The sequence below is a fragment of the Talpa europaea genome (assembly GCF_964194135.1).
Source record: "Talpa europaea genome assembly, chromosome: 10".
In the NCBI taxonomy this organism is placed as follows: Eukaryota; Metazoa; Chordata; class Mammalia; order Eulipotyphla; family Talpidae; genus Talpa; species Talpa europaea.
Genome location: NC_140077.1, coordinates 65,126,585 through 65,235,011, shown reverse-complemented (window position 1 = coordinate 65,235,011; position 108,427 = coordinate 65,126,585). Strand labels below are relative to the sequence as shown.

At 46.6% G+C, this 108,427-nt stretch overlaps 2 protein-coding genes across 7 annotated transcripts; one reads left to right on the top strand and one right to left on the bottom strand.

Moving 5' to 3' along the window:
* Positions 1–6,511: 6,511 nt before the first annotated feature.
* MED15 (mediator complex subunit 15) lies at positions 6,512–67,249 on the top strand (the record flags this gene model as incomplete). 6 transcript variants are annotated; one of them, XM_084245212.1, is made up of 18 exons in its annotated part: positions 6,512–6,579; positions 27,933–28,020; positions 40,170–40,221; positions 41,913–41,942; positions 43,469–43,681; positions 49,431–49,666; positions 50,602–50,925; positions 51,980–52,108; positions 57,430–57,549; positions 63,160–63,296; positions 63,393–63,520; positions 63,742–63,876; positions 63,955–64,018; positions 64,977–65,043; positions 65,452–65,612; positions 65,704–65,870; positions 66,324–66,422; positions 67,113–67,249. In XM_084245212.1, 18 exons carry the CDS (start codon positions 6,512–6,514, stop codon positions 67,247–67,249), a joined length of 2,355 nt encoding a protein of 784 aa, XP_084101338.1. The 6 variants fall into 6 exon arrangements, with proteins under 6 accessions (XP_084101338.1, XP_084101341.1, XP_084101340.1 ...); XM_084245215.1 differs by lacking the exon at positions 43,469–43,681; XM_084245214.1 differs by lacking the exon at positions 57,430–57,549 and having other exon boundaries at positions 51,980–52,105; positions 63,208–63,296.
* A 1,810-nt stretch (positions 67,250–69,059) lies between these two features.
* LOC311178933 (coiled-coil domain-containing protein 74B-like) lies at positions 69,060–74,258 on the bottom strand (the record flags this gene model as incomplete). The annotated part of the gene is made up of 8 exons (XM_084245691.1): positions 73,927–74,258; positions 72,942–72,986; positions 71,939–71,998; positions 70,329–70,485; positions 69,655–69,844; positions 69,487–69,566; positions 69,335–69,406; positions 69,060–69,198 (listed from the first exon to the last, which is right to left on the bottom strand). Exons 1-8 carry the CDS (start codon positions 74,183–74,185, stop codon positions 69,060–69,062), a joined length of 1,002 nt encoding a protein of 333 aa, XP_084101817.1. The 5' UTR covers positions 74,186–74,258.
* Between the last annotated feature and the right edge of the window lie 34,169 nt (positions 74,259–108,427).

Genomic DNA, 108,427 nt, shown 5'->3' with positions numbered 1-108,427 from the left:
CCTTAGTCACAAGGATGCTGGGGCAAGAACAGGTTTGAAGGAATACAAGACCTACCTTACCTCTAAGCAAGGTGAGGAAGCTGAAGATAAGGGTCTTCTTTATGAGATGAGGAAGTGATAAAATGAGCCAGGACAAGTATTGGGTAAAGAAGAGAGGGCTGAAGGCGAGCACCAGGCACATTGGTGTACCAAGGGCCACCCAGGGAGCAGGAACCCACTGAGGGCACAGGGAAGAGCAGTCTCAAAGGTCCAATGAGACCTGGTATGTGCGTGACCTCAAAGTGGAAAGGAGGCAAACCTGGGTATGCAACAGGGAGGCCTCTGGTGTGTTTCCAGAAGCCCTTTCCTTGGAGTGATGAAGCCATCCTATAGTGATTGAGGTATAAAGGAGGTAAGGACAGAAAGACAGCAGGAATGTGTCTTGCCTCAGAGATGAAGACAAATGAAACACATCTGGAGAGCCTGAAGGAGAGCACCTTCAGGGAAGGAGGGAAGTGTTGATGTGGAAAGAAGGAGTGAGAAGAGACATGTGGGACCATGTAGGAGGAGACCATGTGGGTGAAGACACTTTTCCATCTTCTTTGAGCTAGAGGAACCATCTCAAAATATACCCCAGATGAAGTCAGTGGTTCCCCCACTAGAAAGTTCTAGAGGAGTGGCAAGATAGAAGAAAGCCTCAGAAACTTTGGTATGCAGGATAATCTGGTGACCTATCATGCTTCCTAGGAGACTCTCCATTTCCCAAGGATTCAAACTACATATGCCCTTCATGGCTGTACCCTCAGCACTGAGATCAGGGCTAGCACTCAGTGGTATTAAGTAATACAAATTGATGGCATTGGAGTAGAGAGAAATGAGAAGCAGAGATATTGGGGTTCAGTGAGTGGTATCTCTGACAATGACTTCATGACAATGACTTCATCAGTTCCTGTTCAGAAGCACACAGCAATATTATCATTAAGGAAACATAAAAGAAACATTTACACAGACACAAATGCAGGTGAAGGCTGCATTCTATTTTTTTTTAATTTTTTTTAAATTTAAATTTTATTTTTATATTCCCCATACAATTGCAACCCCCTTATTTTGACCCCAAGCCCTCCTTTCCCCGGCCCCCACACCCCGTAGAGTGTCTCTGGTTCATAGTTGTTTGTTGATTTTGATTATATAGTTATTCTTTTTCCTGGTCCCTTATTTAAGTTTTCTAGATTCCTGCTAGGAGTGAGACCATCAGTATTTTTCTTTTTCTTTCTGGATTATTTTGCTGAGCATGATTCCTTCCAGCTCCATCCATGTTGCTGCAAATTGCATGTGTTTATCTTTTTTGAATGCTGAGTAATATTCCATGGTGTATATGGACCACATCTTTTTGATCCAGTCATCTATTTTTGGGCATTTGGGTTGTTTCCAAAGCTTAGCTATTGTAAAGAGTGCTGCTATAAACATAGGGGTGCAGGTGCTCTTTGGAATTGATGTCCTTTGGGTAAATACCTAGGACTGGAATTGCTGGATCATATGGAAGCTCTATGTTTGGTAGGTCAAGAAATCTCCACACAGCTCTCCATAGTGGTTGGACCAGTGTGCACTCCCACCAACAGTGCAAGAGAGTTCCTTTTTCTCCACAACCTTGCCAACATTTGTTGTTGCTAGTTTTTTTAATATGTGGAAGGTTGCATTTTATAAGGGCAGGTTTATTAGGGAAAAGGGATGCCTGCATAGACAACGGTAGACAGTCTTAGGGCAACAAGTATCCTTATATAGTGTTCTTTGGGAGGGGGTTCATTTATTTGTGGAATTTTATTTATTGTGGAATCTATCACTTCTAAGGTTGGCTTGGGTTAATCTATAAAAACTGGTGATCTTCTTTGTAATGATTGGCAATTCACCATATCCCCACCTCCAGTTTCTGTCCTTTAAGATCATCCACAGACATTTTAATAACAATAATTTCTATCCCACCTGTTTTTTTGCCTTGTGAAATCCACCTTAAATTTTGTACTCTAAACTTTTATCAGAGACCTGGTTAAAGAACTTGTGTCGATAATGGAAGACTTCTGAAGCCTCAACCCAATGGAAGATATCACAAAGGAACAAGAGTGTTTTAAGGTAACATCTCATCACCCAGACAAAAATAACCATGGGAGGGCCTCTCTGGTAGCCCAAGGGTAAAGCCTCTGCTACCACTGTGATGGCCCTTCGCAGTGGCATGAGTTTGATCCCCAGCCAGGGAGCTAACCTCCATGGCACAGCAGACCTCTCCTGTTTCACCCACTCCTCCCCTTAGCAGTGTATTTCAGTAGATCTGCCTGTTCTGCTCCCCACTCTGACTCTGGTGAATTCTCTTCCCCCCCCAACCCCCATACCTCTGGCCTATACCACACAAAAGTAAATAAATAAAATGCAAAACTAAATAAATAAAATCTTAAAAAACATACACACACGGGAGGTGGAACTAAGATGCCCGATTCATGTTATGGGGATGGACAACATTCAAAAGTGAGGGATGCTCAGTTTATTGCACTCCTGGACCCACATTTGAGTTACACCAGACTCTACCAACTTGCTTTTATCTTATTTCTTTTTCATCCCCATAAATGCTTCCCAAAGCCCCATCCTTAGGGAAACTGATTTGAAAGCCTTGCCTCCAGTCTTCTGCCATGTGACCTTGCATTTTAACTGGTTCTTTTCTCAAAAGTTGGTGACATGGTTTTTGGCTTCCTTGCCATTGGGTAGTAGGCTCCCAGTCAGCAACAGCATCTGAAGGGGAGCGCCGTCTTGTGAGGCTCTTTACTTGTGGAATTGAATGCTTAGAGAGTGTCAGAATTGAGTTTGAATTCTCAAGCACCCTGTTGGTGCTTGGAGAATTGATTATGGGTGTGGGGAAGTCTCCATACACATGTTGGAATTGGGTCCCAGAATCCTTTCAAACAGTGACTATATTTGCAATATATACCAGACAAAAGATTGTTATCTAGAAAATATAAAGAAATAAGGAACTTCTAAAAGTCAATTATTAGTTAACTAGGTAGAAAAATTGTAAAGGAAACTCACAGAAGTCCTAGTAGATGTATATAAAGGAAGTAGAGTTCAATCTTATTAATAATCAGTAAATGCAAGTGATATGCTTACATTTTCATACACTGTTTAAATAAAGCCTTACACTGATACTTGTTTAAACAGTAGGATGACATTTATTTATTTTTTTTAAGTTTTTTTTTTTTTTTTATAGAGGCATGCTTTATTTATTTGTTTTGCTGGTTTGTTTGTTTGTTTTGTTTATACATGCACTGGGTACAGTCAGAAGCGCGGGAGGGTGAGAGAATTCACCAGAGCCAGAGCGGGGAGCAGAGCAGGCAGAAGGACCGAAGTACACTGCTGAGGGGAGCAGCGGGCGGCAGGAGAGGTCTGCGCGCCATACGGGACCCTCCTCCGGTGGCCGGGGAGCAGCCGGGGATCGAACCGGCCGCGGGCAGCTTCGCAACCCAGTGCTCAACCGCTGCGCCACCGGGGAGGCCCTTAAGATTTGTTTTTGCATACAAGAGCTGGGGTGTAGGTAGGAGGTGCAAGGGGGTGAGAGGGTTCACCAGAGAGAGTGGGGAGCAGAACAGGTGGATCTATTGAAATATACTGCTGAAGGGAGCAGCAGGATAGACAGGAGATGTCTGCTGCGCCATGTGGGTTAGCTCCCTGGTGGAGGACCCAACTCAGGCTGCTGCGGTGAGCTGCTGTGGTGATAGCGCTGAGACTTAACCCTTAAGGCCACCAGGGAGGTCCTGTGCCTTATATTATAGATAATAGCAATGCAAAATAATTCTTGTCCACTGACATGTAAATTCTGTTGGGTGAAGAGTTGACTGATTTGCCTTCCCCACAGTGGGAGAGGCCAGTTTTGTACCATTTGCATTTTCATTTCAATGTTCCTGAATACTGAAAAACTAAGGAGGTAGTTTGGCATAAGATGTCATTAACTTTATCATCAATGAGTAAAAATTTGTATGAGAGTTATGATTTTACCTATTTTTAAAAATTATTCTTTAATATATGTGTGTATATATATATAATATGTGAAATTATAGAAAATGTAAGCACCTTTAGTGTTCTGAAACACTAACAGAGATCTGTGAACAGAGATATTTGCGATACCTTAAATATATAGGAATGAAACACTGATGACCTATATGTCCAAGAATAGGAGACAAAGTCACAGATTGGCATTTGATATTACTATTAAAATCATTACAGATAGATTTGTCCATGATGTATATCTATAATCTAAATTAAAGTTGTGGTTAATAAAAAGTTGTTAACATTTGTCAAAACGCTAATGCTATAATGTCAGGTTTATAAAACAGGATCCAAGTGGTATCTATAGCATGACTTGTTATATTGTTTAAACAGAGAGAAAAGGGAAATTTGCCAAAATATGAATAATGTCACCTCTGAATAATAGGATTTAAAATGTTTGGACCTTTCTGAAGTTTCTATTATGTATTGGCTTTAGAACCAACAACTACTCCCCACCTCAGCACACCTAAGTGACAGCAGGCTCCAGGCCGAACACAGGACAGACATTACATATGTAGGATACAAGGGGGGTGTTAGGATGGAAGGTGCTAGGATGACAGGAGGGGCAGGTCAGCGCTTTTCAGGGACTGAGCACCAAAGCCAAAGGGGGATTTGAAGGGGAGCACTGTAGTTTCAGAGCACAAAAATTTTTTTATGCTTGGGAATCTTCTATCTCCTACCTCCTGCAGAGTCCAGGATGGCATCCACTGTGAAAAACAAGACAACAGACCCCAAATACAGTCACTTGTACTAAATCCTATGCCACTAAACTGAGTCTTAATTAGTTTTGGGTCCCCCAGAAATGGAATCTTAAACTAGCCAATAATCCCCTGATCAGCACCCGTTAGGTATAATCTGCCCAACAAACCCTTACCATCCTCTGAAGGAAGGTAACCTTGCAATAACCAACCTCCTTTTTTTTTTTTTTAAGATTTATGTTATTTATTTATTTATGTATACAAGAACTGGGTGCGGGGGTCCGGGGTGAGAGGATTCGCCAGAGACAGGGTGGGGTGCAGGACAGGCAGATCTGCTGAACCAGTGGGAGAGACAGGAGAGGTCTGCTGCACCATGTGGGTAAGCTCCCTGGCTGGGGATCAAAGTCAGGCTGCAGTGGCTGTTGATAGCTTGATGGAGCTGAGACTTTAACCCCTATGCCACCAGGAAGGCCCCCCCCACCTCCTTTTTTGTCTAGTATAACATTCTTGTTCCTTCCTGCTCCCTTCTATCAAAATTAAATTTATACAACTTCTTGGATCTCCTTCCTATCTGTTAGATTTGAATTGATTTTGCTCAAACAAACTTCTAAAAGTTTTAATATGTATTATTTTTTAACACCATGAAATGTGTGGCCAGTGTGTCTGCAGCACCTTGCAGGAACTAGCCAGTAGAGCACAGATGTGCCTGCCTCAAGTGGTGTGGGATACAGATCAGGCTTTGCAGGACTTCAGCTACAATCATTTCTCCCTCATAGTCTAAACCACCTGCTTTCAAGCTCGGGTCTACAGGAAGGTCTGCAGGTGTTGAGGGAGTACAGGCTCATTTCAGGATCTGCCTTCCTAGGTAGGCCTCCCTCTTTCCCTGAGGCCAGGAAGTCTGTGGCTGTCACTACCCGTTCTTCCCAGATCTACTGCCTCCAGTTACCCTGCCTACATTCAGCAACACGCCTCCAGCAAGGATCTAGGCTATGTTCTTTTATGAACAGGGCGTGACTGTTGGGCCAATCAGTAAAGCCCATGTCTAAAAATTAATAAAATGTGGCTTAGATTCCTTATTCCCAATGTCTGCAAGATACATCATTGGTAGGATAAGAGCTCCAATAGCCTAACTGAAAGAAGCAACCATGAAAGCCTATCTGGTCACTTTCCAAATGCGGCCCTAAAAATCAGTTGCAGGAAACCAAGGCCTGCATTATGTTAGTACAGTACCTGGCACACTGTAGGGGGGCATATACTTTTGACAAACAATCTCCACATAGCAGCCGCTGTAGATGGAGGGCAGTTTAGAGTAGGATCTTGGAGAGGTGCTGATCTCCAACACTTGGTTAAGACAGCACACAGTAGGGTTGCTGGAAATAACAGAGACTCGGCGCTTGCCTGCAACAGGCAGCACCAAAAGTCCTCGGAGTCAGGATTCCTCCTCACTTTCTCTCTTCAGTGCCGGTCATCTGGTGTCCCAGGCTTGTGCGACAGAGGCCCTGTGAGAAGAAATTGTGGTTCTTGGGACCAAGGTGCGACCTAGAGCCAGAAAAATGCTGGGGAACTCAATTTCCCAGAGGCCCGCGCGCGCGCAACTTCATTTCCCACAATTCTCGCTCTGCTTCCGGCGCGGCCGAGGCGCCGCCGACGGCTTCCGGGTTTGGGCCTGGCGCTGCGGTTCAGTCGGCGGCGGTGGCGGTGGCGGCAGCGGCAGAGCGCGACGCGGTGGTGGGATCTGGGGAATTGGCATGGACGTTTCGGGGCAGGAGACCGACTGGCGGAGCGCCGCCTTCCGGCAGAAGCTGGTCAGTCAAATGTGAGTAGAGGCCCGGGCGGCGGTCGGAACCGCGGAATCTTCTTTCAGGACCCCCCTCGCGCGGTGGGCGAGGCCTGGGCCGGACCCGCGGAGACCTTAGGCGTTGGGACCCACCGGGCCCGAGGGTGCTAGGAGGCCGAAGGCGCCGGGGACGCGCGCGAGCCCCAGGGCACGGCCTTACCCCGGCTCTCCCCTTCGTTAGCTTTCCTGAGGCAGAACTCTGCAAACCGACAAGCCCTGGTTATGAGTCATCGTCCCGAGCTTTCTCGCTCGTCGTTTGTGAGCTTTGGGTGCATACTTTCCTCCTCTTTGAATCGCACTGAATACGAAAAAGGAAAGGGACAGCCGAGGCTATAGCAGGACTAAGTGCTTTGTGATTCCTGTTCCAGAAAAGCTGCTCAGGGTGGGAGAATGAGATTGAAGGGGGTGGGTGGAAGATGAGGTTGGGAGGCTAGGGTTATGGGTGGTGGGGACCCTTCCCCACGAAATATGGACTTCACTCTCAGGAGAGAGGCAGAGAGGAGACCTCTGTCCTTCCGAGGAGGGAGTGAAGAACTGGGATTAGTGCTTTCTGCACAGCTTCAGCATCTGAACCCTTCAGTGTTAGGATTGCCAGTGTTCCCTAGGCCTCAAATGCCAGCGGAACTCCAGCCCCTTACCACTGCTTGTTTCATTTAGCAGTCTTACTGAGTTTACTGGAGTGCTGCCCATTTGCTTGAGACCAGCCCTTGTCCCCAGGGAACCCACCACCAGAACAGAATCTTAAAGTGCAATTTTAGGAATAATAGACAGTTTTCTTGAGTAGGTCAGGAGCAGCCTTGTGGAATAGATTACAAGTAAGTTGAGTCCTAGAAGGACAAATAGGAGTGTGAAGGGTCAACTTTCCTCTTTGAGGCACAAGGAAGAATGCGCGCTCACTGCCTGGAGTTCATTACTGTAGGCTGATAGAGTTCTGGGGTGTGAGGAATAAGGAGGTTCAGGTGATGATAATGGAATGAGAGTGAGGAGGCGCTGGCACGTTAGTGGTGGGAGTACTGTGCTAAGGAGTTGAGCCTGTATTTGGCATGTGGCCTACTTTGAGGTAGTGGAATGCCAGAGTTGGGAAGATCCCCTGAGTTGCTGAAGATGGATTAGAGAGAGGCCAGGTAGGCCATTGTAAGTATTGAGCTCTTGGGGCTGGGGACCTGTCCTTCATCTCTTTATTCCTACTGCCAGATCACTGCCTGTCACATGCTACAGAAAATGACTGTAGAATGGCCCAGTAAGGCAAGAGAATATAAAGGTCTGTGTTAGACGGTGGCAGAAACTGAAAGAGGAAGATGATTCCAGAGAAAAGGGAGAGCTGGCATAGACAGTACTTGATGACTAACTGGATGGAGGGGGTGGGGTGTGGTGCAGCAGTGTAGATGGAAGGAAGTGGGCCTGAATGCTGGGAAACCTCTTAGTACAGGGTACGAGGTAGTATTGTAAAGTACTGACGAATTAGTGGCGCTGGGCACTGCCATGGAATAATCTGGGGACAATTCTGCAATCTTTCAGAATCAGTGAACATTGTTTTTTAATGCACTGGAGTTGCTTATAAGATGAAATCTTCAGGGGTGGCCCACTCCTGCAAAAAAAAAAAAAAAAGTCCCCAGGTCAAAGAGTCCTCTTTGGGGAAGTCCAGAATTTAAGAACTGAAGGATGAATTGTCACCAGAGGAGATATGGAAGGTAGGGGGGAGTGTCATTAAGCATCTTGGGTGTTGGGGGCTGACCAAATACTACATGATTTATCTCTCCCTTTTGCTTCCAGGGAAAGCAGGCTCACTCTTTCTTTGCTGAATTGCTGCTTGTGTTTCCATTATTGTTGTAACAAATTACCACAATACTGTATCTTCAAAAAGCACAAATTTATTACCTGATAGTTTCCATAGATCAGAGGATTAGGTAGAATCTGCTTAGGGATTTAACAAGGCTAAACTCAAACTGTTCATAGGATTGCATGTCTTTTTTTTGTTTTTTTTGTTGTTGTTGTTTGTTTTTTTAAGATTTACTTGGGCCTCCCTGGTGGTGCAGGCGGTTGAGCGCTGCACTGTGAGGCTGTCCGCAGCCTCTGCAGCGCCAGTTCGATCCCCGGCCGCTGGCAAAGGTCCCACATGGCGCGACAGACCTCTCCTCCCGTGCCTGCTGCTCCCCTCAGCAGTGTATTTCATCAGTCTGCCTGTTCTGTTCCCCGCTCGGGCTCTGGTGCATTCTCTCACCCTCCCGAACTTCTGACTGTACCAGTACCTGTGTAAATAAATAAATAAATATTTATTTATGTATGCAAGAACTGGGGTATAGGCCAGAGGTGCAAGGGTTGAGAGGATTCACCAGAGACAGAGTGGGGAGCAGAACAGGCAGATCTACTGAAATGCACTGCTGAGGGAAACAGTGGGGAGACAGGAGAGGTCGGCTGTGCCATGTGGGTTAGCTCCCTGGCCTGCTAGGGATCAAACTCGTGCTGCAGTGGCTGTGGATAGCTTGATAGCACTGTCTTTAACCCCTGCGCCACCAGGAAGGCCCGGGTTTGCATGTCTTCCTGGAAATTCTGGGGTAGAATTTGCTTCTACCCCCGGTTGTTTGCCATATTCAGTTTCTCATGGTTGTAGGAATGATGTGTCTTCATTCCTTATTGAAAGTTTGTTAGTCTGGGATCAGTCTTTGTTCCTGTGGGCTGCCAGCATCCTTTCAAGCTTTCTATGATGGGTGACTCCAGCAGAGCTGAGTTCTTCTGCCACATCTCTGACTTCAGCTAGAGAAAATTCTCTGCTAAGGGCTCAGATTATATTGGGCCCACTCAGACTGTTTTAAAGTCTACAACTTTAATTACATGTGGAAAATCCTTCTTGCCATAAAATGTAGGATATTCACAGGTTCCTGGGATTAGGAGCCCTTCTGCCTACTGGTATGAAGAGTTTAAAAAATTGTCCTCCTAGCATCGTATGAGTTTTCTCAGTTCTCAGATTTGTCTATTTTCTCTCCAGGCTCCATTTTGAAAGTGGTGGTTTGATTTAAATTGGGATACTTGACATTGTTAACTTTAACTGGTATTTAAAATTGGCCATCCTGGAAAGTGGCTTGATCCTAGATAATTTATAGTTGACTAGAAATGAAAAAAAGCGTATAACAAACTGGGAAGCTTCAGTGGGAAGGAAAGCATCTAATATCTGCTTTGTTCTTTTTTTTTTTTTTTTATAGAGGCATGTTTTATTTATTTGTTTGTTTGTTTTGCTTGTTTTGTTCACACATGCACTGGGCACAGTCAGAAGCGCGGGAGGGTGAGAGAATTCGCCAGAGCGGGGAGCAGAGCAGGCAGAAGGACCGAAGTACACTGCTGAGGGGAGCAGCGGGCAGCAGGAGAGGTCTGCGTGCCATGTGGGACCCTCCTCCAGTGGCCGGGGAGCAGCCAGGGATGGAACCGGCGCCGCAGAGGCCGCGGGCAGCTTTGCAACCCAACGCCCAACCGCTGCGCCACCGGGGAGGCCCTATCTGCTTTGTTCTTTCCTCTTGGCTTGCAACTATCTACCAAGAGCCTAGAGAACACTGCTTCAAAGCATGGGCTAGATAAACTACCTTCCCATCTCCCTGTGGAAAACATGATTTTGAATTGGTGCTGATTAGGACAGCCCTTGGGACTGTCTAGTCCAGCTTTCAGTTCATCTGGGCCTATCCTGGACTTCTGCCTCCCCTTGTTCGCCACTGTCCTGATGATAACCTACCTGCCAGTGACTTTCCTTACCATTACCTCAAAAGTCCAGATATCCTGCCCTCTAAGTCCCTCCCCAGAGGCCGAGCCACAGTTTCTGTTATCTTCCATCTTGTTTATCCGCTTTTGTGTCTCTTCACTTGAACAGTCCAGGTTCTTCTCTCTCTTTTTTTTTTTAAAACAGTTCACTTTTTTTTTTTAAAGATTTATTTATTTATTTATTTATACAAGCACTGGGTACAGTCAGAAGTGTGGGAGGGTGAGATAATTCACCAGCGCCAGAGCGGGGAGCAGAGCAGGCAGAAGGACCGAAGTACACTGCTGAGGGGTGCAGCAGACGGCAGGAGAGGTCTGCGCGCTATGTGGGACCCTCCTCCGGTGGCCGGGGAGCAGCCAGGGATCAAACCAGCGCTGCAGAGGCTGCGGGCAGCTTCCCAACCCAGCGCTCAACCGCTGCGCCACTGGGGAGGCCCAAGGTTCTTCTCTCTTTAAACAATTTATTATCAAGTAAGGTATTCAGCAATGGGAAGACTTCTTTCCACTATATTCGTGACTAGTTCCTTCTCTTCATTTATGTATGTGCTTATATATCAAATACTCAGGATGCTTCTCTGCCTAAAGTGGGTGTTACCCCTTGATGTCTCTCAGTCCTTTTTAGTTCCCAGTAGGACTCTAGTCCTATGAAATGTGGCATGGTTGAAACACTCATTGCAAGAGTGCAAAAGTAAGTATTTTTTCCTGGGGGCTATGTGTGTCACTATCATACTACTGTGGCCTTTTTTTCCCTCCTGTGCTAACATGCATTGTGAAGCTCTGGCACCCCCTTCCACTTGTTACCTGAGCGATCTTGGATACGTAATCTTTCTGGATCATTTCCCTCATCTACGAAATGCCATGATTCCAGCCTATCTCATAGGGAAGATAGGAGGGAAAAGTGGAGACCTCTGCTCAAAGCTTAACAAACAACTCTGACTCAGTGATGAATTAATTCCCTGATGCCTTTTCCCTGGGCCCTTGGAGAGTGAAGGTGAAAGCCCTGAGCCTGGTTAGGGAACTGATGACATGTAAAGGAGCCTGTAGGAAGGGTAGTTGTGAACTGCTGGTAGGTTCATATCTGTTCTTCATTGAACACCCATTTTCCCTGCAGGACCACAGAAATCACCGTCAAGCCCCAGAGATGGCCTTTAGCCTTTCTCATGGGGTTATTGGCATTGAGCATGTGAATGGTCTATAGGCTCCCATGGTGCAGGCACCTACCTATAGTGGTCAGATCTGTGCCTGAAAAAATGAAAGAACTCCAACAATCATTTCTTTCCAGTTCTTTTAACTTTTTTTGCAGTCTTATTCTTGAGAATTTATGCCTCCCACTCCTCAGTGCAGCTGATTGCACATACAGGTGTCTGTTGGGCTGAACAGATTGTACAGGGAAGAGACCCCAGCAGGAAGGACAGTCCTGTGTTGGTGTTGTAGTCAGATGCCAGGGAGGCATGCAGGGAGCGGTCAGGTCTTGGCAGACTCTTCAGCTTCTTCTTCTGGGGATGCCCTCAAAGGGAATTCTGTTCCAGGTCAGGACCTATGAGACACAGAGAGTTTGATCTAGACTGTTAGGAAAAAGTCAAGTGCTGTATAGCCAGAACAAAATAAAGCAAAGCAAAACCTAAAAGGAACAACAGAACAAATAACTGAGCAACATCTTTCAAGGGTAAATGAGTGAATCAGGCATTTTTCTGCCCTCCTGCCTCTGATAGGGGCCGGGGTGGGGGAGGGGGCACAAGGCACACAGCCTTTGATTGTGGACACCTCAGCCTGGAGGTGCAGGGAGTGTCCTGAAACTTATTTGTCAGTATCCTGCTCGTGGGGTTGTAGGCAGAAGCAAGTAAGGCTTGGAAGAACCTTTTCTATGGCTGTAGTGTAAGTATATGCATGGCAGGTTCACCATTGATTCGGGCAGATGGAAAGGAGAGTCCTGGAGCCTTGGATAGATTTTACAGGCCTTTAATGCTCTCTCAGGGAACCAGGTACACAGGGGACAGACCAGCCTGCAGGGAGGCCAGGTGGGGCTGGGAGGCTGGGGAAGCAACCGTGCCTCCCAGCCCCCTACGCGCTTCCTTCAGTCTTCGGGTCTGGCTGGAGTGGTCCTCCTAGTGCACCTGCCTGCATTAGCCCTTGCCTCCGGGCCAGGTGTCCACAATCAAAGGCCGCATGCCCCCCTCCCCTTTGCCCTGGGCATCCACACCAGTGGACGGAAAAAAGCCTGATTCACCCATTACCCTACATTGACTTACCCCATTTCGGGCTCCCAACAGTCCTGTGCCCTCCTAAGTATACTTCTGGTTCTTGTTTTCCGGCGGGGAAGCTGCTGAGTCCTATTGATTTCTCCATAGCCTGCTTCTTGTCCAAAAACCGGGCTGGCTTACAGGCTTACAGGCTTTTGTGTCTTACCATCTGCTTGAGCATCTGCTCCCAGAGGCCAGAGACCCTGTTTGTCTGTTCATCTCCAAGCCACTGACTTCAGAGTCCTGACCCACCACTTTCCTGCTTAGACCAGAAGTGACAGTGAGGGACAGACTTTCTCAGCAGCAGCTGTCGTTCAGTGGTGTGCTGTGCCAATCACTGCCACAGGAGCTTGCTGTTGCAGCTCATATGTTAACTCCTCAACTCTTCACACTGGCCCCATCAGTAGATGAACTGGTTAGTCCCATTTTTAAGATGAGGAAACTGAGGCATAAAGGCGAGGCCACTTAATGGTTAATACTCTGCATGTTACAAATGAATTCTTGCTGAACCATAGCAAAGGTAGCAAACCACCTTTTAATCTTTGAAAGAGAGATCATGGTTTTTTTTTTTTGGAATGAGGGGAAACAGTAGCTGGCAGTTAGCCCTTGCCAGGTGCATTGGGAGAGCCAGTTAGAGGAACCTGCTGCTGGGGAGAATCCTGTGGGCAATTTTAGGAACTCCCATGAGTTGTTGGGCCTCAAACAGTGGCAGAAGGGCCATCCAGCAAGCTCTTATTGATCTTTGGCCTCCATCACAGGCTGCAGTGTGCCCTTGTGCCCCCATCAGCTCCCTATTGAAACAACCCTCCCGTCAACCACAGCTGCAGCCCTTAGTCCGTTCCTGACCTGTAGTCTTACACCTGTTAACAGCTACTCCTGATGGGCTGGCTGTAGCTAGTCCCAGACCTGTGTTGGGCATTGTGTGGTGGGCAGAATCTTGACCACACAATTATCTGTCTGCCACTGATACAAAGTATAAAGGAAAGCATTTCTTGCTGCACTTAATGTTGGTCACATACCCAACTAGAGGGTACATTTTAAAAAGAATTCTGACAGGTTTTTAAAAATTCAAAATGGAAAGTTTAAATCATAACACCAAGTAGTGTATTTTATTTTTTTAAAGATTTATTTATGCATACAAGAACTAGGGTACAGGCCAGAAGTGCAGGGGGTGAGAGGATTCACCAGAGACAGAGTGGGAAACAGAACAGGCAGACTGACTGAAATACACTGCTGAGGGGAGCAGCAGGCAAGACAGGAGAGGTCTGCTGCACCATGTGGGTCACCTCCCTGGCCAAGATCAAACTCGTGTTGTAGAGGCTGGGATATCTTCACAGTGCTGTGCTTAACCCCTTGGCGCCACCAGGGAGGCCCCCAAGTAGTATATTTTAAATATCCCATCCTTATATACGCACTGCTCATCACTTCAAGTTATCAACTCTTGATCATGGACATCAGCCCTGCCCCCACCAATTTTTTTCTCCCAGCTCAAAAAATGTTTTCCAGTTTTATCGAGAAATAAACCATAACCCTTAATTATTTTGATACTCAGAATATGTGAGTGACTGCCCATTGCCTGTGATTTCAACCCTGAGCCTGAATTTCTTCTGCTGGGCTATGCTTAACGCGCCCAGCTCACCATATATAGGGACGCAGCTCTATCTAGCCACGGCTGCTCTGCATCTTGTTTGCTATTGTCTGAAAGAACCATCCTGCTGAGGCTGAGCAACACAGCCCCATTCCACTGGGTTTCCATACCGGCCCCCCGCCCTCACTTTTCACACACATTCCATGCAGAGTTTGCACTTGGATTGTTTGGAGGTTCTTCTAGTGTGAATCTCTCATGGGGGTGGATGCTCAGTTCTCCGGTCAGGGGCGCTGTGGGTGCGGGATTCCCAAGTGTCACTGTGGACCTGTACAGGTGCTTTTCTAGTGGGCAAGCCAGCATCTGTACCAGCTGCTGCAATGGGCATATAAGTTAGACCATGTTTCTGGAGGGCCATTATGGCAATACTGTTTATTGCAGTAACCTTAAAATGTTTAATTCCTTGGGTATTTCCTCCAGGCCTATAAACAGGAGAGTGTTTGAATCCTGATGATGATAAAGAAATGCTCATCTCCACATCATGTTAGGAGTGGGACAGGCAAGACAAACCAACAGTGGGAGCTGGGTGAGATTTGTGGTAGCTGCAAATTCTGGGTGCAGTGCTGCTGTTAAAAATGATATGGGAGGTGCTCCATAACACAGGGATATCAGGAAGGGCAGGAAAGCAGGCACAGTATGTAGTAAATATGTCTTTAGGCACAATACAGTAGTAAATATGTCTTTAGCTGTGATTTCAATATCCATTGTGATTTTTAGCACATATATACTTGCAATTTTTGTTAGCAATAACCATATATTCTTTTTATAATCAGAAATCTTTTGCAGAAGAGGTGGACTGTTTCTGCAGATGAGGAGGTAGTAACCTATGGTCACAGATAGCTACCATAAAGTGGAAAGTCCCTTCATGCTCTGCCTTCACGGTGACTCTCTTCCCTCATCTGGGCCTCTGGTGCTAGCACAACCTTTCTAAGACAACTCTGATCTCTCTGCCCTTACTAAGAAACAGTCTTCTCTCAATCTGAAATTGTCTTTCCTTTGTGCGTGATGCAGGAGCTCCAGACTGGGCCCTCTGATTGCCCTCATGGCTGGCTTTCCCCCTCTTTCTTGCAGCCATTTTTTTCTCTTCCCTGCACAGTGCCTTGGCTTACACAAGAGGACCATAATGATGGCGGGTAAAGTTACAGAAAGCAGTGCTAGCTTCTCACTGCTTTCCAGGGTGTATGGGAGGCAGTGCTTGTCAAAGAAATGGCTCATCACTGACCCCACTGTCCTCTGTCCTCCCCCTTTCCAGTTTCTGTTCAGTCTTCCTCCTTTGAGGAAGTGATTCAGCTGCTGCATGTGGTGGGATGTCCCTGTTATAACGTAGAGAATGCTGTATTTACCCAGAGGAGCTGTGGTGGGTCACCCTGGGCTCTTGAGACTCTGTCATCCTGCTTTGATTTGGGCTAAGGAGGATTCACAATGTGAAAGTGCTGCAAGATTCCCTACCAGGTGCTATTAGTGGGAATTCAGGTGTGAGGCTGTTCAAACTCAAATCCAAGGATTGGCAGGGCAGCCTCCTGAGGCCAGGGCTTAGGAGCTATTGCTTGCCTCATGCATTCTTTATATTGAAGTGACCCACATCTACTATAGCAGATAACACAAGGGTGCAAATCTCTAGTGTGATGCCAGATGAACATTCACACACATAAATGGTCCCATAGCCACTGCCCAGACTGACATCTTGAGCAGGCCCAGTACCCAGCAGGCTCCTCCTCAAGCAGATCCAGGCCCAATCTTCTGATATCTGTGGCTTTGGAGACATTTGTGCTTGAACTTCTTATCATTGGAATCACACTATGCAATCTTATGTTTACTTCTTTCATTCAGTATCATGTCTGTGAAATTCATTCTTAAGGGTATCAATTATTCTATTATTCTGTTGCAGGTTGCAGTTGTTTTCTGCCTTTAATGGGTGTTGGGTTTAGTTCCAGTTATTGGCCGTGTAAAGAGGGCACCAGTGGGGCTTGGGTCATGTTTTCTGGTGTGCACATGCACTTACTCTCTGGGTTGTGCACCCAGCGCTCAATTGAGAGGTGCAGCCTTGTTAGCCAAATAGTTTTCCCAGGTGGCACCAGTTTACAGTCCTACCAGCCACATGGAGGCAGAGCAGAGATGGACTGGAATGAGAGGGTATGGGCACAGGAAGCCAATCCCAGCAGCTTTGGCTTGTTTCTACCTCCTATTTGGTCATTGTTTTCAGGAGTTGTGGACACAATATTTCATTCCCTTCCAGATAACATTGTAGAAGAGTTCAAAACAGAGAGGTTTTTCTGTAATTTTCCTGCCCAAAGATGGTTACTGACATTTTGACTTATTTCCTCCAATTTTGTTTCTATGTGCATATAACTTTATATATCTGTTTTTTAAATATGTAAATATACACACTTGTATTTTTTAAGTGGAATTAGGCTTCAGTTTGAGTTGTAGCTTGGGTTGTGTCCATCTCCTGGGACACTCTTGCCATGTACCCGTGACTCTTGCCATGCAAGGAGTGGACTTGGCAGATCTAGCGATGGGACTCCTCTACATAGTTGGGCAAAGGGCTGGACCAACTTGTGGTGTGGTGATACGTTTTTTAAGACTTCTTTTGTTACCAGCTTCCAGATCCTAGTCTCCTTCAGGCTGAGGGGCCGTAGCAGGTGTAACTTGGAGTGCACATTCCCTCCCTCCCTGTGTGGGGGCCCAGACTGAGTCATTGTGGGGGCGCTCTTGGGAGGAAGTTTCCTGCAGGCTCCTTTGCACAGTCATCCCACATGCTTGACGTGAGAATTTTATTTACTGACATATTAGAAGTTCCATTATAGACTTTCTCAGACATTCACAGAAGTAGAGATAATAGAAAAATGGTCTCCAAGGTAATCAAGAGTTAGTGACGTATGACCAGTGGTTCATTATCTCTTCTTACCTTGCCTGGACTGTTTTAAATCACATCCATATACCATATGATTGCTTTTCTTTTTTCTTTTATTTGATATGAATTTTAAATTACATAGGTGTAGTTTTTCTCATTGATCAAGTTCATTGGGAATTGAGAAATCTTGAGAGGAGATATCGGAGAACTTAATGAAACAAACCAGAGGAATGTAAAGAGAAAGTATTTAAAGTCTTAAGTTTGTATGATTAGAACATTTCTTTTTGTAAGACAAAAATATATCCTTTGCTACATGTAGGTGGATGGTTAGATTCTGAAATGCGTATTTTTATCTTGTTAAAAAACATTTCTATGTTTTTTCTAAGTAATCAGAGAGTCACAATGCAGAATTGTGCTAACAAATTAAAGGAAGAAGTTGCAGTCCTGGGTACAGTTTAGTAAACATGTTTCCAGCTACCTCAGGGTCAGGAATGCTCTCCCCTCAAGGCCAGGTGTTAACTTTCATTACTGTTAGTGACCAGTGTCTCATTTCCTGCCTCTGGGATGAAACCCCCTGGCAAGCTGGGACTGTAAACTCTGCTCTGAGAGCTGTGGAATGTGTGATAAACTTTTGGGACACTACTGGGGGTCAAGATTGCTAATGAAGTAGAAGCTTCCTGTATCCTTGTTTACTGAAACAGGAAGGTTTGGCAAGTGAATGAGATCTTTCCTAATAGCTAGCGCTGAGCATTTCTCTTTAGACGATACTATGACATACTTTTTATGTGCATGTTGTCATTAAACTTAATTCATTTTTATTTTATCAACATAATGTAGCACATAAATTTGAAAGTCAAGGACTAATAATAGACAAGAAACTATTATGGATCTCTGCTTACTGAACCCTCCCCTGTGACTCTTAACTCCTTGAAGATTCTGGCACATGCCTGAGATTCTAAGGAGTGTAAGAATGTTGCCCTGGAGGCATCGAGTTTATGAGTTTTATTAATTGCCTGTTGACTTTCTCTATAGCTCCCTTACACAATCTTATCTCTGCTTCTCCTTCTTCCCCCAGTATTTACCTTCTGGGTATCAGTATAGAATTGCTTTTTTTTTTTTTTTAAATATTTATTTATCCATACAAGCACTGGGTACAGCCAGAAGCATGGGTGGGTGAGAGAATTCACAAGAGCCAGAGCGGGGAACAGAACAGGCAGACTGATGAAATACACTACTGAGAGAGCAGCGGGCACGCCAGGAGAGGTGTGTGCACCATGTGGGACCCTTGCCGGCGACCGGGGATCAAACAGGCGCTGCAGAGGCTGTGGCAGCTTCACAGAGGCAGCTGGCTGAGGCAGCTTCGCAGCCCAGCGCTCAACCATTGTGCCACCAGGGGAGGCCCAGAATTGCTTGTTTTTTTTTTTTGTTTGTTTGTTTTGGTTTGTTTTTTATTTATTTATACAAGCACTGGGTACAGTCAGAAGTGCGGGAGGGTGAGAGAATTCACCAGAGCCAGAGCGGGGAGCGGAACAGGCAGAAGGACCGAAGTACACTGCTGAGGGGAGCAGCGGGTGGCAGGAGAGGTCTGCGTGCCATGTGGGACCCTCGCCCGGCAGCCGGGGATCGAACCAGTGCTGCAGAGGCTGCGGGCAGCTTCGCAACCCAGAGCTCAATCACTGTGTCACTGGGGAGGCCCCAGAATTGCTTATGTTTCAGTGTGATGGCATTCACAACTGAGCAATAGTGGCATACTGTGATCTTACTCCTCAGCCTCTCTACCCTGAAAAAAATTTGCCTTCTTAAAAACATGTCCCCTTTTTTTTGTGCATGCTGCCAATTCATCCCATATCTTCCAGTTACCTCTTGGTAAAATTATTCTGGTACTCAGTATTGTCAGGAAGTCTGTGAGTTCCAGCTTTTTCCCAGGACCTGCCTTTAGAACCCTCTTGGGCAGTGTCTAGAGGCATGGTAAAGACAGCCCTCTGCGTCCTTGTCTCTTGAGCTGCAGGGCTCTGGTGTTAGGCCATTTGTTTCCTGTTTTGCTCTTTTTGTGGGTCATTTCCCTCATTCTTCTAAGTTATAGAGAAAAGGCTCACTGGAGTTCAGTTTTTGGAGGGCATGCCAATTTGCAAGTGTTTGGACATGTAGGTTGGAAATCCTTCCTTGGGATTAAGGAGTTTGGGAAGCATGACTTCCTGTTTCCAGTACCATTGTAATGGTTGAGCCACCTGCCTGGCTCCCAGAATTCAAGTCTTGTGCTTCAGGGAAAGTGCTTCCCATGATCTCATTTCTCCTGTGGATCTCATTCCTCAACTCCCATGCTCACTCTGCCCCGAATGTTTGAATGTTGACCCTCTGACCCACCTCTGGTTTTCTTTTTCTGTTACCTGCCTCTTTATTGTTTTAGTGCTGCTTTCGGGGACATTTCCTCAATTTTATCTCTGACATTTTTATCATATTTTATTTCTAAGGACTTTGTTCTTTAAGTTTTCCCTCTTTGTTGCATCCTGTTCTTGTTTATTATCTCTGGATAATAAAGATCATTTCTTAATATTTCCTTATTCCCGCAGAGTTTGTTTACTCCAGATGACTTCACCTGGAGCATTTCTTTGCCACATTGGACGGTCTGGGAACTCATGGGCACTAGGAAAATGAGTGGAGTCTCTGAGCTTGTGGTTTGTCCACTGGGAATTCACTGGCTCACATGGCTTTAGGTTCTCTTAGTCTTTCCTCCAGAGCGTGGTCTTCCAAACATTCCTGCAGGGTGAAGGCCTGGTGCCCCTGTGGAGGAAGCTGCACTAGGCAGGTAGGTGGATGGGCATGTGAGTGTCAGCAGTGAGTGTGCATCTAGTCACTTGGGTGGCCACACAGTCTGCTTCTTTTAATATCCTGCCCATTCCTTAACTGGGTGGGTTGTCTCCCTATTCCGATGACCCTCCATTTTATGCTTTTCTAGTGATTAAATCTCCAGTCATCTCCTGGCATGGGGGTGGTTACCCAGCATGTGAGCAGGGGAGGGGATGCAAGGGTAGATTTCACCCAGGAATCCTGCCCTTTATCTTCGGTCTCTGAGTACCTGGTACACCGGCTTGATCCTTGGGAAGATCTGAGGCAGTACCCAAGCTGGTGCTCCACTGTCCTCACTGTCACTTACTTGGGACACTGCTTTCTTAGTTGACTTGCTTGTCTGTTGCCACTTGACCCTGTAGCTTTCCACCTTCTGAAATGCTGCTGATGGGGACACCACTCTGGTTCTTCCCATCTTTGGGGGTTTGTGTTAGAGGAAAACAAAAACTCTTTTTCTGTGTTTGTTTTTTTTTTTTTTAAATTTATTTATTTATGCAAGCACTGGGTACAGTCAGAGGCGCGAGAGGGTGAGAGAATTCACCAGAGCCAGAGCGGGGAGCAGAACAGGCAGAAGTACACTGAAGTACACTGCTAGGGGAGCAGCGGGCAGCAGGAGAGATCTGCACGCCATGTGGGACCCTCCTGTGGCCAGGGAGCAATCGGGGATCGAACCAGTGCTGCAGAGGCTGTGGACAGCTTCACAACCCAGCACTCAACTGCTGCACCACCGGGGAGGCCCCTTTTTCTGTGGTTTTAGTGAGGTTTGAGGATGGAATGAAATTAGATGTGCAGGTTGACGTCTCATTTAATTCTATTTTTAAAATGAAGTCGTGTAAGGAATATATTTGGTTTGTAACTTAAGCTAGCTTGATTGAAGTCAGGTGCCTCCCTCATCACAGGGCTTTGTTTTGCAGATCGGGTTTCTTCTTTTTAGTGGGTCAGAACATGACATTTGGGACCTATATGTTTTTCATTATGACCAGTTCCTTACCCTTGTCCTCTCTAAATAAATTACTGATTTAAGAAAGTTTTCCAACTTCTAAGACAGTGGGGGAAACAAGCCTGAATTAATGAAAAACAGGTAATTTCTGAATGGGATGTATGAAAACCAGAGATGTGATATGAGTCAGAGTTGTGTTACCCTGTCAGGGCCCCTGTGGGGATTTGCTTTCTGTCTGGGCTGTCTGCACTTTGTGGCTGTCTCACCAGTGTGTGACACATTGGCCTGAGCCGTGCCTTACCAAGCATGAAGCACTCCTGGGCTGTGCCACAAATGTGGGGAGCTAATCTGAAAACATGCAGGGCCATTGCACAGGCTCAGGGTGAGGGTGGGATGATCACTGTCATTGAACACCCAGATAGGGAAGCAGAGCTGTCAGCACTTTGCCCCTTGAATTGGTCTTGAGCTGCTGGAGGCCCAGAGTATGGGGCTTTCTTTTTCCTGGGTGATGACAGGTTAAAAATATGGTTGAAATATCATTTAAATTAAAAAACTTTTTTTCCCTGTCTGGTGCCTACATTTGGTGATATGCTTAGTTAGGAAAACCTTCCTCATCTTCATGTAGTATAATTTCTTCTGTTGTCCCCTGATACTTTTATGATTTGGGTTTTTGAACACATAGGGGAAAGAGTCATGTGTGCAGGCTGTTTGCTCCTGCCCTGGACTGGTAAACAGACTGCTTAAGCAGCTTAACAGGAGGCTTCCCTTTGGGGGCAGGGTGGGACGAGCAAAAACCCCTCCTGCCTCAGGAAAGGGCTATTGCTTGATGGGTGTTTGAGTTCTCAAATCAGGAGATATTTCCTTAGGGTAGAGCATAAATTGTCATACAGATGGATGGGAGGAAGACATCCTGTCTACCTGAGGTCAGGAGGGTGAGTCTGTGATTCAGGGAGGAAAGTCCCTTCCTGCTTTAGACACCAGCCGGAAACTGGAGCAACTTGCTCTCCTGGGAATTCAAGCACTCGTTTATCAATGGAAAAGACTTGGGGGGCGAGGAGTGTTGAAGAGGGTGGTGTCTGGGGAGGTGAGAGGGTCCTCAGTGTAAACTAGGACCTTTTGGAATGAGCTTCGATGGAAGGATCAGGCAACTGGAGGGGAAGCTGGTGAATGTTTCTCATTAACGTAGACCTGTGTGACATCACTGTATGGGAAATCTGTGGCCCTCTCTGGGGCTGTGGAGCTGGCACCATGGGGTACACTTCCAGGTGCCTGCAGTTAGTTGCAGCGGGAGAGCAGCTCTGCCTGAGGGAGCAGCACGCACTCACTGCTGTCATCTGTTTAGAAGGGGGGACATGAACGTCATCACACACGTTGGGAGGTATTTTGGAATGCAGTCTTAGTGTACAGTTAGGCAGACTGTTCTCTTGATTTTTCTAACACAGACTTCGAGCTTCCTATGTGCCAGGTGCCTGAAGTAAACTCTGGTTATCCTCTAAGCAACCCCTTGGGGTGGGCACCATCACTTTTTCTGCAGTGAGAACACATGCACTGCAGGTGGTGCCTTACCCGGGATCACTGGCTGGAGGCAAGGAGCACACATTTCTAGCTTATGTCCAAGGACACACAGTTAGCCTTTTTTTTCTCCCCTTTATCCTGCATGGATTCAGATTATAAAGACTAGGAGTTTGCCAATTTGGGTACAAGTAAGAGGTAAAGAAGAGCAAGCTGTACCAAGGCTGAACCTGTCTTCACAAATGCCCTTTTCTGTGCTCCTTTCATCTCCTGGCTGCAGCCCCTTTAGAGTCCTCCTTTATGAAGAAAATACACTTCGCGGGGAGAAGGGGCTTGGAGGAGCAGAGTGCATCTCCCGAGACTGGCAATTGTCCAGTTTGGAATTTGAGTCCTTGACACTGTGATTCTGGAGCCTAGGTCCTTCTCTGTCTACTTCCTGCAGGTCCAGCTGCCCAGCACTTCCAGCTGCCCCTGAGGCCTTCTCTGTCACCCTGGCCTCTACCTCCTGACCTGTTCATTCAAGGGTTGGTTTTCCTTGTGCCTGCCACACTGATTTCAATTATGCACCTCATAGCCATCAAAATGCAGGGTGATACCACTCCTTTTGTTACAAATAGTTATTTTGTACAATGCTCATAGCTGTCTGCTGCATACAAAGCTGGCATTGTCTGCTCTCAGGGTGGTCATAAGGACTATGGAATTGACAGACAGAAAGCCAGTAATTCCCACAGGTATGGTAGAAATGACCACAGGGTTTCTGTGAGGCAGAGTGCTGGGTTGGGAGCAAAGTTGGAGGGCCCAGCAAACAAGGCCCTTGAGCTGGGGAGGGAGTGGGGGACAGGGTGGTTTGGGCCACTTCCCACTCTCACCAGCAGCCTTGTATCTTGGGGAGTTGGTGGAGGGGATGGGGATGGGGCCAGGAGACAGGCTGTTTGGAGGGATTGCCATCTGTGCTGTGAGAGATGGAGTGTGGATTTGAACTTTAGGGGATGGGAAAGCAGAGAGGGGGTTTCCAAGTTCCTGATTTAGACAGTTGGTGGGCATAGCACTAAGGTTATATAATTTGCAAAGTCTGGGGAATGTCACGGTTCTTGGGCCCTCACCCATGTACTTACAATTGCAGGACACAACTCGGGTTCAGGGTGCAACGACAGGGTTTATTAATAGTAGGGAATTGGGGGAAAGTAAAAATCTCTAAGGCCACAATGGCCAGCTCTCCTACTCCAGATAGTGTCTGCAGTGTCCAGTAGTCCAAATGAAAAGCTGCTCCTGCAAGATGGCATTGTCCCCTTGACAAGAGCCTGGAGCTGGTGGCACACTAATAAGTAGTAGACCAGGATCCAACTCAGTGCCACTTATATGGAGGCTAAAGTGGGCCATACCAGATGCTATACTGAACAGCCCTGGAGACAACAGCACCAGGAGGCAGTGCTGAGGAGCAGGTGCAGTAGACCTCTCTTAGAGGTGCCAGGCATAAGCCAATGGCAGACAGCTTAAAAGAGCAGTGCCAGGGGACCAGGCACCAATATACCCCTCTTTTAAAGATGGGGCACAGACTGATAGTACCAGTCAGAAGTTGATGTCATAGACTAGACTAGTGACAGGAGCAGCAGTCAGGCTGCAAATTAGAGAGATAATATGCGGAGGTCTCTCAAACCCTCTAAAAGCTTGACTTATATTCCCTTCAGGGAATCAGCCTTTCAGGCCTGATTGGTCCATTTATGATTCCAGCTCTGTTTACAAGGCTTGATTGGTCTCAGTTGAGCTCAAATCTGATTGGTCCATTTACAGTTCCTGAATGGTCTGAAAATCTTGAATGGCATTTATGGGAACTTGAACCTGATTGGTCCATTGGGAGCTTGACCCTAATTGGTCCATTTCAAAACCAATGCACTGTTAAAAACTGAAGCCCTACTATTGTGTCCGAACCCAACCTATGCTGAGGCTAGGCAGTCTGGTGTCAGTGTTGGGCCCTGAAGTGAAGTGGGGCATAGGTCCAAGTGGCCACAGTGCAGGCTGCTGTGACCTTCAGAGCCTGCTAGGCTGACCTGTGGACTGAGCTGGGATGGGGGTGGGGCGGGAGTGTGCTGTGTGCCTCTCTCCCTACATGTAGGTAGCTCTGGTTACTTTGGTGGTTAAACCTGCTGCTGAGAGGTAGGCCTCAGCAAAGCCAATCATGTCCTGCCACACCAGAGCTATGGTGGCTCCTGTTACAGTTGCAGGGTGTTTTCTTGGTATGTCACTGCTGGTTGCTCAGGCAGGGTCTGGGCAGATAAGATCCTCCTCTGACTCCCTGATGAGAGGTCTCACAGGGCCTGTGTGATGGATCTGGGTCTCCTTGGGAGGCTCCCATCTCAGCCAGGTACCTGGTGACCTGGAGGAAGCTAGACCAAGGAAACTTTTGGAGCCCCGGTGACAGCAGAGACCATGTACTCAGAGATGGTATCAGTCCTCTATCCATCTGCTGGAGGATTGGTCACACTCAGGCAGCAGCCACTAGACAGACCTTTTCTGTTACAGTGCTCACATACCTCCCTGGCAGCCTTGGGTTTGGCAGCCTTGGTATTGCAGCTGTGGCAGGACACCTATGTAGAGTGTATTCTTTTTGAGCTGACACTGTTTTTTGCTCCTCTCCCAGTTGGGCAGGCCCTTGTCTTCCTGGCACAGACCTGTGGGCCTACCTGTGTGAGGGCAGAGCTCACTGTTGGCTCTTCTCAGTTGTTTCTTTGAGATTGTAACCTCTGCTTGCGTTTGGGGCTATTTCCTTGTATCACAGTTTGTCTTAATATAGTGACATTCCCTGGAAGGAGTGTTTTCTGGAGACCTAAGGCGAAGAGTGGCCATTCAGGTCCAACTGACCAGGCAGGTGTTCTGCAGATGGCAGCAAAGCCCAACTTGGAGAGTCATTAAAAGAGACTTTTTGCTGAGCAGCCTACTTATGTGTTCCAGTATGTGATTGGATCCCCCAGATAGTCTCAGGTGGTGGATGTGTTGGTCCCTGAGAGTAAAAGGAGGGACACTCATACCTTAGATTGGGTATGAATGCAGCGTGATGTGAAATTAGTGCCCAGATAATAGATGGGTGCTTCTGACAACATGCTAAGATGGCTGGAAAGGAAAGAGGGGAGACCCTACCTTTGGAGAGGGGTGGGGGGATGTTGGTTATTAGAGAGAACAGGTATACTTTATTTTTTGCTTTCTAATTTATGGAGCATGATCTTCAGAAGAGAAACAGGAGCAAAACCACTTTTTAAAATGTGGTTTGCAGAACTGAGAACAGTGCTCAAGGGTATCTGTTTATTTTTCAGCCAACAAACATGCAGGACCTGTCTGGTTAGGCGCCACTCTGGGCAGCAGAAGGGCTGTGTGAGTCACTTAGAAATAGTATTGCCTCACAGAATCCTGGCTCCTGGCCAAGGAGCAGTCTCCCTTCTGGATTCTGCCCTGTAGCCCCTTGCATCGTTCACAGGCCAGAGCTGGACATTTATTCCAGTTCTATTTCATTTCGTAAAGATGTGTGTTCTAGGTTGTCAAGATGTTCCTGTTTCTGACCTCTGTTGTTGATGCTCCTCAGGTTAAGTCACTAACAGTCAGCGCCCACACTGTCCATGTTGTCTGTGATGTCTCTGATTAGGATGTAGCAGATCTGGCATCTGCTGTCACATTGGCCTTGGTTCACCAGGGAGCCCAGTGAAATTCCACCATCTCAAAACTATTGCACAAAGCTGGGGTGCAACAGTGATTTGTCTGTAGGCATGTAACAGGCATCTTTGCCACAGTCGGGGTGTACAGTGTTTGCTGATGCTATTGGAAATGGCCAGCCTGGAACTCGGGAAGACTACTTTTAGCTGGTTAGGAGTCTGGCTTAACTACTGTTATTGCTTATCTTGGGCATAGAGCCCATCCCGCTCTCAGAACTCTATGCAACCCCCTCTGCCTCTTTGTGGTTCCTGGTTCCACCTTCTACCCTTTTCCTCTCCATGCGCCCAGCCTGCAGGCTGGGTGGCCAGTGCCCTCCACCCATGTCCACAACTCTGGGTCACCTTGTTGGTTGCTCCGAGGCTCTGGGCAAGTCTCTGTGTCAGGGTTTACTTCACAATCACTGTTGAAAGGTAGAAAGAACAACGGGTATGGTCCTGGGAGGCACAGGGGACGAATTCTTCTGCTCAGTTACTTCTCTCATTGGAAATGCTCAGTGGCTTAGATCATGCCAGGTGATGTCTCTCCAACTCCAGCTGTGGAGTTTGCTTCACCACAGTTGGTGTCTCTTGTAGGCTGACTCGTGCCTATCTCGACTCTCTCGAGGCTCTGGTCACATTTCCCCTGGGGTGTATGTGTGCTGCACCCAGGCTTCCTTGCCATCAAGAATCTGTTGCTGTCTCCTCACCTGATAAAGACTTCTCAATGGATGGGTATAGGGACTTAGAATGCATATGTAGAATGTGCAGTGTATTAATTTTTAATTTATGTTGTTTAATTTTTCTCTGTTAATACAGATTTGTACATCTCTTAGCATGGGATTTTTCTGAGGAATTACAGAATTGATTCTGCAGCTCCATGTACACATAGTCTGTCAGTACCCTGAGGTTTATCTGTTTGTGTCTAGAGTGGCCAGAAAGCTCTCTCGCACTAGCTGGCGTGGACTTGTTTAATTTGCTCAGAGACCTGACCTGCTTTTTCTTTTTTTTTTATCAGGAGGCCCATCCTATGGGAAGAAGATAGGCCGTGGGCCAGGCCACCGGCCCCAGCCTGATGTGCCCCTTTCTTTAAAATAAATGCACCTGTGTTCTTATTTGTGCGTGTGTGCGCGTGCGCGTGCGCACGCACGCGTGGAGCCATTCAAGGGTAGCTCACTCTTGCCCAGGTGCAGAGCCTTTCTCAGCAGAGCTTTGGCTTAATGAAACCTGTGAAAGGATCCTATTTCTTACCAATCAGGCATGATTGGTCCAGTTATGATTCCAGCTCATATGTGGGCAATTGTGTTTGGAAGATGTTTTCCACGTTTGTATAGTCTCTCTTTTCCTGATGTCCCCAACTAGAAATTAGGTCTTGTCTCCTTGGTCTCACTTGGAGAACCTGCATGTCCCACATAGGGAACCTTTGCCTTGGGAGGGACTGAGAAGTAACTTGATTGGCCCCTTTTTGTAGCAGAAACAGGAGCCAGGTTCCTCTGCTGTTATTACCAGAGTTGAGTGGGGAGCCAGGCAACTCAGGGGCAGGTGGCCACTCAGCTATCTGATGTGCACCTGATTTTGTGCTGGTTGTGAATGATCCCTTGGCCTACTTCTGCCTCTTTGAACTGAGGTTGGCTGTTTTGCTTTATGGTGATACATTTCTGGTTCTTTCCTTCTTATGGCCCTGCCTTCTTGCTTTCTTGCTTTTTGTTGCTTTGCTGAGTGCCCCTCCATCATGCTCCTTGACCTTGCAGGTTGATGTGCCAGGGAGCATCACCCCGACCACCCAGGGGCAGTACTGTGCAGGGCCTGCTGACCAGGAACCCTGCAAGAATGGACTCTTTAATATGTCAACATTTCTTCTTTTGTGTTTTAGCGAGGATGCCATGAGAAAAGCTGGCGTGGCCCACAGTAAATCTAGCAAGGATATGGAGAGCCATGTGTTCCTGAAGGCCAAGACTCGGGTAAGGCTTTGATGGGCAGGCCCCTGACAGAGAGGCCAGGGAAGGGGAAGGGTGTCATGAAGACTCTGGAAATCCTCCTGGAGATTGGGGACAATGCTCATTGATTGTTCACTGTCAGCTTTGCCTGTAGCACTCTGTGGGTTTTACTATGTGTCCCTGGGTCAGACATAAGGGGGGTACCCAGGATTAGGCCCAGCCTCCAGCCCTAGACCTCACTGCTGACACCCTCCATTCATTGTCTGCACCCACGAGTCCTGTAGTGTGTCCATTTAGGCGCCAACAGCTCCTATGGAAGGGACCAGTTCTGGATAAAAATGGACTCTGTCCTTACCCTAAACACTCCCAAGGAGTCCTCCACCTAAATCCCACAGAGCATGTGGGTCTAGAAAATTTTTTGTCCCTTTTTGTTTAGTGATGAAAGTGATGTTCCTGCAGGTTGAAGACCTAGAGCAAAGAATTGCCTAGGCATAGGAAACGTCACCTGTGAAGTGTGACCTCTTGTCCAGGGCCAGGTACCAAGGGCTTCTTCTGACCATCTCTTTTCATCTGTTTACTTTCCCTGGGGCAGAGCTATTTCAGTGGAAATGAAGCAGACAAGAGGCATAAAGGAACCAAGTGACTTATCTAAGTCTAATGCCCAGGACTTTGTTCTGTGGCATACTTGCCCTGTCCCCTTGTGCAGATCTGACCCTCATCATCATTGGTCTGCCTAAGCACTGTTGGAGCTCTCAAACACCCTTGTGTGTCATGAAATTAAAGCAGATTCTATTTATGCTCTCAGTTGGGAACTGGTTTGGATAAACCAACTGTCAAGGCATGTAGAGATCGATTGGGTGTTTAGATGAGGTATATGTTGTTTGAAATGGAAAGGTAGAGATCACTCACTGGACAGAGGCTCTGAAACAGAAACTCGGTATGGACTGGCTGTAGACGTCAGAGCACACTAGAGTGTGTTTCTGAGTGCATGTAAATGCAAGGAAGAACTCCAAGAGCATTCAGACTGAGGTAGAGCAGACACGGCTCTGTCCCATGGTATATATGATTACCCTCCTCTTTTAACAGTTTTATTGAGATCTAATTAATATACTATTTAAGCCACCCACTTATGCTGTAGAATTCAGTGGTTGTTAGAATGTTCACAGTTGAATAGTCACTACCACAATCTAGTTTTAGGATAGAAATTCTGTACCCATTAGCCCTTTTTCCCTCAACCCTCAGCCCTGGGCAACCACACATCTGCTTTCTGTTGCTGTGGATTTGCCCTTTTTGAACTTTTCATATAAATGCAGGCATACAATATATGTTTTTGTGACTGGCTTCTTTCACTTCTCATAATATTTTCAAGGTTCTTTCATGAACTATGTCATAGCATATACTTTATTCTTTTTATTGCCCAATGGCATTCTTTTTATGGGTATACTGCATTTTGTTTATCCATTCATCAGTTCATGGACATTTGGATTGTTTTCACTTTTGCCTATTATGAATAACGCTGTTAGAAACACTTTGTTTTGTGAGCTTTCCTGTGGATATACATTTTCATAGCTCTTGGATATTACCTAGGAGTGGAATTGCTGGATCATATGGTAACTCTGTTTAACCTTTTGAGGAGCCACCAGGCTGTTTTCCAAAGTACTACACCATTTTACATTCCCATCAAAAGGGTATGAGGTTTCAGTTTCTCCACTCCTCATTCACTCTTGTTATTGTTTGTCTTTTTTATTACTGTGATCAGAATGTGTATGAAGTATTTATCTCAGTGTGGTTTTGATTTGCATTTCCTTGTTGATCATTGATATTGAGGGTAGGGTGTGTGCCCGTACTGTCAGCCACTTCTCTTCCTGCCTCCCATCTGTCAAAGCAAAAGAGGCCTAAACTCCTACTTTAATTCCTTAATACCCATTTCCTACACCTTAATTTCTTTATTCTCTACTTTTTCTTTTGAGGAAGCAAAAATAACTGCCAGGGGGAGGTAGATCATGATAATGTCAACTCCAAACACTAGAACCAGCCTTTGGAAAGTTCATCAACATTTGGCATCTATGGGATGGAGAACACATTCAAGGGTCATGGGACATTTGTGTTAGCACCTGTGGAAATGGGTGCATTGTTTACGTTACTTGGTCATTTGTAAATTAAGTTTGTATGTTAAACATGTAACTCTTTTGTACTTAAAGCCTTATGCAAAAGTAGCACATGTCTCATTGACAGTGTAAAAGTTACTAATGCAGAACTGAATTCTGACTGGGGAACCAAGGTGAAACTCAGGAACCAGGGAGATTGAGAGCATCAGAATGAAGAGCATGTCCTAGGAACTAGGGCCAGCAGGGGAAGAAGAGGATGCCTATGTGCCTCTGATGAAAGGATACTTTCCTACCTTTAGGCTTTTTTTTTTTTTTTTTTTAATAGAGGCATGTTTTATTTATTTATTTGTTTGTTTGTTTTGTTTATACATGCACTGGGTACAGTCAGAAGCGCGGGAGGGTGAGAGAATTCACCAGAGCCAGAGCTGGGAGCAGAGCAGGCAGAAGGACTGAGGTACACTGCTGAGGGGAGCAGCGGGCGGCAGGAGAGGTCTGCGTGCCATGTGGGACCCTCCTCCAGTGGCCGGGGAGCAGCTGGGGATGGAACCGGCGCCGCAGAGGCCGCGGGCAGCTTCGCAACCCAGCGCTCAACCGCTGCGCCACCTGGGAGGCCCTTTTTTTAAGATTTTATTTGTGTATAGAAGAACTGGGGTGCAGACCAGAGGTGCACCCCAGGGGGGTGAGTGGATTCACCAGAGACAGAGTGGGGAGCAGAACAGGCAGATTTACTGAAATGCACTGCTAAGGGGAGCAGCAGGCAAAACAGGAGAGGTCTGCTGCGCCATGTGGGTTAGCTCCCTGGCTGGGATTGAACTCAGGTCAGGGATCAAACTCAGGTCATCATGGTAATAGTGCTGAGACTTAACCCCTAGGTCACCAGGGAGGCACCCTACCTTTAGACTTTTTTTTTTTTTTTTTTTTAAGATTTTTTTTTTTTTTTTTTAATAGAGGCATGTTTTTCTTTATTTGTTTGCTTGTTTGTTTTTGTTTTGTTTATACATGCACTGGGTACAGTCAGAGGCGCGGGAGGGTGAGAGAATTCACCAGAGCCAGAGCGGGGAGCAGAGCAGGCAGAAGGACCGAAGCACACTGCTGAGGGGAGCAGCGGGTGGCAGGAGAGGTCTGCGCACCATGTGGGACCCTCCTCCGGTGGCCGGGGAGCAGCCGGGGATCGAACCGGCGCCGCAGAGGCCGCGGGCAGCTTCGCAACCCAGCGCTCCACCGCTGCGCCACCGGGGAGGCCCATTACCTTTAGACTTTTTAAGGTACCTTGCAAGCCAAAGCCTTTGATTGAATCTGAGTATAGATTCTGCTATCCATTTCATTAAGGACAGTTATTTGAGTGCCCAAGAATTTAGTCATTAGAAGCACTCTAGCTGAGATCTACTAGGAAGGCCCAGATATAACTAGTTCATGACCAAAGTCTGGTAGGCAGTGCTCCTTTGCTCTGTTGTCTAGAGGCATGACAGTCAGGATCCCTGCTCCCTTAATAAATGTATTTGTTTGGAAGCCTAATTGTGAATTCTGATTGATTGATTGATTGGTTTTCATTAGCATGTATTGAGGCACTGAAAGAAGTACATTATACTTTGTTTAATCATTGTGACTATTTTCTCCAGTTTACCTGTGAAGAAACTGAGGTGTAGGGCAAGTCATTGGTAGCATGGATAGCTTGTTTGCTTGCTTTCTGTCTTATTATCTTTATTTATTTATTAAATATTTATTTTTTATTTATTTATGCATACAGGAATTGGGGTGGAGGCCAGAGGTGGGGGGGGGGTGAGAGGATTCACCAGAGACAGAGTGGGGAGTAGAACAGGCGGATGTACTGAAATACGCTGCTGAGTGAGCAGTGGGCGAGATAGGAGAGGTTTGCTGTGCCATGTGGATTAGCTCCCTGACGGGGGATCAAACTTGTGCTGCAGTGGCTGGCGATAGCTTGATGGCATAGGGGTTACCCTGCACCACCAAGGAGGACCTATTATTATTTTTGTAAAGCTGCATAAGGGGCCACTGGCATTTGTTTTTTAATTAATTTTTTGGTATGTCTAAAATATTTTATAATGTGTAAAGATAAAAAATTTTAAATATGTAAATCATAGTGTAATACTTATCAAAGGTCTCATGTTGCTGAGGACCCTGGCTCTAGAGCACCTGTTCTGGAATTTTTTGATATATTTGATTTTCAATATATTCTTCAATGTGTTAGGAAAATTTTCATGACTTTGTAAATAAACTGATTCTAAAGAAATTTGAAAGACCCAGAATAGCCAAAACAGTCTTGGAAAAGAACAAAGTGGAAGACTCACACTTCTAAATTTTAAAATGTACTACAAAGCTATGCTAACCCAGGCCTTGCTGTAACACCATAAACATATAAGTCAGTGGGGTAGAATTGAGAGAATAGAAATTAACACTCAAAATTACTATTAATTGTTTTTTGTGTTGTTTTTTTTAAATATGGGTGCCAAAAGATTTCAATGGGGAAGAATAGTCTTTTCAACTAATTGTGCTTGGACAACGGCATTTCTGTGTGTAAATAGTGAGATTGGAGGCCATCTTTACATCATATACAAAAATTAACTCAACATACATAAAAGACCTGAATTTAAAAACTGAAACTGTAAAACTCTTAGAAGAAATAAGGTGTAAATCTCTGACCTTGGACTAGACACTGGTTTCTGATATGTGATTATCAAAAGGATAGGCAACAAAAGAAAACATAGATTAATTTGACTTTGTAAGGATACCATCAAGAGAGTGGAAATACAACCCATGAGGGCCTCCCCGGTGGCGCATCGGGTTGAGCGCAGCACTTTGAAACTGTTTGCAGCCTCTGCAGCGCAGGTTCAATTCCTGGCCAGCCAGGAAGCTACCCACATGGCGAGGCAGTTCTTTCCTGTTGCGCCCACTGCTCCCCTCAGCAGTGTTTTTGGTCGTCTGCCTGTTCTGCTCCCCACTCTATCTCTGGTGAATTCTCTCACCCTCCCATGCCTCTGGCCTATACCCCAGTTCTTGTATAAATAAAAATAAAATTAAAAAAAAAAAAGAAAAGAAATATAGCCCATGAAATGGGAAGAATATATTTGCAAATCTTATGAGAGTTTAATATCCTCTATATGTAAAGAATTCCTACAACTCAATAATAGCAAGACAAATTGGAAAATGGTCAAAGGACTTGAATAGACATTTCTCCAAAGAAGATATACAAATGACCAAAAAAATACATGAGAAGATGTTCAGCCTCACTAGTCATTAGGGAAATACAAGTGAAAACTGCAATGAGATACCATTTCATACTTTTGATGCCTATAATTAAAAAAAAATGTTGGTGAAAATGTGGAGAAGTTAGAACCTCTTTGTTGGAAGGAATGTAAAATGGTATAGCGTATGAAATTTAACATAGAGTCACCATACAACCATGGGTCCACAGAAACTAGCACACAGATGTTCATAGCATCATTCATGGCATCATAGCCAACACAAATGTCTGTCAGCTGAATTACACTTAAAACAGAATGTAGTGTAACCATATGGTAGGATATTATTTGGCCATAAAAAGGAATAAAATTCAGGTACATGTTGCAATATAGATTAACCTTGAAAACACACTAAGTGAAAAAATAGTCACAAAGGGCCATATGTTATATGATTGCATTTGTATAAAATGCCTAAAGTGGGCAGCTCTGGAGAAAGTTCTGTATTAATTTCCTGCAGTTGCTATAACTTAGTTAGAACTTCAAGGCTCCCCTTAGGGCCCAAGCCTCGGCCATCGTGGTCATCTTCCCTTTTCTTGAAGAGTAAAGCAACACATGTATGCTGCTGAGTGGTTTTATTAATCTGGTTCCTACCTAAAGAATTTTGAGAATCCAGGGGCCCCCCCTGGTGGTGCAAGGTTGAGCACTGGGCTGCCAAGCTGCCTGCAGCCTCTGCAGCTTAGGTGTGATCCCCAGCTGCTGGCAAGGGTCCCTCTCCTGCCGTGCCCGCTGCTCCCCTCAGCAGTGTATTTCGTCAGTCTACCTGTTCTGCTCCCCGCTCTGGCTCTGGTGAATCCTCTCACCCTCCCGCGCTTCTGACTGTACCCAATGCTTGTATAAATAAATAAAAATAAAAATCTTTTTTTAAAAAATCAGTTTTTTAAAAAAAAAAATACTTTGAGAGTCCAACACTCTTCTTTGATTTCATCTGGTTTCTATCCCTCTCAGTTCAAGCTGGCAGTATTCTTGCTGATAAGCACTCAAAAACCTTGTGGGTCTCCTGGGTATGTGACAGGATTTTTACCATTAGATAAGAGATTTCTCCACAGATCTTTCCTGAATAATTTCATCGCCATTCATGGTATCTGTGAAATGATTGAGAGGGTTCATGAGTCACATGTCTAATCTGTATAGTGCTAGCAAAATTTTGTCTAGCCAGACCTTTGTCCATCTCGCCAGAGCATACTTTCCCAACAGTGTATTACTTAGTTTTGGTAAGCTTGGTTTTTTGTTTTTATTTTTGTTTCTTAGTCTAATTAGCCTGAGAATCTCCCAAACTATCAAGTTTAGGTTCTTGTTTTGCTTATCAGTTTTTCACTCCATTTATCCTTTTTTTCTTATATTTTACTCTGAGCAGCAAGAAGAAACCAGGCTAGACCCCAGTACATTGTTTGGAAGCCAGCTCGTCCAAATATCCAGTTTCAGTGCTTACAAGTTCTGTGGGATATAATTTCACACAACTGTAGGATACAACTCTGTTAAAGTTTCTGTCACTGTATAACAATGATCCTCTTTGCTCATTTCTAATTTTTCCTTATTTCCTCAGAACCTTTACTGGAAGCATCTTTGATGTCCATATTTCTGATATTGCTGAAACCAGTATTCTGATGGTGTGTGTGGGTGTGTATGTATGTGTGCTTTAAGATGATTCAAATTTTCTCTACTAGTTCAGTTCTTTTGAGTCCTTAGTGGCAGAATCTAACATTCATGTTTCTTTCAACATCATTCACCATTGTTTAACTCGCTCCTGCCTGTCCCTTATTTCTCATGAACTGGGCATTAGGCATATTTGGTCTGGAATTTGGAGAGTGACAGCCTGGCTCTTCTCTTGAAAAGCTCCCCATCTGGGCCTCCCCTGGTGGCGCAGCAGTTGAGCACTGGGCTGCTAAGCTGCCCGCAGCCTCTGCAGTGCCGGTTTGATCCCCGGCCGCCGGCGAGGGTCCCACATGGCGCGCAGACCTCTTCTGCTGCGCCTGCTGCTCCCCTCAGCAGTGTATTTCATCAGTCTGCCTGTTCTGTTCCCCGCTCTGGCTCTGGTGAATTCTCTCACCTTCCCGCGCTTCTGACTGTACCCAGTGCTTGTATAAATAAATAAATAAATCTTAAAAAAAAAAAAAATAGCTCCCCATCTACTTCTCACCAATTGGTTCCATCATTTAACTGATTGCACAGTGATATATTTTTTTAAAGATTATTTATGCATGTAAGAACTGGTGTGGGAGGTGTGGGAGGTGAGTGGATTCACCAGAGACAGTGGGGAACAGAACAGGCAGATTGAAGTACACTGCTGAGAGGAGCAGCGGGTGAATCAGGAGAGGTCTGCTGTGCCATGTGGGTAGCTCCCTGGCTGGCTGGGGATTGAACTTGTGCTGCTGAGGCTACGGATAGCTTCACAGCACTATGCTTAACTCTTTGCGCCACCAGGGAGGCCCCGCACAGTGGTAATTGTTCTTAATTCTGTCTTCCTTTTTGTTTGTTTGTTTGTTTATTTATTTATTTATACAAGCACTGGGCACAGTCAGAAGCACGGAAGGGTGAGAAAATTCACCAGAGCCAGAGCTGGGAGCAGAGCAGGCAGAAGGACCGAAGTACACTGCTGAGGGGAGCAGCGGGCAGCAGGAGAGGTCTGCGCGCCATGTGGGACCTTCCTGCAGTGGCCGGGGAGCAGCCGGGGATCAAACCGTCGCTGCAGAGGCTGTGGGCAGTTTCACAACCCAGTGCTCAACCGCTGCGCCACCGGGGAGGCCCTGTCTTCCATTTTTATTAGAAGGGTTTTCTTTCAATAACCAGTGCTACTTGGTTACTTACAACAGCCTGTTCAGGACTACCAGGAATGCTCTCTTGTCCATCCTTCCTTTCCAGCTCAAGTTGCTGCTGCTCTTGGTATCCCCAGGGGTGACTGTGGGGCTTGGGAATGGGGTTGGGTTCCCCTCCAGTGATTACTCAGCACAGGACTCTGCTGGTGTGTTTCAGTGGTTCATTTTGATGCTTAGATGGTCCCATCCTTGTCTAGTGGTAGCCCCAAGTGTTCTGTTGCTTTTGAGAGAACCTCTGTAGAGTTTCTTTGTCAGAACCTCTGCAGTCTTGGTGGCTTGCTTGCATTTAGGCCCAGAATTCACCTTTTCTCTAAGGAGCTCTGTTCCTTTCTGAGAGTGAAGTGTTATTTAGAGCATGCAATGTGGACACCAGGCTTCTTTGCCTTTTTTTTTTTTTTTTTCAATTTTCTTTTTAAAGCTTATTTATGCATACAAGAGCTAGGGTACAGGCCAGAGATGCGGAGGGTGAGAGAATCCACCAGAGACAGAGTGGAGAACAGAACAGGCAAACCAACCGAAATACACTGCTAAGGGGAGCAGCGGGCGAGTCAGGAGAGGTCCACTGCACCATGTGGGTTTCTCCCTGGCTGGCCGGGGAGTGAACTCGTGCTGCAGAGGCTGTGGACTGCTTTGTAGTGCAGTGCTTAACCCCTTGCGCCACCAGGGAGGCCCACTTCTTTGCCTTTTTTGTAAGCAGAGCTGAGAAATCATGTTTTTAAAACAACCATCTCAGACATGCCACAATTTTGCATTGATATTTCTAGTTCATATTTAACTCTATAAGATTTTTATTTTCATTTAAAATGTATCTTCTACACTACTATGATTATCTTAGTTTCTAATGCCATTAGTATAATCACTTGCTTTACTCTAAGATAATTTCTGAATAAACTACTATTACCACAAATATAAATAACAATAACAATATGAAATAAAGTTTAAGATTTCTTTGCAGCGTTTATTTGACCTTATGATGTATCCCTTCCAATAGAGACATGCAGTGTTTTGTTGTTTTTTAAAGTGATCACTCAAAATAGTTCCTTTCCACATGTGCTTCTGCCATCAACTTGAAATCCAGCTCACGATTCAGTTTATCTTGAATTTTTAGGAAGTGCACCTTTTCTTTTAATTTGGTGTATTGTCTCATTATAAAAATCAAAAGAAATTTACCTGTGTCCATTGTGACCAACTATGTTACAAGGAGAGATGTCTCATTTCCAGCCCAATTTCTAATGCCTCTGAGGGTGACTGTTGAATTCTAAACTTAGTTTAACCTTTCAGCATTTCTTTTTGCAAATATGTGTATTCATGTTCTCCATGTGTTACACAAAAGGTAATGTGGAGTATACAGTACACAGTGTGTAATATTACATGGAGTATATGCCTGACCCTCCTCCTGCCTCTCTCCTCTTCGCTGCTCACTCTACATCTGTTTGGGGAGAGGTACTTCAACTTCGTCTTTGAGCCCTGGAGCAAGACTTGTATAGGTTAAGCAAGTGTTTTTATCGTACAAAGATTTTCACATTTCTGCCTTCTTATCTGTATGTTAGTAGTACTGCCTCATTAGATGTTGGGAGAATTAAATGCATTAATATATGTAAAGTCAGTTTAGCACTGTACCTGGTGCTGCATTGTTAGCTGTTATCGTTACAGCATTATTGTCTGTGGCCTGGTAATACCTAGCCTTGTGTGCAGCTTGAGGATGTTTAAATTTTTTTTTTGAAGATTTATTTATTTATGCATACAAAAACTGGGGTATAGGCCAGAGGTGTGGGGGGTGAGAGGATTCACCAGAGACAGAGTAGGGAACAGAACAGGCAGATTGACTGATACACACTCCTGAGGGGAGAAGTGGGTGATTCAGGAGAGGTCTGCTGCGCCATGTGGGTATCTCCCTAGCCAGCGATTGAACTCGTGCCACAGTGGCTGCCTATAGCTTCATAGGTTGTGCCTTAACCCCTTGCGCCACCAGGAAGGCCCATTTTTTTTAAGTCATTTAGGGGAGATGGTACAGACTGAATGAAGGTAAGGGAGGTCACATGCTCTTTTTCTGGAGCATGGGAATCCCAGGGAGTCCCAAATGCTTTTGAGCAGAAGTGGGTAGCATAACCTGATTGTCTGGATGGGGACTGAGTATTCTCACGCCTGGGATGTCAGTCAGGAAGCCAGTGCCTATAGAGGGAGTTAGGAGCCCCGGGGTAGGAGTAAAAGCCCCACGTAGGGGAGACCTGGGTGCAGTTTTAGATCCCGGGGTCTCCTGTAGAAAGGAGCTCCTGTAGCACTCAGTCCCCATATGTACCTGGTGACTCAGTCTTTGCAACAATGTCATGTCTTTTACCCTACAAGAAATCTCTTTAAGGGCAATGTGATTTTTTCCTGTGCCTGGTTGTCTTGGCATATGGTCATCACTTCCTCCCTTTCTCCCCACCATGTGACATCTGCCCATCCTGCTCTGAGTTCTCGGTCCTGAGTCTATGCAAAGGCCTTGAGGTACATGCTTTGAGCCTCAAGAATGTATCTTGTGTCTAAGCAAAAGCATATGGTTTCTTTTAAACCTGCTTCCAAGAGGTCAGTCATCGACTTGGTTAGCTCCTAGATCTCCTTCTGGTCCCTTACCTTTCTTGCTTCCCACTCACCACTACCCTCATTCAAGGACCACTCTCAGCAGGTTACCCACACAACAGGAGCCCTAAATCTGGGGGACCTCCCTCACTTCCAGCACATTGTCTTTCCTACCAGAAACTGATGGGGGGCATTCAGAAGTCAGGAGTGTTGACAATACCCTTAAGTGTCCCTTTGCTCCACAGAGATTCACTGCTATCCCAGCATGGCCTTTCCCCCTCATGTTTTCCTCTGCTGATTCCCCTGGTTGCCAAAAAAAAACCAAGAAACAAAACCAAACCACTAAAAAAGTGGTAGAGTGAGGTTTGGAGATAGATGAGGGGTAATAAAGATTTAGAAAGCGTCTTTATACATACTTCGCATTGTCTGACACCTCTTTCATTTCACTTCTCTTTTCCTGGAGGGGTTTCATTTTGGTTTCACTCTTTGTTCCCGGGTACACAGCTGTGTATCACAGGGTAGTACCCACACTTGGACTGTGTATGTGTTGTCAGTTCACTGTCCCTCTAGTTGACTCTCTGGTGTTGTAGTGACTAAGGACGGTCATGTGCGCTGGGGAGAAGGGAGGGACTGCTTTGCCGGAAAGATGGCCATTTTGAGGAGGGAATGGATGGTACAGCTTTTTTGAAGTTAGATTTTTAACTCAGACATGCCTCTGACTACAGAACAAACTCACAATAGTGATTTCCCCAGAATACTTGGACGTGAGTGTTATCCTTGGTTGTGAAGAGGACAGTTATTCTAGAACACAGCAGCCTGGACAAGGAGAACTCTGGGCAGTGTCCTTCACCTGCCAGCCTTGAGTGGCGCTGCCCTCTTCTTTGTCTGTGCGTATAAATTCACATTAATATAGATCTCAGAAAACATAGCCGGTGGCACATGTCCAGTTTTGCATACAAATCTGACATCAACAGTGAAAAAAAAGCAACAGGCCAGGGCATTAAAAGTGAAAGTATAAATAGTGCAGACACAAAAGAGTCTCCCCTATGACAACTTCTGATTTGCCTTGTGATCTCAGGCTAGACCCAAGTTCCTTCTGGACCAGACTGTCCCCTCTGTGAAAAAAGAGGCCTAAGCTGGTCGGCAGCCCTCTTGGTTAAGTGTTTCCAACAAAGTAGAAGGAGCAGCATTTGATACCCATCAAAGTCTCTTTGATACCCTTCTTTATTTTTTTGTTTCTATGCACTTGGTGTAGCTGAGCTGCCAGCGCTTCTGTTGACTGATAGATTCCAGAAGATGCCAGCTTAGGCAGAGCATTGCTGTCCATATGAGCAAACCTCAGCCTGGTAGCCTTTCAGGAAGTACCCTCAACTGGGTGATGGGGCAGCTGCTTTATCTGGGATTAAACTACTTCCTGTTTTTACTTTTAGGATGAATACCTTTCTCTCGTGGCCAGGCTCATTATCCATTTTCGAGATATTCGTAAGTAAAATTTTACATTTCTAGGTGGTTGTGATTGCGATGAGATACTGACCTAGTGGCATGGTATTATTAAAAAAAATTATTCAGGCTCTGTTGACTTCACAAAGGGCTTGGGTCAAAATGTCTGTGTGAAGATGTCCACTTTCTGGAAAGTTCATTTGCTTTTCTTTTGCTTCCTTAGTTACCATCCTCCTAGAACCTGTCTCAGAAATGCTAAATTCAGCATAATGGAAATGTTAATCTCTAAACTGAACTGCTATTTTCAAAAGAACTGTAGCTTTTATATCTAGGTACTACTTAAATAAACAGAGTTTACCCAGGAACAGAAAATTCCTTCCCAAATAGTTGGTCTTACTGATCTATGGAGGCCTGAACTAAATATGGGTTCCTGTCAGGTTGGAAGCTTCTGAGGCCACTTTAAACTCCTTGTCCCACTGAGGGTCATCTAGTTCTTACCCTGCCACATTCTGGTTCCTCTGATCCTGAGGTTCCTGCTGTGGTCCTGTCAGCCAGGCCAAGTAGTAGCAGTGGCTCTTCAGAAGTGAGTATGTCCTTGCATCCCTTGGGGCAGGAGTCTTAGTGGTGTACATACTGAGGTCTGGGCCGTCTGCCTGGTGTCTAAAGAAAACCAAGGCTGGAGGATTGCTTTATGGTTTCTGTCGACTACCTCCTGCCTGCCAGTAGTTATGTGAGCTCAGATGGTGGGCTCCTCCTGATGCAGGCTGTCCCTGGAGGAGGGACTTGGTGAGACCAGTTGCTGCTCCCCTGTGGTTGTGGAGGCAGCTGCAGCTTCAGTGTCATACTCTCCAGCAAAGGGTGACAATAGGAGATGGACTTTGGAAACATAGCACCCTCATGTGGCTGGTAGGTTTTGCTGCTTTTCACACTATTTTTTATTTTAACCAGAATGGCCAGCAGGATGAATTTCACTTGATAGCATTTTCTTCGTGGTGTTTGGGAAAGCCCTATAGGGTATAGGACTAGAGAAGCCTGGGAAGTGTGCAGCCTGATGACCTGTGTCAGTTCATTGTGGCAAGGGGCTTTATTGGGCTGCGCAGGTCTCTCCAGGACGTGGCCCTAGCATGGCAGCACAGACAGCCCTATGGATGGAGAGTGTTCACAGCCTTCTCAGTAGCTCCTTGGGAAAGGGTAGAATTGTTGCAGTTTCCTGCCTGGTGCTAGGGCAGTTAGATCTGGCTTCAAAACAGCCTTGACAGGACTTGGTTTCTTCATCTAAAAAATAGAGATCTGCCTCCCCAGACTGGGCTGAAAATGGAAATACTGTGAGTTCTAAGCACCATTCTGGGCCAGTCGCAGACCCCTGCTCCTCTCTTATGTGCTGTCTAGGACCTGAGCTGAGGCACTGGACCTGGGAAAGAAGGAAAGCAGAGTAGGCCAGAGTAAGCCTCTGCCTGGGGAATGGTTCTCCCAGGTCTCAGGTTGACCAGGGTGTGGTTCTGCTCCTTCTTCTCCCAGACCCCTTTACTTATCATTGTTGCCAGGAGTGGGACGCACACACGTGTGCACATGGACACACATACTTTGGAGCTTTGAGATGTGTTTTATCTAGTTTGTAGGCAGGAACAGCTCTGTTTTAATGAATGGCCATAGGACAAATGCCTACAAACTGACCTAGCATGAAAATAATGGTTATATAAAACTTTGTTGACTTTGTTTTTCTTTTTCAATAGATAACAAGAAATCTCAGGCTTCTGTCAGTGGTAAGAATTTTTCCTTTTTGAATTAAAGTTTTTCCCAATTTTGGATTTGGGGTGGCAGGAATGAGATTGTGCATGCTGGGTTACTAGAAGAATAGTGTCACTGTTACTGGAGGAGGATGTTCACAGAAAGAAAAACTCTGTGAGAACTGTGAAGCCGCACCACCCTCTTCCTCTGCCTTCACCCACTTCCTCTCCCACATCTTTCCTCTTCCTGGAAGAGGCTACAGTCAAATACAGTCCATCCTATTTCACTCAAATGTTTTTGTCCAACAAAAAGTTTTTACAGGCTCACAAAATTATTGAGGTGTTATCTTAAATTTGAGCTCTCTGGGAGAGAACTGTTATGTTACACTCAGTATAATAATCTGTAATAGTATTTCTTAGAGAATAGTTGTGCATTCACTTTAAGTCACAAAGTTTCTTTGGAAGTTAAGAATTATCAGAATTTTTATTTTTAAATTGCAAGATTTTATCACCTAAGGGGAATTCTCTCTGAGATTCAGCCCTAGTCTCACTGACCAAACTGTCAGTGGAGGAGTTGAGCAGATTCAGGTGGCCATTGACACTCCAGCCTCAGGAAGGCGCTTACGTGGCATGCGCGTTGCCTTACCTTAGGCAGCAGAGCTGTCAGTCCCATGCTTTTTACATGGCAACTGCCCATGCTTGCCTCAGCTGTGCCAGCTGCTTGTGGGCCCTTTCTTTTCACAGGGATCTCTCAGTGAATAGTGATTTCCAGCCAGCCAGCCAGGGCCAGGTGGGATCAGGAACCAGTGGCCAGGTGGATATCTGGGCTCCTGGCTTGGAAGCATAGGGTCCTTGGCCACTCAGCTCTGAGGTCTGGCTGGGCCGCATGTCTGCTGGTAATCTTTTACCATGAGCCCACATTGCTGTGATGAGAGCCTTGGCCCCTTTACCCAGGTATTACTCTCCGAGCTCAATCCATAGATCTGGTGGGCTCATGCATGTCCTTGTGACCCTTGGTGCTCTGGAGACCCCTCCCTCACGCCTTTGCTTATTCTAGTTTGTTTACCCTGGGCGCCGGGGTTTATCATGAGAATGCCTCGATAGGGAGTTCCTGCAGACTTAGCAGAGATGGGCTTCTGGTGTGCAAGGAAATTGTCACCTGCAGAAACTCCACCTGGCCCTTGTGCTCTTGCTTACTTAAAGAAGGGACTGTAGCACTTTGTTGTCTTTGGGCCTGTACACCAGGTGGGATATACAACTATGAGGCTAGGGGCCATCACCTCCCCTCAAGGGCATGTTTGTCCTCTCAGTATTAGGGATCTGGCACAGTCAGGCTAGAACTGGAATATACTCCTTGCCTACAGAGGGGCCTCACAGTTCAGGGGCAATAAGAGACACACAGTCTCCTGGCCCCTGGTATATGACCAGGTTTGGAAGGCTGCCAGGATTCTGGCCTCTCATCATGTGGAACTTAGTGGGAGTTGAGGCTCGAGGCGGGATTTGGAGCCTCGCTTGGTTCCGTGGGCATTCTTCTGAGATGCTGTGCCCTTGTGTTCCCACAGACCCGATGAATGCCCTGCAGAGCCTGACTGGTGGACCTGCTGCGGGAGCAGCTGGAATTGGCATGCCCTCTCGGGGCCCAGGACAGTCACTGGGTGGAATGGGAGGCCTTAATGCCATGGGACAGCCAATGCCCCTCTCAGGACAGCCACCCCCTGGTACCTCAGGGATGGCCCCCCATGGCATGACTGTTGTGTCTACAGCAGCTCCACAGAGTGAGTAACCGTGCTTCTCAGGGAACCTGCTGCTTTCTTTGCAGGTGACAGACAATTTAATTTTTTTTTTTTTTGCTTAGGATGATATGGAGAAAGCATGGAGCAGCTACAGGGAGCCGTCTTTTTGTGTTTATTGTGTGTGGAAAGAAGACTCCAGGCCGCCTTTGGCTACCCTGGGGAGTGGAGGCCTTGAAGGAGGTTGGGATGGCCTGATGCTCCATTCAAGGCGTGTTTTATAACTGAAATGGGAACAGTTGTCTCAGGATGTTTTGAGGCATGAAGCAGTGCTGCCAGCCTCCCGTGACCCTGGGCTGCCCCAATCTTAGCACCTCCCCTCTAGTGCTGCCCTTGCCCCTTGGTTGGCCTGGGTTATGACTCATGGTCATGTTTCTGTCAGATTTCCCCTCCTTTACCCTCTTTGTAGTTCCCTGAAGTACACAACCCCACTTGTTTTCTCTACACAGCTGATCCAGCCAGAAGCAGGTCTGTGGTATAGATGTTCCAATGGACAGGATGGAAGCAGAGGTCCTTCCTCCTCCTCCCTCTTCTTCCAGGACCTGTCTTTTTTTTTTTTTTTTTTTAATGCATACAAAAACTGGGGTGGAGGCCAGAGGTGTGTGTGTGGGGGGGGGGGGGTGAGAGGATTCACCAGAGACAGAGTGGGCAGCAGAACAGGCTGACCTGCTGAAGTACACTGCTGAGGGGAGAAACGGGCAAGACAGGAGAGGTTTGCTGTGCCATGTGGGTTAGCTTTCTGACGGGGGATCAACCTCATGCTGCAGTGGCTGGTGATAGCTTGATAGTTCTGAGACTTTAACCCTTGTACCACTGGGGAGGCCCCTTTCTAAGATTTTTATTCTCCTTACTGTCTCTTATTCTATCTGACTCTAAGCATGTTCTAATTTCCTTGTCCTGAAATGATTTTTGGTCAGTCAGTTCTTCATTGCAGGCTTCTGTAGCCCCTCTTTTCTTATCAGCTCACCTGACATGCACTGAAAGAGAAGTGCTGACTGGGCTCCTGTTCATGTTAAATTCTGGAATACTGATTGAATTTCTTTTTATCATAAACTTTTATTTTGAAATAAAAAGTATTTTTTTTAGTGTATCAGTTTAGAATGCTTACCTGATAGGCCTTGGAGACCCACTACTAAGATTTTTTCAGAAGTTCAGTAGTCTAGTTTTGATAGCATGCCCACAACCTCTCTAAACTGACGTTGGCCCACATCCTGTTTTTTGCTTCCGAGGGACCTGGACTCCTGTATGGTTTCAGTGAGGGTTGAAGTGGGTTCTCTCCTTTCAGGTTCTACTGCTACCTTTGTTAAAGACCCTCCCTTCTTGCTATTCACCTCTTGCCCACATGGTCTACCTGAAACAGGTGGCTAAATGGGCAGTTGCTATGCCTTTCTGACACTTTGCAAAAGCCCCTGTGTGATTAAAGCCATTTCGAGTATTAATCCAGTGTCCCCGGAGGCTAGGTCCTGGGTTGGGTTTTGGTCTATCTCTAAGTAACCCTTGTTATTCACAGGAAATGCTGAAACTGCTAACTGGATAAGGCTGGTGACTGGTGGCATTGGAAACAAGACTTAATTTTCGTTCTATATTTTTGTTTCTCAGTGAATTTTATTCCAAGTGCATATATATTTACTCTTTAAAAATTCTTATTTTTGACTTTGACATTTTGGGCCACACTTAACGAACGCTCTTCCTTCTGGATACTAGATCCTGGGTAGGGTACATTTTTTATTGCTAGGCTGGCAGAAGGTAGTGCCCTACTGTCCTCTGGCCCGCTGCAAGATGGAGGAAACAATCCTAGGATCTCTTTCTAACAGGATTTGTGCTGGGGCCATGGCATCCCTCACTTCCCCAGAAGCAAATGCAGGTTGGGGGAGAATGCCCCCACTTAAGGCTCTTGGGAAATTACAGATTAAGATCAAACAATGAGCACACAAATCCAAGATAAGCACACATGAAAGGTGGCAGAGACTCTGTGAGGAGAAACAATTAATAGATGTGGAGACCCTCAGGGACCACATATATAGAATTGTTAGATGTGGGCTTGATGTGTTTAAAGAAATAAAGATAGACTTCCAAATGAATAAGCACCATGATATTATCAGGAGTTACTGAGCAGAACTGAAAAGGAAACAAGTGGCTTTTATAGAAATGAGAAATAAAATTATTAAAAGAAGAAAGTCTGGGGAATAAACAGCAAATGAGATACAGTTGAAGAAATAACTTCAATAGCAAGCTACCTTTGAAGAAATGACCTAAAATGTAGTCCAGGGAAGAGGATTTGAAGATAGGAAAATAAGGGTGAGAAATGTGGGGGATAAAATCAGAACATCTAGCACTTGCTTCTGGGGGAGTGAGATGCCAGAGTCCCACCAAATGGAGAGAGTAGATGCAGAACGATAGGTATTAGCTGAGAAAAGCTCAGTGGACCCAAAGCAATTTAACTTAATCTGTGGTTGTGAAAAATCAGAACACCAGAGGCCAAAAGAATGTCTTAGAAGATGTTTTAGAAGTAACCAGTTTGTATAAAGTAGCAATAAATAGATTGAGTGGACTCAATAATGGGGTTAGGAAGATAGTAGGAGGTTGTGAGGGTGTTGAGAACAGAACTGCCAACCTCAGTTGTGTGACAGTAAAACTTCCAAGGGTTAGGGAAGCAGAGTTATTTCTAGATAAAATAAAACCCAACAGGCCTTCACTAAAAACGTTTTTGTTTGTTTGTTTTTAAAGAACATTTTAAAAGGACAGGCTTATTAGGAAAAGAAAAAAGGAAGAGAGAGAGATACCGTCATAGTCATAGCTGGGCAGGGAAGAGAGCAGCACTAAAAACTTAAAGGATATGTTCTATTTGCTCAGTTTTCTGTTACCTTTCAGACCATCCTTCCCAAGATGCCGATTGTAAAATAGCAAAAGAAGTGATAAGCAACTATAGTGAGTACAGAGACAAGAGGTGGATGCTGCTAAACATCTCCCATGCACAGGGAGAGTTGTCTGACCCAAAATACCAGTAGGGACAAGGTTGAGAATAGCTGGTGTAAGCAAGAGTTAACCTCTGTAAAATAATGTTGCTCAGAGCCAACCACAACGAATACCTGCTGTATTCCAAGTGCTATTTTGAGTGCTTTCCCTATGACAGATGCTCTTTTAGCTCAGTGTGTGGGAAAGGTAATGTTATTGTCTCTCTTCTACAGCTGAGGAAACTGAGGCACAGAGCAGCAAAGAATTAGCATATGATTCAGGCATCTAGATCAGATGCTGTACCTCTAACCATTATTCTATCCTGCCTCTTAATATAAATCTGTGGCTAAGAAGATAAACAGGAACTGAAGTAAATGCACGTCAAAAGGGGATATATCAAGGATATCAGGTCTATTATGTACATGTAAAAACCTTTAAAAGATTTTTAGAGAGGGTTCTAAGATCCCTGTTGTTTAGAAGTTACGTACTGATAAACTTTGTTTCATTAAATTGAATATTCATAATGAAATTGAAAAAAGTCATTGCTCAAACAATAGAAATAGTTTATAAATTCCAAACCAGTAGGAAAAAATGGAATAAGACGACCAACAATCCTTTTATTTTTTATTATTTTTTTAAAGATTTATTTATACAAGAACAGGAGTACAGGTCAGAGGCACGGGGAGGGTGAGAGAATTCAGGCAGACGGACCAAAGCCACTGCTGAGGGGAGCAGTGGGCAAGGCAGGAGAGTTCTGCCATGCCATGTGGGTTTCTCCCTGGCCAGCTGGGAATCAAACCTGCGCTGCAGAGGCTGCGGACAGCTTCACAGCGTAGCGCTCAAGCCGCTGTGCCACCAGGGAGGCCCCACCAACCATTTTAAACAACACACAAAATTCAGCCCAACCATTCACTAAAAATACTATTCAAAAAAGGGGAGGAAATTGTTGTCAATTTTACCTTATTACAGCTGATAAAAGGTGGTAATGAAGATTAGAAAAGGGAAGACAAATGCAAGCATGTTGAAAAATATAGGTAATTACTGTAAATGTGAATGAATTAAACTTCCATAAAAGATAGGAAATGTGAAATTATATGTATGTGAAAGGAAACAATACAGTTATATAACCCTGACTAGAAATACAGGATGCAAAAAGATTAAAAGATGCACAGGGGGAGGGGAGGATGCATTTAGAAATTATAATTCTCTGGTAATTGATAATAAATCAGACAAAAAATGAGAAATTTAGAAATCCAGATTTAACATACAGTTAACTTTATCTAAACACTTGGATGGAACACATCCATTTAAAACATAAAGCAAGCCTCAACAATTTCAAGTATTACTGCCTTACATAAAATGTTTTCTGTGAAACAAGTTTATAACAAAAAGATAAATTTAAAAATTCTTACACCCTGTCAGAACAGTTAAAACAGTGACACACCAAGTGCTGGCAAGGATGTGGAGAAACTGGATGTTGCTGATAGGAATGTGAAATGGTTCAGCTTATTTAAAAACTAAACATACAACTTAGCAGTCTTACTCTTGGGCATTTATCTCAGACAAATGAAAATGTCACAAAAACCTGTTACACAAATGTTCATGGCAACTCTATTTGTAATATTCCAAATCCCGTCACCCCCAGAAGTACTTCATGGGGTGAATGCCTGACCAAACCATGAGATGTCTACACATGGGATGCTGAATGGCAACAAAAAGGAAGAAATTGTTGATACATTACAATTTGTATGGTCTTCACAGAATTTTGCTGTATGAAAAAAGTCATACTGTATGACCCCCACATACAGTATTTTTGAAATGAAGAACAACTGAGTGGTTGCTAAGGGATGGAAGGGTCAGGTTACAAGGGGGCAACACCATGAGGGATCCCCATGGTGTTGGAAGTTTTCTGTGTATTGGCTATGATAGTGAACCTACTTGAGAGGAAATTGTTTGGAACTTAATATACACACCCATGCAAATGAGCACACAGTTCTGATTGTGATATTGTGTCACCACTTAAAATAATGGTACCATTGGGGCAGAATGTCCAAAAAAAAAAAAATCTGTTTTTTTTTAAAAATACCAGCGTTATTGAAATATAATACATGCAGTTCACCCTATTAAAGTACAATGTTCATTGGTTTTTAGTATATTTAGACTCGTGCAGCCATCACCATAATTACATTTAGAACATTTTTGTCACCCCAAAAGAAACAGCACCACAGAAAATCTTATAAATGCAACATTATTCATAATCACCACAAAATGAAAACAACCAAAGATCCACCAGCTGATGAGTAGATATACAGAATGTGGAAGTCTATGTCGTGGAGGAGTATTCAGCAGTAGAAAGAAATGAAGTACTGATACATGCTGTAACATGGGGGGACCTTGAAAATATTGTTAAAAATATGTTAAGCAAAAGAAGTCACAAAATACCACATATTTTGAGATTCCATTTCTATGAAAAGTCTAGAATATGCCAGTCTATTGATGCAGAAAAGTTAGTGGTTGCCAGAGCCTGGGCCCCCGGGCCATCCAAAGGACCTAGTCAGCTCTTTTCTATTAAAAATAATGATTTGTTCCATAATTACTTCCATAAATGTCATTCCCATTACATCTGCCTCTCCTGTAAAGGGAGTGTTCACTTCTAACAGCAGTGGGGCGACGGTCCCTCCAACCATCCTCTGCACAGCCATGATGGCAATGGGTCTTTGCTTGTGGCTTCCCTTGGCGCTGTGCAGAGGTCTGACTGTGGTCTCCTCTCTATCTCCAGCCCAGCTACAACTCCAGCAGGTGGCGCTGCAGCAGCAGCAACAGCAGCAGCAGTTTCAACAGCAGCAGGTGGCGCTGCAACAGCAGCAGCAGCAGCAGCAACAGCAACAGCAGCAACAGTTCCAGGCTCAACAGAATGCTATGCAGCAGCAGTTCCAGGCAGTGATGCAGCAGCAGCAGCTTCAGCAGCAGCAGCAGCAGCAACATCTGATCAAATTTCAGCAAAACCAGCAGCAGGTACTAAGTTGTTCCCATACTCAGCCTCCCTTCTGTGGCCTTTGAGCTCTAGACATATACCAACCACAGTGCTGGGCACAGGGGCTGGAGCCAGCCATGCTCTGACCACTGGTGCCTGGGCTTCCTGCAGAGCCTGGGACAGGGAGGAGAAGCAGGTCCTGACTTGTTAGGACCATACTGTTGCACAAGGAGGGCTTCTCCTTCAGGCTCAGGTGTCTTGGTCTGCTGGCAGTTGGATCAGCAGAGGCTTCTGGGTACAGATAATTCTTGTAAGAGTTAACTGAAGAAAAAAAGTGAGAAAAGCAGTCTGAGATGCAGGAATTCTTGAGCCACCTTGTAGGCCTTTCAGACATGCATGTCTCCTATTTTTGTCTCTGAGTGTTTTGGTGTTTAGTCATAGTATTGACCCCCATCTAGTGTCCTGTGGCAGAATGGCCATGTCACATTAGAAGCCTTAAGGGAGGGAACACCTGTTGGAACTTTCTCTGCTTACCAACCCCTGTTGGCCTTAGTTGTTTCCTTTTCCCACTGGCCATCCTCCTACATCTCAGAGGCCCCTTCTCCTAGAGCTGACAGGGACTCTTCAATCCCACTTTTCTTCCTCATCCTGAGGCTTGTCCTGTTGACCATGATGGGAAGCAAAATCTCGTCCCTAGAGAGGCTCCAGACGTCTGCAGTCACCCAAGTGTTTACCCCAGTTTCTGTGACTCAGCACCTATGTGTCATCCCTTAATAAACTTCCAGATACTTCCCTGGAGCCTTCTGGCATCTTCTTTCAACCTAGGGTGGGCCAGCATCTGGTGGGCAGGGCACAAGCACATACTTCACGTGTACTCACTGTCCTTCTAACAGCCCAGGCAGACTGCCTGGGGGCAAGACTGGCACAGGGCCCAGGGGCCAACAGGGTCACCACATGCTGCTTGTTCTACCTCTAGATACAGCAGCAGCAACAGCAACTGCAGCGGATAGCACAACTGCAACTGCAGCAGCAACAGCAGCAGCAGGCTTTGCAGGCTCAACCACCAATACAACCACCACCAATGCAGCAGCCACAGCCTCCCCCCTCCCAGACCCTGCCCCAGCAGCTGCAGCAGATGCACCACACGCAGCACCACCAGCCACCACCACAGTCCCAGCAGCCGCCAGTAGCTCAGAACCAAGCTTCGCAGCTCCCGCCACAGTCACAGACCCAGCCTTTGGTATCACAGGCTCCAGCCCTCCCTGGACAGATGCTGTATGCCCAGCCACAACTGAAACTGGTGAGTACCCATGGCCCATCACGGTGGGTCACAGCTCTTCTCATGATGTCTTACGTGTCTGGCGGCCGTTAGTGGTTTCCTTCACAGTGAATGGAATGTCCTCTTTCTCGGGTACTGGAAATTGGGCAGCCCGTCTCCATGCCATCCTGTGCTGTGCCCAGCTAGGAAGTGTGCATTGCAGGAGCTGCTGCCCCTGGTCTTGGGACAGCAGTTTGTCTCCCTAGCAGCTTGGCTGATTGCCATAGTGGTCATGGGCATTTAAGATTATAGATGATTAGGATGGTGGCGGGCTGTCCTCACTATGGGGGAGGAAATACTGCCTCCATTGGGCATCCACTGTGGTTTGGTAACTGCTCAGTTATTTTCTAAGCAAAGAGACATTATCATATTTGGGGGTGGTATTAATTAATATAAAATACTGTTATTTCAGTCTCATGTACAAGGCATTTCTACTTGGTCACATTAAAACAGTTAAAAATGCTATCACCAAGTCCCAGGTAGCTGCATCTAGGGGCCCTTTTAATGTTTTTCAGCTCACTTCCACCATTTCTATTTTTGATTCATTGAGCAGAGTGGGGATGAGGGCCAAACATGAACTGAATGGTGAGATAACTAGAAGGCCCCACCAGGGCAGGCTGGAAGCAGGAGCATTGTGGTTACACCTGTCACTTGGGAGCCAGCCATTTACTGACTGGCTGGCCACCTCTGATTTCCTTCAAGAAGCCGAGGCTCCAAGCAGGACTCCCACAGACATCATATCCTTAGCCCAGAGTGAGCAGGCTATAGCTGTATAGTGATGTCCCGGGGAGAGCGCTGCACTTCCCTTAGAGTTAGGGGTGATGAGACTTGGTTGTACCAGTACAGAACAGGCTGGTGTAGAATGTATCCAAAGAACTAGAGGATAAAGGACAAGCAAGGTGACATTAAAGGCAGTGAGGTCATGACAATCCCAGTCCCCTTCTCACAAAAACTTCAAGATTCAGAGCTCCCACAGAAGAGTGGGTACTTGCCCTCTACTGTGGGGGCCCCAAATTATTCTCTCTTCTTCCCTCAGGTCCGAACTCCAATGGTGGTACAGCAGCCCCAGGTGCAGCCCCAGGTGCAGCAGGTGCAGCCCCAGGTGCAGCAGCAGACAGCAGTGCCGACAGCTCAGGCCTCCCAGATAGTGGCTTCCGGAGTCCAGGTGAGGGCCTTCAGAGCTTAGTTTTGGCAGGTGCATGTTCTCCGTGCATGGAGCTGGATTTCAGGTGCTCTATGGCAAGGGTCCTCGTGGGATCAGGGGCTGAGTTGGTACAGCACAGCATTCCTCTCCCCAGCACTCTGCCAGACAAGGGCTGATCCCAAAGCCTGGGGACCCTGGAGTCCTCAGTGTCACCAACTCTGCCTTGTCATATCTGGTCCTTTGATGTACATAGTGCCTGTGTTGTTCTCCTCTGATGTCCTTCATCTTCCCTCTCTTCTCTGAAAACACAAGTTGGAGAGGAGAGCATCTCGGTTGCAGTGCTGAGTATGGGGCTGGCAGAAGGTCAACAGTAGCTCTCTAGAAACTAGAAGAACATGAGAATTGTGGCAGCTAGCTCCAGTGATGCCATAGTCTTCTGCCACAGCCCCTTGCCTGACTGACTACTGGTGCTACCCCTGTGCTGAAAGTTCAGGGAGGCCCACCGCACACATTCTGCGTGTTGGTTGTCAATGGAGCAGGTTGGATCTTGCCTGAGCATTCACAGTGGAGGCTAGATCATCACTGGTGTCTTGGGTCTACAGATGGAGACCTCATGGCTCCGCCAGTGTAGTTCCACCTCACCCTTGTGCTGGTGCTGAGTAGGGGAAGTCCCTGTCTGGTATCTCGGCACTTCTGTCTCCATCCAGAAGTGGGAACACTCAGGAGAGTGTTGTCAGTAGAAAGAGCTGTTATATTAGTTGATATAAGGTCACAGCTGGGTCCTAACCTGTCCTGGTGCGCTGCTGGGCTGCTGGGCTGAGTGGCACAGGCCATACTCATGACCCTGCTTATTACGTGTGAGTCTCGTCTGGTGGGCAGTGCTCCATATGTGACTCCTCTGGGACCCAGTGTATTCCCTTGGTGTCAGAGAGCACTTAGAACCTTGCAGGCCCCAGCACTGTTGCTTGAGTTCATGGGAAGCTGCCCAAGGAGAAGCATGCCAGTGGAGGAAACTGCAGGGACAGCTTCTGTTGTCTCTGCACCAAGTGACCTGGGCAGAGTACCCCACCTCAGCAGCTGTACCCAGAGAGGAGCTAACTGCCCTGAGTGACTAGGCTGGAACCCATCTCCGCTGCTGCCACTGTGTTCTGGGCATGTCCCTGGCCCCTGGCACTCCCTCCCTGGGTTCATGCAGAGAAGGAGGTGGTGTGTAGTCAGTTGGGGACAGTGGAAGCACATAGTGACCTCTCAGTCCTTGGAAGTCATTTCCTTTAATGCTTCATGACACTCCCTGTCCTGTCCTAGGACCACACTTCATGGAAACTGCTGCATCTCAGTGAGGTCCAGTAGGAAAGTAAGAAACTTGGCATTCTTTATCCTGCAGTTTGCTGGTCTGAAGGAGAACTTCCCTCTTAATCCCATTTCTTGGTGTTTGGGAAGGAAACACCACAGAACATTGATCCCATCTTTTTGTGGGCTGGTTTACTACAGGCTTATAGCTCAAGGTGTCCTTCCTGTGACTGCCCTGGTGCCGTATCACCTTCTGAAAGTGGTCTGCAGCTTTGTGCACTCACTACCCCACACTGAGCCCATGCACAGCGCTGCTCTACATGCACTACATGCTCTACATGCCCTGTTTGGGCTGGAGGTTCCAGTTCCACCAGTGTGGGAGCCTAGGCCAGGGACACAGTTGCCTCCAGATTTGTAGCCTTTCTCCCACAGAAAGCTGATGGCAAGCAGAGCTAAAGTGGAGCCAGGACTTTTCAGGCAGGGATCCTGGAAAGATTGTGAGGCTCTCTGGTAGCTGGGGAGTTACAGTACTCACTACTTGAGTGCTTATGAGTGGGTTTGGTTTTTGAAGACGTGTCGACCTTACACTGCCCCGTGGGGCTGTGTGATGGGACTCCTAGGAGCTGGGGACAGAGGGAGCTTTTTGAACCCTTGGAACACAGATAATATTCTGTGTTCCAGAGGCAGCACTTTGAGACCTCTGCCCTGGCTATACTGGTTTGTCTCTGTGCCTGGTCCTGCCCTATCTGAAGGCAGTATAGTTCTGTGGTGGCAAGGCTGGTCTTGCCTCACCATTTTGTTCCGGCAACAGTGGGTCCATGGATTCCATGGGGTATGACAAGTCCTTATGGGGGGAGTCTCTGGATTCACAGTCCACCTTTGCAGCCCCAGTGAACTAGACAAGACTACCGATGTTCTGATCCCAAAACTTCAAAAGATAATGTGGTAACTATAGAGACAAAGTTGAGAGTATAAATCAGGTAACATTGCAGAACAGGAGAGATTTGGCATTTTTTTCCCCTATTTTCATGTGTAGTCAAGGTCATACTGTACATTGGACTTTATGTGTAACTGGTTTCTTGTTAGCATTACAACAGAAGGAAAATGTTCTCCTGTAACTAAAACTTCAGTCACATTACTTCACGTGGCTGTGTAATATTCCTTTTTATGAATGTATCCTGTTGTCCGTAATTGCCATCTTGTTCTTGAATCCTGAGGTTATTTCTAGTTTTTGCAGTTATCAGTGATGCATGTCTTCATGGCTGGAGTCTGGTTTGTTTCCTGACCTTTCCGGAAAGGAGTCATTCCAGGTCACTTTGAGACCCTCAGATCTTATCAGCCAGTCATCTATTAGGAGTTCAAAGACACAGACTAGAAGTCTTTTGTGCTCACACATTTAACATCAGGATACCTTGTCACTTCTTCAAGTATGTGAGTTGCTGTGTGCGGGCGCAGGTTCTGCGAAACAAGTACGGAGATTGGAGCACCTGATCCAGCAGCCCACCGTGTCTTGTCTCCCAGTGTGCCCTCCAGAACAGAGCAGGAAAGAAGTGCCCTGTCAAATACTCTGGGGCTGTGGGTCCCCAGTGAGTGTTTGGGGCTCTCATCTGAGGATTGAGTTTTGGATGGTAGTATTCCAGTGGGCTCCCCACTTTTCCACTTTGCCATGTATGCTGACTTTCTTATCTGAAGCTACTTGTGGAGGTGAGAAAGACTGTGTCACTCTCACCCACAGTGGCCTTTACTGTAAGGCTCAGCAGGAGACTACTCTAACTCCTGTTTCCCCCCTAAACTTTAGCTACTAATACACATAAAACTAGAACAGAACATGCCTCCAATTCCAACAATCCCTATCTTTTGTCTTTTAATCTTTTATTATGTGAGAACACAATTACATCACTACAAAAACTTAACTTGCTATCAAGTTATGAGTTGTTATCAAAGACACACTTCCCTAATGTACATGGATGTCATATGGCTGCTGTACTTCTGACAGAACCTTTCCACCCTGCCTAAACCCTTCTCCCTTCCACGCTCTCCTCAGGGTGGTGGTGGACAAGCAGGCCCATGACCTGAGGGGCTGTGCCTGATTTCCTTTCTGCGTGCATTTGTGTTGGGGGAGAGAGCAATGCAGTCAGTCTGGAGAATGGGAATGTGGGCTGCTGGTGATGTGCTGCTTAGCTCTTCTGATCCTGTAAACACTGCTGGTGTGTTTCCATTAGGATTTGTGGCTGGAAGAAAAGGAGCTCTCCCTCTCAGGGGTCTTCAGTTCCAAGGAAACCGGTCAGCAGCTACTTCGATTCCTTTTTACTTTTGTTTCTTCCTGGGTGAAAGTTTCTACCTCTGTCATATCGCCTGGCTGTCTTCCAGGCTTTCTCCCACTGGAAGGAGCAGTGTTGAGCTGCCCCTGGGCTTTCAGTTGGGCAAATCTTGAGTGCCATGCTGGTGATAAGTGTTATCCCGTCTTAATCAAACCCTCCCACCTTGACTTCTGCTTAGAGCTGAACCCAGAAGAGTTGCTTTCAGTCCCCACTCATTGTGGGCGGTGGGCCCTCTGGGGAGGAGATGTGTTTTCCCAGGGCTTCCCATCCAGATCCACCCCCAGCACATGGCACCAGTGTTCTGCTTTGTTTCTAATGAGGTGCTAGATATATTAGGCTCTGTAGGACCTGCTTTTGTTTTGGCAGACACTGAGGAATGGCTTTCTTGCCCCCATCCCTGGGGAGTTTTTTTGTTGGTATGGCTGCAGAAATGTCTGCTCCTCGGCCCTGGAGAGAGTTGCCCACCCTCCCCCCCCCATCCCCCCCCTACACACACAGCCATTGCAGAATTCAGGTTGGCATCTGTACTGCTTGTGTCACCCCCAGCTTGCAGTGCCTGCTGCATGGAATCCGTGGGTGTGAGTGTGAGACATGCATGTGATGCCAGAAAAATCTCCCAGTAGGTCTTTCCCCTGCTTCGGAGCACTGCCCCTGGCACACCTTGCTGCCTCAGTCTCACATATCACTTTGCAGCCTCCTGGGACAGACATTTTGTTTTTCCATGGATCAGTCCTGCTTTCTTCCTGACCCCTGGCTATGTTTTAGTGTGGTTCCATCTTAAAAATTGTGAGCAAATGCATGCCCCACTCTCCAAGGACCTAGGCCTAGGACTCCGTTCCTGACTCAGAGCCCAGAGCGAGGGCAACCAGGCCAACTGCCAAGTTCCTACCAGTGCAAGCCAGACCCAGATTTAGACTTACAGCCTGCCTTGCTTTCTTTATGCTTCTAAAAATATAAGTTGAGAGGAGAGCAGTCCCAGTAAGTGCTGGAGATACAGTCTGTAGTCATCTTGTGTAATTAGGGACAGACTTGACCCAGACCTGAGTCTCTATGGAAGATGTACTTCCTCACAGTGATGAGGCCTCAGCTGTGTCCCGGCCTCCTTTTCCCATCTTCCACTGATTTTAGTTATAAAAGGAAAACCAGTTCTATGGCAGATTCTGACTTGGAAGAGAAGCGGAGGATTTGAGTTTGGACCTTCAGACATCTTTGACAGGCATTGTACTACTGGGAGGGAAAAGTGCCATGCAGCTTGTGAGCTGGCTGGCTCACCTGGGATTTTCTTTGCTTTAATAAAGTCTACTTCTCGTAGTGAGCTCTGGTAGAAACACTCTTTTGAAGCCTGTTCAGGAGTCTGGTCTTCCACAAATACTACCCTGACCCTTGAGGTCTGGCCCTGAGGGTTCTGTGGGCCCACCAGCAGATGGGAAGTTTGTTGAAGGAGTGAGGCCAACAGTTAGAAAGACCTGAAGGCAGCATTCTTGTTGGCTCCTCTAGACTTTCTCTTTCTAGAGAAAGTCCTCTTTCTAGACTCCTGTGCCTAGAAAGTCCTCAGTGCTGTGAGCTTGAACTTGAAGTCCAGACTCTCTTTCTTCCCAGGCTTCCTGAGCCCCCCACAGACCCCTCACTGTGGGCTCTCCTTGTCACAGAGGCTGCACAACTCTTTCCACCTGCCCATGCATTGCATTTCTTTGTTGCGATCACCTTGTCTGTTGTCCCTCTGTCCTCAAGATGATCACCGCAGCCTTGGCCCAAGGTGGGATGCAAGTAAGAGCCCGGTTTCCGCCCACCACCGCTGTGTCTGCCGTCCCGTCAAGCACCATCCCTTTGGGCGGACAGCCCTCGGCACAGGTATTTACGGGGCAGCACCCAGGACCACCGGGAAGCTCAGGGACCTCTGAGTGCTTTTGTGCGGCCCTGTCATCTCCAGTGACTTAAGAGGCAGTCAGAGTGCCTAACCAAACTACATGAGGGCAAACCCAGTTTCTGATTCTTGAGGGGATATGAGTAAATATCTGGGTGTATTTTTGTTTTAATATTTTGGACAGTTCCAATGTTTGATCTGCTGGAGAAGGTGGGAGTCATGTCTCTTTAAACGTTGCAGTCATTTAATAGTTACTGTGCTCTCAATTTTTTGTGGTATGATGAAATAGAAGCTAAGTAAATAGTTTTGCTTTCTAGGACATGCTAATACTGTAACCATCAGCCATGTTGGCTTTTTACATTTAAGTTTAATTAAAATGAAAGCTAAAAATTTAGTTGCGCCAGTTGCATTTCAGGTGCTCATATCCCCTTTGGGAGGCTTGTGGCTGCAAGACTGGATGGCACAGATTGTATGAATCAGGCTGTTGTGTTGGAAGGTTCGGTCAGACCATGCGGTTCTAGATTTGCTGTGTAGAGCATAGAATTTCCTACACATCCACACCTCCTTTCCCTTTCTAAGTAGAATAAGGACTTCTTTGTACATTACACCTTTTCAGGGGCATGAATCCCTGGTTTCTCCATTATGTGAAATTTGGAATTGTCCGTGGGACCTTCATCCTCTACATGCCTTATGCCAGGCACTCTTCTGAGATTCTGAGAATAAAATGGATGAGGTTCCCTAATCTTATGGGCCTTCCATTTAGCTTTGAAAACCTCAGTTGCTGAAACTTAAAAATTCAGTTTCACTTGTAAGGAACTGCATCTGTAATCCTAGCAAATAGTAGTCCTTCCCTTCCTCGGTGGCACATGTGCTGGCACTGCCATCACCACCAAGCCACATTACCACACACCACTGTGACAGAAGTGACGAAGGCCTTCCTGAGGGTGAGGCATTGCCATTTGGGGGTGTGCTCGTTTTTACCCTCCCTGCATTCCTACCCCCAGGGTTACCCCAGATGTACCATTTACATGGTTTTTCACTGACTGGAACTTGAATTCTTGACATTGACCTCCTTGTGGTAGTTGAGTTTGGGAGGAAGAGGTAGCTGGGATCTGCTGTTAAAGAGGCCTTGTGACTGAACTCTGTAGAGGAGAAGTTGGTAGCAAGGGCTGTGGTTCCTGGGATCGAGGTAGTAAAGAGGGCAGAAGGGGATAGAGCACACAGTGCCTTGCTCAGGGTGGGGTTTGAGGCCTTAGGCACCCCCTGCCCCCATCCTATTACCTACCTGCTGCATGTCTTAGTGAGTGTCTCCTTACCCTCGTTTCTTTGGAGTCTCAGCTTTGTGATCTCAAACAACTACTTCTCTGCGTTAGCTTCTGATTCATTATCGGTTGGGTTGACAGTGTCAGGTTGGGTTGGTGGGTTAGAGGAGTAACGCATTCAGCACATAGGGCCGATTGTTATAAAAACAAGAAAGCCCCAACATTGTGAGTATTTGATAGGTGGCAGACTTTGAGTCAAGTCTTTGTGTGCAAACACTTTCTCACTGCAGGGGGGTCACAGCGCTGTTCTCCCAGCAGTCCTGGAGGCAGAAGGTGCCCCATCTACCATAAAAATAGACTGAGCTGCTCAGATTAGACTGTTGGTCCAGATTGTGAAGCATTCCCACCTCAGCTTTTCAGCAGGGTACCTGAGTTCAATGCGCTCCCCCCCCCCCCCCCCGCCCCCGACCTGTGCCCCGAAAGTCCCCAGGCATACTGTGGGCATGGGCCTGACTATGAAGCTGATTTCAGAATTGATGTGCAACAGCTTTCGTATCAGTGTCATTCTAATCCAGCTTATTCCGGGAGCTTTCATGAAAACATCTGGGAGCTGCCCCTGATATCTGAATGGCATCCCACCGTCCCTCCCCCAAGCTTTCTGTGTTCAGCATCCTGGGCCTTAATGTATCCACCTCCAGCCACTTATACACAACCAGCCCACAGTGAGATGTGTGTCCTTCAGCATCTACAGTGCCTGTCTGATTTGGTTCTTCGCTTATTGCAACAGATTGCATCTGAGGAAATGGGCAGAACAGAAAGTGGGAGTCTAAGAATTCCCCTGGCTCTTCTTAAGTTGGGGCTCTCTTGTCTCAGGCTTCCCTCACCCCTGCCCTCCAGTCATTGCAATATGTCCCATGGCGGTACTTCACAGACAAGGATAACTCTGACCAAGCAGAATTCTGTGTCAGAATGTGCTGTAATAGTGCCTAACCTGGGATCCAGGGGTGACAGTTTTCTCTGTCCCCCTGCTCCCTCAGTGAGTATAAGCAGGTAGCATCATGATAGGACCCATGCTCCTCTTTGCTCTAGACAGTGGCTTCTGGGGACATGTTGAGCAGGGGCCCAGAGCCCAGGGTAGTTGCAGGGATATCCAGCAGGGATGGGTGGCCTTGAGAAACTGGAGGACATGGTGCTTCTGCAGCCTACACTGAAGTTTCTTCACAGGTCAGAGTTCACCAGACTGGTTGTTCTGTCCTGCTACCTGGCATCCTAGCCCCTGTTGTCCCTTCTGTCCTCTGGCTGCTCCCCATCTGCTTATTCTCTCTCTCCATCCTATCTCCCATTTCTGCTCCCTGTAGCTGTCTTGTGCAGGATCATTTCCAGACACTTATCCTTGTCCCCGAGGAAAGCAAATGGTGCTGAGGTGCTGGGTGCCTGGACTCCCTCACCAGCCATGTGACCTGGAACAAGTCACTTCCCCTGAATGCCCACTTCCTGTCAGTGAGAGACAGGTGACAGGCAGGTGGAGGCCTGTGACAGGCTCTCAAAGCCTCCTTATCTGGAGGTTTAGCATTCCCGTCCTGTGGATTTTGCCAGCAGCTGTGGCAGACATGGCCTGTGCCTCGGGAAGAAAGTACTCAGACTGGTGAGAAGCTTAGGAACCAAGTAGTGGCTCTCCAGGACTCTCCCTTCAGCTGTTTGTTACATAACTGGAGGAGTAAGAGTAGGCGCTGCTAGACTTCAACCTGGGCTACCTGAGACTGGAGGTTTCTGTCTTGATCTTGTTAGCCATCTTGTTTTGCTGGTTCTTTCTTTGGGCCATTGCTCTCCATCCCAGATGTGTCTGTACAACTTGGGATTTAGGAGCCTAACTTATGCCCTGAGTGGGGCCCTAAAGGCCTGTGGAGAACCTGTTTGCTGCCAGCTGGAATCGTGCTTTTTTCCAGAGTTGTCAGAGACATCTGGATTGATGCTGGAGACCAGTTTCCCTAGCAACCTTAAGAATGGTGCTACAGTGGTTAGAGGAATGGAGCCTGGGACCAGACCCCCAACCCAGGCTGGCCACTCTTCTAGAAGGGACCTTCTGGAAGGGACAGCTTGAGCAGAGGCTGAGGCACCTCCCTGAGGTCAGTTCTATGAATGAGACCAGATAAGGGAATTTGATCTGTGACAGGAAGAAGGTGGCTTTAGGGAGTATGGGCCAGACAACAGGTTGGGGGTTGTGGAAAGGGTGGTAATGGTAGGATTTCCCTGGGGCAGGTGAGGAAGCACGGCTTTTGAAGGAATCTGGCCACAAGGACACTTCCCACTGACAAACAGGGCCCAGAATGGGTCCCAGAGCCTTTGCTTACACCTCCTTGGCACTGCCTGTGGTTCTCTGTATAGGCTTTTCTGATGTAACTTTCTCGCTTTGCTAATCCTAGGAGCTTGTTGGCACCTGTGGGGATTCTAGAGTATATTTTCAGTGTGACGGCCATGCTACCCTCTCCAGGACTCAGGGTACCCTCCCATCATGGAGGAGAGTCCTGAATAGGATGAACTTGCTATGCTTGGTTGACCACCATAAACTAAGTCACCCCAGGCCTGTTGGTGACATCAATGAAAATCACTTGGATTGTTTTTCACCTCTTAGTAGAGCCACTGGGCCCAGCTGCTGGGAGCTTATACGCTCCTGCTGCTCTACTGGGAACCTAGTTATAATTGGTGGGAGCAACCCATTCCATCTGCCAAGACCATCAGTTGGGTTTAGTGCCTGTCTGACCTGGCCATGTTAGAAGTGTCCTGGTGTGACCTCCGTGCTGTCTGTTACACCAGCACGCCATATAGCTGTTTTCTACACTCATGGGAGAGGGTAGAAAGCCAAAGACCAGGAGGGGGGAGAACATTTCAGTCTGGGAACTTGGTCCAGGTGGTCCTGGGAGAAAGAGCCAAGCCCCTGCTTAGCCTGTGTTCTGGGGTGGATGCTGTTTTCCCAGTGGGATCTGGGTTGTCTCCAGATCCTTCCTGTTTCCTGATTGGAGGAACAAGAAAGCAGTAACCCCCTTAGAATAATCCTAACCCAGTACTCCCAAGGCCAGGGTGGAGGTGTGTGTGGGAGGGAGGCATGATGCCTCAATGTTCAAAGTGGCCTGGGAGACAGACTTGAGTGGGTCTGTGCTCTGGGTCATCCAGGAACATGGCAGGTGGAGGGACTGAACTACAGAAGTAGGCTTAGAGGGGATGTACATCATGCAGGAGGTTGGATAGGGCGTGGAGAAGTCCCCTCTCAGTCCTCCAGAGCCCAGAAACTGGTAGGGCCTTCAAGGTGATCTTGGTGTGGTAAGGGACAGGGCCTTTATGCCACTAGCCCAGGCACTGGGTGAGGCAGATCTCTTTGGGGGCTGAATGCCCCAAAGCTGTCCTTGCCATTGGGAGCTACGCTCACGTCCCTCTCAGGATTCTCCATGTGAAGAAGAATGGTGCTACAGTGGTTAGAGGAATGGAGCCTGGGACCAGACCCCCAACCCAGGCTAGCCCCTCTTCTAGAAGGGAAGGGTTAGGTCACATATCTTGTCCCTGTCCCCTGGGCACTCTAGCTTCAACCTGTATAGTTCACAGATTAGTGCAGTGGTGTCCCTGGTGATGACAGTGGTGCAGTTGACCCTGTGTATCCTTCCAGACAAGGACTTTGGGGAATAGGATGAGCCTCAGCTCTGCAGATAAGGGAATGGCCTCAGAATGACACCATGCTGCTCACCTCTCCCGATGGGTGCTGGTACAGTGGCTCAGCTGCCAGTTTGAGGAGCCCCAGGCAAGGTGTGTTGGAAAGGGCTGACACAGGGACCACCTTGCTCCCATTAGGCAGGTCCAGGTGGGATACAATGTAAGACACAGTCTCCCCTGTAGCCAGGAAGTTTGAGGGAGCTGAGGAAGCATGTAGAAAGAGCATGTAGAGCAGGGTCCTCACTGACCCACACAGGGAGCACCATAAACCAGGTAGTACCTTTGGAGACCATCGGCTGTCTCTGGTCTCCCGCCTCCACAGGCCCTCAGACCCATGAGGCAGGGACATGGGGCTGTTCTGTCCCAGCCCAGAAGCCTGTGCTCCTTGTGGGTCTCCCCCACAGAGGAGCAAGGCCTTTCTGCCAACGTGTTTGTGTGTGTGTGTGTGTGTGTGTGTGTGGCGCTCTGGCCTGTTTGTGTTTGAAGGACAGGGTGTCTGCAAGAAAGATATGAGTGTGTGGTGAGGCTGCCAGAGAGGGAAGGGACTGTGCTTGCAGGTTGGCCTGTGGGAGCAGGGAGCAGCAGAGTGAGAACATGTGGCAGGTGAGCAGGCTGAGCCCCCTCCACTTCCAGGTCAGCCAGAGCAGCCTCACCATGCTGTCCTCACCGTCGCCGGGCCAGCAAGTACAGACCCCGCAATCGATGCCCCCTCCCCCACAGCCGTCCCCGCAACCTGGCCAGCCCAGCTCACAGCCCAACTCCAACGTCAGGTAGGCCTGACTGGGGTGCCCCTCCCTGCCTGGCTCCCTGGGGGGGCCCTGCCCAGAGCCCTGGCTCACTGATAGCTTCTTTTTGCTTTGCTGCAGCTCCGGCCCAGCCCCATCCCCCAGTAGCTTCCTGCCCAGTCCCTCACCACAACCCTCCCAGAGTCCAGTGACAGCGCGCACCCCACAGAACTTCAGCGTTCCCTCACCGGGACCTTTAAATACCCCTGGTAAGTCAAGCTTGGGGTGGTCATGCCCCAAGACCCAGACCCCCATCATGAGCCACACTCAAATCCCAGCAAGTTGAGGTGCTGAGGGTCCCCCCTCACCTCTCAAGGCCTTGGCTCATAATGAGTGGATGGATTCTGGAACCCCCAGAGCCAGAGTGCCCCACCTTGAGAGTTTGGCCAGTTGTGGGATGAGAACACACTCACCAGGTTGTGTCCTGCAGTGAACCCCAGCTCAGTCATGAGCCCAGCTGGCTCTAGCCAGGCCGAGGAACAGCAGTACCTGGACAAGTTAAAGCAGCTGTCCAAGTACATCGAGCCCCTGCGCCGCATGATCAACAAGATCGACAAGAATGAAGGTAGGGGCCAGAGCTGGGGTGGGGTGGGGCCCATAGACACTCCAGGCATGCATCTTAGTGTCCCTTCTTCTGTCCCAGATAGAAAAAAAGACCTGAGTAAGATGAAGAGCCTTCTGGACATTCTCACAGACCCTTCTAAGAGGTGAGCTTGTCCCCCAACTCCTTGGGTAATAGAAGGTGCTTCTCCCACAGCTCATGGAAAGTCCCCAGGTGATTGGTTGACCCAGTCATAGGCAGGCACTTGGTGACAGTGTGGAGTTTAAAGAAGGGATCTTCTTTAAGGGGCTGTACTTTGGTGTGTCTACTGGGGTTATAACCTCCCAGTTTTGTTTTGCTATTGCCAGCAGCCAGCCTCTGTCCTACTCTGGACCACTGCTGTGGCCCTCACACTTCTGCCCTATGGCTGTCACAGCCATGCCTCATTGGGCTGCTGGCCAGGCCCAGCTGCCTCTGATAGACCTCAGGCTGACCTTCAGCCCTGACCCTGACTTGACAGTGTCTTTGGGCAAGTTCTCAGTTACCACATCTGCCAAGGGGGCATCTATAACTTGCACACCTTGGCTGTGAAACTGACAGCAGACAGTGCCTTGGGAAGCACTTGGAAGCAGTGCAGTGCCAGGTTCTCAACACTACACGTAGGCCCTTCCCTGCCTGCTGACCCCAGGCTGCTGTGAGCACCAGAACTTGATCAGCGCAACAAAATGTTCACGGGGACCAGCATTTGTGTTGCTTCCCTCCTCCCGCCTTGGCTCGGGCTGCTTCCATTGGAGAGCGGGCCTCTCCGAGCTGGCCGGTTCTCTGGGCCCTCTTGGATTGATTCCTTATTGGCGTTAGCGGACAGGGAGGTGAGCAGAGGTCTGACCTTCATCCCTCCCCTTGACCCTTCTCATGTATACCTTGTTATGCTGACCAGAGTTCTTGGGTAAGGGGCCACCTTGCCTTGGACTCTGTATCTGGGAATAGCTGGTCAACTGACAGGGATTCCTGTGGAAGGACTGGCTTTGTCCACACTGGGGAGGCCACGTGGAAATGGTTGGAATAACCTGAGTGCATCCAGTTCTCAGGCATGGAGGGTCAGCCGTGTTTGCTTTCCCTACCAGGTGCCCCCTGAAAACACTGCAGAAGTGTGAGATTGCTCTGGAGAAACTCAAGAATGACATGGCGGTGGTGAGTGGGATGCCATGGCCTGGTGATTGTCGAAGAGCTGTAGACATCTCTGGGGAGCTCAGTGCTGGGAAGAGACCTCATAGTCAAGGCCGGGTAGAGGGGCCATGCTGCTTAGCCTGGGAACCATGCTGGGGCAGAAGGGACCCTGTGGGTGCTTCCTTCATCCCCTGGATCTGAGCTTTTATGCATCTGCCACTTTTGCCATTGCGTGTCCACCTGTCGTGAGATCAGACCTGGGGGAGGCAGCGGCAGGGAGGGCCAGGCTGCAGGGGGTGACAGAATATGTCCAGCACAGACCATCTTTGTCTCCAGGGGTGGAGGTTGTGGGGAGCTGACTGAGTGAAAGTGTTTTGGGATCTGAAATGCCTCTCAGAATCAGACTGCGGACTCTACCTGTTTTGTTCCCAGCCCACGCCCCCACCACCCCCAGTGCCACCAACCAAACAACAGTACCTGTGCCAGCCACTCCTGGATGCCGTCCTGGCCAACATCCGCTCACCTGTCTTCAACCATTCCCTGTACCGCACATTTGTGCCGGCTATGACAGCCATCCATGGCCCACCCATCACGTGCGTACAGCCCAGGTCTTGGCCTCTTAGTGGGTGGTGGGCTGTGGGCCACAGTCTGACCTCGTGTGGTCACCGTGTCCGCCTCCTCCAGGGCCCCAGTGGTGTGCGCCCGGAAGCGTAGGTTTGAAGAGGATGAGCAGCAGAACATCCCCAATGTGCTCCAGGGGGAGGTGGCCAGGTTAGACCCCAAGTTCCTGGTGAACTTGGATCCTTCTCACTGCAGTAACAACGGCACCGTCCACCTGATATGCAAGTTGGGTGAGTGCCCGGGAGAGTGAGCCCTGAATTACAGCCCCAGGGCCCTGCCGCTTTTCTCCACCCATGCTGGGCCACTGCTTCCAAGTTGTGTCCAGTCCAGGCTGCACACTCCATCATGACATGCACACACGCATGCATGCTCATGTCAGCCCAAGGCGTACACAGCTCCCGTCCCTACTCACTGTCCTCAATCCTCACACGCAGCTGGCCCAAAGCATGTGCAGAGGGCCAATTTGTGAGCCCACAAACTCCCCTCTCCCCAGTGCTGGGGAAGATCCTCCCCAGTCCAGCTGGCCCTGTTGGCCTGAGAATCAGAGCAACCTCCAGGCGTCACAGCAAGCCTCATCAGAACGTTCCTTCCGGGGTGGGAAGAGCCCTGTTTGCATCAGATCTGTGAGATAGGACAGGCCAGGCCCTTGGGCCAAGTCACAGATGTAGCTTCATATGTTGCAGATGACAAGGACCTCCCGAGTGTGCCGCCTCTGGAGCTCAGCGTGCCTGCCGACTACCCTGCCCAGAGTCCGCTGTGGATCGACCGACAGTGGCAGTACGGTGGGTGAACCAAGAGGACCATGGTGGGGAGGCCTCATGGCTGCCATCTAAGGGCCCAGGGCAGGCGGGGGTCTACTCTGGGCAACCAGGGTGTTCTATGTATAATGCCCCCAAACCAGGTCCTCCTTACCCTCCCCTTCTTCCTTTGTGGACTGGAATGGGTTGCCCAGTAGCCACTTGGAGAGAAAAGGGTATCTGCCCCTACTCTGTTCCTTTGCCTGTCCCACTGCTCTGGGGCAGCCGTGTTCACAGGATGCGGGGTAACCTGAGCTAGCAACCCCCGTGTTCCTCTCAAGTCTGACCTGGGGCCACAGACAGGGTTCATGGGGACCCATCTGAGTGACAGGGCATCAAGCCAGAGGTCCAGAGAGAAGGCTATTGATAATGACAGTTCCTTTCTCTGCCACCCACCCTGGTTTAGTTCTGGTGCACCGCAGGATCAGGACTGGGACCCTGAGACTGCTGGGCTCCAGGTCCATTCACTCTTCAGTTTACTGACTCATGATGCATGGCTGGGACGAGGATCTCTGTGTGGGAGATGGCATCCTAGTCCCCTTGGCTAGGTGGAGTCTCCTCCACAACTGTCTTATGCCTGCCAGGGCAGTCCATTCCTGTGCTAATGTGGGCTGGGGCCCTAGGGTGACTGTCCTGGTAGAGGACTCAGCACTCATGCCTGCTGTTCTGTTGCAGATGCCAACCCCTTCCTGCAGTCGGTGCACCAGTGCATGACCTCCAGGCTGCTGCAACTTCCCGACAAGCACTCTGTCACCGCCCTGCTCAACACTTGGGCACAAAGTATCCACCAGGCCTGCCTCTCAGCTGCCTAGCCACCACTGCTGCTCCCTCTTGGGCCACCCCTCCCCCAGCTGCCAGGGACCTCGTCGGGCCACAAAAGACACACGCCTCACATTGGACATTTCTAGGTGTTGGCTTCCTTAGAGAGCCTGGACTTAGGTTAGCTTTCTTGCTTTTATCTTCTGTCTTGGGGACCTGCCAAACATTTCCCACACTTGTACAGGACTAGGACAGGTGACCATGGCGCTGGCTCTATCCTCCAGGAAGTCAGACGTGCTCTACCCTGTGCCCTCCAGGGCCCTTGTCCATGCTCAGCTCCTGGCGGAGTGCTCAGGGTCTTGTTGGAGCATCTTGTGTGTGAGTCTGAAAACATGTCTACTGTTTCAATAGCAGACATAGAGAACATAGGAAATCTTTAAAACACACAGATTTCTCTGATAAGTTTTGGGTTCAGACCATGCCACTGTTGGCATGTGGAGCGTGCCACAGAAGCTCCCAGATACAGGGATGCTGGCTGTGTCGCAGAGGGAGGGCTGGCCTACGGGTGGCCGCAAGTCCCCTGCCACCAACTGGGCCTTATACCTCACGGCATTCTTCCTTCAAGCCCTGGGGGCCCTCACAGCACTTGTGGGGGCACAGAGGGAGCAGGGACATCTGGGGTATCCTGCCCCGGCACTGTACCCACTAGTTGGACACTTGGCCCGCTGTCGGGTTAGGCTGCCATCCTTGGGACCTGGTGTCCTCGGAGCCCCTTCAGAGAGTGAGAGCTTCGTGGTGGGGCACCAGCCGGCCCTCTGATGATCAGAGTTTCTTCCTTTTATATGTGCACTACCATGTCATCTGTGGTTCTTATAATAAATTTATTATTCCTGTGTTTGCCATGAATTTATCACTATTTCCCCACCCCCAATGAGCAGGGCACCTACATCCAGTGAAGGACAATGTCAGGGCTGAGTTAGTTCCCCCGGACTTGGAGATGGCCACAGATACCCAGACTTTGGTTTACCCTCATCTGATAGTTCCTTGTCCTGGTTCAGCCCCAGGTTTCTGGTGAAGTTCCTGTAGCCCAAAGTGGGAAAAGGCAAAGATGAGCACTGAGGGAACAGCTGATAGGGCCGGAAGGACCGTCCTGCCAGGTGAGGATTGCCACTGAACTGACCACAGCCACGGGAGGGGACCGAAGCTGCTGTTAGTGATGATTGAGGGCATGTGTGAGGTCCTCACAGGGTGGGTTGGCCCCTCAAGAGGACCATTCTTCTGTGGCTGTGGCCTTCATGGAGGATGGCAGACGTGGCAGGTACCTCATTGGCTGTGTGTGTCAGTTAAGACAGGAGGACGGCATCTTTACCCACTGCCCCCCTCCCAGCCCACCTGGGGTGTCCTATTGGTCAGGATACCTGTGTGACCGTGTGCCTAGAAGACAGTTCCCGACCTGGTCAGGGGCAAGAACGCCTCATTGGCTCCAAGAGGGCTACTGTGCTCTTCAGCACAGCCCTGGACCCTACTACAGGATCCTACTACAGCAGGGAGCAGGGCTCATGGCAGACCACCAGGCGGTGATGCTGATAGCCAGTGAGGGGTGAGACTTGCAAATGGGAGTAACGAGCTTTATTTCCAGTCTCCAGCGGGTAGGATAATACTTAGTTCATAATGTATTTTTGTGTAAATGCAGAATAGCAAAATATTGAGTAAAAAAATAACTCCTAAATTCTGAGACCAAGTACTTTATGTATGCCATGAGTTTTGTTTATCTGAAACTTGGCTTAAGTGTTTTAGAATTCTTTTTAATTACTATCTAGTGAGGGTTAGTGTCTCCAGCTGCGAGGATGAGGCCAGTGGCCCTCAGAGCATGGAGCGGTGCAGTCGCCGGCTCTGCACAACCTGTAGCCTTTTCTGTCGCTCTGCAAAGTTACTCTTTAGAGACTGCTTCAGCGCGGGCAGGATGGCACGCTCCACCATGGGTGTTGGGCTCAGAATCAGGCTGGTGGGAGCAGAGGAAGGGTCTGTGCCTGGGCTCTCAGAAGCAGAGATGTGACAGGGAGCGATCCCCAGAGCCCAAGAGCTGCTGGCACCTGACAGGGTGAGCACCCCACCCATCCCAGGCCAGCGAGACTCACCATTTCTTAGAGATGCCCTTGGTGGGGACCTTGGGGAACTGCGTGGTCCCTGGGTGAAGGGCCTCCTGGTCCCTGAGTGAAGGAAGAGCCTGTGAGCCCCAGAAAACCGGGCCCCTCTCTTTTGGGGAGGGGCCCAAGCACGGGGCGCTTACTTGGGAGAACTCAGCCCAGCCTCCTCAGGGGCAGCCTTGAGCCGCTGGTTCCCTTCCAGAAGGGACTTTAGGTGCTGCAGCTGAAAGGCAGGGAGAAGGGCATGGAGGGTGGGTCCTGCTGACTCATCAGGGACAAGCCACCCCGCCTCCCCCAGTCCTGAGCCTCACCTCTTGGGCCTGCAAAAGGTTGGCATTCCATAGCTGGCGGATGACCACCTCACACTGTTGAAGTGTGGCGGGCTTGCGCAGGGCTGGGGGCAAGCTCATCAAGGGCGATGCCCCCGTTGCCTGCTTGCCCTTGTGCTGGCTGCCTGCCACCGAGGTCGCTGCTGGATTGGAGATCTCCACTTGGTCATCTCTGAAACAGTCATTGCAGCAGCCCCCAGGCGGCCTGCTCAGATTGCCCTGACTGCCACCACCTCAACACAGGGCAGCACTGCCAGCATGGGGTGTGGAGGGTGGGTGCCCATGCAGCCTCCTTGGCCTGGTGGTTCTGTTCTGACCTGGGTGCTCTAGGCACCAGATGGAAACCTGGTTCTAACTCACCAGGGCTCGTCCCTTCCTCCCCTCTAATTTGAAGGCCAAATTACTTATAGTTACTTTGAGAAAATAGTTTAGGGGCTGCTATTGGCCCCTCTTGTGGGCTCACGTCAGTACAGGGACCCTGTGGAACCCCCAGAGGACAGAAAGGCAGTGTCCACCCAATGGATGAATCCATCCGCTTTCAGGAGCTTGGTTTGTGCTCAAGACAGACCATCTGGAAGGGCAAAGTGGTTTGCTGTTTCTAGGGTGTGAACCTATCAAATGTAATCCCAGGATCACTGGGTGCAGGTGAACCTTACTTGGGTGGCCCCTGTGACCCGGGGACTTTGTCCAGTTTGTGAAGCAGGGCAGCAACCAGGGGCTCCTCATCTTGGTCCGTCTTCTGGGGAACAGTGGCTTTCAAATCTTGCTTCTTGGAGAAGCTTGGCTGGGACCTGGCCTTGCCTTGAGAGTTGGCTGTAGGTCAGACCCGGAGCTAGTCACTTAACCTTACCCTAGCGCTCCAAGATCAGCTCTGGGACCCAAGGAGCCTCCCCCAACCTCAGGTATCTCTTCTGTTAAAAAAAAAATCAAAATCAACAAACAACTATGAACCAGAGACACTCTATGGGGTGGGGGGGGGGCGGGGAAAGGAGGCATTGGGATCAAAATAAGGGGGGTGTAATTGTATGGGGAATATAAAAATAAAATTTAAATTAAAAAAAAATTAAAAAGAGGTGGTAATGGGCCTCCCCTGGTGGTGCAGCGGTTGAGCACTGGGCTGCGAAGCTGCCCGCAGCCCAGGTTTGATACCAGGCTGCTGGTGAGGGTCCCACATGGCGCGCAGACCTCTCCTGCCGCCCGCTGCTCCCCTCAGCAGTGTATTTCGTCAGTCTGCCTGTTCTGCTCCCTGCTCTGGCTCTGGTGAATCCTCTTACCCTCCCGCGCTTCTGACTGTACCCAGTGCTTGTATAAATAAATAAATAAATCTTAAAAAAAAAAAAGAAGAGGGGGTAACTGTCTTGCGGCTGAGGGACACAAATGTGGGTCTGAGGCTTCTTCAGCCTGTGAGTGGTGCCTCTTGAATGTTCTAAAGTGATCGCAATATGGAAGCTTGGCTCTCTGAAGCAAATGGCACAGGGAAAGCCCCAGACCTGCGAAATCAGTCTCCTCCCAGGCCTCTAATGGCTGGGGTGGGGTGGCCCAGAAAGCTGTTCCCTATGAACCCCATTTTGGGCAAAATGAAACTGAATGAGGTCTTAAATTTGGCCTGCACAGGTTAACTTTGAGGACAAGGTCTGCTGTTCACCAGAGTAGGGGCCACTCCTGGTGAGGACGCCTGGCCTCCCAGTGGCGGAAGCGTGAGAAGAGGCTCTCAGCATCTCTTGCTCTGCAAAGCCCAGGTCTCCAAAGATGGGCCATCCTGCTTGTGTTCTGCCTGCTTGAGGGGACACTGAGAGCAGGCTTCTGCAAGGCGGCCAGTGCACTGCCTCTTTCCTGGAAGACCACTCGGAAGCTCAGTGGGCACTCAGGACCCTCTGTCAAGAAGCTTGACTGTCCCTACCCCCACCCCATCCCCTTGGAATGGCCTTGCCGTGGGATCCAGCGCCCATGCTGTTTGCAGCCAGGCCTGCCCAGCTTTTATAGCATCACCTCAAGGCCTCCCTTTGGCCAGCCTGTGGTCCTGTCCCACCCCATCTAAGTCTCCTTCCTGGTGGTTTCAGCTCACTGGGCACTTGGGGCTACCCTCCATGGCTCCCTTCAGCTGCTCCTTAACTCACTAGCCCATGAGACTCAACAAATGTGCTCCCCCAAGGTCCACCTAACAGAATTTTTAGAATTTTCAGCGCTGGTCAGTGCCCAGTGCCAGCCACCTAGGGCCCCAGCGAGGCACTTGTCCCCAGTACACAGAGGATGCTGGCACGCTCACCTGCCACTGATGAATTCGAGATGGACTTGATGGACTGAAAGCTGGAATTGGAGATGCTGCCTGTGGAGGACATGCAGGGGTCAGTCCAAAATGGCAGCAGTGACACTTCTGTCCCAGCTTCCCCAGCCCATAGTGGGTGAGGGGCTGCGCCCACCTGTGCCCACTTCCTGGCCTTGCAGACCCAGGCCCTACATTCATGTGGAGCCCCCCACCCACCCCCCAACACACACTCTGGTGAGTAGAGGCCTTGGGAAAGGTGGTTTTCTGAAGGATAATCCAGAAACGGGGCTTGGGAATGGAGAGGCAGAAGAATTGAATGGGGGGGTCCCCAGTGGGGCAGGCATTGTAGGGCAGAGACTAGTAAAGGGCCCTGCTGCTCATCCAGATAAACTCGCTGAAGCTGCTCTGCCCCACAGGAGAAGGGTGCCTACCACCCCACTCCGTTATGTCTCCCAGGAAAAGGAGAGCCTTGGGTACTCCCTAGACGGGGCATTCCAGGCTGCAACCACTCACTACTAAAACCTTCTGATGTCAGACCTGGCCCCAAAGTTGAAGTGGAAAGGGAACCCAAAACTCAAGAGGCGAGGAGAGTGGGCCACTATGAGGATGAGGAAAGGCCTCAGATGAATGGTAAGTTCTCTGCATTTCCTTCCCCCTGCCCCCATGGTCACTGTAGGGTTGGCAGGGAGGATCCCTGGAAGGCGTGTGCCCAGAGCCACCTGTCCCAGGGCACGATGGACCAGAGGCAGAGGGCTGAGGGTGGCCACGGAAGCAGTCTAGGTGCCCACTGTGCCTACCTCACAGACCTCAGGTCTTGGGCTCCTGAGAGCAACACCTGCTGTGCCGGGTGCATAGTCACCCAGGCCATGGCTGGAGGCACTGGCATCTGTCCTGCCAGGACACTCCTGGGGATAGCTTGTGTGTAGTAGGGTGGGCACAAGCTATCTAGGGCTGCTCTCCTTGGCAGTAACTTCCCACCAGGCCCCTGGGGCCTCGGTCTTACCTTTCTTCTGTGGCTTCTGATTCATTATTAGCTTGTATTGGAGATCTGAAAGCAAGCACATCTCTCCTGGTCACTTTTGAATCACAACCACTTTGATAGAAGATTGGCCTGCCCTACACACTCCTTCCCTGCTGAGCCCTTGAGTCTCACCCATCACTTTGTCTACCACGACCACACTTTTGCCTTGGGTGCACTCGGGTTAGGAATGACTCTGGCTGTTCCCTGAGTCAGAGCTCCCCTGAGAATATCATCCAAAGTCTGTCACTCCATCTAGGCACCTGCAGGGTACTCTATCCTGCAGGGTCTGGGCACAGGGGTGGGTTGGGATGACTCAGCCTTTCTGAAGCATATGTGGTCAGTGCAACAATCAAGTGATGCCTGGGATGTGGGGAGGGGTGTCCTGAATATGAGTGGATAGTCAGTGGTAGGATATTTATCACTCAGGTGAAGGCAGTAGGAGAAAGGGGAGTGGGAAACTGAGGAAGGCCTAGATGTGTGGAGCCCTAGCTAAAGCTGAGGCCAGAGAGTGAAGCAGGGCTGCATTCTGCCTCAGACCTGGCCCTTGAGGGTGAGGAGTCCCTAGGGGTGGGAAGCTAGGAAGGCCCGCCCTGAGGAATGAGGTGGGCGCAACACCCAGAGAGCAGGGCTTAGGGGCGAGCGGGACTGAATGGGGCCTGCATGTCTGCCCTCGATCAGGGTGTGTTTGTGAAAAATCATCTATATTCGAGTAATTTTTATTTCTATAGTAAGATTTTTCTTGGGTTATGGTAGGAAATAACTCAGCCAGCCTCCCCTACATCACCCCACCCACTACGAGTCAGATGGGTGGAACACATGGAGTGCATGATCCTGGGAGTGACCTGGGAGCGGAAGCCCCCGCTGGCTGGACGCCAAATCCTAAAGTATTCGAGAGTTCATGTGCTGTTTCTGTCTCGAACCCCAGCCGGACAGGATCCCGGCCCACGGCTCTGCCGCTGGCGCTCACCCTTGTTTTCCCGTTTGAGGTGCTCGATCTCCTCGTGGAGCTTGGCCAGCGTCTCCGAGTGCTGTTGCTGCAGGAACTGCAGACTCTTCTCCAGGTCCAGTACCCGCTTCTGCGCATCGCTGGGTCCGAGCTGCGTACTCTGCGGCCCGGAGTACTGGAGGGTCGTGGAGTAGCGCTGGCGCGGACGCGACGCGCCCCGGGAGCCTGGGGTGGTGGAGCTGGGGGACCGCTGCCCGGTCGCCACGCTCGCCAAGCTCATGTCTACCGCCCGCTGCCGCCTCCACTACAACCCCCTACTCGCTGGCCCGGCTACCCTGGCCTGGAGCCTCGTCGCCATGGAAACGGGCGCGGCCGTCCCGGTGCGGCTAGCGATGTGGGCGTGGCCGTGGATCAAGGGGCGTGGTTTGAGCTCGGGGGCGGGGCACGAGCGGTGCTGGGCTTGGGTGAACGCTCCCTGACTTAAAAAGACGTCTTCTGACTTAAAGGTCAGAGAATCATCTGCCTTTACACCAGCTCTTAATATTTAATTTTGTTTGCTTGCTCTGCTGAATAATCGATTACTGGTTCAAACATCAAAAGGTAGAGTCTCCACCTCCATTAATTGCAGAACCCTCATGCTTTATGACCTGTGGACAAATATGAACAGCTAGCTGCCCTAAGGCATTGGAGAAAGGCAAAAAAGCAGGTGGGAATGGGTGGAAGGCAACTTTTTTTTTTTTTTTTACATCGTTCTTCCTTTTTGTGCAATGCATGCTTTCTCCTCTCAGGTGAAGTCCCTGCAAAATTCCCATTACCAAATCCACTCGAGCACCATCACCATAGTTCCCTGTGCAAGAACACAATCCTGCCCCTGTTTTGATCCCTCTCCCTCCCCTGCCTCTGCAGAGTGTCTCTGATTAATAGCTACCTGTTTATTTTGTTTCTTAATTTATTATAATTTTTTTTCTGGTCCCTTATTTGGCTCCCCTACATTCCTCCTGTAAGTGAAACCATCTGATATTTTCCTTTTTCCTTCTGGCTTATTTCACTGAGCATAATCCTGGAAGGCAACTCTTAAGAGAATTGCTTTTTCCTTTAAGGATTCTGTCTAGTCATTCAGACCTCAAGCAGGAAGTTTCAGGCTTATCTGCTATGGAAGGCAGAGCCTGGAGTTTAGGATGGCCACTACAAATGAAAATTGAGGGGTAGGAGCAGCCTGTGGGTCCTGGGAAGTTTGGCATCTCAGCAGTTGAGGACCCAGAATCTATAAGCTCCTTTCAAATACACATATGGTCCGAATTGTACATGAGATTCCAAAGAGCACAGGCTGGAATAACCCAAAATAGATTCATCTGCTACCAACCCAGGAGAGAGAGAGCTTGGAGTTTGACAGAGGAGCTCCCTAAATGGTTCAGTTTTTCATTAAGCCCCCCAAGGAGCCACAGTCTTGGAATAAAGATATATTCTAGAAATAAGGGTTTTGCATTAGGTACTTAAGGCAAAATCAAAATATAGCCACCTTAATAAAACTAAAATCCCAGCTTCCACAAGCTCATGTTCATCTTCTAGTAATTTAATTGTTCAGAGAACAAAAATCACTTTTCAGAGAATAACAGAACCAAGGTCTATGAGAACCAGGGTATCTGATCTACTAGTATAAATACCAGAGATGCAGAGAGAAGCAGACAAATGTGACTAAGTCAAAGGGGGAAAATCCAAATTCAAGCCAACAGAACAGATCCACGAATACTTCCAGACAATAGAAGTAACATAGAGGTCCTTTATAATATACATGTTAAAAATCCATAGAGACTAGCCCACAGATGGGAGTGGATGGAGGTAGGGGTGTCTGAGGAGGGGGGCTTCTTTCAGCTCTGCTGCTCGGGAGCCACCGCCTGCCAGCCAGGGAACTATCAGCTCCGGCCTGGCTCTGACACAAGAAGATGGTTGATCATTATGAAAATCCTAGAAACGTGGGATCACTTGACAGGACATCTAAAAATGTTGGAGCTGGCTTGGTAGAGGCTCCGGCATGTGGTGATGGGATAAAATTACAGATTCAAGTGGATGAAAATATTTGGCCGTGATTCTGCAATTGCCACCAGCTCATTAGCCACCGAATGGATGTAAGGGAAGACAAAGTGACTTTGCTGGCCTTGTTTACCCTACCAAACACACAGGAGTGTATCCTTCATACTGATAATATCAGCTGCAGCCTGGATAGGTGGAGGAAGCCTTGACCATCTAAAACACAGATATCGCCAAAGAAAACTGTACCTTCCTCTGGTAAAAGTGCACTGCTCCATGCAGGCTGAAGGTGCAATCAAAGCTACCCTGGCAGATGAAAAACTGAAACAAGAACCCAAAAAAGAAAGGGAGAAGAAGAAATGAGTCTTTGGCAAAGCCCTTGGCAGTTTGCCCACTAGAGGTGCAAGCATACATGGTCAGAAGCCCCACACACTAAAAAAATAAATAATCTATAGAAAAAGATGACTATAGTGATTGAAACTATGCAGATTTTTTAAAACAATTGGGAAAGTGTTTTTTAAAAAAGGAAATCTGCATACTGCAAAGTATGTCTGGAAAAACATACTGCAAGTATGTCTGGACTTCGGTCTGGCTAGTAAGGAACGTGGAAGTCATCACTTCTTCACATAAAAAACTGAGCACCTTAAAAATCAGAGAATTGAGATAGCAGGGTGAGCAGACCCCAAAATTGGACATGCAGACATACACAGAGAATCACACATTACTGGAGCAGAATACCTGCAAGCAGAAACCTCTGCAGGAACCAGTACCAAGGTAGGAAAATCTAAAGTATTGATCTAATTGATAATTTACTGATGTGACGCATTTGAGAGTAGAAAAATTTTGAGGGTTAAAAATTACAGAGGTCCAACCTTAAGAGGCTCACACACTCTTATGCACTTACCTGTCAATTCTCACAGGGGAGAATGGAAAAAGCCCACTTGTGCTTCCTGCAGGAGGAGGAACAATGTTATTCACATTGCCTGTGAAAGCAGCTGGAGTCCCATGAATAGGAATCCTGCCTGAGAACAGCCTTGTGACCCTCTTACTAGCACTTCACAGCAGAGGCAGAAAGGAGATCCTAGGTTTGCATGGCGAAACTATCGGTAATCTTCCTAGAGTTGATAAACTTTTTTTGTGTTTAGATTTATTTTTATTTATTTTTATGCATACAAGAACTGGGATGTAGGCCAGCGGTGTGGGGTGGGGGGTGAGAGAAGAGGGTGAGTGAGGAGCAGAACAGGCAAATCTACTGAAATACACTGCTGAGGGGAGCAGCGGGTGAAACAGGAGAGGTCTGCTGGGCCACGTGGGTAGCTCCCTGGCCGGGAATAGAACTCTTGCTGCAGTGGCTGGCGGTCGCTTGATGTGCTGAGACTTTAACCCCTCTGCCATCAGGGAGGCACAAGTTGACAAAATTTAACTGTCACTGTCTCCTTCAGGAGCTGTCAAGGACTGGGTGATATTGGAAGTTTGGACCAAATTTTAGACCTGAGCTGGACTGAGAGGGGAGATGGTGACCCTCAAGGAAGCGTCTGCGAACATCACCTTGGAGGAGGGATAGAATCATGCTCAGAGGACCCTATACTGGACACCTATAGTAGTCTGGGGTCACTGGGGCACTGCATTAACAAACTTGAGGTGGTCATCAGGTTGAAGGAAAGAGCAGAGTCATGGCCTGTGGAAAAAAAAACAAACCAGAGCCTTTCAGATATCTGGTCTATAGATGACCTGATAGAAACCAATCAGGAAAATTAAGGTGGGCATTTCTTGAAAGTTGTAATCACCAAGAGAAAAATAACTAATGAGGCAACAGATTTAGGGAAAACATTTAATTTGAACTCAATCCATATTTTAAGACTGATTATAAATAATGGAAATTATTCAGGAGCAAAACAAAGTAAAAAAGGCAAACTGACTGGCATTTTATCAGAGTCTAAATTGACCTCAAATAACCTACTCTAGTCCCATTCCCTTTTCCTTAGTAACATATTAATAGGGTTCCTTTACAAAAACAGGGAAATACAGAGTCAGGCCATAGGTAGGAGCTGGGTGCCCCCATGCAGCCTGGGTCCTCGGCAGGGGGCTCCAGCCCATCCCCACATGGCCTAAGCTGAAGGCCGGGGGTGGGGGTTGGGAGCAGGTCAAGTCAGGGTGTTCCCCTCTGGGCTGACCCCCACTTCATTCAGATCAGTGCAAGTCATCCATTATTCAGGTGCCCCCACTGCTGACCTCCAGGAGATGAGCGAGACAAATCACATCTCTGGACACAGTCATGGTCTTAGGCCCACCCAAATAGCATGGTCAGAGCCACAAGAGGTAAGACCGTGGGATGAGCTGGTGTGGTGACCTCTCACATGAGCTCGGTCTGTAATATCTCTGGGGGCTGTGGCCCAAACCCCTGTGCCAGAGATGCATGTAATGTGAGTGAGGCCTCCTTTCCAACTCAGGGAGGAAAACATCAGAGCTGTGACTGGGGACCCAGGGCAGGACTGGAAACCATGAAAAGAGACAAGAGGAGCTGGACTGACCACCTGCTGGTGTCTGTCCCCTCCGGAGAACTTCCCCACCCACATTGACTGGGAGTTGGGTTCCCAGCGCCGGAATTGTAAGACTCAGAAGCAGCATGTGACAGTCATCGGAATGGATGGGACAATCAGTGTGAAGGAGGAGGCACAGAACCCAGAGACCACACCTGTCTGGAGAACAGGACAGTCTCCTATACCATAGGGATTCCCAAAATCAAGGAGTCTGGAGAACCACTCCACACCTGCCCTGCAAGAGGTTCCTGAAGTGCTCGGCCTCGCTACCTGCCTCCCATTTGCCCCTGGGGACTTGAGCTGTCTGGTCTGCTGTGGCCCAGGAGTGCAGGTCCTCGCCCAGGAAAATGAATAGGCTGCAGGAAAAGGATAAAGCTCCTGGACCAAACATTAATCTAAAGCGTACAGCACGGGAGGAGTAGGAATGATCGGAACAGGGGAGGGAGATGCAGGGGAGAAGGGTGGTGGATTTGGGGGTGGAATATGGGTGAGAGAGCCGCATGTAAGGGGAACGATAACTATACAAAGTGACCAACAATGTAAGACAATAGAAAAATTCTAAAATTAAAAAACCAAACAAACAGGGAAATACAAGTGAAGAACTGCCCATCTCAGACCTTGTTTACAAAGTTTCTGGGAAAGATCAAAAATAGTAGGAATCACAAAGATGAGGACAACAGGAAATTTTTGCTTCGGACACCTATGGCTATAGCAAACAACATGGACTAAACCCTTGTAAACATAAAACTTCATATTGAAGATCTATTTACCTCAGTTTCTCCAATAATAATGTCCAATAACAATAGTGTGTCCAACTTTTAACAAAATATTGTAAGAAAAAGAGAGACCAAAAAATACAATTTGAAGAGAGAGAGAAAACATCAGAGTCAGACACAGATGTGGTAGACATGTTGAAATTCTCAGGCTGGGATGTTAAAACAATTATGATAATAGGCTAAGGTCTCTAATGGACATGGAAAAACATATGGGTATTGTGAACAGAGTGATGGAAACTCTAAGAATGAAAAAAGAAATTCTAGGAATTAAAAACATCATAATAGAAGAAAAAAATTCAATAGAAACTTCAGTTTTGGGGACATCCTGGTGGTGCAAGGGATTAAGTCACAGCACTATGAAGCTATCTGCAGCCACTGCAGTTTGATCCCCGGCCAGGGAGGTGACCCACATGGTACAACAAACCTCTCCTGTCTTGCCCACTGCTCCCCTCAGCAGTGTATTTCAGTACATCTGCCTGTTCTGCTCCCCAGTCTGTCTCTGGTGAATCCTCTCCGCCCCGCATCTCTGGCCTGCACCCCAGCTCTTGTATGCATAAATGAATAAATCTTTTTTTAAAAAGGTGTAATATATACATAATGAGATTGCAAAAGGAGAATAATTTGAGAATGGAACAGAAGAAATATTTGAAGTAATAATAACTGATCATTTGACACAATGGCAGGCAACAAGGCATAGATCCAGGAAGCTCAGTGAACACCAAGCAGGATAAATATCAAAAAAACCTACCCCTATTCAAACTGCAGAAAATTAAATACAAAGTGAACATCTTGATAGAAGCCAGATGAAAAATCTGCTTACCAATATATGTTCAAGAACAGAATTACACTGACTTTTAAAAAACCATGTAGGCAATAAGAACAGTGGAGGGAAATATTTAAGACACTCACTGAAAGAAAAAGATCACCACCCTAGAATGCTGTATCAAACTAAATTTTCCTTCAAAAGCGAAGGAGAAAAAAAGACTTTCTCAGACAAACAAAAATTGTGGGACTGTGGCACCTGCTTTGCAAGAAGTGTTAAAAAGAAATTCTTCAGTAAGAAGAAAAGTGGGGCCTCCTTGGTGGTGCAGCGGGTTGAGCGCAACGCTGTGAAGCTGTCCGCAGCCTCTGCAGCTCGGGTTCCATCCCCGGCCAGCCAGGGAGATTCCCATGGGAGATTCCCACATGGGTGGCAGACCCTTCCTGTCTCACCCACTGCTACCCTCAGCAGTGTATTTCGGTCATCTGCCTGTTCTGCTCTGTCTCTGGTGAATTCTCTCACCCTCCTGTGCCTCTAGCCTGTACTCCAGCTCTTGTATAAAAATAAATAAATCTTAAAAAAAAAAAAAAAAGAAAAGTGATATTGATCAGAAATTTGGATTAATTTAGATAAGAACATTAGAAAAGAAATAAATGAAGGTAAAATACTTTGTTGTACTTTTTCTTAATTAATATAGCAGATAACAGCTTATTTAAAATGAAAACAGGGGACCTCCCTGGTGAAAGCGCTATCAAGCTATCATCAGCCATTGCTGCCTGAGTTAGATCCCTGGCCAGGTAGCTGATCCACATGATGCAGCAGACCTCTCCTGTCTCGCCCACTACTCCCCTCTGCAGTGTATTTCAGTAGATCAGCCTGTTCTGCTCCCCACTCTGTCTCTGGTGAACCCTCTCACCCCCCCACTTCCGGCCTAGAACCCAGTTCTTGTATGCATAAATAAATAAAAAAATCTTTAAATAAAATAAAATAAAATGGCCAACAATGTATTTGGTAATTATAGATTATCAGTAGGTGAAATTGTTAGGGGAAAAAGATGTCCTGAGCAAATTCCATACAGGCTTTGTGGATGCCACCCCCACTCTCATCAAGACACTGGGAACTACAAATTCCATGATCCCCAAAGGGATGTTGTGAGGACCTAAGGGCAGAGTCAAGCAGCCATTTTCTCATGTTTGTGAATATAACCAGCCATGTTAGTGAGGTCTCACTTCTCTTGGCTCTTGCTGTTGGCCAGGCAGCGTTTGGTTTCGGCAGGTCATTTGGGATTCCAGGTCGGCAGAATGGGTAGGACACATTTAAGAATTTATTTCCCTCTTTCCCTGAGTTGTACATTTCCTCATTTCCCCTTCCCTTATAAACCTTTTGTTAACCTTTTGTGTGTGTCTGCAGTTTAAGTCCCCTTTAAGCACGCGGGTGAGGACCCACAGTCAGGCAACTGGTTTTACATTGGGGTTGCCCTGTAACAAAATGAAGGACAGAAATGTTATGAGGTATGGGAGGGAGGAATGGGAAATGTTCTGTTATAAGTTACTTGCAATACCATGAAATGGTATTATAAATATTTACTGCAAATTAAGGGACAATCACTAAACATAGTAAAAACAAGAACAAAAAGCCACAAAAACGTATAGTTGATATGCTAAGAGAGAAGAGAAATGGAAAATACAAGATGTTCAAATAAAACCAGAGAAAGTGTAGAAGACCAAAAAAGAAACAAAGGGCATTGAATAAAAAAACAGTAAAAAAATAAAATAAAAAGTAGATATTAATACACCTATACAACAATCATATTAAATGGCAGTGCCCTAAATACATCAATTAAAAGACACAGACTCTCCTAGTGGCTAAAAATACAAAACCTTTACATTGCCTACCAAGAAACCCACTTTAAATATGAGACGCAGATTAAAAGTAGAGGGATGGACCTATGTTTATAGCAGCACTGTTTACAATAGCTAAGCTTTGGAAACAACCCAAATGCCCAAAAATAGATGACTGGATCAAGAAGATGTGGTACATATATACCATGGAATATTACTCAGCATTCAAAAAAGATAAACACATGCAATTTGCAGCAACATGGATGGCGCTGGAAGGGATCATGCTCAGCGAAATAAGCCAAAAAGAAAAAGAAAAATACCGGATGGTCTCACTCATAGCAGGAATCTAGAAAACTTAAATAAGGGACCAGGAAAATGAATAACTATAAGAAAGTGAAAATCAAAATCAACAAAAAACTATGAACCAGAGACACTTTTAGGGGGGCAGGGGCGGGAGGGGAGGGATTGGGGTCAGAATGGGGGGCTGCAATTGTATGGGGAATATAACAATAAAATTTATAAAAAAAAAAAATAAAATGGTTAATAGAAAAAAAAATAAGGGGGTTGCAATTGTATGGGGAATATAAAAATAAAATTTATTAAAAAAAAAAAAAAAGTAGAGGGATGGAGTCCAGCAAGATGGTGGGAAACTGAAGTCTCCTGGCTTGCCTCCTCCACATACTTACAATCAAATTACACATAAACAAATATAATGATCCCTGGCTGACAAACAGATGGCTTATTTTGTGCATTAAAACCTACAGCACCAGCTGAGTGGAAAGGGGTAGGAAAAACTAATGAAAGTGTGCCGTTCAACGCATGACATTCTGCCGCTGTTAACTCAAGAGCACATGCCCACATCGGGGGACTTTAAAATCCAGGGACTATACTGCAGAAGGGGATGTACAGCATCAGTGTGTAAGGCAGAGGGTGCAACACTAGAATACTATAGGAATAAAGGCACAGAGTGGTGATTATCAACTCAAACCCATGGTGAATGAAAAAAGTTGTAGCCCAAACCAGCAGGGACACCCAGATGTGATCACCTGTGTCTCATTACAGAAGAGGCTATTACTTGCAGTCTCTTTTCTAGTTACACATTGTAGTGCCAGGAAGGCACAGAGCTGGTCCGCTATGATCAGAGCAGATGGGTAAAGGAGAGTCCTGGAGCCCTCACCGGCTTTTTCAGGCTTTTACATGTAGTGCAGCAACCAGGTACACAGCAGGCAGGGGTCTTCACTAGTCACTCTTTTCTGGGCTCCCTGGAGTTCTCTCGTGCCTCTGCACCTCTTGGCGAATATAAAGGCAGAAGCCATGGCCCCAAAAGTAAACAATACAACTGAATATAACAATGTAACAAAATCCAGGTGCCCTCCATCAGGCATGCATTCAGGACAGCAGGGATCCATCATCAATCCTAATGGTGGGAAGGCAGAAAAGCCTGACAATCTTTTACCTTACACACATAATCGAAATTTGACAGCCTGGTGCAGGAAAACCACCTTTTGTTAAGAGAGCTGTGGATGTACTTTTCCCTCGTGAGTCTCAGAATGATTTCCCAGTGGCTCTGCAGGTATGAATATGCAGCTGTCTAAGTGGGGCTGAATGACTCAGATTTTGGATAGAGAGGGAGAATAGATAGCGACCTTTTATGTCTCAGAAAATGCCAGAGCAGATACTAGAATACTTAGAAGGTGACATCAATGCTCATCTTCTAGCTTATACTGCCTTAACTCTCTCAGATGGGGAGCGCTCTTTTCTATGCACTGGAGTTTTTCCAACTCACATATCAAATTCCAAGCTTTTTTTGTAAGATGAGCAAGATTGCAGCCATTTTGAGAAATAACTGCCATCTCAGAAGGGCACAGCTAGTTTCGTTTCGGGGCAAAAACCACAAGCCAAGGGTAAACAAAACCTAGCTGGCACCATGAGAGCTATCCAATCAGGGTGGACCCTGCCCCGGGTGTGAAAAGTCCCCGCATGCTGTCAACAAAGTACAAAAACAGCTGGTTGCTCTGGGAGGGGGTCCTTCTCTTAACCTGATGAGACTGCTGTGTCAGTACTCCAGGCAGAGTTGGGCCCTAGCGTAAGCTAGCAATAAAGCCTTTTTACTTTTGCATCTCTGGCTCTGTGTGGTCTTTGGGAACCCTGGACGGAGTTGAGGCGCCAACTCCTAACATTTTCCCTTTTATTGTAAGGGATTCTATAGGGTAAGGAAAAAGTATCAGGCTTTTTTGCCCTCCCGCCATTAGGCTAGATGAGGGAACCCTGTGGTCCTGAATGCATGCCTGATGGCGGGCACCTGAAGTGGGTACACCTGGGCGGAGAGACTGAGTTTATAAGGGCAGCGTCATGGGGATGCCAGCAGAAGCCAAGAACGAACAGAAGCCGAAAGAGAGAGAGAGAGAGAGAAGGCCGGAGAGCCCAGATAGAATGATTTGCTGGGGGCTGGGAGGACTGCCAGCCTCCCGGCCCCCCAGCACCCCTGCCTGCCATGTGCCTGGTAAATCTAAATAAAAGACCTGCAAAACCCACTGAGGACTCTGACACCTCCTTTACCCGGTCTGCTGGATCAGAAAACCTGCGCTCCCCATCTGAGAGAGTTAAGGCAGTATAAGCTAGAAGATGAAAACCTGTCCTGCCCCTACAGATTCATTGTCAAGTGTTGAACAAGATGGCAGGAGAGAGAAGACACTAGACTCAATGCCACATATTTACAAGCAAATCACACTAATTTCTGGCTGGAATCCTATCTCAACTATAATCCCTATCCCGCATCCCATATATTGCTCAACCACAACTCAAAAGTTGAAGCTAAAATGAGATTGCTTGAGAGGTTTGGCTGAGGATTGGCCCAGGGGAGGGAGTCACTGTGGAGCCCACTAAGGCACTATAGGATCTTGAACTCTGTAGAGTAAATGATTTTCAGGCTTTTCTGCCCTCCTGCCATTAGGATTGCCCCAGCATTATGGGGCTCCTGCATTTGTTATATTGTTGTAAGTTGTGTTGTTTACTTCTGTGGGCCATGGGAGGAGTATTGAGATAGTCACTAAGAGAAACAGAAGCAGGAGAGAGAGAAGGGGAGAAAGAACGCTGGAGAAGCCCAGAGTGAAGACTTGCAGGGGGTGGGGGCAGGGGGGCGCTTGGAGGCCTCCTAGCCCCCCAGCACCCCTGCCTGCCGTGTACCTGGTAGCTGCACTACATGTAAAAGCTCAATAAAAGCCTGAGAGAGCCACCGAGGGCTCCAGGACTCCTCCTTTACCCGGCCTGGTCTGCTTGGATCATAGAAAATCTGCTCAGTGGCCTTCCTGTTACAAACTCAGTGCTCACTGAAGTGACCTTTTGGTGCCCTGCTGCCCAGCTCCTACCTACTACCCTTTATCAGCACTAGTGCCCCAGTCATAATAACAGATGAAGAGGCATCGATCTATGAAGTAATAGACACCTAGAGGTCTTGGGTATAAAACCTAGGATTATAACCAACTTTTTGTAGACAAGGTATCATCCACTTTATCAAGAAAAGGAAAAAACGCTCCCTATTGCAACTACCTCCCCCCCCCCACCCCCCCACACACAAACTAAAAATAAGTAGAAGAGCACAAAACAAATGCTGGAGAAAAAACAACAAAATCTTGAGAGAACTCAGTCCAACAAATCTGCAGAATATGTCTGTCTCATGAGGAATTTAAGGTAACAATTAAAACCATGCTTGCTGAATTAGGAAAAATGGATAATCAAAAACGAGAACACAATAAAGACCCAGAAAATATGAAAATGCTACAGATAGAAGTAATGAATCTAAAAAATACTGTAACTGAGTTAAAAAATACCACAGAGGGCCTCAGCAGTAGACAAATGCAAGTAACAAGGAGAATGAGTGTACTTGAGGCACAGTAGCAAAGTGCATACAAATAGTACAATAAAGAGAAAACAGAATTTTGCAAATCAAAGCCATGTAAGAGTTTCTTGGGAATAACCTAAAGAGAAATAATTTACATATCATGGGGATCCCAGTAGAAAGGAAATAAAAAGGGCATAGAAACTTTAAAGAAATTGGGGCCTCCCTAGTATGCAAGGGGTTAAGACGCAACCTATGAAGCTCACCACAGCCACTACAACACAAGTAAGATCCCCGGCCAGGGAGGTGACCCACATGGCGCAGCAGACCTCTCCTGACTTGCTCGGTGTTCCCCTCAGCAGTGTATTTCAGCCCATCTGCCTGTTCTGTTCCCCACTCTGTCTCTGGTGAATCCTCTCACATCCCAAAACTCTGGCCTGTACCCTAGTTCTTGTATGTATAAATAAATAAATCTTTAAAAAAAAAAAAAAGAAAATTTAGGGCCTCCCTGGTGGTACAGCGGATTGAGTGCAGCGCTGTGAAGCTGTCCGCAGCCTCTGCAGCGTGAGTTCAATTCCTGGCTGGCCAGGGAGAGTCCCACATGGCACAGCAGACCTCTCCTTTCGCTCCTGCTGCTCCCCTCGGCAGTGTCTTCCATCCATCTGCCTGTTCTGCCTCCCTGCTCTGTCTCTGGAGAATCCTCTCGCCTTCCCTGCACCTCTGGCCTGTACCCCAGCTATTATATAAGTAAAAAATAAATCTAAAAAAAACTTCAAAGAAATAATTGCTGACAACTACCTCAATCTAGGAAACAAACCAGACATCTTGATTCTGAAGGGCCAAAGAGTTCCAAACAAGATAATACCATAACAATCTTTAGTATGCATATACCTAACAACAGAGCAGGAAAATACATGAGGCAAAAAACTAATAAAACTTAAAGACTAGATTAACCCACTCTTTTGGTTGGATTTTCAACAACCATTTTGTCAGTAATGGAGAGGAGCAATAGGCAAACAAATCGGCAAAGACATATTTGAACTCAATAGTCCCATAAATCAATTAATTGATCGTGAAAGAATATTTCATCTGACAACAGCAGAATAGCAGAATACACATTTTTCTCAAGGTCAGAACACAATGGATTAAACTAGAGATACATAACAGAAATATAGCTGGAAAACACCAAAAAACTTGGAGATTAAACAACACACTTCTAAACGGGTCAAATACAATTTACCAAAATTTGGGGGTGTGTGATGGAAGCCATGCACAAAGGGAAACTTATAGCACAGAATGCATGTATTAGAAAGAAAAAAGGCCTAAAATCACTAAACTCAGCTTCTACCTTAGGAAACTAGAAAAAAAAGAGCAAGATAAATGTGAAGTAAGCAGGAGAACAAAACAATTGTAAACTAGGGCAGAAGTCAATGAAATTGAAAACAGAACATCAACAGAAAGTGGTTCATTGAAAAGACTAATAAAATTGATAAACATTTAGCCAAGCTAACTTAGACACAAATTGCTAGCATCAAAATGAAAGAGGGGCCTCCCTGCTGGCACAAGGGGATACGCACAGCACTATGAAGCTATCCGCAGCCTCTGCAGCACAAGAGTTTGATCCCCAGCCAGGGAGCTACCCACATGGTGCAGCAGACCTCTCCTGCCTCACCTGCTAATCCCCTCAGCAGTGTATATCAGTCAATCTGCCTATTCTGTTCCCCACTGTGTCGCTGGTGAATCCTCTCACCCCCTGCACCTCTGGCCTGTACCCCAGTTCTTATATGAATAAATAAATCTAAAAAAAAAAAGGAAATGAAAGAGGAGCCACTCCTACTGATACCATGGATATTAAAGGGATAATAAAAGAATATTATGAACAATTTCATGTCCACAATGTTGGTAACTGGTCAAAACTACAGGAGTGTCCCAAGTGTAACCTAACCGGCCCCCATACATGGAGGGCAAGGAGAGGCCAAAGGAAAAGCAGACCACTTCATATTAGTAGGTGGCAATTTTAGTAACCAAGGGAACTTACAAGGTATTTCATGTAAGGCATTTGCACCCCCCCAACCTTTTTTTTTTTAAAGATTTGTTTATTTTATTTATACAAGAACCGGGGTACAGGCCAGATTCGTGGGAGGGTGAGAGGATTCACCAGAGACAGAATGGGGAACAGAACAGGGAGACTGACGAAACACACTGCTGAGGGGAGCAGTGGGTGCCCCCCCCATCTTAAACAGTTTATACAGAGGCTTTTAATGGTCTCATCACATGTACTATACATTTGGTCTTAATAATGCATCTCAGCTCAAGGATATATCCTTGGGGGAACTTCTGGGAGTGAAGAAGGCAAGCATATCATGCATTCTGAGAACTGGATGGTATACACATTTTATTGGATTTATGCTTATTGCTACTCCAATGTCCACTAACTGTTCTCTAGAGAACATGGCAACTTCTTTCCTTGCCTTCCTGGGTAAAAATCTACTCTTCTCTGGATCCTTTGTCTTTTTCTTTTCTTGCACTATACCCTGATGTTTACAGAGAACATTATCAATTAAGTTCTCAAGAAAGAATGTGTGAGCAAGTTAATCTGAGCTCTTGTGTCTGAAAGTGTCTATTCTGCCCTCAAACACTGCCATTAATTTTGTATATGGAATTCTGGATTGTGTTTGAAAGTCTAGATTGTAAATATTTTCTCCTCAGAATGCAAAGACTGTTCAGTAGTTAGCAACCAGTCACACACTCTGGTCTGATGCCAGTCACGTGCTTGTTGCTTTGCAGGTGAGTTGGTGTTTCCTCTCTGGAAGGTGCTCTGATTTTTTTTTTTTTTTTTTGTCTTTGGGGTCTGAGACTGTAGTGTTATGCACAACTGCATGTCTTTTCTGTTCCTTAGCATCATTTGATTTGGAGATTTAAGTATTTCAGCTCTTATTTCCAACATCTTTTTGAAACTTTCTTTCTTTCTAGTAGGGATCCCACTTAAAAAGTCATTGTCTCAGACTGAGCACAATGCATCTTCTTCTATTTATATTTTCCATCTCTTTGTCCTTCTGTTTTTCTTCCTGGGACACTTACTCAACTTTTCTTCTAACTTTATTACTTACTTTTACATTGATGGTTTGTTTTTCTCTATCATTTTCACCAGTTTTTTTGTGATATTAAAGTCTGATGTTTTCAGTATTAGTTAGATTTCTTCCAGAATTATTTTTTGCTAACTATAGTGTCTCTTTTTTTCTTGTTACAGATATTCCTCACCCTAGTGATCCCTGGGTGTCAATTCACAATTAAGTAGGTGGTTGGAAGCCAAAGTCCGGTTACTCAAAACTATATCTGGGGCTTCCCCGGTGGTGCAGAGGGTTGAGCACCATGCTGTGAAGCTGTCCGCAGCCTCTGCAGACAGACAGAATAGAATATGTGGGTTTGATTCCCGGCCGGCCGGGAAGCAACCCACATGGCGCAGCAGACCTTTCCTGCCTCGCCCGCTGCTCCCCTGCCGCACAACCAACCCATCCTGGGTAGGTCCATTACTGGTTCTAGCAGGCCTGTTGGTGTCTTCACGCTCTCTGCTATTAGTCGTTGTCGTCGTACTCTATAGCGCTCCGCCACTCCACTCCTCTGTCCTCGGCACTGCACCACACTGCACTACACTCTAAGGTGAAACTCTCTGGCTGTGGTCTCTAGCCATAAGCCACGTAGTACATCCACCCCCAGGATGTACTCCGGAGTGGGCGAAACATATGCTTTATACTCCTTCCGGGGTAATCACCCAATCCCCAGAGATAGTCTCACCGCTGTCACATTGACACTCTAGCCTCCATAGCCATCAATGTAACAAGCAGACCCTTGAAATTTTTCTGGATTTCTATAGAGCAGAGTACATTCTGCTCCTGTGTCTACTAAAGCCAAAACTCTTTGCACGTTAGTTGGGGACCAGTGGATGTGGCCTCCGGTCCCCGCCCGCCTCCTGTGGATGAGTTCCTAGGCCCTCACCCTATTCGAAAGTGATCAGGCCATCACCCAAGGACGGGGTTGGCAGCAAGTGGTCTTCCAGGCGCAGGGCGCTTGCCTGAGGCCTGAAGCTTCCAGGCTTGTCCTGAGCAGAAGTCCTTCTCATGGGTGTGAACCTCTGGTCTTCTTGCAGCTGCTTCCACAATGCTAACAAATACACATTGGGCTTTGCATGTATTTTAGTGCGATCTACACCTGCTCTCACTAAGTCTGTCCACATTTGGTTACTGGTAACTTTAATAGGTTTTGTAATGCCAAGAGCCTTCCTTGCCTTCCTTGGCATTCCTTTTGACTGTTCAACAACTACCCGTATTCCTTTCTGAGTTTGAGAGCACCGGCTCTCGACTTTACCCACGCTAACTATCATGGTTGTGATGTTGCATGTTTGACGTCCCATATAGGGGGCTAGAACTGCCGTGAGGGATCCAAATGAGGATGAGGGGGCATTCTTTAATACCAAATCCCTCATCCCTGCTATGAAACGCTCGTCGTCAGGACCATGAGTGTTCACACGAACATGGCTTGCCGTGTCCCCAATTCCTGAAGTACCTGTACCAGCTCTGCCTATGTCTGCCATCTGCTCACTGTCTCCAGCATGTCGCCTGCATCAGCCCATACTGTCCATATGGCAGCCATTATCCATTCAACAGGGTGTGGTCGCCCTGGCCATACTGCCGGCTGTTCTGCAGCCTCTGCCTCAAGGATGGATGTGAAGTCACTGAGGCCAGTCTCTCCATCTCCTCTGCCAGGTCCCATAAATGCAACAGCCAGGCTGCCAAGGTTTCCCCTGGTTTCTGGCAGAACTGTTTGCCCAAGTCCACCAGTTCCGCCTGGGTGTATGGTCGGTAGGTAGTAAATTTTGTCATTTGTGGTGGTCCAGCAGCCTGACCCCCTGGGGCCATGGGTCGCTGCTGCTTCATCTTCTGAGTCACCACTGGGCAAGCCTGGAATGTGGGACCAGCCTTCTCCCCCTCTCCAGAGGAGCCTGCAACTCCAGAGTGGCATGCTGGTTTGCCACCACTGGCTGAGACTCAGGCAAAGGGCCACCCTCCCTCTCCTCCTGTCCTGAGAAGGAGTCTGGCATCTCCGGAATGGTGAGTTGGTTTCTCTGAACTTCTTCCTCCAGAATCCTCAAACGGTGTTGTAGTATCCACATCTCTTCCCACATCTCATCACATACTTGCTGGATTCTGGATCGCTCTTTCTGCCTGGACTCTCACAGAGCTGTGAGAAACACCCACCCCACGGCCCCTGCCGCCTGGCGGGCACTGTAACTCTCCAGGGTCTCTTCTATTTCATACAGTTGCCTGCAGCAACTGCACCGGGGATCCATCTGACTCCGGCCATTCCTGGGGAGGTGCCCACTGGGTGAGGAGGTCAGCCACCAGGTACCATCTGCTTGTGGCCGGCCACCCGGGAATCCCTCTCCAGGTTTCAAAGGGTTCCATACCCGTCTGCGTCTAGCCATCCTGCTTTGACCCGTCCTGCCGTCTACACCAGATGTCGCGCAACCAGCCCATCCTGGGTAGGTCCATTACTGGTTCTAGCAGGCCTGTTGGTGTCTTCATGCTCTCTGCTTTTAGTCATCGTGGTACTCCTTAGCGCTCTGCCACTCCACTCCACTCCTCCATCCTAGGCACCGCACCACACCGCACTGCACTGCGCCACGCTTCGCCACCCACACACGCTTGCCACGCGCGCCGCACCACACGGAGCCCCGCTGGTTGGCTGAGTGCGCATGCGCAGTGGGAGGGCGGAAAAGCCTGTCGCTTTTACTCGCTACTTACCCCACATCCCCTCAGCGGTGTCTTCAATCCTTCTGCCTGTTCTGCTCGCTGCTCTCTCTCTCTCTGGTGAATCCTCACCCTCCCGCGTCTCTGGCTTGTGCCCCAGCTCTTGTACAAAAATAAATATTTTTTTAAAAAATTAAAAAAAACACATATATCCACTCACATCCATCTGAAAATGATGTCTGGTTGATGTAAAACTACCGAGTGTCGTCTGAAGAACCTGAAGCAGTGGCAAAGAAGCCTGATTTTTCCCAATAGAATCTTCCATTTCCTCACAGAAAACATGGACATAAACCCGATTGCTAGCCGTGGCATTACTCTTAACAACTACCTCCCTAGCCTTGCTTCTGACCATGCCCCCCGCCCTGCTCCAAGAGGGACTCTGCAGGGAATCCAGAAAGGCATGAGCTCTTTTCCCAGATTCTACCCAATCCTACATGGCCTTTCCTCCTCCTCTGCAGATGCGATATTGGGCGCTAATGTCACTGAGATATAAACTAAACCTTTATCATTCCAAGCTACTGAGATCTGGGGTTGTTAACTACAACATTGCCTAATTTATCCTGAGTGCTGTTTAAAAAAGGATGACACGCCCAAAATAGAGTCACTTGTGCTAAGCCCCACATCACCAAACTGGGACTTAATAGTTAAACTTAATTTGTTTGCACCTTTCCCAGACATGTAACCTTTTACCAAGCAATCTGCAATTACCTTGTCAACACCAGTGAGTCAGCCCTCCTGATAGACCCCTTCAACCCAATGGGAAGTTGACTTTACCTGAAATGGTATCTTCTTTTCCTGTCTTACTATTTTCTGCCTACATAACCTTCCATTTCTGTAAGAGCTCTTTGGAACTCCTTCCTGTTTGCTAGGTGGGATACTGCCTGATTCACAAATCATTTAATAAAATCACTTAGATCTTCAAATTTACTCAAGTTTTAACACTAGTAAGTAGCCCAAATCCTCCTCAGTGGAGATAACTAAACAAAACCTCTTTCAATAAATTTTAAATAAAATAAAAAAATAGTGCCTCATTTTTTTCTTTATTGAAATAATATTGGTTGATACCATTATATCGGTTTCAGATAGATAGCCTCATAAGTCAACATTTGAATTACTATTGTATATTTGCCATATATTATTATTTTATATTTGCCAACATATTATTTTATATTTGCCACCAGAATTCTAGTATCCATCCATCACCATAAATTTGACTTCTTTTACTACCCCTCCCCTATTTCCTTCTGATAACCACTATTTAGATTTTAGGTTTTTTTTTAATTTAGAAATAATCCAGATTTTTAATTTGCTGACAAAAGAATGGTAATTATAGGGGAAACATTGAAAACAGGACCATGGGCACCCTGGTGGTGGCATGGTGTGGGGGTATACACCTGAGGAGGGATGATCTATGCCTCTGAGTCACATACAGTGTTCTAAACCAATGTTACCTTAATAAAAGAAAAACAGAAATAAAGAAAAAAAAATTTTAAAATAGGAGATTATTCGTATAGTCTTGTCAAATTTCAAAAAATTCGTGGATAGTTTTTTTAAATGCCATACATTCATTCATAAAATTACATAGAAATAAAGGATCTTAAGCTATGTATTAAAATAGAAATGATGCGATATATAAAAGGTGAAGCATCAGTTTGACAATTAGTCTGAATTTTTTTCCCCAAGGGTTAGAATCTTGAAATTTTATTTTTTATGTAAATTTATATATTTATTTATTTAATATATTTTACAATATTTTTTCATTTTTGTAAAATGTATGCATTTTCATCTTGGTTATAGTCCCCATAAAAATCCCACCACCATTCACTCGTGAGTTATCACCATGGTACCCTGTGCTCTATTTAGTTCTTAAAGCCCAAAAGTTAGTGGGACTTTTTTTGTTGTTCATTTGTTTTCTTTATCTGCCACACTAGAGGAAAATCATACAGTGTTTTTCTTTCTCCATTTGACATATTTCACTAAATAAAATTCCTTCAACTTCCAGGTGCCACACTTTCATTTTTATTTTTTTATTATTTTTTAATTTAAATTTTATTTTTTATTCCCTTTACAATTACAATTATTTTCTTTGTTTTTGTTGAGTCTCATCAACTCTTTGTAGATTTTTGTGATCAGTCCTTTATCATTAGTGTTGTGTGCAAAAATGTTCTCCCAGTTGGAGGGGTTTCTCTTTGTTTTGGTTATTGTCTCTTTTGCTGTGCAGAAGCTATTTAGTTTGATGTAGTCCCAGCTGTTTATCTTTGTCTTCACTATCACTGCTTTGGGTGATGTGTCTGTAAAGATGTCTTTGATGTGCATATCATGTAGTGTTTCGCCTATATTTACTTCTATGTGTTTTATGGTTTCAGGTCTTATGTCTAGTTCTTTAATCCATTTTGAGTTGGTTTTTGTGCATGGTGTTAGGTAGTAGTCAAGCTTCATTCTTTTGCATGTAATGACCCAGTTTTCCCAGCACCATTTATTGAACAAACTTTCTTTGCTCCAATGCATAATCTTTGCTCCTTTGTCAAAGATTAGTTGACCATAAATCTGTGGGTTTATTTCTGGATTTTCTATTCGATTCCATTGGTCTGTGTGTCTGTTCTTGTTCCAATACCATGCAGTTTTGATGATTATGGCTTTGTAGTATAGTTCGAAGTCAGGGAGTGTGATGCCTCCATTCCCTTCTTTTTTTTTTCAGGACAGCTTTGGCTATTTGGGGTTTTTGGTGATTCCATATGAATTTCATCAATAATTTCATCAATAATTTCAAGGGCTTTTATCATGAATGGGTGTTGCACTTTGTCAAAAGCTTTCTCAGCATCTATTTATATTATCATATAGTTTTTATATTTCTTTTTGTTGATGTGTGGGATAACATTGATTGATTTTCAGATGTTGAACCATCCTTGTGTTCCTAGAATGAATCCTACTTGGTCGTGGTGAATTATCTTATGGATACATTGTTAGATTCTGATAGCTAAAATTTTATTGAGGATTTTTGCATCAGTGTTCATTAGCGAGATTGGCCTATAGTTTTCTTTTTTTGTGTTGTCCTTGTTTGGTTTTGGTATTAGTGTAAAGTTGGCTTCATAGAACGTGTTTGGTATTATTCCTTCCTTAATTTTTTGGAAGAGTTCCTGAAGGATAGGCACTAATTCGTTTCCGAACATTTCGGTAGAATTCATTTGTAAATCCATCAGGTCCTGGGCTTTTGTTTTTGGGGAGGTTTTTGATTACCATTTCAATTTCGCTGCTTGTCTGTTTAGGTGTTCTATTTCTTCTTTATCTAGCTTTGGGTGATTGTAGAGTTGTAGGAATTTGTCCATCTCTAGATTGTTGAACTTGTTTCCATATAACTGTTCATAGCAGTTTCTGATTATTCTTTTGATTTCTGCTGTGTCCGTTGTGATTTCTCCTCTTTCATTTATGATCCTGTTTATTTGTGCTTTCTCCCTTTTTTCCTTTGTGAGCCTGGCTAGGGGTTTGTCTATATTATTTATTTTTTCGAAGAACCAGCTCTTGGTTTCATTGATCTTTTGGATTGTTTTTTTTTTAGTTTCAATTTCATTTATGCTTTGGTTTTTATTATTTCTTTTCTCCTATTGGTTTTGGAGGTTTTTTTTGTTGTTCTTTTTCTAGATCTTTGAGCTTCGAGGTTAGGTTGTTTCTTTGAGTTCTTTCTTGTTTCTTGATGTGAGCCTCTATTGCTATATATTTTCCTCTCATTACTGCTTTTGCTGCATCCCATACATTTAGGAAATCAGTGTCCTCCTTGTCATTCAATTCAAAGAATTTTTTAATTTCTTCTTTGATCTTCTCATTAGTCCAGTGGTCTTCCAGTAGTGTGGTTTTCAATCTCCATAAGGTAGTAGATTTCCTTGCCTTCTTTTTATGGTTTATTTCTAGTTTGATGCCTTCATGTTCAGAAAAGATGGTTGGTATGATTTCAGTCTTAGTGTATCTGTTGATGTTTGTCTTGGGTCCCAGTATGTGATCAATCCTGGAGAATGATCCGTGTGCACTTGAGAAAAATGTGTACTCAGATTTTTTTGGGTTTAGTGTTCTATAGATGTCTGTTAAGCCCAAGCGCTCTAGATCCTTATTTAGAGCTTTAGTGTCTTTATTTATTTTTTGTCTCGTTGATTTATCCATTGTTGATAGTGTTGTGTTGAAGTCCCCCACTATGTATGTGTTTTCTCTGATGTCTGTTTTCAAAGATGATAATAGTTGTCTGATATATTTTGGTGCTCCTTCATTTGGTGAATATATGTTAATGAGTGTTATTTCTTCTTGAAGTATTGTCCCCTTGATCATAATGTAGTGACTGTTGAGGTCTCTTTTTACCTTTTGGAGTTTGAAATCTGTTTTATCTGATACAAGTATAGCTGTTCCTGCCTTCTTTTTTGGCCCATTTGCTTGTAGGATTGTTTTCCATCCTTTAACTTTCGGTCTATTTTTATCTTTGTAGCTAAATGTGTTTCCTGGAGACAGCAAAAGGTTGGGCTTTGTTTCTTAATCCAGCCTGCAACTCTGTTTCTTTTTATTGAAGAGTTTAGTCCATTTACATTTAGAGTTAATATTGATATGTTAGCATCTCTATTTGCCATTGTGTTTGTCTTTCCTTTGATTTTATTATTTATTCTTTTAATAACTTTTTTTTTGGCCTTCTTTTGTTGTTATTCATCCCTCTGAGGTTCTGGCTTTTGGACTCCTTGTAGTATTATTTGGAGTGGGGGTCTAGTCGTAATGAAATTCCAGAGTTTCTGTTTGTCTGGGAAGATCCTTATTCTTTCTTTATAGAAGAAGGAGAGCTTTGTGGGATAAAGTATTCTTGGTTGGCATCTGTTTTCTTGGAGTCTGTTGACTATATCCTTCCACTCTCTCCTTGCTCATGGTGTTTCTTTGGAGAAGTCGGATGTCAATCTGATTTGTTTTCCTTTGAATGTTATCTGTTTCTTCCCTCTTGTCAGCTTCATTATTTTTCCCTTGTCTTGGATTCTTGGGAGCTTTACTATTATGTGTCTTGCTGTGTTTTTCCTTTCGTCATGGAAGCTTGGTGTTCTTCTTGCTTCTAGTATATCAATTTTCAGCTCCTTCTTCACGTTTGGGAAGTTCTCTTCAATTATTTCCTTGAATATTTTCTCTGTTCCTACATCTCTCTCCTCCCCTTCTGGGATTCCTATAACTCTATATTTCCTTTCCTCATGGAGTCAGATAGTTCCCAAAGTCTTTCTTTGATCTTTTTCCTTCGTACTTCTCTTTCCATTTCTGTTTTGATTCTTTTTATTTCTGTGTCTTCAAAAGTACTTATTCGTTCTTCCATTTCATCTATTCTGCTTTCATTGCTTTTCCCAGAGTTCTTTAGTTCCTCCATTAATTCTTTGATCTCCTGCATTTCTTTTGCTTCCCTCTTTAGGGACTCAATTTCATTCTTCTGACAGTTGTTTTCCTTAACGACTTCCATCAGTTTTTTCATCATGGCAATTTTAAATTCTTTTTCCAGAAGGCTCAGAAGTTCTTCCAAGTCACCATAGTTGCAAGCTGGTGGGTGTTTTTTTTTTTTTTTTTTTTGTGTGTGTGTGTGTGTGTGTGTGTAGTTTTTTTTTGTGTGTGTGGTGTCTTTTTTCTGAGGCATTGCTACTTTGCTTGTAGTTTTTCTTTTCCCTGCTGCCTGTCTTCTAATTTGCCTTATGTGTTGGGACACTGTGCCGCTGGTACTGGCTGGCATCTTTTTGGTGTTTTCTTTCGGGAGTTTCAGAAACTTCCAAATGAGTCAAAAACTGTTATGCCAGAAGTCTAGTGAGGCAGTGGTACTTTGAGTATGTTAATGGTCAGTGTCACAGAATCTCTCTTCCTTCTGTGTTTAGTTACAAATGTGCATCTTGAAATCCCACAGACTTCCCTGGAGGTGGGGCAGCTGGATTGCATTCTGGGTTCCAAATCTCTGGATCCTCCTCTGGGCTCTAACTTCCTGCCAGGTGGGACCGGACTTGTGGGGGCCTTCAGCTCACCTCTGACTGCGCAGGCAACCTTCTCCCTCTGACTCCACACAGACTCCTTCTCCACACTGACTCCTTCTGCCAGATTCAAGCAGTCTTTATTGAATGTTCTAAAATGGCACTTTGGAGACAGGCACACTCTTCCACACACCCGGTCTGCTCCGGCTGTGGGTGCCTGCTCCCCCTCTGGGTTCAGACTGTTGACCTGAAAGGGCCTGGCGTGGGCCAACTTCCCAGCTCACCTCTGGCTCCTCCGGGAGCCTTCTGCTGGTTTCAAGCAGTCTTTATTGAAGAACGGTCCCTATTCTAAAATGGCAATTCGGAGACAGGCACACTCTTCCGCGTGACCGGTCTGCCCCGGCCGTGGGTGCCTGCTCCCCCTCTGGGCTCGGACTGCTGGTCAGAAGGGACCTGGCTTGGGCGAACTTCCCAGCTCACCTCTGACTCCTCTGGGAGCCTTCTGCAGGTTTCAAGCAGTCTTTACTGAAGAAAGGTCCCTATTCTATGGGGTGTTGGTGATTTTTTTCCTGGTCACTATGTGGAGCCAGAGATCTCTCCTAGTGTCCTTGGGGAGCTGTTTTTTTTTTTACCCCGTGGGACAGGGGAACAGAGTGGGAGTGGTTGGGAAAGCCTCAACGGCTTCGGGGTGCTGTGTCTGCCTTGTGCTCCACCGTCGTGGGGATCCCACACCCCGAATTTCATGCCCCAGGTCTCAGTTCCAAAGCCCTCAGGTCCAGGACCCGGGCTGTAGCCCCATTCAGTGTCTGCAGAAATGGAGCCTTTTGCACCCCGCTCCCATGTCCAGGCACCTGGTTTCTGATTACTCAGTGAGGGACATTCACCTCAGCGAGGGCCCCCGCGCATCTCCCCACAAGCCTAGGTCACAGGCACGGGGACCTGGGCAGCCGTGATGCCGCGTATCCTTTTCAAGCACGCCACTTTTCCGCACAAGCTTACCGGCTGGCCTGGGGCCATGTGTAGGTCTCCAGGAGTCTTTGTTTTTCTCTAATGGCGCCTGGAGCCGTTCCCTCACCTCCACAGCGTGTCCTGCAGGATTCTCCACAGTTCCAGTTCATGGGGTGTGGTGGCTGAAATAGTTCCTTTCCACTCACAGTCCCACTTGATGTGCAGTTTGTTCTTGTTGGTTGTTTCAGTTTTTTTGTTTTTTCCTCTGTTGGTCGGAGAGTGCCGACTTTGTGGGTGGGGGAGGGTAGCAGGGTTCTGAGCTTTCCTCCCTTCTAGTCCTCTTTTATGGCAACTTTCTTCTTCGGGCAGTTTGCTGGAGTCGCCCATTTATCTTCCATGTCCCAGTTCTCACTGGGACCTGCCGCTTTTCCTCCCTATTAACTTTTTTTTAATGGGAGATCTTACTCACAGCATTTCCTTGCTGCCATGTTGATCTGCCCTCTCAACTTTTATTTTTATCTTCCAGATGCCACACTTTTAAATAAGAATGCATAACCAAGGTACTTTAGCTATTTGAAGAATGTCTTCACATGAAAAACACAGCTTTCCATAAATAGACTAAAACAACTCATAGGAAACAGAGACAATGCAAGGAATAGAAGAAAACATTTGTTTTTACAACTGTAATTAACAACTATAATTAATATCTTCAAAGTTAATAGAAGTTATTATACTCCTAAAACAAAAAGAAGTTTCTATTAAAAAGAAACAATAAAAGAATAAGAGATTTTGAAAACTAATATTATACCAGAAACTAAGATAAACCAATGGTACAGCACTTTATTTATAACAACTCCACACTGGAAACTACCCAAATGTCTTTCAGTGAGTGGATGGTTACACACTGTACCTCTGTACTGTGGAATGCTACTCAGCCAATAAAAATGAAGAACCATTAATACACACAGCTTAGGCAAACCTAAAAGAAATTGTGCTAAGTAGAGGGCCTCCCCTAGTGGCGCAGCAGTTGAGCGCTGGGCTGCAAAGCTGCCCGCAGCCTCTGCAGTGCCGGTTCGAACCCCAGGCACCGGGAGGGTCCTACATGGCAGGACAGACCTCTCCTGCAGCGCCCGCTGCTCCCCTCAGCAGTGTATTTCATCAGTCTGCCTGTTCTGTTCCCCACTCTGGCTCTGGTGAATTCTCTCACCCCCCCCCCATGCTTCTGACTGTGACCAGTGCTTGTATAAATGCTGCACCTCCCCCTGCAGTGACCTTTAGAGCTAATGGCTTTCGCCACCGTCCCTAGGTCCGGCTGGGCAACCAGCGCGCAGGGGGAGAACAGCAAAACCCCCTGAAGACATAGATAAGACGGAAGCCTGTTGAAAGATAATGACCACCAGGAGCCACTACAGGAATGCTGTCCGCACAGAAACTTATCTCACCTTCTCAAGACCCGCAAACTTCATTCTAATACAACTGTCTCTATAAAATCTTTTCCCTTTCTCTGTCTAAAAAGGTCATTGGTTTGCCGATTAAAAAAAAGAACATACGAAATCTAATAACTAGGCTGATTCAAATGAAACGTTACTAAACTCTGTGTATTAATAGAACTGTTAGCTTAATAATTTCTGTTGTATGCTTAGCCTTGTTAGTGTTAATCTTAATGATAAAAATATTACATTGTGAAAAGTAAAATTCACCCGTGCTAATTAATAGTAATTTAGTGGTAGTGAGTAGTTTAAACAAAAAGTAATCACATAAAACAAAAAGAAAAATTAATAGCCTAACTACTTAGGAATGCGCCTGGGTCCAGATGTAAATCACTGCCCTGTCAATGATAAGCTAAACCTATAAGCAAGCTGATTTCTTCACTGATGTTCGCTATTCCTATGCCTTTAGAAAACATATATATACTGGTCACCAACTCAAAGAAAATTACACTCAGATTTTCACTCTCTTGAAGTGTGTCTGTTTGTCATTTCTTTCACCGACGCCCTGACCACCCTGCACGCTTCTCTCAACCCTGAGGCAGCCTCATCGTCTACTGCTGTGCTGGTCCGCGGCATATAAATTAATAAATAAATCTTTTAAAAAAAAGAAAAAAAAAAGAAATTGTGCTAAGTGAAAAAAAAAACAAACTTCAGTATGGATTCATACATACTGAATGATTCCATTTATTTTATTTTTTAATATTTATTTATTTATGCATACAAGAACTGGGGTACAGGCCAGAGGTGTGGGAGGGCAAGAGGATTCACCAGAGACAAAGCAGGGAACAGAATAAGCGGATTGACCGAAACACACTGCTGAGGGGAGCAGTGGATGAGATAGGGCAGGTCTGCTGCGCGATATGGGTCACTTCCCTGTCTGGGGATTGAACTAATGTGCAGTTGCTGTGGATAGCTTCATAGTGCTGAGGCTTAACCCCTTGTGCCACCAGGGAGGATCCGAATGATTCAATTTATATAACATTCATGAAATAGCATTTTTGCAGAAATTTTGAACAGTGGTTTCCAGGGATAAGGATTTGAGAGGAAGGGATAGTTGTGGTGGTACATTTGTGCATCTTGACGATGGTGGTTATGCAAAGCTACCCAAGTAACAAAATTGCACAGGGCTACACACACACACACATTTGTAACTGGTGAGATGAATGGGCACTATGAATTGTACCATTGCTCTTGGTTGTATAAGACGTTACCAGTGAGAAAGACTGGGAAGTTGATGCATGAGTCTCAGAGTATAATTCTTTGCTACCTCCTGTGAATCTATACTTATTTCAAAATAAAAACATTTTTAGAAAGACAAAATAAATAGATAAAGTGTTTAGAGTTAAAGTCAAGGAAATATTCCTGAAAGAATAAAAAAGATGGAGGAGGGGGACTGGGAAGAAAACAGAAGGGGAAAGATCATAAAATTCTGGGGTCAAATCAGGAGATCCAGAGAGAACACAGTAAACAAAACTTAAAAACACGTAGTTTGAATCCCACAATAACTTGACTGCTGGAGACCAGCTTCTGGCAAAATGTCGTGTCAGGAGTCCCTGAAAGGACGAGACGGCCTAGGTGAAGCGTTAGGGGCTGAGGGGAAGGGGATGAGGTAGTGAGGAGACACTGACACTGGATCAGGTGCAAGTATCTTCTGCCGAGAGATCCAGCAGGTCTTTATTTATTCATTTTTAGCAAGCAGAGAAATTACATTATCATGTGCAAAGCAGAAACAATTAGTGTATTTTATTCCCATGGACTATTGGCTCCTATGGGTCTCAGCTAGATGGTAGCCTTCAAGATTAATAGATAAAAAACTAAGCCTTACACTAAAACTTATTATTTCAGCTAGACAATTACCTAAGACAGTTGATAGCTGCCAGTACACCCCTATCAGCTAAAGCCTAAGCATCAAAAGACTTTTCTATGCATATGGGCTTCAGCCGGAGACCAGCTGCTACTCAGCTATCAGAACTTTTTCTACCTAGAAACTTCTTAACACAGTTAACTACATTTAAAAACTTTCCTAAGAAACTTCTTAAAAAAAAGAAACTTCTGAAAAAGCAAAAGAAGGACTTACTATAATTGTTGTGCTGGGATGCTTGTCAGGCATGTACAATAAATTGTCTTCCATTGTTGAGTGGGCCAAATTGTTTAATAACTAATTTCTAAACAGATAATTTTCTGTGCCATTTGCTTGCAGTATGCTGACACATATAATTTATTGTCTAATATACTTTCTGAGAAATTTTTTCTCTCTTTATGACCAAGAACAAAAAACAAAGGGATGTTAAATCTTCAGCCCCTCGGTGTGAGGCACAAGGAATCTTTAGCCCCAAGGTGTGAGGCCCTTTAGCTTCGGCCCCAAGGTGTGAGGCCCTTTTTCTTAGCTGCTTGCCAGTGTCTTATCTGGCTGGGGCATCAAGTCCCCTGCAGCACTTGATGACATGTGCTTTTGTACCTGAAAGGGCTCCCTGAGTATTCATTACAGTCACTGCAAAAAGGTCTGGACCAATGCACATCAGAATGATCTTCCAGTACCCTGGAGGGCTGAGAGAAGCTCTGTGCTGGATCGCCTGTTGTTGTGTGGGAGACCACCATTCCTTCTGAAGTGGGGTGTGTTTCCCAGCACCCCCTCCTTATGATGGTAGGGTTGGAGGTCATGCCCAGGTTTGGTAATGTGGGTTTCCATTCACCGTATACCAATTAGCAGCAGACCCTGAGCCTGCTCTACCTGCCATCTCCTGAGCCCAGGAGATGGCACTGTTATGTGGGGGTCCAACTAGTCAGTTGGTAGCAGCTTGAGTACCCAGCACCATTTCCATCTGTCAGAAGCAATGAATTCTCACTAGATGAGGAGTTGCCATCCCTTCCATGATGCTTTTGCTAACATGGTCATCCCTGGGCTTATTTGGCTCTATTTCTGAACATGGTATTCCTCCTAGCAATGAACACATTTAACCGTGAACAAAGTGCAGCCACTGGCTCATGAAAGCATGATGTCACCGACACCTCTGTTTGGGGCACACTTGCCAGAATTACCAACACTCAAGGTGAGGCAGAATGGGCTTCAGCAGATTCGGTTATGGTGCCAGTTGGGTGAAATCACTTTTGTAGAGCTAGTGTGATAGCTTGTGAGATGCAGGATGTGCTCCAAACCAACGACTAATTTAGAGTGATGTTTCTCGATGGCAAAGATTTCAGTAATCAGGGGCTAGATATGGGAGTGGCTATTCACTGTTACATCTAATGATTATTAGCAAAATGTTCGTGTCCCATCCTGTCAACTTTGGGCTCTACTCATTTAGAGCTCCTGGTTCCCAGAGTGGGGAAGGGACACGCAGTATTTCTACTGAACGGGAAACTGAGACTACCACCTGGTGGATTTGTCAGGCAACTCATCCTGATTACCCATTACCCCCATGTTCCGCGGTGTCTGTTACAGAAAACTACAGCAATCTAAAATAGGCAGGACTGCCCACGGCAGAGAAACTTTTTTTTTTTTAGATTTATTTATTTATTCATACAAGCACTGGGTACAGTCAGAAGCGCGGGAGGGTGAGAGAATTCACCAGAGCCAGAGCGGGGAGCAGAGCAGGCAGAAGAACCGAAGTACACTGCGGAGGGGAGCAGCGGGCGGCAGGAGAGGTCTGCGCGCCATGCGGGACCCTCCTCAGGTGGCCGGGGAGCAGCCGGGGATCGAACCGGCGTCACAGAGACTGCAGGCAGCTTCGCAATCCAGCGCTCAACCGCCGCGCCACTGGGGAGGCCCATGGCAGAGAAACTTTAATAATAAGGTCTTCCTACCAGACTCCTCCCTCCCCCCCAAATTATGACCAACTGGAGTGTTTTCTGGGGGGGGAATAGAACAAGGTCTGGGTGGTGGAAGGAGGGAACTACAAACACCAATTATGGTCAAGTGAGCAGTCACAGACACAAGCATTGTAGTGGATAAAGATATTCTCTTGTGTCCACATGGGTATTTGTATATGGGCTGATATTGTTAGGTTTTTCCTCTTCCACTCCCATGGCACCAAATGGTATTAATGTCTGAATCATGGTTATTTCCATATCTCAGAACTTGGTTACAGGATAGCAAAAGGGGATTGTGAATCAGAAGACCAAGGAACCACTGGCAGATGGATTAAGGGGAAGTTAAGGCTTCTTTTTTGGGGTTTGCATTATGAAGGATAGTTGAACAGATGATGTGAAGGTATAATGTTGTAAATACTTTTATTTGGAAATTAAAGGTTATCTTGGAAATGAAAGGTTAGAGGGTATGTTTGGATGCTGAATTTATAAAAGACTCAACTGTGCTGAGTCATTTGTTGTGAACTCAGCACCACCGCTCACTCAAGACTAAGGACTGCATTTTTCAGAATTCCTTTTCTTATATTGTTTTGGGTATGAATACAGCAGAGAGAGATCTGTATGAGATTTGGAAATGGCAGTTGTCAACTTAGACATAATCAGCTTGTAATGGAATTAAGGAAGTGTTTATGCAAGAAAAGAGGTCATGATCCAGGCCCACAACCAAGGGGCAGCCTTAAGGTGTGCTCCTTCAGAGACAGGACATAGGGCAGTCTGAGAGGGTCAAGCTGGGGAGTGGTCTAACTTAGATCATTTGCTTGAAAATTTTAAATTGGTTGACAGGTGTCTTCAGACAGAATGTTGCAACGTGGGACCCTTTGGTATCAATCAGCATATGGCCTTCCTGTGTCTGCCTTAATCATGATAGCAGAGTACATACAGGGTGTTAAAGTTCTTTTGTAGTCATGGTGAAGGAGAAATCAGGAGGGAGTAGGTGGTCTTTCAATAAGGGGAAATGGGTGCGTGGGTGTTCTTTATAGTCCCTGATCTGGAGCTGAGTCAGGCTAATTACTTTTCATCTAGGCATCTCATCATGGCAGTTAGAATCTGTTTGACTCAGGATAAGTTTCACAAAGTGAATCACTCCAGTGTGCGGGTAAAAGGAGATGCCCAGTAGCTTTGCGGAACGTGAACCTCTTCAGCGCTGAATTCTGAGATAAGCAGTGGAAGCTTTATGAAGATTCTTGAGAATTTCAGAAAGTTCCTGAGAAACTGCCTACCACAGTGCTTCGTACTGAAGTCTTCAACATGAATTCTTGTTGCATCAACAACACTGAGGAGGAACAGGAGTCATGGAGCAGGCTATAGGATGCTGGCTCCTCTCAAGAGCAGGATCCTGGCCTTTTTATTAACAGAGAAGGGTGGGTCAAACTGAACGCAGGATTATGGGCTTAGGGAGGGTGAGTATACACCCGACTCCCACCCATGGCTCTAATCTTATTAACAAGGCATTCCACTGATCAGTCCCTGGGGCACAAGGCACATCAGTATTGCCCCAGGGTGAGCAAATGTCCTGCCTTGTACCCGCTACACTCACAAATTCTGATTTTTGGAGATTGCTCCCATGACATCTGCTCCTTCAACACTTGAAACAGCCATGAAAGTTCATACTTTCACATTAAAATTCCAGGTAAAATGGCTTCTTTTGTTCTAACAGTACCCTGACCATGTATAAGAGTCTAAAAGTTCCCAGAGAGTAAAGAACAGATTGCACACAAAGAATGAGAAATCAGCATGGCATTGGATAATATCAGCAACTAAAATGGAACAAAGCCTTCATAATTCGAATAGAAAATGCTTTCCAGGTCAGAGTTCTACATCTAGCTAAAAAATTAAGTAATAATGAGGGTTAAAAAATAAAGACATTTTCAGACAGGCAAAGTTTCAAAATTTCACCTTTTCTCAACACCTTTTCTCAAGATGTTACTGAAGGATATGCAACATTACAATTAGGAAATGAGGGTAAAAATAGTCAGATATAAAATCTGAAAACAAAGAAGCCAACACAGCAGAGATAGGAGTATATAGGATGACAGTGTAGAGTATTCTAGCACAGTCTGAAGAGCAGGTCGGTCAGATTGGGCAGGAAGATGGGGGGCTATAGGTAAAATGTGACCATGAGGAAAGCAGGTGGAGTTTGTGGATTACCTGATGAGTGTGAGCACATTGAGGAGTCCTTCAGCTCTATCAGAGCTTAGGAAAACTTAGTCACAGCACATAGAACATAAAGCAAGTGCACAGATGGACCAGTTACTAATTCCTGGTAGAACGTACATAATGTTCAAGAAGGAAAATCATAGCCCATTTGTGAACAATATTTATATAGTCATAATTATATCAATTTTAAACATCTGTTTAGTTAGCAATCATGATACAACTGAGTTAGGACAAGGGTTTGTGTATGTGTGTCAGATGGAGGGTTTTGTGATAGTGCACATTCTTATGTTCCATCAGAAGTCAGCAAATAATATTTAGAATAATCAAGGAAGTAGAAATTAAGAATGTTATTTAGAAATATGAAGAGGGCCTCCCTGGTGCTGAAAGGGGTTAAGTTGCTGTGCTATGAACTGATCCACAGCCACTGCAGCACGAGTTCGATCCCCGGCCAGGGAGTTGACCCACATCGTGCAATTAGACCTCTCCTATCTTGCCTGCTGCTCCCCTCAGCAGTGTATTTCAGTAGATCCGCCTGTTCTATTCTCCGCTCCATTTCTGGGGAATCTTCTCACCTCCCCCCAGCCCCGTACCTCTGGCCTGTACCCCAGGTCTTGTATGCATAAATAAATAAATAAATAAATATTTTTTTTTTCAAAATAGAAATATGAAGATAAGTATCAGAAGAAGCAGCTAAAAGAGATACAGGATTGTCTCCAGGAATCCTGAATGTGTTACAGGGCAACCTCACTATGAAATGGGTTGCCTGACTGTAGGTCCTCACCCTTGCACTTAAGTGACTTGTAAGACTAAACTGCAGGCACACATAAAAAGGTTAATAAAGGGTTTACTTACAAAAGAAGGGGAAATGAAGAAATGAATACCTCAGGGAGAGAGAGAGAGAAATAACTTGGTGAATGCATCCTACCAGTTCGCTGACCTGAATTCCCAACGGGACGCTGAGAGCCAGCAAAAAGCCAACTGAGTCAAGCCAAGAGCCAAGAGGCCAAGAGGACCCCCATGGCCTACATGTCTGCTTTTATACCAAACCTGGCTGCTTAACCCCACCCTCAGGTCCCAGCAACCCTCCCTTTGGTGATGATGGAATTTGTAGTTTCCGGTGTCTTCATGGCTTTGGTCTGGAGTGGGTGGAGTCCACAAAACCTGTGTGGAATTTGCTCAGAACTTCCTTTTCCCTTAACAAATGGAGTTGAGAGAGGAAAGGGGACTGTTATTTCCCCCCCTCAATCTGAAACCAGGCAACCCTGGGGCAGGAGGTTTTGGGTCCTTACCCATGTGCTCAAAATTGCAAGACATGACTCATGTTCAGAATGCAGCAAAAACAGGGTTTGTTAACAAAGGGGAAATTGGGAAAAAGGAAAGTGTTTAAAGGCCACAAATAGCCATCTGTTCTTCCCCCAATAGTGTCTGCAGTATCCAGCAGTCCTGACCAAAAGCTGCATGTGCAAGATGGTGGTGTACTTCCGATAAGAGCCTGGAGCTGGTGGCACACTGGTAAGTGGTAGACCAGAATCTAACTCATGGTGACAGCTGGAGGTATTCGCAGGTGATGCTGCTGAGGTGACACCACAGCAGCCAGCGGCAGCAATCCGAAGGCCAGTTGGATAGCATTGAATGCAAAAATACCAGGAGGTGGCTCCAGATGTGCCAGAGGCAGGGGTAGTTGTCAGGCAATGGTGCCAGAGGATAAGAAGTATTGGATGGCTCTTGGAGGTAACTGGGTACAGGCCAGCAACAGACAACTCTTTTTAGAGGCAGTGCCATAGCACTGGCACCAGGGGCCCAGCTCTTTCAGAGGCAGTGGGTCAACAGAGCCAGTCAGGAGATAATGTCAGAGACAGGGCCAGAAGCAGGAGCAGCATTCAATCAGGTGGTCAGGTGGTGATTTGAAGCAGAGACTAGATGCAAATTTCTTGACTAATTTATCAGGTGAGTCTCTCAGGTGAGTTAGATGAGAGTGAAGGCCTCCAAGGCATTTGAGGTCTGAGTCCCTGAAGCGAAGGTGTCAGGGCTGAGTCCCTGAAGCAAGGTCTTGAAGGTCCTGCCAAGTCTGGGAAGTCTGTGTCAAAGATCTTCCCAGGCAAGAGTTGAGCCAAGTGTGTGTCCAAAGCCATCTGAAGCCCCAGCCTGTGTCCCGTGCAGGGTGCCCATCTTTCACCCTGATTGGCCTGTATTGTGAACTGGCACCATTTCCAAGATTTTATTAGCGCCAGTGCAAGAGCAAACCTGACTGGTCTGATTTCAACACCAGGCATTCATTAAAACCAAAACTCCACCAGCTCAGAAAACCTGGCTTATCTGAAGCTATCTGCAGCCACTGCAGCATGAGTTTGATCCCCGGCCAGGAGCTACCCACACGGCACAGTAGACCTCTTGTGTCTCACCCTCTGCTCCCCTCAGCATTGTATTTCAGTAGATCTGCTTGTTCTGCTCTGCACTCGGTCTCAGGTGAATCCTCTCACCTGCATAGACAAATAAATCTTAAAAAAAAAAAA